General features: G+C 41.1%; 3 protein-coding genes and 2 long non-coding RNA genes across 10 annotated transcripts; 1 reads left to right on the top strand and 4 right to left on the bottom strand.

Annotated features, from left to right (window-relative positions):
• The first annotated feature begins 917 nt into the window (after positions 1-917).
• Positions 918-1720, top strand: LOC143418326 (uncharacterized). The gene is made up of 2 exons (XR_013098271.1): positions 918-987; positions 1077-1720. It is a non-coding gene; the product is annotated as an uncharacterized LOC143418326 (long non-coding RNA).
• A 7980-nt stretch (positions 1721-9700) lies between these two features.
• Positions 9701-21937, bottom strand: LOC101485211 (oxysterol-binding protein-related protein 7). Of its 5 annotated transcripts, none has more exons than XM_004562869.2 (24): positions 21888-21937; positions 21694-21785; positions 19892-20111; positions 19543-19686; positions 19372-19425; positions 19173-19286; positions 18922-19080; positions 18485-18626; positions 18213-18331; positions 17668-17757; positions 17418-17562; positions 17135-17268; positions 15926-16018; positions 15355-15535; positions 15173-15247; positions 13666-13880; positions 13414-13551; positions 13273-13336; positions 13097-13175; positions 12377-12521; positions 12130-12280; positions 11786-11912; positions 11561-11683; positions 9701-10683 (listed from the first exon to the last, which is right to left on the bottom strand). In XM_004562869.2, the coding sequence occupies exons 3-24, from the start codon at positions 20057-20059 to the stop codon at positions 10575-10577; spliced, it is 2769 nt and encodes a 922-aa protein (XP_004562926.1). In that variant the 5' UTR covers positions 20060-20111; positions 21694-21785; positions 21888-21937; the 3' UTR covers positions 9701-10574. The 5 variants fall into 5 exon arrangements, with proteins under 5 accessions (XP_004562926.1, XP_076739064.1, XP_004562925.1 ...); XM_076882949.1 differs by lacking the exon at positions 21888-21937 and adding an exon at positions 20719-20803 and having other exon boundaries at positions 21694-21881; XM_004562868.3 differs by lacking the exon at positions 21888-21937 and having other exon boundaries at positions 21694-21881.
• A 21049-nt stretch (positions 21938-42986) lies between these two features.
• ube2z (ubiquitin-conjugating enzyme E2Z) lies at positions 42987-50757 on the bottom strand. Its single transcript, XM_004562867.6, has 7 exons — positions 49845-50757; positions 47830-47902; positions 47103-47290; positions 45792-45903; positions 45598-45710; positions 45392-45482; positions 42987-45204 (listed from the first exon to the last, which is right to left on the bottom strand). Exons 1-7 carry the CDS (start codon positions 50294-50296, stop codon positions 45022-45024), a joined length of 1212 nt encoding a protein of 403 aa, XP_004562924.1. The 5' UTR covers positions 50297-50757; the 3' UTR covers positions 42987-45021.
• Positions 50758-75993: 25236 nt separating this feature from the next.
• Positions 75994-81925, bottom strand: LOC143418324 (uncharacterized). Of its 2 annotated transcripts, none has more exons than XR_013098268.1 (4): positions 78208-81925; positions 77735-77987; positions 76712-77530; positions 75994-76128 (listed from the first exon to the last, which is right to left on the bottom strand). It is a non-coding gene; the product is annotated as an uncharacterized LOC143418324 (long non-coding RNA). The 2 variants fall into 2 exon arrangements; XR_013098269.1 differs by having other exon boundaries at positions 78216-81925.
• A 13560-nt stretch (positions 81926-95485) lies between these two features.
• Positions 95486-102010, bottom strand: LOC101484624 (ATP synthase F(0) complex subunit C3, mitochondrial). The gene is made up of 5 exons (XM_004562866.4): positions 101853-102010; positions 100541-100588; positions 99991-100071; positions 99558-99736; positions 95486-95886 (listed from the first exon to the last, which is right to left on the bottom strand). Exons 2-5 carry the CDS (start codon positions 100577-100579, stop codon positions 95772-95774), a joined length of 414 nt encoding a protein of 137 aa, XP_004562923.1. The 5' UTR covers positions 100580-100588; positions 101853-102010; the 3' UTR covers positions 95486-95771.
• Positions 102011-144179: the final 42169 nt, after the last annotated feature.

Raw genomic sequence — 144179 nt, 5'->3', positions numbered from 1 at the left:
GTTCATCATGAGGCTTCATCTCACCATCACTAACCAACACTAGCTAGCAGTGTAAAAAGAAAAGGAAAAAGTGCATTTTGGTGCATGCTGTACGAAAAGCATTACAGATAACTTTTTTCCCAGCACGCAACAAAATAATTCTGTGAAAACATCCCCAAGTAAAACAAATGTATTTAATTTACTTATCTTCTCACTATGCCCACTAACGCAGTGCCAAAGGTTGCATGTGGCTTAACAGTCTTCCAGAAACTGGCGGTCAATTGCGCTCTCCTTGAATAATGTTGTTGTATAAAGGCCGCGCTTATGTGATTGTCCAATCATATTTAGTTGCTGTCTTTGAATATATTACATCATTTCCGTTGGTGGTCAAACATGATTACAATGGTTTTAGTATACTAATTTAGTCATTTTATATCAATGCAAGAAAAATGAGTAGTTTCAGTATTGTTTATAATTACGTAAATGGTACTTTATTCAATAATGTAAATAAGAGAAACATGAAAGGCTTGTGTAGCATTAACTAAATTCATTTGTGCAAATCCAAAAGCCTGCCAATTACCATTTTTTCAGTGTAGTGTTGGTAGCATCTGACTATTAAATTCAATTTTATATGACTTTCATATGACTGTTTATATGACTTTTCTTCTAAATGTTAGTATTTTTAGTATTTATTTATTTATTGTCATTGTCAAGAACAATGAAATTGCGTTTGGGGCTTCCATACAACCCAAAAAAAAGAAGAAAATAATAAATACCCCTTAAAACCCAAGTGTACATATTTAACCCAGTGTGACTCCAATGCAATAAGACAATCCTTAGCAATAATGTTCGTAGAAATTCAGACAAAGACCTGAGAAACATGACAAAATACAACAATGCAACCCATTCAATATTATTGTACTGTGAGATATGATATCAGTCAACAGGATTCGCAGGGAAATTCCTCAATCCACTAGACAGACAGATCGCAATGTATTCACCACTCAGGTATGTTGCAGGTCTTTTGTGGTTCTATGTTTATGTGTTTCATTGTGTGTAAAAGGGCTATGAAAATAACAATTTATCTTATTTCTTAGGTGTTTTCAACCTCTGCTGCCACGCTGACGGCGTATGCGGCCAAACGGAAGAAGACAGTCTATATTCTTAGCAGCATGCACAGCGTGGTTCAGACTGATAACACCACCAAAAGGAAGCCAAACACTGTCACCCTTTACAACAAAACAAAGTGTGGCGTGGATGTGATGGACCAGATGGTTCGGGAGTACACTGTCCGCAAAGGAACACGGCGCTGGCCAGTCGCCGTGTTTTATAACATGATTGACATGGCAGCACTGAATGCACATGTGCTGTATCAAGCATGCACCGGGACGAAGGAAAGACGGGTGGACTTCCTGGTGGCGCTTGCAACAGAGTTGGCTCACTCTCATGTAGCTGCGAAGAAGGCAAGAAAAGATCAGTTGCTTCGGGCAGAACCCTCCACACCTAGCCCTGGAAAAAGAGCCACGTGTCAGGTCAAACACAAATGCAAGAAAAATCAGGCCACTGTGCGATGTGTTCACTGCAAAAGATACACATGTGGTAAATGCAGACTACAGGTACCATGGCAGTGCCAGGATTGTGAGTGATTGCTGACAATGTTGAATTATTTGTAAATATGTGTACAAATGGTTGGTTTTTTGTACTGTTTTTATCAATAAATGTCAGCAACAAAGGACATACACCCATGTGTGTTGATTTCTCCCCAAGATGGCAAACTGAAACACTCCACTCCCCCACCCCCACTCCCCTCCCTCCAGAATTCCTACTTAACAGCCTAATATACATATGAATGACTAGCCAATTTAGCTTCCACTTCCACCATTTGACTGCTCTCCGGGTTTTATAGGTAGAAAGGTAGAAGCCTGGGGATGCTAGTGTTAAGAAGTTGGATATGGTTATTGTCCGTGAGAGGGGGGCAGAGAGTTCAGGAGCCTCACAGCCTGTGGATACAGGCTGTTGGCCAGTCTGGATGTTCTGGCCTGTATAGACCTGTACCTTCTCCCTGAGGGCAGCAGATGGAAAAGGTGGCGCGCAGGGTGATGTTGGTCCCGCAGGATACTGTGCACCCTCCTCAGACAGCGAGTGGGGAAGATATTACTGATCTCTGGCAGACTTGTTCCAATAATTCTGCCAGCTTCTTTCACCACCCGCTGGAGTGCTTGCTGATCGGCCTTGGTGCAGCTGGGGAACCACACTAGAAATCCATACGTCAGAACGCTGCTGATGGCACAGTTGTAGAAGTTCAACATCAGAGATCTGGGAATGTGTGCGCTCCGCAGTCTCCTCAGGTAGTAGAGGCGCTGTTGGGCCTTCCGTGCAACTGAGGTGATATGGTTGCCCCAGGACAGGTCCTCGGTCACAGTTACCCCCAAGAATTTAAAACTGCTCGCCCTCTCCACCGCCTCACTGCCAATGAAGAGAGGCAGATGGTTGTTATGACCCCTCTTCCGGAAATCTACAATGATCTCCTTGGTCTTTTTGGTGTTTAAGACCAAGTTATTGTCGTGGCACCATGACTCTAGTTGTTGCACCTCTGTCCTATAGTTTGTCTCATCATTGTTGGATATAAGTCCGAGCACTGTGGTGTCATCTGCAAACTTAACAATGAGATTGGATGCGCAGGAGGAAATACAGTCATGGGTGAAGAGAGTGTATAGCAGAGGGCTCAGAACACACCCCTGAGGGGCACCGGTGTTGACCACAAGGGTGGAAGAAGTGTTCTTACCCACTCTGACACTCTGTCTACGGTTAGTGAGGAAGTCCACAAGCCAGTTGCACAGAGAGGAGTTAAGTCCCAGTTGGTGGAGTTTGGGACGGAGTTTGTATGGCCGGATGGTATTAAAAGCCGAGCTGTAGTCTACAAAGAGGAGCCGTGCATAGGTGTTCCTGTGTTCCAAGTGCTTCAGTAATGTGTGCAGCTCTGTGGCGATCGCATCCTCGGTTGACCGGTTCTCCCTGTATGCAAACTGGTGCGAGTCCAGGGATGGTGGAAAAGCAGCTCTGATGTGTTATTATCCCTATGAGTGCCACCTACTCCAGAGACATTATCTAATGGTGGTAACAATAGTTAAAAATCATTAACCTATACCAGTAAAACAACACGCAAAGGGATGAGCAGTGATGGGAATAACAGTGTTACTTTTTTCAGTAACGAGTAATCTAACTAATTACTATTTGTATCGTTACAACACCGTTACCGTTACTAAGAAGAAAGTAACGCGACTGCACCGCATTATTTTTTTTAGTAAACAGACGGTTGAAGCTGTCTTCCTACCGCATCTTATATCAGTTGCACGGAAGTAGCTGTAAGTAATCTGGACGCTACAGCTTTAAGCAGCTGCGCGCGCTCCCGCGGACGGCAATCACTGTCTGCCCAACGATCACTTTCTGGCACAACACCTGGAGCTAGAGGGCAAAACATTGGCAGGAGTGCTGCTGTTTGTCTGAGGAAGAATAAAGTAGTCGTGGTAAGCCAATCACATGACCACTTCAAGATGACAAAGCAATAAGGTCAATATCACTTCCTATTGCAAAATGGGAAGCGGATTTATCAGTTAACTTAGACCTAAACTTCTGGTCTCAGATTTGCTTAAAAACCTTTCATCTAATTAGAAATCCCAGTCTTCAATTAATTCAATACAAAATATTACATAGAGTGCACTATACAGGTCATCGGATGTTCAAGATGGGCTTTACGTCTACCAACAACTGCTCACACTGCCAAACCAATTCACCGGACAATTATATCCACGCTCTTTGGTTCTGTCCACCAGTTCAGAAGTTTTGGCGCGAGATATGTGAAGACTTATCGAAGTGTCTGAAATGTAACATTCCAACTTCCCCCTTAGTGTGTTTGTTGGGCAGCTTAGATAATGTCACTTCAGAAAAGAATATCGCCCATATGGTTTTCACTGCCCTATGCATAGCCAAGAAAACAGTCCTCATGAACTGGAAAAATAAAAATAATCTTAATTCTAACCAATATAGAAATTATCTATTAGATTACATTAGTCTTGATACAGCCTCTGCCACCACATCAGATCAATTGCTCTGGGCTCCTTTGATCAGCTCCATCACCTAGTGGGGGTGGGGGGTCATAGTTTGGTCCCGCCTTCACTGTTGTGATTGGTGTGGGGGTAGGGACAGGCTTAGGGCGTCGGGGGGTTCCCCGGAGGCATCTTCCTTGGGGGGCTCAACCCGGGGTAGCGGTCATGTCCGGTTAGGGGCTCTGTTGGCTCTCAGGTGACTGTTTCCTCGCGGCTGCGTGCAGCGGGGCTAGGGGAGGGTCTGTGCTGACGGACGTGGGTTACTGACCTGGTAGCCTGGCTGCCCCTGGGTGGGTCCGGGATGGGCGTGAGGTTCTGGGGGCGCTCCGTCTCTGGGCTGGGACCCGGACCGGGCCTCGGGGGCTTGGGTCCTGGTTGGTGTGTTGCCGGGGTTGTGGGCGGGTGGGTGCATGGGGGCCCAGCCCTGGAGCAGGGTGCCGCCGGTGCGTCGAGCCACCTGGGGGGCTCTTCAACTGGTGGGGGAGATTGTCACATCTTGCAGGAGCTTTCCTCTCCTCAGGAGCTCCCTCTGCAGGAGGGGGAGATACAGGAGAGGTGGAGGAAGATCTCAGCCTGGGTGTTTATTGTCTTATGTAGTCTGGAAGATGAGTGGATGGTGGGGTGGGTGCAGTTTTCTCTGTGGTGGGGTTGGGTGGACTGTCCCGGGCTCTGTGGGGCCGGGCGGCGCTGCTGCACTGGGCCCGGTCTGGATGGGCCTGGGCCCCCTTTCCCTGGTGGGTCGCGGAGTATGGGGGTGCCTACTGGGGTCAGCGGGGGAGCTGGCCCCAGGGAGGGGTCACTTGCCCCTCCCTTCCTTCCCTCCCCATCTCCAGCTGCCTCCCTCTTCCCGCTCCACCACCCACACATGCAGGGCCTTGGAGTAGGGGTATGTCACCAGGGTGCAGAGGAGGCTACTCCCCCCCCCCCCCCCTCTGTCCCCTTCTGGCTGCCTCTGCCTCAATTTTATCCCACAACTTAGACATTCACATTACTCACACTCTCATTACACATACATATAGGATCTTGGGGGTGGGCACGATACACGGAGTCCAAAGTACCATCAGGGTGTACACCCCACCCCTGGCATCGTTGCCCACCTCTCAATTTTAAATACACGTAGACATTGAGGGCTAGCAGGAGGGACCATGCGCTTACCTGCTGCTCTCTGGCAGGTAGCTCCAAGCCCTCCTGGGTTTTAAATGCACCTTAGAACACACATGCATCAACATTACAATGAGCGGGTGGAGGGAGGTTTGGAGTCTTCTCTCACCCCCGTTCTCTGCGACCTGCTGGAGCAGGGGGGCTAGGACTAGGAGGAGGAGTTGGCCGTCCGACTGCGGTCTGGAGTGTGGAGCCTTCCTGCTGCTGCGGAGTCGGGGCGGTCTGCCTCCCCCCACCGCAGGGAAAAGGGAAACACCACCTGGGTCTGGGTGCAGTTCCCCCCTCCAGGGGCGGGGGCACCTAGACCCGGTTTGTAGAGTACGCTTGGGGAGTGTGATCGTGTGTACAACGTCTCTTTATGTCTGTCTCCACGTTGGTTGAGTGTGGAGTAAGTGCATATGAGAGCATGAGGGTGGGAATGGATGTTTGTATCTGTGTGTGCCTGTATGTCTGTGTCTATATGTCAGGTTGGGTGTCAGGCGCCACCTCTCTGGGGACATCTCAGGCCCTCCAAGGTTTGGAGGCCTATCTCCCCCTACCACCACTTCCCCTGCCAGTGGCGGACCCCCTCAGACATCGGTGCGTTGGTGGTTCTTTGTGTCCGGGGATGGGCGTCCAGGTACACACCGGCTCACTCCTTGGCGGCCGCTTATCGGGGCCTGGAGCCTGGGGCTCGCTCGGGCCACTTCGGAGGTGGGGTGCTCAGGCGCAGCTGGCTGCCGGCGGAGCTCACGGGCGCGTCACTGCAACTCCCCCTGGCTTCTGCTCCACGGCTGCTGAGTGAGCCCTCATCTGGGACTCTCCTCAGCTCTTTCCGGGACAGTGGCGCAGCTGCCCCTCTGTTGGTCTTCCTTGGTCTCTTGTGTTCTGGGGGCCTCTGGATGTCTGGAGTTTTGATCTCCTCCACACCTGCTTCACGCCCTGGAGGACGGGGCTGTGGCCCCCCCACACCCTCTAGCAGATTATTACATGAAGGAACCTTTTAAAAAACAAAAAACAAGCGCGTCCATGCTCACAGGTGTACACACGGGTGATCACACCCACAAACTACACCCTTTTTGGCTCCTACCTCAAAGCACACTGTGTTCTGTTGATCTTATGTGCTGCACAATAATGTTTAACATTTAGTATTTACTGTCATATTCCCATATATCATTGTGATGTTGTTTATTCTATTACTCTTGTTCTCTTCTGCTTGCTTTCTTTTTTCTTTCTCAGCAGGTGATCCAGGTGATTGATATATGCATTTTTTTTTCTCTGCCCGTTCTGTTGGTTTTTGTCTTTTGCCCTTCTCCCCCGTCCCTCTTCTCAGCTGTTTCTCTTTCCCTCTTTCTTTCTCCCCTTCTTTCCCCCAGTCAAGTCTGTCCCGTATTCAGTAAGTGAAAATAAAATAAACAATAAAAGGTGAATCAAATGGACCATTACGGCAAGGCTGGGATGGTCAGTTTGGTAAAGTAAATCCGTTGGGCATCTTTCTTTGCCTTTAGACAACAATTCTGATGGCAAAAGAGCCAAACGGGACAGGCCAAAAAAAAAAAAAAGAAAAAAAAAAGAAAAAAAGAAAAGTACTCCAGCAACCACCGACTGGTAAAACATCCTCAGGAGCTTCCTGCAGATGTTAAAAGACCTCAGCCTCCTGAGGAAGTACAGTCGGCTTTGGGCTTTTTTATACAGGTGCTCTGTGTTGCATGACCAGTCCAGTTTATTGTCCACCCACAGCCCGAGGTACTTGTACTTGTTGACCACCTCCACCTCCTCCCCCTCTATCTGAACCGGCAGTGGACCTGCTCTAGACCTCCCGAAGTCCACAACCAGTTCCTTAGTCTTTGAGGTGTTGAGTTGCAGGTGGTTTGTGTGACTCCATGCGACAAAGTTCCTCACCAGACTTCTGTACTCCTCTTCCTGATCATCCCAGATACACCCCATGATGGCTGTGTCGTCTGCAAACTTCTGAATGTGGCATAATTCAGAGTTGTAGCAGAAGTCAGAGGTGTACAGGGTGAAGAGAAGAGGGGACAGCACAGTTCCCTGTGGTGCTCCTGTGCTGCTGACCACTGTGTCAGACGTGATGTCCTTCAGCCTGACGTACTGTGGTCTGTCGGTGAGGTAGTCAGAGATCCAAGCCACCAGGCAGGGGTCCACCTCCATCCTGTTCAGTTTTTCTTGAAGCATACAGGGCCGGATGGTATTAAAGGCACTGGAAAAGTCAAGAAACAGGATCCTGACCGTGCCTTTTCCCCCATCCAGGTGTGAGTGGGCTCTGTGTAGGAGGTACAGGATGGCATCCTCCACTCCGACACCCGCCTTGTATGCAAACTGTAGTGGGTCCTGGGCATGTTGTACCTGTGGTCGGAGGAGGTTGAGGAAGAGCCGCTCTAGAGTCTTCATAAGATGTGACGTCAGTGCCACCGGTCGGAAGTCATTCAGCTCATTGGGCCGGTTCTTTTTGGGGACCGGGAATGTCTTCGAATGGTTGATTCTGTGTATCATGCTTCTCTGAGGTTCATCACTAACCGTAAATTTCAGACTCACCACTGTGAGTTATACTCTCAGGTAGGATGGCCTGCTTTGGTAAGTCGGAGGAACTGTCATTTATACAGTTTTATATATAAGGCAATACTTGGGTTGCTGCCTTCTTATATATGTTCCCTGCTTGTAATGAAACATGCTGGTCGGTATTCTCTTCGTCCGCATGGTTACTTGTTGCTTTCTGTTCCATTTGCCCGAACTGAACTTGGTAAAAGAGCTTTTGTCCATTTAGCACCCTTGGCCTGGAACAAACTGCAGAAGGAATGGAAAATGACTGAATTCATTTCATTAAGTGATTTTAAATCTAAACTACGAATCCTTGAGGCCAAGTCCATAACATGCAACTGTTTCAATTAGATTGTCATTTTAACTGACTTTTTATTTTATTTGAATTTTATTTTTTATTTTATTTGTATTCTTTCACTTATTGTTGCATGTGTGTTGTTGCTGCCTGTGTTTGAGTAATTTCTGTAACTGTGAGACATCTGCTGCTGCCTATCTTGGCCAGGTCTCCCTTGAAAAAGAGGTTTTTAATCTCAATGGGATCTTCCTGGTTAAATAAAGGTTGATAAATAAATAACTTTTTTGAAGTAGTAACTAGTACTGTAATTAATTACTTTTTCAAAGTAACCTGCCCAACACTGGGGATGAGACAATATTATTTACTTGCACTTAATAGTTTCAATACCTGGTTGCGCACTCAGTGCCGTTTATCTCTATAGCTGCACATTACTGCTCTGAAACTTTAAACTGGATCAGTTTAAACAGAGCTTGCTGTTTCACAGCCCGATAGTCTGTTTGTCGCAGATCAAAGTGAAATTAATTTTATTGGCTGAACAGGTATTCTTGGTGTGTATTTGTCTTTCCAGCTGTGTAAAAACAGACAAATAGGCAGATTTTGGCCTTTTGGTCACTGCTATTGGGTCAATACTGTTTATTTTTCACCAGGCTAATAATCACAACAACATTTATAACAAACACATGGATATTCCATTAACAATGCAAGGCTTCATTCAGCAGTTTTAGTAAGGTGTGCCTTAACAAGCTGCACCAGCAGAGAATCCATGTTGCACTCAAAACATACTTTACATAAAAGAATCTATGAAAATGGAGTGCTTGATTTTAAACCCAAACTCTGAACATAACCTGCTGCCTTTAGTTTTTAATTCTCTCAGCAGCTTGAATAAAACAGTCATTGCATTGTTCACTGTCAAAAGGAAAAACAAAAAGACAAAACCCACAAAATTTTACACCCACACACAGGTCTGAGGAATCTTCCAGAAAATGGTGTCACATTTTCTGGAGATCTGCAGGTCAGGTCAGCAGGTGGTGACGGCATGTCTCTTGATTTCTAATCTGGAACCAAACCTGCTCTGGAGCAGATTACGTTCACAGTTTAAGTTACCATGGTGATTTACCCCGATAAGAAGTGAACCGCATTAGTACAAAAAAATTACCTGAATAAGCCAGAAGCCGGTTTTGTTGTAAAGACCTCTGGACAGGAGCAGGTCATGTGTTCAGCATAAGTTGTGATTTAGCCAGGTAAAAAGAAGTAGTTCACTTTCATGACAAAACTGACAAGGCCACATATCTTGCCAACTGTGTATAGTAAACCGCTTCGGTGGATGATAAGAGATTTAAATATGCTGCTACTCAAGAATATTAAGAGTTTCACTTCCTGGTGAATAAGGGAAAAAAAAAAACAAACAAATGTTACAACATGTACACCTGCTGTCTACGTGTTAGCATGCTTCAGTTGCTTGTGTGTGCAACATAATGACAGCCTTGAAAGATAACCAAACAGGAGCATGAGTCAGCACTGGAGGATTTCACAACAACCACAGTTGCAAATATTCACTTCTTTATAAATACAAGTCCAGATTCTAGGCAGCAATTTTGTAGTGCAGTTTAGTAATGAACAGAAGTTTAATGTTGATCTAGAACCTTTTATTTGAAACTAAACCACTGAAAGAAAACATTCACAATGATTTAACAGCCATCTCTTTTCCTTATTAAAAAATCCACTATTGAAACATAAAAACCCTTCACTGATTCAACTCACAGTCTAAATGTCTAAGAGGTGTTTCAGCTCATCAAGGACAGAGAAATGAAGAATGCTGGGTTGAAATGGCGCTTGATTCATTCTGGTATATGGATTCACCAATGTGACCCAACACAACATGCATACAGACTTTGTTTAAACAGTAAGACCCACTGAGAACAGCACCAGTTCACCTGCAAAATACCACATAAGCCCCTCTACAAGAAAGCATTTAACACTTTGAGCCTGATATTAAAATTTACAAACACATGACATAAAATGTTATAAATCAACTACTATTTACATCAAGAAAACATTTTACCCAATTTTTTCCTAAATGGCAGCAATTTAAAATAGAATTCAAGTTAAGCTTTGCTTCTTAAACATAAATGATAATATTTCAGATTTTCTTTATGGCAGAGAAAGGCAAAAAGGCAGGAAAGACATCTGGCTTCATCTAAATCAGTCTTCATTTGTACCTTAGTAGCATCTCATCTCTACACTGGAACCAAAATGAAACTAATGAGAGGTTCATTTATGCTTCTTAAAGCCCTTTCCCTCTATACCCTTGCACCACTGGTAGCAGTATTTTGGCCCTTTGGTCACCGCTGTTGGGTCAATACTGTTTATTCTTCACCAGGCTAATAATCACAAATAGTTATAGCTGATTACTTTTATTGACGACGTGTTCATTCTGCCATTATGTGTTCACATGAATCCGCTTTTATTCAGCCTCATGTTCAGGTGGGTGTAGATTTCTACCACAGATCCAGATTTTCAGTATTGGCAAAGCCAGGGTCTTTGCGGAGCATCCAGTATGTCCCATTGTACAGCCACACCTCTCTGCCAGCTTCATCCACCGATTTTCTGGGAAAACAGACCAATTAGTGACATGCAACACTGGAATGTCATTCAACCTGGAAACATTAATAAGCCTAAATAAATAAAAATACATAGATTTCTGTGGGAAAATACAGACTCTTAGAACACTCTAAAGAATGTGACGTTTATAATCACATCCAAGAACCTCTTCTGTTGACAGTATCAGTGAGGCAGCCGATCACCACAAAACAAAAAACAGAACAAGCTGCTGATACCCAACTATGTTAGGCATCAAACATTTTATTTAAGCTCTTATTAGTTTCAGTTTTATTTGTCATATGCAAGTTAGCACAGGGTCAACATTGCAATGAAATGTGTTTGACGAGCAGCAGTCACTCAGCAGCATGATACAGTAGAAGAAAATATAATAAAATAATAAAAAGATAGCCATTAGCCACTGACCTAACAGTTTAGTTAGGTCTTTAAAACCACCTTAAAATTAAGGCCATCCTATACCCTGTCTGGGAAACAATCCTGGATGTTTTTTTGTTTTTTTTGTTTGTTTTTTTTAACTAAATGGGCCCCCCTCCCCCTCCTTTTAAACTGCCATCATGTTTATTATTTAGTGCTTTAAATACCAGCTTTTACCACCATTATTGGTTGGACAGAGTAATCTCTTTCCATCTTGTGGTCTTTGTTACATTCAAAATAATATCCAAATACTCCCATATTAAAAGGCATGCGCTTGAGCAAACCCCACATCTTGTAAACAGATTAGAAAATGACATTTATATACATTTCCTACAGAAAAAAGGCTGATACTGAAGAAAAGGACACCAGATGTGTTGCTGCTTGAATTATTAACTAGACTTTTGACAGTCCACCACAAAACCAGAACGAGGCAACGAGGAAAGCTTCTCACCTGAAGAACCTGGGGATGTGTTCCTCCCCTTTCTTGGCCATTTCTTTCCTCCTTTCCCTTTGGTTCTCCTCCACCTCATCCTTCCTTTTATCTGCTTCTGCTATTTTTCCCTCCTCCAGGAGCCTGATAGAGCAGACAAGAGTAAGGAATTGGAGCGCACAGAAGATGGTGCAGAAATGTCTGTCAGTCTACCATAGTTTAAATTAAACAAGATCTTGTGGATACCTCTGGTCCGGTCTGAAACGTGTGTCCGTAGGTGGAAGGACAGCCTTCAATTCTGAAGTCAGTTCATTAAGTTCCCTGGCATAACTTGAGAAGCCATAGAACTTGACATAGTCATCAGGCTGTACATCTGTATAGAAAAGGATATCGTGGATATTTAAAGATCTTTCATCTAAAACTTGAACATAGTTGACAAAACTCAGCGTTTGTGTATAAAGTAGATTAGCTTAATCATTTGTGGAAGAGATCAATGAGTCAGTCTTGGCTCAGGTTGACGGTGGTCTTTACATGAGTCATAGGATTGGAGTAATTTGTGAGGGATTTGAGCGCTGAACAGTGGTACTCACTGGGTTTCCAGATACATTTTGGTGTAGGTAGTGTATCACAGAAAATGCCTTCATGCCAGAGACCTCCGAAACGATGAATCACTGACCCAGCCTGGTCCAAAACCACACCCTGCACCTCATTCTTACTGCTGTCCGAGCTCCAGTAGCGGGACTGGGATGAAAAGATGAAGGCACTTAGCACAATTTCAATGCATTACATGGACCTCTGGCTAAATTAGAAAAAATATGCATATGTGCATGTCCTTACCTTGACAAAGGTAATCTTGCAGGTGCACACATCACTCTTTGTGTTTCTGATGGTCACCTCACCATAGTGCTCCAAAGAGCGTTGCTGACTCAGGACATTGTGGATACATGTAACGGCCTTATTCCATTCATAGTGATCACCATAACTAAACAAAAAACAAATTATACTGTGATCATTGCATAATGAAATTGAAACAGTTTTTAAATGTAGATGAGATCGTAGATCGTACAGGCTCAAATTGTATATGGATTTCTAGAAATGCTGGTGCCTTGTGACAGCAAACTGCAAACCAGCCATCCTTTGCTTTAGTCCATCTTGTTTACTTTTTACTAACATTTTTAATATTGTCACTTCTGGAAATATCCACATCTGGAAAAATCACGCCTTTGAAAAATTAAGCCAACATGCAAGTGCCAGAAACTGCACTTCCTTCAATGGACAGTTTGGTGAAATTGTCCAGCTTTGGAGCAACATTAGGCCAGTTATTTATTTTTAAAAAAAAACCCAAAAAAAACTAAACAAACACGCTTTTGATCAGTCCCTTTTTTATAAAAACATTATTGTATGTAAAAGTTTCAATTATTCACCAATCTTGATATAGAGCAATGATTCTTTGTCATCTCTTGTACTAGTGTATGGTGTTGTATACTACTATTAATATTAAAACACTGTCCCTTTGTTTCACATCTTTTGTGGTTAAAAGTGGCATAAAATCATCACCTGGGTAGGGTAACATTAACCAGTCCAGAAGAGATGATCTCCACAGACTTGCCCCAAAACTTGTACTTCCATCTCTGATCTGAGAGCAGAATTAAAGAAGGAAAAGCTGCAGTGTTAGGTCTGATTGCTGTATATCTGGGACTTGCTTAAGAAACCAAAAAACAAAAACAACACACCTTGCCAGAAAGTGAAGTTTTCTGACTCTGCATGGCAAGCAGAGATGGGTGGATGGTGACTGACCTGAAAACATAAGACAATACAGCATTAAAGTCTGTTCTAAAACACCAATAAGCCGAATCATTATGTCTTCAGGTTACCTGTTCACTAATGTATTGGAATCCTTTGTCTTCTCTGTAATTCTCATACGTTTCACCCAGGACAGGGTTGAAGGGTTTGTAACGATTCCTCCAGGATGCCCAGGCATAACCAGAGATGGAGAATGCTGCTACATAAACCTAAAAACAAACAAGACAAAAACAATTTTTTCCTAAATCCTGAACAAGCCTTACACCAAATTCAACTTGATTTGACCCCCAGCGGGTCAGAAATCATAAGCAATCCCAACACACCATCCTCTCATATGGATCATCAATGTTGCTGGCAATGTCCAGCAGCTCAGAGTACTCCAGTTCTTCACTGAGCCTCTGCAGCAATGAGAGTGGCTCATTGAGAGCAACTGGCATAGACACTCTGGACAGATCCTTGCCAATGTTGTTGTAGAGGATGGTCATAATGCCAATGTGGCTGTTGTCTGCGCAGGGGGCAGGCAGGGTAGTGCGACGACCTGCATGGTAACACCACAAAACAGCGTAACATATTAAACAAAATGGATGATTAAAAATACAACACACACACACACAACAACAACAACACCACACACAAAATGAGATAAACCTGGTCAACTAACCAAGAATAATCACAATATCCACATGTTCCAGGCCTCACTGGTGGTGCTTCCAAAACCTTTTATGGCAGCGGTCCTCAATGCCCGGGCTACGGACCGGTACCGGTCCGTGAGTTGAGGCTTGGGTGTGAAATTTATGGTTTTAATCGTTATTTTTAAACTCTGTTTCCCTGGGTCTTTCCCTGTGTGTTATGCATAAATCTTTTTTTGGTACCGGTACTGGTTTTATTTTGTTGTATGTATCCACGACATCTTAAAGGCAGGTCTGTGAAAATGTTGTCAGACAAACTGGTCCGTGGCGCAAAAAAGGTTGGGAACTGCTGTTTTATAGCATGTTTCGAGATTCTTAAGATCCTTATTAAATTACAGGCCATACATGGTTAGAAATGTTGAAGGTCTCCCAAATGACAATTAAATAGTCTAGTATGGAAACTGCCACGCATCAACATGCAGAGCCCTCCGGAGGATTATTGGCAGCTCTCTACCCAGTCTACAGAACATTTACACCTCATGCTGCATTCGTAAAGCCACTAGCATCATGGCTGACCCGCATCACCCCTCCCACCAACTGTTTACTCCTCCTCCATCCAGAAGACGACTCTGCAGCATCAGGAGCAGGTCAGCGAGATTTTTTTTTTATTTTTTTATTTTTTATTTTTAAACAGTTTGCACCTTTGATCCAGGAGGACATCATTTTACCCCACTGTATACTTGAGTGTATATTGTAGAGTTTTATTGTCAACCCAACAAAGCTCTACTGGACTAAACATAATTGAGGTAGGTTTTGGAGTCATGGGTAGCACCAGTTATGGCAGAAACTCACATTAGCCCAGATAAACTCATATTAGCCCAGATAAGCTCATGGCTGTCCTGCTGCCCTTTTCCATGGGCAAGTGCCATTTGGGACATAGGTTTCAGCTCGGATGAGCATGCTTTGCAAAGCGGCTTGCAGCAGCAGCCATATACAGGTGAAGCAACTCAAATTCTAAGTGGTTTTGACAAAGCAACAGTTTGGTTCCAAATGTATACAGGCTACTTCACGTCTGAATTTTGTGTGAATCAGAAGCACGATTAGCAGCCATGTCTGTCCTACTGTTATCATTCCTTTCATATTAGCGGTTACCATGTTGAAATATAAATTTACAGGTTTGCTTAACAGAAGATTACTTTACCAGTATCAGGAGGCACTGGCCGTGGCTTGTGACTTGCGCTGTTCAAACTTTCTCTGTAGTTAAGAGTAGCAGCAGCTGTGGAGGACAGAGGAAACAATGACTTGATGTTTTTGTTTCATGTTAACCTTTGTTGTGACACAGAAAATCGTGCAGTGGCGATTTATTTGAAAGTAAATACTCACAATGTCCTTCTTCAGGCTCTGATGTGCTAGTGGTGGTAATGTCACTCAGGCCCGATTCATCAGAAGCCTCGGCCTCTGACGAAGTCTCGCACACTATTACCTCGCTAGCATCAAAATACTCTGCCATAGAATCTGCCACTGAAGGTGGACGGTTACTGTGACGACTTAAGGAAGGCGTTCTCTGTAAGGATGAAACATGGTTCCAGCTATAGTTTGACCATTTAAGTCCAATAAACAAGTCTACCTGTAAGTGCTGCGAAGCAAATTCAGAACAGTGACGACTGACATGCACAGTTATTTCCAACAGGTGCTACCCACACAACTTGCTCTGTAACAATTGTAGGTGCAGCTGTCCCAACTGTGAATAACAGCAGCACCACCACCCACGTCACTAGACTGTAAATCATTCCATGTTTTCCTTCTTTTGACCAAAGTTTCCCACAATCTTATAGCTTCAGTCAGATAAAATTTCTTCATGATCCTGAGCTAGAATTCAATGTTAATCAGGATGATTATCAGTGACACCAGAAAAAAATAAATAATAATAATGCTACACACATACACTACACACCTGGTCTGGACGGACAGTGCAGAAGGATTCTTCAGAAGAGTCAGAGGACAGGGAAAGCGAATGGACTTTGGTCAGATGGGACTGTATATCAAGCTGCATGCGCGCAGGCACACATGCACACAAGCCATGCAGGAGAAGTGCAGAAGAAACACACAGGATCAAAAATGCATGCAGCGAATATCACGCACACTCCAAAGCACAAACACAGCAGAGGTGAGGCAAATATTACTTGTTGCCAAGTGCAGTTGCTCTCCAGTACAGTAAATACCAGCACAATCAAACTGAATTATGTATAATATCTTAGCAAGGACAGAGCTTTTTAGTGGGCCAGGTAGGACTTTAGTAAATGAACTTAGTACAGGTTAGGAAAGGTCCCTTCAGACATTTAGTATTTCTGAATTATCCATCACTGTGGATATAACTATTAACAAAACACCCTCTCAACTATTAACAAAACACCCTCTTGCAAAAAAAAAAAAAAAAAAAAATGGATCTTTATCAATCAATTCTTCGTAGAAAAACTTTATTTACCCTTTAAACTCACTAAATTATGGTTAGTAAACGACTCTAAAGCGATTTTGAACAAGAGGGTGAAAGTCTCACCAGTTTCCAGTAGAGTGATATAACAGTAAATAAACAGGGTAATAACATACATTTATTAACCATGGGATATGTTCATCACTGTGGATATCAGTTGATAGCCAGTTGCCAAGCAACTATTAACAAAATAAAGCCCAAAGTCACAGCCACTGATGTTCAAACATGCAGTCACATGCACCATGGTAAGAAGCCAAGGGGAAAGCAAGAAGTGTTGCATAAGCACAGTCAGTCTGACAGCAGGAGCCAACAAGTCCCTAACCTGACTGCTTTGTTTCAGTATGCGGCAGTCGTTTTATATGCATATTTGTGTGTGAAAAGAAAGGAATACTTGAGGTGTGTTCCTTTAAGTTCCACCTGTATTAACTTGTGCCCGTCTTACCTAAAAACAGCCCAAACCTGCTCAACAGTATCACTTAGGGCTGGGCCCATTGTTGCCGTTTGCAGGGCTACACTAAGATTTAGAGTGTTGGAAAGACACTAACTGGGGTATGGTGAAGGATCTAGTCTGTGTTTTTATCTGGTTTATGACATCAAGAATTAGAAGTCAGGTTAAGTTTGCTTCCACATAGGCCAGAAGTGTCCATGTTTGTATACATATGTGTCTGTTACCTCAGACAATGTGCTACAGATGGTAGCGAGCTGCTGTGAGGTGTTCTGCCGCATGTCTGGGCCGGTCCAGGCTTGCCTCAGTCTCTCACGCTCCAAGGTCAAAACCTCATGAATGGACTTCAGAGAACTGTGAACTGCAACACAGCAAAAGTGTAAGTGATAGATGAGGATTCTCACACTCTCAGCAATATGTCAAAATGTGTCAGGGAATATGTAAAGGGAAAAAAAAGTCAATGCTAATGCAGAGAGCGTCAGACTTAGCCAAGTGGCAGCAAGGCCATACCTCTCTGAGAAGCAGTGCAGATCTCCTGGTGGAGCTTCTTAGCTTCAGGTGAGGTGACTTGAGGATTGGACAGCTGAGAGTAGACGTAGTTTGGAATGGACTGTACAGAAGTGGAATTTGTGCTCAGATGACTGGAAGTGAACTGCTGGAGATGAAGAGAAAAGGAAAAGAGTCACAGAATTGGATGAGGCTAAAAAGTGGTGAGCTGTCTGATGGTACTGTAACAAGACATTAAGTAACAAATTCCTACCATTCCCCCCATGGCCTCAGCACGAGACAGAGTCCTGGAGTGACCCGGCATTCGCCCATTCTTTTTCTTGGGTTTTTCCAGGGAGAGATTCTAAACACAGAAGTACAAAATTATAGCTTCTTTTTCCAGACCATTTTCTTTTGCAGGTTAGGGTGGAGCAATTCTGAAGCTGAGAATGAAATCCCAACAGCATTATATCACAGTTCCATCCTATAGTTTATATATGGTGCTGTTAAGGCTAATCTGGTATATAGTTGGTTAAGATAGTGAATGACCTGGAAAAATATTTCAGAATGAGCAATTATGGGTGTATTTTGTTTAATTTCTTTTTGCATTTCCTAAAGAAAAACTATGGTGAAGTGTTACAGCCTTTTTACTGGATGCCTATTGTGCTTGATACCATAAATTTTAAAGCCCATTTAAAACATTTCAGATTTTTGCTTAGATTAAACATCAAACTTTGTGTGAAATTACTTCTCACCCCCCGGTTGTTAAATATTCTTTGACAAGTGACACACATTCACATTTGGGACCAGCATACTTGCCTGCATGCTGATTCGCATCTCCAGGTCTGTGTTAGTGATAGGGTAGCCTCCTTCCAGCCAATTCAGTCTCTGGATAAGTTGAGCCAGTTCTGTCAGATCTGCCTGACAACGAGCCAGTTCTGATAGGCAGTGGGTTAAAGGTCACAGTTTAGAAATGGAACGAAGAGACAGGCACACCTACTGATCAAATCTGTATTCATTGTTAAATATGGAGGACATATGATCAAGAATCAGGCCTCTCTTTCTGGCGCCATCTCTAATGCAGCTCTCACCATTGGAGGTTGCATCTATGTCGTGGGTCTGCTGCAGCCAAGCTGATACCTTGCTGGTCACACCTGGTTGACTGGCAACAGCTGGGGCAGGACTTGCCATCTCTGGATGGTACACCGATGCAGAGCTGGCATAGTGAGGAATCTGCAGGATCATATATCAAGGTTAAAAGAAAGCACTTTCACAATTACAGTATCTGTGGGCAGCTGCTGTTTTTCAGACTACAGTGATCATGGATTACATAAATACCATTTTCTGTATTTTTTGATAGTCAGCTGTCTAAAGTATTATCATCCAAATTATTAATACTCAAACATTTTTTGGTCGCAAAAATGTTCACCAGTCTATCTGCGATTCTCCATTTGATTGGATTCCTATAGCACAAAGTAAATTTCCTTTCAGCTGTGGACAGTTTACTGGAGCAGGAAGTTATACTGACTGTTGCTCTGCTTTGCTGAGAGAAAGCCGGGAGAGTGCTCTGTCCCAAAGAAAGCGCATGAAGCACACCACGGTGGACACTCATGGCCTCATTTTTTCTGAACACACGATGGGCACACAGCTTGGTCAACCAGATGTAGAAAATGTCGTGACTTTTTGCCTAATACCAGAGAGAAGAGAACTTATTTAATTTGGATACATCCGATTCTAGCCACAGTAAACACTTGACTCATCCTGGAACCAATAAGTTACCTTGAGGTGATACAGGTTGTCTCCAGCATCCAGGTCTATGCGTTTGGTCTTCTTATTCACAGACATGACAGCCATGCTGATGTCCAGAGAGCCATGCAGCTTCCCTCTTTGAATCTAAACACAATGGCAGAGGACATTTAACACTTTATTCTTCATCAGAGCGTATCATTATTGTTTGATGTTTTTGTGTTGGACTTACATCTTGCTGGGTCTTTGAGTACTTGAGAATGCCTTTCTCCAACAGAAAGTACCTCTAAAAAGAGAGTTTGGCAAATTAGTTGTGGATAAAAATCTTCACTGTTCAACCCTGCAGGATTTACTACAGTTTCACTGAGAAACTGGAAGAGCAAAATAGTTTAAATTCTCTCACTTTGTGCCAGCCTTTGAGCGGATATTTTCTCCTTTTCATCAAGTAGCCCTCACAGATCCCAGGAATACTGAGGTCTCCAGATGACCCTGGAACCAAGCCCCTGTCAGCATGCTGCAAGTCATCCACTACCTCCCAGTGACGAGACTGATAGAGACAGAAAGCACTTTAAAATTACATTTATGAAAACACAGCTTTTAGTTTCAGGTGTCAGTCAATTGGAGGAATTCTGTGATATGGATTGCAAGAGGGGGCAGAAATGGAGAAAATCTCTGGAAGCCCATTTGTACCAAGTGGGTTACAGTTTTATCTTTTACTTTACAATATAATTAGTGTCTTTTTTTCTTTTTACCTGTTTTGAGTGCTTGCCAGAACCTGTGCTGCTGCTCCGTGAGTGGCCAGGTCTGAAAGTGCTTGCTGGGGATTTGTCAAGGCCACTAATCACTGACTGGCTGCTACTGAGAGGTGGTGGACAAACCTGAGGGTCCATTGGTGCAATGTAATGAGAGTAGCGTTGCATGGAGAGAAATGACCTTCAACCCAAGTTGTTTCTCATGGCAATGTACACAGTGCTGGGGGGACAAGAAAAAGCTTCATGACAAGTCAAAAAGATGACATACAAATGTACAACATCACAGTCAAAGCAAAATTAAAGCCGAGTTGGAAAGGTGGATAACAGGAATGACACAAGCAGAGTTTTAAAAACCTTCTTCTAAAAGAAACAAATGTATCCACAGACATGCAACTTTCGACTTTTAAAGTAATATGTTTGAGAACAAAAGAAGCCTGGGTGGAACCATGATTCTAGTTTGTCCAAGAGTTACAAGTGGTCCTTTTACAGTACAAACAGAAACAAATCTACAGTCTCATTGTTTGTCTAAACTGCAGGCATAAGGCAATATTTTATCTGTGCCTGTAATGATGTCACCATTAAGTTCCTGACTTTAACAACATTAAAGTCAGGAACTGAGAAGATATAATTGTCTCACCAAACGTAAAAACAAAAACAAAAAAAACAAACATTTTAAAACCATTTTAGAACTTTAATCTTAGATTGGCTCGTAAAATTTAATGTGGATTAAGGATCAAGACAAATTATTTGTTATGAACATAGAGGTGACAAATTAAAGGTATTATGAAGCCATCAACCATATACTCAGACCATCTGGTAGCCCTTACGCTATGGGGAGCATTTTCCTCCAATGGTCCGTGTCCATGTTTTCCCTTAAAGGGAAGGGCACCTGCAATCAAAAGCAGGATTTTCCTGTAGAGGAAAGGAATGACCGCTAAAGGGACTTCGGGAGTTTTATTTGACTGCCATGTTTGTGTGTGAGATATCATACTTCCTGCTACTGAAATCACGAGGTATGAAAGAAGTCTAGATCTTACTAGTCTGTTAAGTCAAGCAGGTGGACAATTAAATGCATAATTTAAAAAAAACAAAAAAACCCAACAGTCTTATGGTCCACTGAGCCAACAGTGGTTCTTCCTACTCGATTTGGAAGGGAAGTCGGAAGATCCTTACACCCAATTCCAACACTTACATTTGTTTTTTCTCATTCAGACAGATCAGCTTACATGAGGAAGAATCACTGACAAAATTCCAGTCTGAAATTCCAAGAAGTCTTAACCAGAGACTGGTGTCCGTTTATTGCTTAAGGCATGCAGCTTGAGCACATAATCTGTACTTAAAGGAAATTTGGATTTGCATGTGACTGCATGTTTTCTCTTCAGGGTGGAACAGTTGCACCTTTACCCTTCTCTCTCTGTGGAATATTAATCACATATTAATCTTAATGTCCTACTTGGGGACAACTACAACTATAGAGAATGTGATCAATGCCTGACACAATCTACTTAGTTTACAGATGATTCAGGTCTGACTTTCAGTATATGGATAGAAAAACCTCCATCAAAACTAAAACTAACTACTAACTAATCATGGCTTACATTTGGGTGATATGACAGCAAATACAGGATTGTATATCGTAAACAAAAATATAAAAGTTTATCCATACAATCAACAACAAACAGTAAAAAAGTAGACAACTACATCAACAGTAATATTTGTGACTATGTATCTATGTAGAATGCACATAAAAGTCATATAAAATAGTGGGAAGGCACAGAGACAAAATAGTAAATGAAACACACCTGTGTTGGACTGACAAGCTGCAGCAGCAGGACTCCACAGACAGTTCCTTATACCTTCTCCCAGAAACAATTGTAGAGCTGTAAAATGTCTTCTGTGGAGAAAAATCACAGCACAGAGACTTTCCTAGGGTGTTCCTTCACTGTGTGATCTCCCTGCTCTTGTCCTCTGAGTTAAACAAAAAGCAATACCACACCTGACTGATGATGTGCTTGTTAGACTGGTGTAAATCAAAGCCAGTGGGTATCTGGGCGGGGCTGAAAGCTAAGGAACATGACCTGACCAAACAGGCCTTCCAACTTTGTCATCTCAAAGATGGCATGCGTTAGAACAGATTTGCAATCAACAGATATGCCAAAGTCTTGAGTTACTTTCAGTAATTAGCTCTGACCTACAAAGGTCTTAAAGAGAGTAATGAGCTGACAATTCTGTCTGATATCAGAGTGGTTTTCTGAAAGCAATCTGCTGAAAATGTGAATGTCAGTGTTTTCATCAGTGAGAAAGTCATTTTCCTTTAATGTCTGTATGGGTTCTCAGTCTACCAGGTACCATGGTAGCCCTTTTTCACAACTTGGATGGGAGGTGACTCTTCAAGAAACTTAAAGAAGTCCAGTTGCTTTCTTTTAAGCTCCTTCGCATGCATACACACACAGGCAGACACACATGCACACATATTTTGCTGCCCCAAACTACTCAGTAAATCTGAAACAAAAAGGAACCCCCTGCAGACTTGGCTTCAGGATTAAAGCCAGAGTTACATTTAGGTTTGGTACTCTGTTGTGATGGTCAAATGTAGAGTTAAGGGGGCCATAAGATTATGAGTATTGATTAATATTTATCACTGAATGTCCTCACAAAGATAAGTAAACATACATGCCTGAGTGTTTTGTGTGTTTGTAGGTGTGTGTGTCCCCCCTGTACACAGAGTGAGGAAGACAGCAATAACTCCACTGGAAACAGAAAATTATTTCTATCTTACAACTGCGGTCTACATACACTCATCATGGATGTCGTGGTATTTGGACGTTATAAATGATTTCTTTGAACTGTTCTTTTTATCAAGATTTGAGTGCAGAGGTTTGACTTTATTTTTGATTTTCTATAAGATACATACAAGGTCAAAAATGTAGAAATAAGCTTAAAGACACTGGTACAAAAATAAAGGAACACATAGAAAACACAGATCTTAAAGGAAAAAAATCTTGCTGGGTATATATTGTTGAAATGGACTGAGTAATATGTTAGGAATGAAAGGATGCCATATTTTTTTGATGGAAATGAACATTACAGAGGACTAGAAATGCGCCTCAAAAATGAAAGTGATAAAATGTGGCAGATTAGTCCATATTGCTGAAATTTGGTGCTGCTCAAAATGGTACTTTGTATGGCCATCGTGTGCGTTTAAGCATGCCTGACAATATTGTGGCATGCTCCTAATGAGATAACAGATGATATCCTGCTAGATCTTCTCCCAAATCTGGACCAAGACTGTCTGAGGTGGAAAGTTACAGACAAAATAACATTCTCCATAGTTTCTTCACGCTCTATCCAAGAACACTGCACCAGTGCTGGGCCTGCCATTTCTGGTATTCTCTGGCAAATGCCAGTTTGGCTCCATAGTGTTGGGCAGTGTTGATAGGCCATGTAAAACCAGAGTCATAATAAACAATATATACGCTGCATTTTTTCCTGAATAGTTTCGTCACGTTTAACGACAGCGCTAGCAAGCACTCTCTGCTTATGACCAAAAAACAAAACAAAAACAAAAAAACCCTGCCCTTTCCTGTTGGTGGAAAAATGCACCATGCCATGATATTTGGTTGTTTAGGAAGAGGGGGAAGTTTTAGGAGTGACAGCAAGAGTGAGAGTGAGAGTGAGAGAGAGAGAGAGAGAGAGAGAGAGAGAGAGAGAGAGAGAGAGAGAGAGAGAGAGAGAGAGCAGAAAAAGAGAGAGAGGGCGTTTTGAGATGTGAGAGATTTATGACATTTAGCGTGTTTGGAGTGTGTAGTTAATGTGTTGTCTTTTGTAGTTAGTGTGTAGTGTTGTGGATAGTTTGTGTTGTGTGTCAGAACAATGAGGCGACTGCTTTCTCCAGGTAGAGAACAGGAGTGATACACCTGCTGCTGTCAGACCTGCAGGCATCAGGCTGTGATGTTCTCCTTTATAGTGGACGGAAATATTTGGAGTGGCACAAATAATTTGTGTGGCATCTTATTGAATGTAAAAGGTAAATGGCTGCAAATAGCTTTGTTGTTTCCAAAACTTGTACATATGATTTTAAAATTGACAATTTATATTTGCATTTAAAGTTGTGAAATATGATTCATTTAACATGTTTGTGGTTGTTACAGTAAAAAATATAACTTTTTCTACTTCTTGTCAGATTTTAGATCAATTGTGTTAATACAGTATGTCAAAATGAAATCATAACTGTAAATTCAGACACTTGAGGTTGAGCTGAAAAGAATGATACCAAACAAGGCAAAGTAAATAGTTTTTAAAGGTGAAATGTACAGGGAAAATCACAAGTAGTTAAAAATGGGCAATTATACCCTGGACCTCAGAGGGTTTTTTTTTTTTTTAAAGTAACGCAATAGTTACTTTTCAAGTAATTAATTACTTTTAGAAAACTGTAACTCCGTTACTTTTTTGAAGAAGTAACTAGTAACTGTAATTAATTACTTTTTCAAAGTAACTTGCCCAACACTGGTTGTGACGCAGGAATGTTACTTACCACCAATGTTACTTGCCTTCCAGCTGAAGATAAAAGCAGTATAGGACACTATTACAGAGCACGTACCTTATATTAAACATTTTTGTCATTCAGGAAAAGTTCATGGTTGTTGAAGAAGTAACTCATGTACCTGTTCCCCATCTTTGTTTGCTAGATATCCACACCGTCATGTCCTCACAAAAAAACACAACAAAACACAACAAAAACAACCTTAGAGCTGATGTCATAACCCAGGGATAATGCTTATATTTTGAGTCATGACAAGGTCAGAGGAAGATTTCAGATCAACTATGTCAAGTATGTGGTCTGACCATTAAACCAGAGTTTGTATAGTTTCTGTGCTAAAGCCCCAAAAACATGTTAAAAAAAAAAACCCTATGAATTTCACCTTGACTGGAGAAGAAGAAATTACATGGTATAAATGATAAAACTTACTGTTTGAATTCTGCAGAGAAACTACTGCCAAAAGGAATGTAGAAAAATGATTTGAGTGATAACATTATCCCTATGGCACTTTTATGAATTTTGATGCTTTGTGCTAAAGTGTCCTCAGGCAAGATACTGAACCCCAAGTTGTTCTCTGATGCATTTATCAGAGAGTGAATATTGTGTGAGTCCATCATGACGTAACCATAATGTGTATGGGAAACATTACACAGCCCAAGCAAGCCAAATATGGAAGTCATATTTGGATTTAATTGAAAGATGCAGACTGTTTTGTTGTCTGTGATTAAAGCAAAGTTGTCCAGAACAATCTGCCATCCTGTCTCTGTGACAACACTTTAGACAGGTTTGAGACGTAATATGACTGGTTTTCTCTCTCGTCACTCCTCCATTTCTCTTTTCCCTCCTCCCTTCAGGAATGTGCCAGAACAACATGCACAGGCTGTTGGGCAACATTCGAATAAAGGGATACTTTAAGGCCAACTGAGCACTGTTTAAATACCAGAGCCTACTAGAGTATATAGAGTTATATACAGAAACAAAACAATTAACTCATGTCAAACAATAAGATATGTATTTTTGTGTGTTGGGTGTAATCCTTTTAATGGTTACTGGGGATTTATCTTTCAGCGAAAACTCTATTTTATAGCTACGTCAAAACTGCAAACCTCTCGAAAACCCTGAAATATAACCTACAGCATAACCATTACCTATGGCATAACCTGGTGTGTAACTGCCTAGAAATGTAACTACTGTACATGTCTGATAGCTGCAGTTTGAAAATCTTGATTTATCTGTTGAGTACTGTTGATGCATTTCTGGCTACTTTTTTCCCTCAGTTATTGAAAATGTAATTGAGAGACAATCAAGAACAATCAAGACAATTGAGAACAATCATCATCAGGAATCATAGTCTACAATTTAATTTAAGGACACACAAATCTCAACAAATTAAAATTGAGGCCAACATGGAAGTGTCAAAAATGTCTTCTGATGACCACTTGGAGTTGGCTCCACACTCCCAAGCTAACAGTAGCACAAAGAACGTGCAAAAAGCATTTTATGACTCTGTGGATAGTTTCCCCTTTCATTTTCATGGTGGGTAATTTTTTTCTGTGAATTCAAACAGGACTTGGTTAATTTGATTGATTTAGTGTAATTATCATATTTTAGACCATCTAAGTTTGTGCTTTAGTTTTGCTGAGCAAAATTCCAATATTTTATTATTTATTTTATTAGTCTGTTGCTTAGCACTACTTCCCTGGACAGGGAGGAACACTGGTTTGAGCAGGGAGTCAATTTACATGAAAAAGGAAAGACCATCTCTGAATCAAGGATTGGGCATTGGTCATTGGTCAATGACCAATGGTCATGACAATTTGCATATTAATGACAATGAAACTGACATCACGTCCCATTGTTAGGCTACGTCCACACTAGCCGGGATAGATTTGAAAACGGCGTTTTCGTCTGAAAACGCTCCGCGTCCACACTAGCGTTTTCAGTCGTTTTCACAGTGTTGTGCGTCCACATTGAAACGACAGAAAAGGCTTACGTTCCAGTACTGCGCATGTGTGAAACGCAAGAAGATTCGACCTGCCTCATTAGTCTGCCGCTTATTTACTTTCCGGCTCTTTGAAACGTTGCGGCAGAATGTTGAGGAAAAGCAGAGTTTTTTAAATGGATTAACAATGAGGTGGAGTTGTTGCTGCGAGTAACACAAAAGTACAAAGTTGCAAAAGTGAGTGAGAGTTAAAGAATTTGAAGAAAAGCTATCTGTACAAACTGATATTAATCTTTTTTTTTTTTTTTTTTTTTTTTGCCTGTCCCGTTTGGCTCTTTTGCCATCAGAATTGTTGTCTAAAGGCAAAGAAAGATGCCCAACGGATTTACTTTACCAAACTGACCATCCCAGCCTTGCCGTAATGGTCCATTTGATTCACCTTTTATTGTTTATTTTATTTTCACTTACTGAATACGGGACAGACTTGACTGGGGGAAAGAAGGGGAGAAAGAAAGAGGGAAAGAGAAACAGCTGAGAAGAGGGACGGGGGAGAAGGGCAAAAGACAAAAACCAACAGAACGGGCGGAGTAAAAAAAAAAATGCATATATCAATCACCTGGATCACCTGCTGAGAAAGAAAAAAGAAAGCAAGCAGAAGAGAACAAGAGTAATAGAATAAACAACATCACAATGATATATGGGAATATGACAGTAAATACTAAATGTTAAACATTATTGTGCAGCACATAAGATCAACAGAACACAGTGTGCTTTGAGGTAGGAGCCAAAAAGGGTGTAGTTTGTGGGTGTGATCACCCGTGTGTACACCTGTGAGCATGGACGCGCTTGTTTTTTGTTTTTTAAAAGGTTCCTTCATGTAATAATCTGCTAGAGGGTGTGGGGGGGCCACAGCCCCGTCCTCCAGGGCGTGAAGCAGGTGTGGAGGAGATCAAAACTCCAGACATCCAGAGGCCCCCAGAACACAAGAGACCAAGGAAGACCAACAGAGGGGCAGCTGCGCCACTGTCCCGGAAAGAGCTGAGGAGAGTCCCAGATGAGGGCTCACTCAGCAGCCGCGGAGCAGAAGCCAGGGGGAGTTGCAGTGACGCGCCCGTGAGCTCCGCCGGCAGCCAGCTGCGCCTGAGTGACCGAGCCCCAGGCCGAGAGGCCGGGGGCACCCCACCTCCGAAGTGGCCCGAGCGAGCCCCAGGCTCCAGGCCCCGATAAGCGGCCGCCAAGGAGTGAGCCGGTGTGTACCTGGACGCCCATCCCCGGACACAAAGAACCACCAACGCACCGATGTCTGAGGGGGTCCGCCACTGGCAGGGGAAGTGGTGGTAGGGGGAGATAGGCCTCCAAACCTTGGAGGGCCTGAGATGTCCCCAGAGAGGTGGCGCCTGACACCCAACCTGACATATAGACACAGACATACAGGCACACACAGATACAAACATCCATGCCCACCCTCATGCTCTCATATGCACTTACTCCACACTCAACCAACGTGGAGACACGATCACACTCCCCAAGCGTACTCTACAAACCGGGTCTAGGTGCCCCCGCCCCTGGAGGGGGGAACTGCACCCAGACCCAGGTGGTGTTTCCCTTTTCCCTGCGGTGGGGGGAGGCAGACCGCCCCGACTCCGCAGCAGCAGGAAGGCTCCACACTCCAGACCGCAGTCGGACGGCCAACTCCTCCTCCTAGTCCTAGCCCCCCTGCTCCAGCAGGTCGCAGAGAACGGGGGTGAGAGAAGACTCCAAACCTCCCTCCACCCGCTCATTGTAGTGTTGATGCATGTGTGTTCTAAGGTGCATTTAAAACCCAGGAGGGTTTTTAATCTTTAATAGGGCTGTCAAACAAACCAACTGCTGTATAATGCCCTCTGCTATCTTGGTTTAATTGGTCATATGACTGCACGTTGGAGTCTATTAGATAGACTGAACTAAAAACCTTTGCTAATTCTGTGTTATTTGCCATAAGGTTTTCAGAGTCATTCATACCAGAGTAACTTGTTAGGGTAATATATATCTTCAATATATACTTTGCTTAACTTTCTACAGGAATGACTATACCATGATTATGTAAAGGTCCAGAGCCTCTCTACATTATCTGAAAAGGATACAGTGCTTCTAACGTCACACAAAACAAAGGTCACTGTTACTGAGGGAGCCGCTGGTGAAGACTGTGAATCCTGTTTGATCCCTGTCATGAGCTTCAGTCCTCCTGATGTTTCTGAGCTGATGTCAACAAAACATCTGGCACAAGACAGCTGTGATGGTCTGAAATAACAGTGTCTGAAATATTCACACCAGCCTGTCTGACATCATCAACCATGCTATGTGTCATTCTTGAGCTTTCATTCTTTGTGCCTTGAGGGGACTGTTGTTGTGATGTGGCGCTATATAAATAAAATAAAATTGAACTGAATTGAAATTCTTACTCTGATACTCCGTTTGAACTTAAGCAAGCTGTCTTGATTATGTCTATATGGCTGTCTATGCATATAGACTTGCAATTTCTATATGCCTAAATTGCTGATGTGAAAGGTTAATTTGATATTTGGGTTACTGTAACAAGTTATGGAATAGGTGAGCCTAATAAAGTGGTTGCTAGACGTATATAGCGTGACTTAACTGGACTATACAGCAGCGGTCCCCAACCTTTTTTGAGCCACGGACCGGTTTATGCCCGACAATATTTTCATGGACCGGCCTTTAAGGTGTTGCGGATAAATACAACAAAATAAAACTAGTACCGGTACCGAAAAAAAGAAGATTTATTTATAACACACGTGAAAAGACCCAGGAAAACCAAGTTAACGATAAAAACGATGACAAAATAACGCTGAAAACCATACATTTCAGACCTGAGCCTCAACTCTCAACGACTCACGGACCGGTACCGGTCCGAGGCCCGGGGGTTGGGGACCGCTGCTATACAGTATTTGATGTTCTCAGATTGTATATAGCGTCTTTGTCTGTTTTCTGATGCTGAGTTTAAAAGTATAATTTTAGCTTTTCTCAATTTCAGCTGTTTGATAAATTTTCCATAAAATCCACCACTTTTCATTTTTGTTTCTGAACATTTTTACTCTAACTTAGACCTACCTTGTTGCAGAACTCTCCAAAGTCAGTTAGGTTTTGAGGAAAAAAACTAAACATTTTGATGACTTCGTCTTTAAAAGGGGGGTGAAAAATATTTAGTCGTTGAGTGAATTAAAGTCTGAATGTATAGAATGAGAAGTGAATATACTGAGTAAAGTCTGAATATATTGAATAAATCTTGAATATACTGAACCAAAGGCTAAATATTTTACATGAAACTTGAATATATTGAATATATTACATATTGAATACACATTGATGTCACTAAGGCTCTTGCACCATCTAGTGTTTTTACTGTTTAAGTCATATAATGTAGTTGCAAGAAGTTGCACTATGAGCCATTCCCCATAGGATCACTTCCTGAAATCCACAGTAATGAGGAACTAATCAACACCCTGGCAAATGTATGTTCTGGCCAGTAACAATGTCCCATATCACACTAACGATGAAGAAATCTTTTCACTGTTTTGTTGTGGAAGACTAAAAAAACCTCTCAGGTTCATGCAACTCCTGCTTTTCAATCTAACATGCCTTCGACATCACAGGCATCCCCCACAATAGTTCCTATTTATAATCTCTGAACTTTTACTCAATAGGGCAAAAGAGATACGAACAGAAATGCATTGAAATTATTGGTGGAAAATTTTCAACTGCTGGAATAAGCGAAGTAAACAAAATATCATGGAGAGGGTTAGTGTGTGCTAGACTGAAAGCATGTGTTTGTGGAGACTAAACTGTAAACAACAATTACTCATTTTTAATTGTGGAAATGGGCTATTTATTAATACTTGAAACTCCGTAAGCTTCATCCGCTAACATTGCATAAAAGCAAAGCACATCATTCAACTGTTACAATACATCTTTCTTCCATCCATCCATCCATCCATCCATCCATTTTCTTCAACGTATCCAGATCAGGGTTGTGGGGGGGCTAGAGCACACCCCAGCTAGGGAGAGAAGCTGTTAGGTTTGTGTTTATACAAACTGGAGCTCTGTATTTTTTTTAATTACATTTAAATAAATGAATTATTATCTCAATATACTTGGCTTAATTCTCACATCATAAAAACCATTCTCACCACTTTTAATGCAGGTCTCAAAGCAGTTAAGGCATTTTTCAATGTGATGTCATGTGTACTACAGACATTACAAAAATCAAAATGTGTTTTCACATTTCTCAAAAGATGAATAATCAGTCAATAAAACTCTGTGATGAATGAATAAAACCTTCCCACCATCTTTAAAAACTTAGTCATTAAAAACATTTAGATTTTTTCCTCAAATATCTAATCAACCTTTCACATTAGCATCAACTCAAAGCATTTAGGCATGTAGACATGTAGTGACATGTGGTGTCCTGTAGCTCAGGAGGTAAAGTGAGCTACAGGACACCACATGTCCTGTAGCCCACCAACCTTCTATTAATCAGAAGGTTGGTGGTTTCCAGTCTTCATGCCAAATATCTTTGGGCAAGATACCAGTCCCAGGGACTAGAAAGAGAGAGCAGATTTCTCCTGTATTGGCTTCCCTTCATTGGCTCCCTGTTAAATCCAGAATAGAATTCAAAATCCTGCTCCTCACATACAAGGTCTTAAATAATCAGGCCCCATCTTATCTTAATGACCTTGTAGTACCATATCACCCTATTAGAGCACTTCGCTCTCACACTGCAGGCTTACTTGTTGTTCCTAGAGTATTTAAAAGTAGAATGGAAGGGAGAGCCTTCAGTTTTCAGGCCCCTCTTCTGTGTTTGGATTCAGGAGACAGACACTATCTCTACTTTTAAGATTAGGCTTCAAACTTTTCTTTTTGCTAAAGCATATAGTTAGGGCTGGACCAGGTGACCCTGAATCCTCCCTTAGTCATGCTGCAATAGACGGAGTCTTCCCGGGGATTCCCATGATGCATTGAGTTTTTTCTTTCCAGTCACCTTTCTCACTCACTATGTGTTAATCGACCTCTCTGCATTGAATCATACCTGTTATTAACCTCCTGTCTCTCTTCCACAGCATGTCTTTATCCTGTCTTCTTTCTTTCACCCCAACCGGTAGCAGCAGATGGCCCTGTCCCTCCCTGAGCCTGGTTCTGCCGGAGGTTCCTTCCTGTTAAAAGGGAGTTTTTCCTTCCCACTGTCGCCACAGTGCTTGCTCATAGGGGGTCTGTAACTGCTCCTGAAGGTTTTTCATGTTTGAAGTAGAATAAAGAGCCACGCTCGCACTGATGTTCAGCCAGTATTTTAATCTTTTTTTCACCAGCAAACACCGTGAAAAACTATGGTGAAATGATCAATGAAAAACACAGATATTACATCAGCAGAACAAAAATTACAATTCAAATAAAACGTACACACAAAGTAAATGCACCGACATACCGTGTGCGCCTTTCTACTGAACATTCATGAGCAATTGTAGTCCATATCGTCCATATTTCCACCTTTACACAAGCCAGCCTTCTCTTTCTGACTCAATCCTTCAGTCTCTGGTGACATGTGCGCTTAATTGAGCATCACCCCAAAGCATGCGCACCACAAAGCGCCACACTCAGGTCCACCAGTAGGCGGCGACAACACAACATGAATCCAGATTAAACACCAAATTTTGAACATTGCAATCACATAATAATTACATTTCAATGCGACGGCTACAGGGTCTAATGATTGCTGGGTTTTTCTCTGTATCTATTATTGTAGAATCTACCTTACAATATAAAGCGTGTTGAGGCGACTGTTGTTGGCGCTATATAAATAAATTGAATTGAATTGAAGTTGCTATGCAATACATCCATCATAGTATGAATGTGTGTGAATGTTAGATCGAAAGCACTTAAGCATAGAAAATAGTACTTGTATGAATGGGTGAATGAGTTATGTTGTATAAAGTGCTTTAAGTGCTCCGGGAGAGTAGAAAAACGCAATATAAGAATCAGGCAATCCATCAGACATGGTCAAGACAGTCTGCTGAAGTTTAAACAGGCATCAGAATTAGGAACAAAATAACTGAAAATTATATTATAGTGTCTAAAATATTCACACCAGTCCAACACTGTGACATCACACATCGCACACCACACCACATTGTTGATGTCAGGTGGACTGGAATATTTTACACACTTGGGTTTACAGGGAATGATCTGAAATGAGAAAATATAAAATATAGCACAGATCCCCGTGGAAGTCGATAATTAACCTATGATTCAAACCAATGTAAGCACAGTACCTTTAATACCTACGATATGCTATAATCTCTCTAATAAAGTATTATGGTCAAAATTATGGAACGCTGCACTGAGGTCTACTGGAACAAGCACAGAGATGACACAGACTAAAAGTATGTATTTCTATTTGTTGAAAGAAAACCTTTGGCAGGGTGTTACTGTATTTGATTAATATTTAATTGTAAGATGTTACCAAAAAGTTAAACTACTGTTAGTTTTGTTCTTACAGTTGTAATTTCTAAAGAAGTTATCTCAACCATTCCCACTGATAAGACGCAGCTCCATGAATGTTGGTGATGAGATTATCTGGTGTGTTGTTACCCAAGATGTTTACAAAGTTGAATGTTCCATCTCTGGGGACACCCTCACAATGTTGTTGTCACTATTGATTAAAAGGAGTCTTTCTCGAGTGGAACATCTGCCAGTGCCAGTGGCAACATACATGGCTTGTCAATTAGTTCCTCTGCCAGTGTGACACAAATGCCTTCTCTGCTAATAACACCTCCATTTTGTTTAATGGTCCTAGCCAACCCAGTGTATCCATCAGGTCCTACAGGTCTCTCTTTTGTGCATTTTTGTATTATTTTTTTTTTGAGCTACCCTTCCGCTCTTCATATTTTGCTGTGCCCCTAATGCCTTCCTTAAATAGGGTAAAAAACAAAAAAATGTGTGCCCCCTGGAGCCCAAGTGATGGTAAGGTGGGCCATTTATATGGATACGGATATGGAGCGGTGTGGTTCTCATCTTCTCCACCCCCAGCCGCCGGCAGATCTCCCCGAAGACCTTCGATTCAAAGTTACGCCCCTGGTCACTGTGGAGCTCAGCCGGGACCCCAAAACGGGTGAACATCTCCTCCACCAGCTTCTTGGCCGTCGTCGCTGCGCTCTGGTCCGGCACCGCCTAGGCCTCTGGCCACTTCGTGAAATAGTCCATAGCCACCAACACATACCGGTTCCCTGACTCTGTGACAGGGAAAGGCCCTAGGACGGCCACTCCCACTCTTTCCATTGGGGCCCCCACCAGATACTGCTGAAGGAGAGCAGTGGAGCATTGAGTTGGGCCCTTCTGTGCCGTGCAGGTGTCACAGCAGTGCACATGAAGTTCCACATCCCGTCGACAGCCAGGCCAGTAGAACCGTCCCCTGAGACGGCGGAGAGTTTTGGCATTCCCATAGTGGCCGACCCCCACCGAGCCGTGGACAAGCTCGAGCACCTGCAACCGCAGCGACCGAGGCACCAACAGCTGCAGGAGATCTCTGCCCTGACCGGGGGCCCGCCATCTCCGGTACAGGAGGCCGTCGTGGGTCTCCAGGTTGTTGTACTGGGAGTAGTAGGCCTTCACTTCGGGCTCCTGTCCCGACACCCCCGTCCAGTCTGGGCGTTGCGCCGCCTCCAGCCAGGCCCCCACCTGAACCAACGTCACAGTGGCCTCATGCTCCCGCTTCAGCTGCTGCGTGGTCAATGTGAGCCATCCCCCTCCGCTGACCGCGGCCTGAGCAGTAGCCACCCCCAGCGCTTCCTGGGCCCGCTCCTCCTGTCGCAGACAGTAGCGGCACTCGACGGCCATGCAGGGCCGTCTGGAGAGGGCATCAGCGTTGCCATGCTGTCGACCTGCCCGATGCTGGATCTCAAAGTCGTAGCCCTGAAGGACCTGCAACCAGCGGGCCATCTGACCTTCTGGGTGTTTGAAGTTCAGGAGCCAAGTCAGAGATGCATGGTCAGTGCGCAGGAGAAACTGGCAGCCGTGCAGGTATGGCCGGAAGTGCCGCACCGCCAGCACTACGGCCAGCAGCTCCCGCCGAGTCATGCAGTAGTTCCTCTCGGCTCGCCCCAGAGCACGACTGAAGTACGCCACCACCCGTTCTCCAGCCTCGTCCTGCTGGGAAAGGACCGCCCCGACTCCTACATTGCTAGCATCAGTGTCCACAATGAAAGGTTGCCGGGCGTCGGGATAGGCCAGGACTGGGGCTCTGGTGAGAGCCTCCTTCAGCTGTGCAAAAGCCGCAGCACAGGCATCCCCCCAGCCAAACAGCTGTCCCTTGTCAGTCAGGGGGTGGAGGGGGCTGGCCATCGTCGCGAACCCCTTGATGAACCGACGATAGTAGGAGGCTAGGCCCAGGAAGTTCTTTGACGTTCGAGGGAGTCGGCCAGTCCCGGACCGCAGCCACCTTTGCGGGGTCGGTGGCGATACCTTGAGCGCTGATCACATGGCCCACGAACGTGGTCTCTCTCGCCAACAGCCGGCACTTCGCAGGGTTGAGCCGCAGCCCAGCTCGTCGGATGGCACTGAAGACCTCGCTCAGGTGAGACAGTGCACTGTTGAAGTCACCACCGTGCACCAACAGGTCATCCAGGTACACAACACAGCGGCTGCGAGGGATGTTCACGAGCACCCTCTCCATCAGCCTCTCAAACGTCGCTGGCGCATTGCAGAGCCCAAATGGCATGACCCTGAACTGTTACAGCCCCTGTCCAATGGTGAATGCAGTCTTAGGCCTTGCTTCGGGGGCTAGCTCCACCTGCCAGTAACCGCTGCGTAGGTCGAGGGAGCTGAACCAGCTGGAGCCGGTAACGTAATCTAGGGCCTCGTTGATCCGCGGAAGCGGGTACGAGTCCTTCTTGGTGACTGCATTGAGACAGCGAAAGTCCACGCAGAACCTCGGGCTGCCATCCTTCTTCCCCACCAGAACCACGGGTGCCGCCCATGGGCTATTGGACGGCTCGATCAACCCAGCCGCAGCCATCTCATGGATCTTCTCTTCCGCTACCTGCCATTTTGTGAGGGGCAGCCGGTGTGGGCTTAGACGGATGGGCTGAGCAGAGCCGGTGTCGATGGTGTGCTGGACCAGACTCGTCTGCCTACAGTCTTTGTCACTGGCGGCAAAGATGTCCACATTCTCGTCCATGAGGCACCTCAACCGCTGGCGCTGGTCGACGTTGAGACCTACGCTGCTGCGCTGCCAAAGGTCATCAACAGCCTCGATGGTCTCTGTCGAGTGAGGTTTGTTGGGCTGAGAGGCTGAGGCTGAGTGGAGCCACCAGCATCCGAAATCTGCTGAGCGGCAGCTGCCCGACGCCTGTCTCGTGTGGTCCCCTTCGCTCCTTGCTTTTGGCTGTGCTGGAGGGCAAAAGTCTCTGCGCCAAGAGTGATAGCCAGCTTTGCGGTGTCAACGCAGGCCCCCCAGCGGGTCAGCAGATCAAGGCCGATGATGCACTGGTCCTGAATGTCAGCAAGCCAGAAGTTGTGCACCAGCTCCAGATCCTTCACTCGGATCCGCAACGGTTTCTTCCCCTGCATGTCAGTTCTCTCTCCCGTCACTGTCATCAGCTGGGTGTCGGTGGGTGACCAACCCTTCACAAGCGGCCCGGACGTTCCAGGGAGCACACCAGGTCGTATTAGGGAAATGGTAGACCCCGTGTCCACCAGGGCCCAGCATGGCTGTTCCTCAACACAGCAGCTCAGGTAGAGTCCCTTGAGGTGCCCGACTCGGCCCACCACCGTGCATTGTCCTTGGAGGGGGGCAGGAAGCTGGAGCGGTGGTCCCCTCGCTACACCGGTCCCTCCCCGTTTCCCTGAGGCTGCGTAGTTCTGGTCTTCGGGGCAGGTGCTGGGCAGTCACGCGCCACATGGCCAGGCTCATCGCACCGGTAGCAGCGGTTGGTCGGTCGACGAGGACGCCTCCGGGGCACCGAGGGTTGCAGCTGGCATATCTCCGCGACCTCCCCCTCCCCATCGCAGTCTGCAGCTCTGATTTGGGGGTAATTTGGGGGGGCACCTGCTGGTTAGGTCGCGAGGTGAGCACCAGCTCGGTCCTTTCAGCCTCAAGGAGCACCTCACGGAGAGTTTGAGGCATGGCCAGGCGGACGTGTTGGCGTAGTCGCTCTGGAAATGAAGCGCCTTGAGGCGACTTTTGTTGTGATTTGGCGCTATATAAATAAAGTTGAATTTAATTGAATTGAAAAAGTCCTCGCAGAAAAGCATGCAAGCTAAGCTCCTCATGGGCTGCTGCTGGGAACTCCAGGTAGCCACGACGAGCATACAGCAAGCAAAGGCGCCCAGGCTCTCCCCCGGCCGACGGCTCCGGTTGGTCAGCTGCTCCCTGCTTTGATCAGTGGAGTGCCGCTGCCCGAATCGCCTCTCGAGTGCCATGGTGAGGGCCTGGAGCTCATGCTGCTCTGCCGGGGCTAGGTCAAGGAGTACCTGCAGTGCATCTCCTTCCAATGCTAGTGCTAGGTGTGTGGCAGCCTCTTCATCGCTCCAGCCACTATGCCTCACGGCTAGCCGGACTTGTGAGAGGTAGGGCTCTAGCGGGGTTAGCCCGTTGTATAGCCCGGTACCTTAGCTGGCGTGGTAGGCATAACTGCTCGCGGTTGGGGACACGGTGTGTGGGTCGACAGAGGTAGCCCATGAAGTATTGCCCTAGCGTCTGTCCCCCGTCGGGGGATTTACATGGCCGCTCGCTTCCTCTCTCTTCAATCACCAGCTTCCCAAGCAGTGAATGCTCTCCTCGAATGCTTGCTCCAGTCTCGGAATGTCTCTCTCCATTACGGCGAGGGTGAGCAATCCCACTTCTGACACCAATGTGGCAAGCTCAGACAAGGAGGAGACGGAGGTATCGTTTGGTCTTGCTTCCCGTGAGCTAGCCAGGGAGCACAGCCGTTTATTAACACAGGCAGACCAGCACACCACAACAACAACAAAAAAAGGCGCTCTCTCACCCGGAAACACACAGTCGCAGAGAGAGCGTCACCTGTAACCATGACAACAGAACAACAAAACATAACTGTCAAAACAAAACCCCGAACAGCCCTGACCCGCTACAGTATTTAGAAAAAAAGCATGGCTTATATACAGTGTTGGGGAGTAACGGAATACATGTACCGCCGTTACGTATTTAAAATACTAAATATGAGTAACTGTATTCCGTTATAGGTACTGTTTAAAAAGGTGGTATTTAGAATACATTTACTTTGTTGAAATAAATGGATTACACGGCGGTACATTCCTGTTTCATATTGTGGCGGGTCATCACTTGCTACTGAAAACAAGAAGGGGCGGGTCTGGCAAAGTTTTGCCAGGGGGGCCAGGTAGGGCATTAACAGGGAAAGGGGGGCACAAAGAAATACTTTTCTTTCTTATTCTCATTTAAAATGTCTAGCTTTTAAAAAATACTTATCTGAATCTTACAACAAACAATTGATAGACTGTTTTGATGGCATATATACCATCAAAACAGTGTACATCACTGTCACAACAGCATTTGTTTTAATTCAAAGGCTTTATGATTTTTCCTATAATGGCGGGCCGGTCTCTAATCAAAATGCCCGGGCCGATTTTTTGTCCCAGTCCAGCCCTGTATGCAGTTCATCTGCAGTCTAGTGTTACCTACATCTTCCTACTCGGAAGGCAGAATTTCCGAGTTCTGAGTACAATTGAAAGCACCACGACTGCAGTTTTCATTTTGGATGTTTTTCTTTCCCCAAGCCTTGTCTGTCCTGTGTGTAGCAAGTGAAAATAAAATTTAAAAAAAAAAGAAGAAGAAGAAGAAACAATGCCCATGTTTCGAAAAAAAAAAAGTGGTCCTAACGGTGCGTTCACACTGATAGACGTGACCAGAGCGTCAGGTTTACATGTAAAGTCAATGGAGAAGTGCGATGACACGCAACTGGGGGTCCCGCGAAAATTCAGAAGCAGATTTGCGTCACGAAAACGTGCGAATAAAAATATGCGCGTCAGTTTGTGTGGTGAATTTTGTGCATTCGCACGTATCGCATCTACCGCTTGAGTTGGAAACATTTGAACTCCAGCGTCAATTCGCGCAGCGACAACCAATCAGGAGCCTGGTGACGTGGCTCTGACCTAGTTCAAAGGGGCAGGTCCAGCCAAAGCCCTTCATTCTTCATTCAATATGGAGGAAAGGCTAATAAACGCGGTTGCAGACCACCCGGAGCTGTACGACACTGTTACGGCCCGGCTCTGCTAGGCGACAGAGGATATAACATAAATGAGCTCAGAGGCAGGAGGGTTAGATAAAAAGAAAAACAGAAGATTTATTACTACAACTGAAAACCGTTAGTGAAACAACTCACTAGGCAATGGGGTGTTTTAAACAAACGAAAAAACCTCATATATTCAAATAACACTAGTGGAACACAAATCATCTAAAAATCAGTAACTAATTACTGATTACTTCCCCAAAAAAGTAATCCCGTTACTTTACTGATTACTTATTTTCAAAAGTAATTAATTGCTTAGTTACTTAGTTACTTAGTTGCTTTTTAAAAACACGATTTACAACCTGAAGAGGTGATAAAGCGATAGATCTTTCAGCCCAATTCTACTTTTTCTACATAATCCATCATACAAAATGTAATCAAATGGAAAAGTCACTTTTTTTTAACTTGTTTTATCAGTTTTAATCTTTTAACTTTATGCATCAAGCAAAAATTTAATTATATGCAACATTCTCTGACTTGAATAAATTAGTTTAACATTTAAACCTATTTTCTACACATTCCAGCACATAAAATAAAATATTTTTTGTGTTTACACTCAGTCTTTCAAATAGATGCAAGTAAAACACAGCAGAAAATAAATAAAGTCAAAGACTCAGCGGTCCTCTTGCTCTATTTTCACCTGTAAAGCAGGACTGCGGTAGGCGGAGGTTTACCCTGGTGCAGGTGTGCCGTGGTCAGTTGAAGAATCCGCAAGTTTCTCTATGAATTTCCCATTACGTGGTAGCGCACTCAGTGCTTGCTTGGAAGTTTAGGGGTTTTTTTCGCTGTAAAAAGAAGTTTTCTTCCCATGCACGATGGACGCTAATGTTTTTAGTCAGTACTTCCACGCTTTAAACGCTGCACGCTCATACTCTCTCCCACAATCGATATGTGATCCATTATTGATCTGCACACAGCTGTTGTCACTAACGGCGCACTCACTTACGTCACTGTCGTGAGACATTCTCGCAAAAAATCACGGTTTTAGTAACGCAGTAACGCAGCGTTAGTAACGGTAATCTAATTACCGTTTTTGCAATAGTAATCCCTTACTTTACTCGTTACTTGAAAAAAGCAATCAGATTACAGTAACGCGTTACTTGTAACGCGTTACTGCCCATCTCTGCTGGTGACCCCTGTTATAGAGTCTGACAGCTGCAGGGATTATATACAAATATTCAACTGATTCTATACCAGAATTAAACCAGGTCTAAATAAAAAAAAAATTAATGTCTTTATAAGATAGACCTTCTCAGTATCACTACAAAGATTACCAACAGTGGTCCTCACACCACAGTTTGATATCAGCAAACACCGAGAAAATACATTGATATGACACCACAGCCATGCTATCATTGCAAACACTGATAACATAGCATAAATCGAATTAAATCAGGACTTGATGAGACCTTCTGAGTATCACTAGAAAAATTATAAACAGTCGTCTCCATACCACAGTTTGCTATCAGTAAACACCGACGGCATTTACTGATAGCATACCACAGCCATGTTTTCAGTGTATAAACGGATAGTTTCACATATATTAGCACAGGCATCAATAAAGGACTACTGTATTAAACACTTTTACTAACCTCAGGCAGACGGACAGGTGCTCTGCAGGTGGGATTGAGCTCCTGTAGTTGGTGTCTAGGCAGGCGATGCTTGGACCAACGCGGGACAGCAGTTCCTTAAATTGGGCGAGGGAAAGTGGCCGTCATCCAGATGCAGCTCCAGGAGCAAGTGGTGAAACTCACCAAACTGCTCACGCTTCTGGAGGACCTGATGGACCCAGGTACGGCGAGGACATCCTTTACGCCGCTGCTCTGCTCTCCACAGTAAATAGAGAAGGGAGACTCTCTCTTCCAACGCTAGATCGACAGCTGCCATCTTGCAAACATACCGTCTGGCACTACTTCCTCCCACATTTCCGCTTGTAATAATTCGCGTTGGACGCGCATCGAGGTGCGAATGTGCACGCGTCAAGCTAGGGGCATCTGGCGCGTTTTGGTCGCGTCTATCGCGTTTGGTGTGAACACACCGTTATAGTTCTTGTTACATGTGCTAACATGGAGGAGGCAAAGTTTGTGACCTGTACAGCCAGAAACCAATGGGTGATAAAAAATGTTGGGCACCCATGTTTTCTACAGTCATTGCAAAAGACTTTAATCCTGGACCCTCAGATTCAACCTGATGTTCTAACATCTGAGCTACCCAAGACCTGCAAATCAGTTCATAGGTGTAATTTGCTAAGAACATTCCTTAAAAAAGGCAGTTTCTGTGAGATTGCAAGCCTTGATGCTCTGGAAGTTTCATTTGTATGAATTCATCACATCAATATTTATGTTGTAAATGTTTTTTACCTTTTACAGGTTAGGAAATATTGCAAAGTGACTGGTAACATTATTTTATTCACACAAAACATCATCATACCTGAATATTCTTTCCTGCACAGGACATCTATGGCTATATGCAAAGAATAAGTTAAAAAATCGAGTAAACACAGGTGTTTTCAGTGGATAGTTCTACCTTTGAATGAACTAAGACATTATGGAGATCCTTTACTTTTACGAACTTCTGTGATTTGGTTTTTCCTTGACAAAAAAGATGGTGTTGGAGTCCAAACTCGAGTTATGTAAGAAAACAGGGAGTTCACATCTAACCACATTCATTAAAACAATAAAATAAAACCAAATTTAGGGAACAACAACAAAAAAGACCAGTCATATGCATCAGGACTGAACAGCACTTTATTCTATGCTTTTCCAACACTTCTGCACAATATCACCATGCTCAAGACCTGTTGTGAATCCAGGCATTTTTGAACCACAAAAAACACTTTAAGCACAGCACAAGCAAACAAGGATATAATCCCTGTTGTTCCTTTCAGGGCATGTTGAATTGAACATTTTGGCAATCACAAAACTTTGCTAGAAGCAGCTTCTCATAACCATTCGATAACAAAAAGGAATGCCCTATGTTAGAAATGCCATTATGGCAATCAAACAAGAGTCTGACACAAAGCTGAGGGCAGAAACTGACTCCATCAACACTGCAATTAAACACAAACTCTGTAGGACAATGGAAGGCAGAAGATAGTCAAAACACTATAATGTTTTAGTCTAGAGAGATGAATATGAGAGAATGGCCATATGATTTTCTTTCTCCTTGATGATGAGACTCGATCATGAATGTCTGTTAGCTTAGCACAAGCTAGGAAACATGTAGCATAGCTCTGTCCCAATATCATATCCAGTATACTCAGAGCTATTAATGCCCAGATAAATCATGAATGGATTTTATGAAAGTTAGATATTCTCTTAATGGGTGAACTTGTTTTTTCTTCCTTATGATTACAAGCTAAATATCCTACCTACCACCATTCTGTATGATGAAAATGTACAAATGCAGTCTGGTTTGGGGATTCCAATCACAACATTTTAGTTGCTCAGACAGTAAGATGCAGTTGGGAATACATTGCATATAAAAGGTGGACACAGCTGCCCTGATGGTACCCACTGGTTTTGGGCATAAGATTATTAAAGCTAGCAAGCTGCTTAGCAAGCTGCATCCATAACCTGTGCAAGTGCAATGCTTATTAGTACCAAATAAGAGCCCGAGAAAACAAAGTTTTAAAGAAAATACTAGAATTTCAAACACCCACTTCTTGGATGGCCTGTCCCACAAAGCAGGTGATATTATTTGTCAGATAAATTTCAAGCCCTAAAAGACAAATGCAGGGGAAAGTTCCAATTCAATTCAATTTTATTTATATAGTGCCAAATCACAACAAAAGTCGCCTCAAGGCCTCCAGTGACTAGCATTAGCAGAGGTGATGCCTCAGAGATGCCCTTAACTTCATGCTTCTACAGAATCCAGCACTTTGCCACAGCTCCAAGTTGTGTTCATTTTTAAAACCTGAAGGCTGCAGCTTGATTGTGACAAATAGTTCCACCTACATTTTATGTAGGTTTATGTAGCAATTAAATTAGAAAACACAGTTTTTTTAGTTACAGAAGTGCTGATAACCTTTTAGTCATTACATCTCCACTCGAAGAAAGTGTGACTTGCAACTTTTCCGTTAAGCTAAGCTGCAGGTGGCTTAAGTGTAAGTGATTTTTAATTCTTGTGGATGTGTTGTATTTGACACATTAATGCATGTTCATGTATTGCATGTGAATTTCACCCTAACATTGGAATTTAACTATAACATTACATTTTAACCAGTAGTTGCTGCCTCCACAGTGACAAAAATGGTCAGTATCGTTGGGAAAAAGAAAAAAAAAAAAAAAAAAAACTTGATTAAAGCAAATATTGCTTTATTGAACAATGGAAATGGCTATCAAAGGAAAGGTTTTGGTAAGAATTTGAGCAATGAAATGAAACAGCATCTTTGTAGCAATCGTGTTGATGTAAAAGTACACATTTACCACAGTCAGAAAAACAACTTCACAAGTTTACTCATGGGACAGCTTAAGAGCACAATGCACCTTCTCATTCAACTCAAAGAACTTTCAAAAATCACATTTTATTTTTTTTAGTGCCATCAACTTATATGCAGCAGGCACAATGACAAAGGATATCAATATCATTCCTCTTCTTCAGAGCAGATCTTAAAGAGTTAAACTGAAGCTATTACAAGCTGCAGTCACTGAAGTGAAAAACAACTGGGTATCGTTAATGTTACAATAGTTTGTTTTCTTGCCAAGTTGTAATGTGGGTCTAAGTCCTGATACAAACATGGCCTACAGAAAAACACCAATAAACTGTTTACCAGGATGAAGGTGCTCATCTGAAGCATCATTACATTGACCTAATGATGTCCTGAAATGAAGGCTTTTCCGCCACCACACACACATTTCTTTCAGTGCAAATATGAGTATTGTATAAAGACAGAAGGAAAAATCTCAGCATGTCAACCAAGCATTTTCCTCCTCTCTGTGCCCCTTTGTTTCCCCAAGAGAAAACCCTCTCGTTGAGTTCAGAGCATAAGCAGCAACACCTGTCACTTTAGTACCTTGTGATTGTGTAACTCCAATGGTGCCGTGACTGTCATTTATTGGCGAAAAGCAGAAACCTGAAATAACAAATGAATATTAGTTCACTGCGACAGCTACCTTCAAGGGTTGGATAATGGAGAAACAACTACCAAAGCATAGAAAAAGCCTGAGAAGAACAAACTGGTTGGGTTAATTCACTGTCCATACAAGAACAGAGTTTTGTATTCCTTCCATTAATTTCCCTGAATTAAAGTTAATCTAGTGAAAGTGTGAGACAATTTGGTTTGAAAAATTGACTGATTAAAAACAAAAAAACCCAAACCCCAGCTAGGATTACAAATAATGCATCGTACATATTTTAAGGTATTGTTAGTCTGATGTCTGATTACAGCAAAGAAAAATAACAAAAAGGCATAATGATGTTAATGAAATTAAAATGTCTCCTTCTCTAAGCACCAATTCAACAGGACAATTAGAGCTGAAAGCTAAACAGAACTTTTTGTAGAGGCTAATACACAAGAAATATTGTAGAAATCCAGAGCTGCTGAATTTTTATTTTATTTTATTTTTTTTATTTATTTTTTTTGTGGCCTGACTGAAGAAACAATTGATGTTAAGTCTGGAAGAGGTCTGGCATGGCTTTACACTTAGAGGAGACAAGGCACTGACTCACAAATCCACTGCAGTCACTTTCTCCATCTTCCGCGTTACACAGGATAACTTTGCCTTCCCTCTTGAAATCAAAGACGGGGAGCACCTTCTTTGATCTTACCCTGCTTCAACCAAATCAGGCCAATCATCCTGACATTCCCAGGATAAGGTCCTTTGATTTTGCTTAAACCAGCTCCAAGCTTCAGGCCTCCTCTTCACAGGTCCCTAACAGACAGTATTTCATTGGTGTGGAAAAGATAGAAAACATGTTTGTGCTTGGGGATCAAAGTGGAACATCATAGAAGGTTCAAGCCGTCACTATAACCTTTTCTTTTCACAAGTATCCAGAATGTCAAATTGAGCTTTTAGAGTCGCAGATCAAAATGGTAACTGGCTAGCTACAAGTAGCACAAATCCAAAGCTGCAGGTCAAGCTTTCCAGCACTTGGCTTGCAGATTGCTGTTTTTTTTTTTTTTTTTAAATTATTTTCAGCAAAAAGGAACCACCTCTTCTTTAGTTTTCTGTATTATTTATACAATAGATACTCGATTCCAATCGTATTCCCAAGAAAGACTCACATCGTCTTCCGTGATGTTGCTCCGATGCAGCAAAAGAAACAAAGATACACAAAAAAACAGTTCTCTTGTCTTTAGTTTTCGGCTACAAGTCTAGCACTGTCCAAGAAGTCAGGGCTGTGAGCTGCCCTGACTGTCGGGGTCTGTCCCTGAAGAGCTGGTGTCTGAGTCCGAGTCGTTGTCATTGTGGTTATCCTCTGCCAGGTTTTTCTCTCGCAGTCGTCTGTGGGTTGCGCCGAGACGAGCCAACAAGCCCTGGTAGTCGAAACGGCCACGCTTCTCCCCAAATGGGTCCTGGAAAAAGGCAACGTCATGTTTGGAAGAGGAAAAGATTGCCATTTATAATCTTTACTTTCCCGGCTCACACAGTGCTGTCACAAAGTCATGTGATATTGCATTATTGACATTAAGAATGATTTTATACTGAAAGCACTGTTTGATTAGACAAAAATAATCCAACAGAAAAAAAATAAATACTCACCTGCATGTTCTGCCCCTGCAGATGCAATCTCTCTTTGCAAACGCCCTCGTAGAAATCATAGTATTCAAGGAAGGACTTCTCCATCACACTCCTAAAAATAAACACATTCACACGCTTGATACATTTAGTTAACAGCTAGAAAACAAAGATGGAATGCAAGTGATAAAGGAAAATAGAAAGAAGAAAAATAAAAATAAGGATCTCACAACAAAGCTTCAGGACAAAGAACTTTTCCCTCCAGCATGTCACACACAGCCACTCTCATGGTTTCATGGCGGATGCACTCATTGTAATTCTTACTGTCCCCTGGGTGACGCTCCTGTGAAACAGAATGACAAGGTGTGATGGATTGGTGGCGACATAAAACTCTCATATATCTATATCTCTTTGTTGACTGTACCTGTTCAAAGCCAGGTTCATTGTGATAGGGGTTCTCCGTCATCAGAGACTGGATTGAGATGAGCACAGATGAGATACTCTGAGCTGGACTCCATGCCGGCCCTGTCCATGTCCTACACGCAAAGATCACAGAAACAGTTTGTTGCATTCTTACAATGGGTTCTTGCATAATTTAAAAAAAATAATCTAAATCATTGATGTAAAATGACTTATTTTAAGACCTAAAAATTATGAATCACAAATAAAGTTGTAAATTTTTGATAACATATATTTACAAACAAACCGTGGACATCTGACTAGTTTTAAATTAATAACATGTATTCCTCACTGTGAGGATCTATTTCTTTTTATTATTAATGTGTAAAGGTCAGTGTTCTAATTATGTTCACCATGTCTGGTGAACATAATTAGAGTGAAATTGCATGACCAATAGTGGGAGAGAGAGAAAGCATTTCCTTTGTAGGATCTTTTCAGTTTTCAGTCACACTTTAAAAGAAAGAGAAAAAGTCCATCTAATGCAGGGGTGGGCAACTCCAGGCCTCGAGGGCCGGTGTCCTGCAGGTTTTAGCTGTATCCTTGATCCAACACAGCTGATTCAAATGGCTAAATTACGTCCACAACATGTTTTGTAGTTCTTTAGAGGCCTGGTAATGAACTAATCATTTGATTCAGGTGTGTTGACCCAGAGTGAGATCTAAAACCTGCAGGACACCGGCCCTCGAGGCCTGGAGTTGCCCATCCATGATCTAATGGCTCAGACCAAGGATTTGTCCACTGTCACAAACAGACAATATCCAGCTTTTTGTCTCAAGTGTCTGACCAATAATATTGGACTAGCACATGCCTAATGTACGAGTATTCGACAGACAACAATCCCTACAAATAAGTATTTTAAGTGTTTTTCCTTTTCCTTTTAGATTTTGGGTTGCTAGTTAGACAAAACAAGGCATTCTGAGATATTACTTTGAACATCGAGTTTTAACTATAACTAATTCGAGGTTTTGCTAGTTTACTCACTGATCACTTGCTGGTCTAAAAATAACCTCTGCATTGGGCAATGTTTTTGTTTGGGCATTTTTGCTTATTTTCCTCAATCTTTAAAAAAAAAAAAAAAAAAAAAATTGTATCCCATGTAGAGTGCAAATTGAATATGTTGACCCAGACTTTTTCCTTTTTTTTTTTTTTTTTCTTTTTTTTTTTTTTTTTTAAAATAGGCTGCTTATGGCCCAGCTGATGAACAGAAACGTATGCAGTGAACATGGTAATTCTTCATGAGTTCCCTTGGAGACTAAAGTTAGAAACCATGACTCACCCCAGGATGCTGAGGCATACTTTGCCATTGCGGTAGAAGTTGGGATTGAAACGGACAGTGTTGTGCCCAGTGGTGATGAGCTTGACCCGTGGTGGATGAATTGGATAGTCAGGGGGACAGCGGAACAGGAAGAGGAAGAAGCCACCCTCATATGGCGTGTCAAATGGCCCTGTGATCAGGGCATGGATCTGAAGTCATGAGGCACAGGAGTGGGATTAAAGGATGAGAGAAAGACAGGATGGGGATTCATAAGGTGGTCTAAAACGATGTCTATAGGCAGAGAGGAATGCTAGGAAAGAACAGACCAATTAGCAAAGAAATTTAATCTAGAAAACAAATGACTAGTGCTGAGTCATTATCAATTTTTTTGACTCTGATCTAAAGGTTTTTCTCCATTAGTAAATGGTTGCTGTCAGCACCGGTACAACTCCAGTTGAATGGAAAACACCACTGAGGTAGTCACAGTTTAAAGGACTCTTCACTTCGCTGTTTTGCACTTTTTACAGCTATACCACTTCTTTCATTTTTTATTTTTTTATATACAGCGCCAAATCACAACAACAGTCGTCTCAATGTGCTTTCAGTACTCCAGAGGAAGTCCAGTGCTGATCCTGATTTCCATCAAGCCCAGGAATAAGAAGCCTAGTGAAATCTGATTGGCTATCAAGTTAACATGTTAATGATGTCAAAGGTTGGTAAATCTTTCAGACTGTACTTTGCCTCTTACCTTGGTCATGTCCTGAGGATCAGGGACCACGAACATCCCTGGTGGAGGTTCCTTGTAGATGGACATGATATCCCTACAGACAAAATAAACAGATGAGGTTTGTGAAACACTGAAAACTGGAGAGAGAACCCACAAAGAAATATGCCCCTAAACATTCCAGCAATCCACTAGTAAAACAGTATGTCCTGGAGGTGAAGGATCTTAATATTTTCAGAAATCTATTATAAAAAATACATTTAAGTACAGTACTGAACTCTAAAGTTGCTCTAATGTGAATTTTTCGAACATACTAACGCAGTCATTAAAAAAAAAAACCCAAAAAACTACCATAGTCAAGTTGGCAATTACATGCAGTGTGTTTCTGATAATACAGCAATTAACAGCGATAAACTGCATCATACAACCAGCTGAGTCGAGTCCTCTCGACTTGTAACAAAGACTCATTCAGACTGATACCAACATGTTGGCAATCTGTTTGCATTTATATATTAGACAGGAATTATTTACCAGAGTTGTCATGATACTAGAATTTCCAGAAAAAGACTCAAAGGAAACAAGAATGTTCAAGCTATCCAGCTGCTTAAACAGGTAAATTAAGTGAAATAGTACATTTCATTAATTTGGGTCAAGTGATTCCTCAATAACTTTATTTTTTGTTTATTAAGCAACAAATTAATGACATGTTAAAAATCAAAGAAGTGTGTTCATGTATGTGTGGGTCAAACTAAAGCAACATCTTTAAACATAGGCTGAGTGCACTATCGTCTAAAATACTGCTCAAAGGGATTTCAACATACCCAGGGTATCTCTCAGTTTTCTGGATTTGTTTACCGTAAGATTGGTAATCGCAATAAGCCGTCTCAAAAATCAGGTTATCAACTTGCAAAGTTAAGCCAAGGTTTTCCCTGCATGTTTGTGTAAACCAGGTGGTGTTGGCAACATCTTATCTAAAACAGGAGTTTCAAAGGCCATATGACTCTTATTCCACAGAAAACAATCCCTATAAATGCCACCAATTCAATCAACAATATTATTAGATGATGATAAAATTGTGATAACAAAAATATATAAAAAGCATTGAAATTATACCAGTAACCAACAACTGCGAAGAAGACACATGGTTAATGCTGCAGAAAATTATTAATCTGGTTATTTAACACACAAAGCCCTATAAATAAACTTTTAAATTACAGTTAATTATTTATCACTGAGTGCACTCTCAGTGCTGGTGTTTATTTCTGAGGTGATGGCTACACATTAGAGCTCTGAAACTTTGAACTAGTCCCACTTAAAAACCCAGGCTTAGTTTAAAACGGCAAAACATGCCACAAATAAAAGACTGAGTGAAAATGTGGTGGTTTCAGAAAGTTTTAGTTTTTATTCTTTCAGCTACAGACACAGGGGTGTTGAAGGGTTTGAAGCAGAGCAGTTTAAGTAGTGTTAAGATCATTAATCCTTCTAGAACAATAAAATTGCTGTAAAACTCTCTGCTTCTAACATAAAAAAATAAAAATAAAACCATGGAATAAAGCTGTATCTAAGAATCTATATTTATTACTGATGCTCATCAGTGAAAGCCAAAGACTTTACACGCTATTAAAACAAAACAACAACAACTTCAGACCCTCTGTGTGACCTTCTAGGGAATGGTCAATTTTCTCGATAACAGATTCCTCAGAAGGCAACGATTTAACACCTGCTGGTCTCTAATCTCGAACTTGACCTGCTCTGGGGGAGGTTAAATTCACATCATAAATTACCATGGCGACAAATTCTGGTACGAAGTTAACCCGAAAACAGATAGTGAACAGAAGAGCCAAGGTTAACCCTGTAGTTACCTGGGTCAGACGAAATCTCGCTTCTTATTACAGACCTCTAGTTTCCCAAATGTCTCCGTCAAATGTGACGTTTTAGATGCTGTTAAAAACTTTACGGAAAGATTTCACTTTCGATTGCAGGTCTAGATTACGTAAATATGCCCACCTCCGTCAGAGTTCTGTGTTTCCTAGAATTACCTCTTTATCCTCAGGATGCACTGCTGGGAAGCTTTTTCGTTGTCCCAATCCGTGCTAAGAGTTGGGTCCCAGGAAGTGGCATTGATTTGAGATAGGAGGCCCGCTCCTGCCGCCCCTAGCCCAACACCGGGGAGAGGCGAGGAGGCATGCAATGTGGGAGACACGGCCACGACTGGTGGTGAAGAGCCGGGAGTCAATGTGTTCCCAAAACTGACCGGGGTAGCAGTGACAGCGGACATAGGGGCCACCACAGCTGTTAGGCCACTCTGCGCGGCGACAGCAAGAGGCGGAGAGGTCGGGTTGGAGCTGGAGTGCACACCGCCAGTTGCCGACATTCCCACCGACAGAGAGTTAGACAAAATCGGAAGCTGTGAGGCTCCGCTCCCCTGTCCCGTAGTAACGTCTAAGCCTAGGGCACTGCTGCTGGACTCATCTCCAAAGCTGTCCGCCATGGCCCACAAGCTAACAAGCTACAGTAAACCCGTTGGTGTTGAGTAATTTATATTTTTCTCCCGCGCAGCATTGACAGTAGAGTTTCAAGTTACCTGCTTCCTTTGTTGCCCAACGCAGATCAGACAGCAAAGAAACCGGGCAGAGGCGAGGCCAGAAAGCAAGGCAATTCTTCCCAAGACATAATGGATATTTATCGTTAGCTTGACTGTTAGCTTTACCCCCAGGCCTCCAAAAAACTGCTCGGTCTTCAGCAAAATTGCCACGTCACAGTGTTACGGTTACTACTGCCCTCTGGATACTGGTTCAAACCATTAAATCCCCAAAACATTTGGTTTATTACCAACCACATCCCTACTAGTCTTTTACCATCGCAACTTTAGGAGCTTGTATTTGTCACCAGTTAAGAACACGGAAATAATAAAGCCACGGCACATCCGGGCAAAAGTTTTCAAAGTAAAATTCCTGAAAACAATAATACAAAACAACAACAACAACAACCCACCATCATTTCAGCTTTTGCAGCTAGCGTTTAAGCAAGGCCCAGCTCAAAACTTCCAAAACAATGGGAAGTTATTGTGCCCTCACAATCAACTGACCGCGGTAAAGTGAGCCGTCATTTGTGAGCCGCGGTCAAGCCAGCCGCCTCCTATCCGCCGCATAAATTTCCTTGCGCTTTTACACCAGTCTTTACGGTAGCGCCTTTTCGCTTTATATCCTGATTGAAAGCCTAGACTCGCGCACACACGCACGCGCGTGAACAGTCACACGCACTCGCGCACACAAATTACAATGGAACAGCCAATACAGCCATCGTGACAGTCTGGTTGCATATTCAAAAATTCATTAAAAATCATTCTTAAAAGTTGATGCCAAGCTTTCAACACAATCCTCTTCTCGGACACCTACTTTACCTCTGGGCCAGTTTTTACCCAGATTTACTGTAATATTACTCAGAAATCACAGTAAACTCATATTCAGTGCAATACAGTCAATGCACTACAATTATGTTTATTTCAAAAATTCATTAAAAGTCATCCTGAATAGTTGAGGTCCAACTTTCAACACATCCCTCCTCTGGGACACCTACTGTACCTGTGTGCCAAGTTTCATCCAGATTTACTGTAGAATTCCTCAGAAATTAAAGGGTACTTGTATTCAATGCAATACAGTCAATACAATAGAATTATGTCAATTTTCAGAAATTCATTAAAAATCATCCTGAGTAGTTGATGTACAACTTTCAACACATCCCCCTCTGGGACACCTACTGTACCTGTGTGCCAAGTTTCATCCAGATTTACTGTAGAATTCCTCAGAAATTAATGGAAACATTTATTCAAGCTAATACAGCCAATACACTACAATTGTGTCAATTTTCAAAAATTCATTAAAAATCATCCTGAGTAGTTGATGTCCAACTTTCAACACATCCCTCCTCTAGGACACCTACTGTACCTGTGTGCCAAGTTTCATCCAGATTTACTGTAGAATTCCTCAGAAATTAAAGGGTACTTGTATTCAATGCAGTCGGCCAATACACTACAATTATGTCAATTTTCAAGAATTCATTAAAAATCATCCTGAGTAGTTGATGTCCAACTTTCAACACATCCCTCCTCTAGGACACCTACTGTACCTGTGTGCCAGGTTTCAGCCAGATTTACTGTAGAATTCCTCAGAAATTAAAGGGTACTTGTATCCAATGCAGTCAGCCAATACAATATAATTATGTCAATTTTCAAAAATTCATGAAAAATCATCCTGAGTAGTTGATGTCCAACTTTCAACACATCCCTCCTCTGGGACACCTACTGTACCTGTGTGCCAAGTTTCATCCAGATTTACTGTAGAATTCCTCAGAAATTAATGGAAACATTTATTCAATCTAATACAGCCAATACACTACAATTGTGTCAATTTTCAAAAATTCATTAAAAATCATCCTGAGTAGTTGATGTCCAACTTTCAACACATCCCTCCTCTAGGACACCTACTGTACCTGTGTGACAAGTTTCATCCAGATTTACTGTAGAATTCCTCAGAAATTAATGGAAACATTTATTCAATCTAATACAGCCAATGCACTACAATTATGTCAATTTTCAAAAATTCATTAAAAATCATCCTGAGTAGTTGATGTCCAACTTTCAACAGATTCCTTCTCTGGGACACCTACTGTACCTGTGTGCCAGGTTTCAGCCAGATTTACTGTAGAATTCCTCAGAAATTAAAGGGTACTTGTATTCAATGCAATACAGCCAATACACTATAATTATGTCAATTTTCAGAAATTAATTAAAAATCATCCTGAGTAGTTGATGTCCAACTTTCAACACATCCCCCCTCTGGGACACCTACTGTACCTGTGTGCCAGGTTTCAGCCCGATTTACTGTAGAATTCCTCAGAAATTAATGGAAACATTTATTCAATCTAATACAGTCAGTACAATAGAATTATGTCAATTTTCAGAAATTCATTAAAAATCATCCTGAGTAGTTGAGGTCCAACTTTCAACACATTCCTTCTCTGGGACACCTACTGTACCTGTGTGCCAGGTTTCATCCAGATTCACTGTAAAATTCCTCAGAAATTAAAGGATATTTATATGCAATTCAATACAGCCAATACACTACAATTATGGAAATTTCAAAAATTCATTAAAAATCATCCATAATAGTTGAGGTCCAACTTTCAACACTTTCTTACTCTGGGCGTCCTACCGTACCTCTGGGCCAAGTTACATCTCAATTCACTGTAATCTTTATCAAAAATTGAAAGAACAATTATATGTCAATGCTGGATGTGTGTCCTTTCAAAGTGACACTAAATAACAGAACTCAGGCACATCAGGGAATAATCCAAAAGGCGGATTTATTAAACAAAAACAACATACAAAATATCTCTAACCCATACTACATAACCTAAAAAGAAACAAAGGGACACTTAGAAGCACAAGGAAACAATACTGAAAGGGCAAGAGACACAGTCCAAACATAATCCACAACTAAAATGCCAAAAGAACAAGTCATCCCACATAGCAGACGGGTCTTGCCTGGATCTGGTGTCAAGCCGGCACTGCTGGCTGACTTCTGGCATGGTAAGATGGCACTGTTTATGTGATGGCATGCCACATTTGGCCTGATTGGGTGAATGTGACATGTTGTATAGAGCACTTTGAGTAATATGGCTGAGTAAAAAAGTGCTGTATAAGAATCAGTCCATTCACTGTCTGAACAGAGTTTCGTCATGTTACTTTTGCACTATTATGTTCCAGCACATGTTGTTATTACATGGCTTACATGGCTAAGGTACACATTAGGCTGACATCTGGGGCCAGAGCTGAAACTGTTCTGGGCCAGCACAGGGCCAGCAGTGTGTCTGCAACTGGCCTTGTGCTGGCTCATGTGTGGGCCACCTCTGGTAAACCAGATCTGGGCCACCATAGGGCCGTCATTCTTTGCGGTACGCAGGCCATGTGTAAGCACATTGTGTGTGACAGATCCAGGCCATACCAATTTTGCTATGTGGGAGGAATTATGTAAAAATAGAAACATCATAAAAATGAAAATGAACATAAAGTAAAATGTACTGAAAAGAACATCAGTATGGCCATCATTATTTGCTTGGAAAGTCTAAAGTTCCATGGCTTTGAACAGCCAGAGAACGCAATGCCCAGCTTAGAATGACTAAAAGTAACTTCTTTTAACATTCTGTCATTCTGCTTCTATATCAAAAATCCACTAAAAATAGTCATTTGAAAAAAAATATTTGCCACTTTTCATCAGTTTGGGTTCCTCTGTTTATAGCAATTTTTAGAAAAGAACCCAATACCTTTGTCACTATACAGTTGTACAGTGAGATACAGAGCATCTCCTACTCATTGCAAACATGCTGGGAGGGTGGCTCTATCCGCCTTAGTGCAGCTGCTGTACCATACTGTGATGCAGTAAGTTAGTAGGCTCTCAATGGGCGAGTGGTGGAAGGGTGAGCTGTAGTCCACAAAGAGCATTCTGGCGTAGCTCTGCCGCTGTTCTAGGTGACTCAGCACCGAGTGGAGGGTGATGGCATCTTCTGTGAATCTGTTTGCACAGTATGCAAACTGGTGGGGGTCGAATTCTGGGGGGGGGGGGTAATCCTTGGTGTGCTGAAGGACTAGTCTCTCAAAGCATTTCACAGGGCAATAATAGTTCAGGCTGGTGATGGGAGACTTCTTTGGTACTGGGATGATTGTGGCTGATTTTAGACAGGATGGGATGGCTGCTTCATCCAGTGAGAGGTTGAAGATTCTGGTGGAGATGAGGGTGAGCTGGTGGGCACATGGTCTTAGCACTTTACCACGTATTCCGTCTGGACGCCTTCCTGGGGTTCACTGCTAGGAACACTCATCTGACATCGTGCTCCGTTACAGTGAATGGAGCAGTGCAGGAACCAGGTGAGGATGAGGATGGGAGCAGGGCTGAGGCAGATGAATGCTGCTGTTGTGGTGTTTCAAAGCGGGCAAAGAAGCTGTTTATGTCCTCTGCTAGCTGCACACTCAGGTTTTCTGTTTTCACAGTTCTGCCTCTGTGGTTTATGATGTCTATTATTCCATGCCATGTGTTGTTGCTGGACAGGTGGGACCCCTTTTCAGGTCAGCTCGAGCAGTACAGAGCTCTGTCAACAGACCTACAGGGAGTGCAGAATTATTAGGCAAGTTGTATTTTTGAGGAATAATTTTATTATTGAACAACAACCATGTTCTCAATGAACCCAAAAAACTCATTAATATCAAAGCTGAATGTTTTTGGAAGTAGTTTTTAGTTTGTTTTTAGTTTTAGTTATTTTAGGGGGATATCTGTGTGTGCAGGTGACTATTACTGTGCATAATTATTAGGCAACTTAACAAAAAACAAATATATACCCATTTCAATTATTTATTTTTACCAGTGAAACCAATATAACATCTCCACATTCACAAATATACATCTCAGAATCAGAATCAGAATCAGAATCGTGTTTATTGGCCAAGTATATGTGCAGACACATACAGGGAATTTGGTTCCGGTAGATGGTGGCTCTCAAGCACAGCAATGTAAATCTTACACACACACACACACACACACACACACACACACACACACAAGTGTCTATATATACACATTACACATACATACACAAAGCTATGTAAACCAACTATAAATAACGAATCTAAACTTATATACATAAAATACAGAAATGAATGAGGTGGAATGAATACTACAAAATGTACATAAGGTGCAGTTGCAGTCTGGCAGTGGGAGCAGTGTGACAGGTCAACTGTTAAGAAGGGAGATGGCGAGGGGAAAGAAACTGTTCCTGTGTCGGGTGGTCCTGGTCTGCAGGCTTCTGTACCGTCTGCCAGAGGGCAGCAGATCAAAAAGTCTGTGTGCAGGGTGTGAGGGGTCTGCGATGATTTTCCCTGCCCGTTTCCTGGTTCTTGAGAGGTACAGATCCTGGATGGAGGGCAGGGGGGCGCTGATGATCCTTTCTGCTGCCCGTACAGTCCGCTGCAGTCTGCTCCTGTCCTGTTTAGTGGCTGCTCCATACCAGACTGTGATGGAGGAGCACAGGACAGACTCAATGACCGCAGTGTAGAACTGGATCAGCAGCTCCTGTGGAAGACTGTACTTCCCCAGTTGTCTCAGGAAGTACATCCTCTGCTGGGTCTTTTTGAGGATGGAGTTGATGTTGGTCTCCCACTTCAGGGCCTGGGAGATGGTTGTACCCAGGAACTTGAAGATCTTCACAGTCGACACAGGGCTGTCTGATATGGTGAGGGGGAGCAGAGTTGAGGGATGTCTCCTGAAGTCCACTGTCATCTCTACAGTCTTAAGAGTGTTCAGCTCCAGATTGTGCTGACTGCACCAGAGTACCAGCTGCTCAACTTCCTGCCGGTATGCAGACTCATCACCATCTTGAATGAGGCCAATGACAGTGGTGTCATCTGCAAACTTTAGGAGTTTGACAGCAGAGTTATTGGAGGTGCAGTCGTTAGTGTAGAGGGAGAACAGTAGTGGTGAGAGGACACATCCTTGAGGGGCACCAATACTGAGGGACTGGGTTTCAGAGGTGATCTCCCCCACCCTCACTTGTTGCTTTCTGTCTGTCAGGAAGCTGGTGATCCACTGACAGGTAGCTGGTGACACGCTGAGCTGGGAGAGTTTGGAGGAAAGAAGTTCAGGCACAATGGTGTTAAAAGCCGAACTAAAGTCCACAAACAGGACCCTGGCATAAGTTCCCGGGCGGTCAAGGTGTTGCAGGATGTAATGCAGCCCCATGTTCACTGCATCATCCACTGACCTGTTTGCCCGGTAGGCAAACTGCAGAGGGTCCAGCTGGTGGCCTGTAATGTCTTTCAGATGGGCTAACACCAGTCGTTCGAAGGATTTCATGACCACAGACGTCAAGGCGACAGGTCTGTAGTCATCCAGTCCTGTGATGGTGGGTTTCTTGGGAACAGGGATGATGGTGGAGCGTTTGAAGCAGGAGGGAACTTCACACAGCTCCAGGGATCTGTTGAAGATGCGAGTAAAGATGGGAGCCAGCTGTTCAGCACAGGTTTTGAGGCAGGAGGGTGAGACGCCATCTGGTCCGGGGGCTTTCCTGGGCTTCTGTTTCTGGAATAGTCATCCTGAGTGTGTATTCTTAGTTTCAGGGAGGAGGAAAGGGGGGTGAGAGGTGTGGTGGAGGTCGTTGAGTCTGGGTTGGAGAGGGTGGTGGTGGTCGTTGAGTCTGGATTGGGGAGGGTGGGGGTGGTCATTGAGTCTTGATTGGGGAGGGGCAGGGTGAAGGGGGGAGAGGTGGAAGGTGTGTTGGGGGTCAATGTCTGAAGCAATGTCCCTGGGGAGGGGAGGGTGGGGCGTGGGAGTCTGTCCGTCTCAAACCTGCAATAGAAAGTGTTTAACTCGTTGGCCAGGTCTTTGTTTGCTTCAATAGTGGGTGGGGGGCGTCTGTAGCTGGTGATTTCCTGCAGGCCCCTCCACACTGATGCAGGGTCGTTGGCTGAGAGCCGTTCTTCCAGCTTCTGGGAGTAGATCCTTTTAGCTGCTTTGATCTCCTTGGTCAGTGTGTTCCTGGCTTGCTTGTACAGGACCCTGTCACCACTTCTGTAGGCGTCCTCCTTGGCCTTGCGAAGATGTTGGAGTTTAGGAGTGAACCATGGTTTATTGTTGTTGTATGTGCAAAAGGTCTTTGTTGGCACACACACGTCTTCACAGAAACTGATGTATGATGTCACAGTGTCCGTGAGCTCATCTAGGTTCTCAGATGCAGCTTCAAAAACAGTCCAATCAGTGGAGTCAAAACAGTCCTGCAGTTCATGCTTTGCTGCGTTAGTCCACTTCTTCACAGTTTTGACTACAGGCTTGGCACGTTTGAGTTTTTGCCTATAAACTGGAATAAGATGGACCATGCAGTGATCAGAATGTCCCAAAGCTACCCGAGGCACAGAGCGATAGGCATCTTTTAGAGTGGTGTAGCAGTGATCCAGTATGATGTTGTCCCTGGTGGGGCAGTCTATATGCTGTCTGTATTTAGGGAGTTCGTAGTTTAGGTTTGCTCTGTTAAAATCCCCAAGAATAATTGTAAAGGAATCCGGGAATTTCCTCTCCAGGGTAGTAATCTGGTCAGCCAGCTCGCACAGTGCGTTGTTCACGTTGGCCTGTGGAGGGATGTAAACTCCGACCAGCATGAAGGAAGAAAACTCCTGCGGTGAATAAAAAGGTTTACAGTTGATGAGAAAACTTTCCAAGTGTGGGCTGCAGTGTTTCTGTAACACTGTGACATCAGTACACCAACCTTCATTAATGTAGAAGCAGACTCCACCACCCTTTGTTTTCCCTGAGAGCTCTGTTTCGCGGTCCGCCCGGTGAAGTTGGAAGCCCGGCAGATTTAAGACAGCGTCTGGGACTCGCTCACTGAGCCAGGTTTCAGTGAAGCAGAGGGCAGCAGAGCGTGCAAAGTCCTTGTTAGTCCGGTTTAAGAGCAGTAATTCGTCGACTTTGTTTGGAAGAGAGCGGAGATTCGCGAGGTGAATGGAGGGGAGTGCCGTGCGGAATCCTCGCCGACATTCAAAAACAAAACAACAACAAATCAGCGACCAATATAGCCACCTTTCTTTGCAAGGACACTCAAAAGCCTGCCATCCATGGATTCTGTCAGTGTTTTGATCTGTTCACCATCAACATTGCGTGCAGCAGCAACCACAGCCTCCCAGACACTGTTCAGAGAGGTGTACTGTTTTCCCTCCTTGTAAATCTCACATTTGATGATGGACCACAGGTTCTCAATGGGGTTCAGATCAGGTGAACAAGGAGGCCATGTCATTAGTTTTTCTTCTTTTATACCCTTTCTTGCCAGCCACGCTGTGGAGTACTTGGACGCGTGTGATGGAGCATTGTCCTGCATGAAAATCATGTTTTTCTTGAAGGATGCAGACTTCTTCCTGTACCACTGCTTGAAGAAGGTGTCTTCGAGAAACTGGCAGTAGGACTGGGAGTTGAGCTCGACTCCATCCTCAACCCGAAAAGGCCCCACAAGCTCATCTTTAATGATACCAGCCCAAACCAGTACTCCACCTCCACCTTGCTGGCGTCTGAGTCGGACTGGAGCTATCTGCCCTTTACCAATCCAGCCACGGGCCCATCCATCTGGCCCATCAAGACTCACTCTCATTTCATCAGTCCATAAAACCTTAGAAAAACCAGTCTTGAGATATTTCTTGGCCCAGTCTTGACGTTTCAGCTTGTGTGTCTTGTTCAGGGGTGGTCGTCTTTCAGCCTTTCTTGCACTGAACATAAGTTCCCTGCAATTTCTGAAGAATATTACAGTAAATCTGGCTGAAACTTGGCCCAGACGTACAGCAGGTTTCCCGGAGGAGGGATGTGTTGAAAGTTGGACCTCAACTACTCAGGATGATTTTTAATGAATTTCTGAAATTTCCATAATTGTAGTGTATTGGCTGTATTAGATTGAATAAATGTTTCCATTAATTTCTGAGGAATTCTACAGTAAATCTGGATGAAACTTGGCACACAGGTACAGTAGGTGTCCCAGAGGAGGGCTGTGTTGAAAGTTGGACATCAACTACTCAGGATGATTTTTAATGAATTTTTGAAAATTGACATAATTATAGTGTATTGGCTGTATTGCATTGAATACAAGTACCCTTTAGTTTCTGAGGAATTCTACAGTAAATCTGGATGAAACTTGGCACACAGGTACAGTAGGTGTCCCAGAGGGGGGATGTGTTGAAAGTTGGACATCAACTACTCAGGATGATTTTTAATGAATTTTTGAAAATTGACATAATTCTACTGTATTGGCCGACTGCATTGGATACAAGTACCCTTTAATTTCTGAGGAATTCTACAGTAAATCTGGCTGAAACCTGGCACACAGGTACAGTAGGTGTCCTAGAGGAGGGATGTGTTGAAAGTTGGACATCAACTACTCAGGATGATTTTTAATGAATTTTTGAAAATTGACATAATTGTAGTGTATTGGCCGACTGCATTGAATACAAGTACCCTTTAATTTCTGAGAAATTCTACAGTAAATCTGGATGAAACTTGGCACACAGGTACAGTAGGTGTCCTAGAGGAGGGATGTGTTGAAAGTTGGACATCAACTACTCAGGATGATTTTTAATGAATTTTTGAAAATTGACACAATTGTAGTGTATTGGCTGTATTAGCTTGAATAAATGTTTCCATTAATTTCTGAGGAATTCTACAGTAAATTTGGATGAAACTTGGCACACAGGTACAGTAGGTGTCCCAGAGGAGGGATGTGTTGAAAGTTGGGCATCAACTACTCAGGATGATTTTTAATGAATTTCTGAAAATTGACATAATTCTATTGTATTGACTGTATTGCATTGAATACAAGTACCCTTTAATTTCTGAGGAATTCTACAGTAAATCTGGATGAAAATTGGCACACAGGTACAGTAGGTGTCCCAGAGGAGGGATGTGTTGAAAGTTGGACCTCAACTATTCAGGATGACTTTTAATGAATTTTTGAAATAAACATAATTGTAGTGCATTGACTGTATTGCACTGAATATGAGTTTACTGTGATTTCTGAGTAATATTACAGTAAATCTGGGTAAAAACTGGCCCAGAGGTAAAGTAGGTGTCCGAGAAGAGGATTGTGTTGAAAGCTTGGCATCAACTTTTAAGAATGATTTTTAATGAATTTTTGAATATGCAACCAGACTGTCACGATGGCTGTATTGGGCTGTTCCATTGTAATTTGTGTGCGCGAGTGCGTGTGACTGTTCACGCGCGTGCGTGTGTGCGCGAGTCTAGGCTTTCAATCAGGATATAAAGCGAAAAGGCGCTACCGTAAAGACTGGTGTAAAAGCGCAAGGAAATTTATGCGGCGGATAGGAGGCGGCTGGCTTGACCGCGGCTCACAAATGACGGCTCACTTTACCGCAGTATCAAACCGTCCTAGTCTCTGAGTTTTGTGATTCTTCATTTGCAGAAAATATCTCAGTTTGTCTCCTCCTTTCCCTCTGTAATCTAAAACAGAGATAATATGTCTTGGATAATTTGTAAGATATTTTTGTACTTTTTAAATATACGTTTTGTTTTTTGTTTCTTTAATTTGGAGTTGGAAAATGAGTTGAGCCGAATGCTTTGTGTCAAAGATGGTTGCCCTTCCAATGCATAGACTCAGCCCTGTAATAAAATCAAGACTTACATTTATTCTAATGGTCAGCACCTGTGAAGTATTGTAGTTGCAAAAGCTAAGTCCTATTCTATAAAAGTCAGTTTGGAAAACAGCCCTCAGCTCCCTTGACCTATAATCAGAGTAAACACTTACTGATGAGTAAGTAAAAAAACACAGTAAAGAGCTTAGGCAATAAAATTAGATCAGAAAATGAGCTTTGTCCAAAAGGTGGCTAGGATTTCCCTTAGAAATACGGTGAGGAGATTAGTATTTGGCAAGGGTTAGGAGTGGAGCCACTGCTCCTTCACATCAAAAGGAGCCAGCTGAGGTGTGTGCCTCCTGGGTAAGGTGTTTCGACCGGGCCTATCCTAACGGCAGGAGGTCCCGGAGTAGACCCAGGACCCACTGGAAAGAATATATCAATTATATGGCCTGGGAATGCCTTAATATTTCCCCAGATAAGCTGGAAGAAGTATCTGGTGAGAAGGTCTGGCGTTCCCTGCTTAGGCTCCTGCCCCCATGATCCACTGTCAGATAAGGTATATTTTCAATGTTAACTTTTATTGAAGTGGTTGTCATGTGTTTTCAAACAGTGTGCATCATTCACAATGCACGGCACATAGTGCCACACCTTTCAGTCGCATCTTATTTGCTTTTCGGATGTTAATTTTTCCCATTTTGATAATATATTAACATGTTTTGTAGTAACATGTTTTAATATCATTGGAGACGTTTATCATCAATGGGCGTCTCCCATTTTGACCTCAGGACTTCCAGACCATACTCGGCACAGATGTTTCTGTACACTATGCTAGCATCTTGCACCCTGCTGTTATGTGCTGGATTGTCTCAGGGGCATCGTTACATAGCCTGCACCTGGGATCTTGTCTTGTGTGAAAGACCCCAGCCTCTATGGATCTTGTGCTCAGAGCTTGTTCCTGTGCTGCCATGATTCGTGCCTCTGTGCTGTCTTTCAGTCCAGCTTTATCCAGTCACTGGTAGAGGAATTGGCTGACATCCAGAAATCCTATCTGGTGGGGGAGACCGGGGATAGTTGTAATGTGGGTCAGTTGTAACACTTCCAATTTCTCCAATCAGGGCTAAGTTTCAAATAATGTGACTCATCCTGTGCATGCCCAACTCAGTTCTGCTATCACATGTGAAAAATCAGCACATTTTGTCAAACACAGACAATTTAACACGAAAAAAAGTAATTTGTATGCCAAAAAGTAAGTTTTTCTACTTTATTTCAATTTCTAATAGCATTATCTGCTTTGCAGTTAAACTCATCAAACTTAAATTGTGTTATTTGTATGTCTATGGGGATATATTCTGTGTAGGTCTTTAGTGCTAATGTTTTAGCCGTTGGCTGTAATGTTAGCTAGTTCATGGCTATAGGAGTCTGGGTCAGTTGTAACAGCAACAGTCTGGGTTAGTTGTAACAATAATGCAGATGTTACAACTTACCACACTTTTACTTTAACTTATATTAAACAAGTTGGGGCAGCGACATCAGCGAGAGAGGTTCACTGGTCGCATTTGTATATGCGGTTAATGCCATTGGCAACACAATTCCTCCACTGTTTGTGTTCCCACACATACATTATGCAGACCTCTGTGTCAGAGATGGACCAGTAGGAAGTACTGGTAGTGGAAATAAGTCAGGATGGGTGCAAGAAACAGATTTCCTCATCTTTCTGAAGCACTTTGCAAACCACACCAAGGTAAGCCATGAAAAAAAGTAATGGAATTGCGATGCTGGTGAACAACTACATTTTTTCAGCTTCATTGTTATGTTCAAAATTGGTGCAAGAGTTGTAGGTTATAATGCCCACTGAGCCAATGAGGCCAAACTCAAGGAAGACCAACCAAAATTAATGAAATATTCAGTTTCAGAAAATTTTATAATTTGTCTTTTTTGGGGGGCTGGAATATGTTCAAAAGCTAGATTTCTGCATTCTGTCACACACACACACAGCTACATAAATGGATGTAAGTGCATTCATGTGTTGAATAAACAAAGATTACATGTTAATGTTTTGTTAGTACCCTTATTTCATTGTGTTACATTTTACCCCGGGATATGTTACAACTAACCCAGACTATGGGGTTAATTGTAACATTTCACTCTTCGTGTTTGAGGCCATACCATGCAATGGATAATTGTGCTGCAGAGAAAATAGCTGCACTATTTAATAGCAGAGACATGTAAATACTTTGCATTACATTTTGAATCCACTACCTTAAAAGAGCTTTAATTTACAGACAGAAATGTCAAAAATGTTACAACTATCCCCGGTCTCCCCTACATATTGTGCAAGGGCTTGTCCTCTCATGATGGTTCCTCCTCTTGCTCCTTTTTCTTAGGTTTCTACTGCCTGAGGTATTCACTGACAAGCTTCCTGATCCCAAATGGTTGAATTTGTTCATCTGGATGTAAAGTTTTCAGTGGGAGAAAAGTTTCATCACTCATCCAAGTGACTTCTTCAGTCTCAGCTGACTGCAGGTTTCCCCAACCTTACGTTTGCAATGACTGAAACTGGCCCACTGGCCCACTGGCCCACTGAAGGAACAATGTGCTGTGACAGGAAGATGGCGCCTTTGCTTGGCTTGACGTCTACCTGCCTACGCTGTATTGTATTTTATGCTTTTATATCAGCCCTGACGTTTAATATATGGAGCTATGCTGCTGTGATTTACGACCGTTCTTCCTTGCTCCACATCAAAGAGTCTATGGAATGTCTTTATGATGACTGGGACAGTTATAGAAAAACTTTCCCCCCACCATTTGTGCACTCTTCCACCTCACCGGATTACTTCTTGCTACCGGCGAAACGTGCCCTAAGCAATTCCAAGAAGAAATCAAGGAAAAGAGGCTGTAGGGCCGGCATCCAGGTACACATCAGACGAGCCTACAGATCGGAGATCTCCCGACTCGTCTGGAGGCGTCCCCGGTTTCTGCTGCCAGTTACCCTTCCGGATTTGATTGGAAACACGTACTTGCAGCCACTACAGCGTGGATCCTGCCAATCTGATGCTCTGGATTTTGCCGATTATCCCCCCACCACTGTGGCCTCACAGCCCGCATCGCACAACCGGTGGTTGGCCCCGCCGGTTCCGTGGCGCTGCTGGAGACCTCGCGTGCGGACACGGTGTTTGCTGTCAATTCCACTCCGACAAGCTGATGGGAAACCTGCGCCGCCAGCTTTTAATCGGATTGCGCTCTTGAACGCCCGCTCCATTGCAAACAAATCCTTCTCTCTGAATGAGCTCTTCACAAGGAAAAGCCTGGACTTTCTGTTTCTCACCGAAACATGGCAGAGGGAAGGCGAATTTATTCACCTAAACGAACTGCGTCCTGCAGACTGCTCTTACTTGAGCGCCCCCCGTTTAGGTCGCCGTGGTGGAGGTATTGCCGTTGTCTTTAAGGACAGTTTCACCTGCAGAGGTATGCAAACTGAAAACTATTCTTTCTTTGAGTCGCAAACAATTAAGGTGGGCTCTTCGAACATCTTTTATTGTGTTTTAGTCTATCGCCCTCCTGGCCCTGCTACTGAGTTCTTAAAGGATTTTATGGACTTCTTATCTTCTATTATCAAGCTGGAGAAAGTTTTAATTCTTGGGGATTTTAACATTCATATTGATGATGCCTCATCTAACTCTGCAGCTGAACTTCTATCTATATCTGAGTCTTTTAACTTTGTCCAACATGTCTCCGGTCCAACCCATTTAAAAGGCCATATCTTGGACCTTGTTTTTTCCTTGGGCCTCAACATTGGCAATGTGTTTGCTGAGGATGTACATTTGAGTGATCATAACTGTATCTTTGTTGAACTTAATTTTAGCTCTAAACAGACGCCTGTGAAGTTAAAAACTCATAGACGCATAATAACTGAGACTACTGCTGAGAGGTTCTCCATTATGTTTGACAGGTCTCCACTTTTTACCGGAAACGATGTAAATGTTCTTATTCAGTCTTTTAATAGGGAATGCACATCCATTTTGGATCAAGTGGCACCTATTAAAACAAGCTCGGCTTTACAAAAGAAGACATGCCCTTGGATAAATGAGTCTATCTTAAACTTAAGGAGAATATGCCGCAAAATAGAACGACTATGGAAGAAAACCAAACTTGACGTACACAGGCTCCATCTTCGAGATCTCATGCTCTCCTTAAATGACACAGTGAGAACTGTTAGATCTGAATATTTTCCTAGACTCATAAGAAAAAACAAGAGAAATCCCAAGTTTCTTTTTGACAAAGTTAGTGCTATTGTCTCCCCAGATGTGGTACCTTCAGATGTACACTCTAAAGTAGATAGTAATAAACTCCTCCGATTTTTTGTTGATAAGATTAACGACAACAATGCTAAAATCTCCCCAAAGCTTTCTTGTTCTCCGAGTCAGGCACTCCCTTTGTACTCCTGGTCAACTTTTACAACTGTAACATATGATGAAATAGCAGCCCTGGTTGACAAAATGAAGCCATCCGAGAGCCCCTCAGACATTATCCCCACTAAGCTTTTTATTAATGCCTTTGACACCATTGGTCCTTGGGTTGTGAACCTTTTTAATGTTTCTCTTCAGACTGGGGTGTTCCCCAGTTTTTTTAAACATGCCATTGTGGAACCAAGGCTCAAAAAACCCAACCTGGACCCAACACTACTTCAAAATTTAAGACCTATCTCCAAACTCCCATTTATGTCAAAACTCCTTGAGAAGGCAGTAGCTGTCCACCTTACGGCATACTTGGAGAAATAGACCGTTTTCAATCTGGGTTCCGTAAATTGCATTCCACTGAGACAGCACTACTGAAAGTTACTAATGATATTATGATGTCAGCAGACTCCGGAGAATACACAGTCCTGGTCTTGTTAGACCTTACCTCAGCCTTTGATACAGTCAACCATACCATCCTGATAAACAGACTGAGAGACCTGGTTGGGATGTCTGGCTCTGTTCTAGACTGGTTTTCATCTTATATATCTGAAAGGAGTTTTAGTGTGTCTGCAAACCAGATCATGTCGGAATCTACAGAGTTGTTGTGTGGAGTTCCTCAGGGCTCTGTGCTGGGACCTATTTTGTTTTTAATATACATTCTTCCTTTAAGTCAGATAATACAGCAGTTTCCTGAAGTATCTTATCATCTTTTTGCTGACGATATTCAGCGATATTATTCGTTTAAGCCTGCTGAAGCTCATAAGCTCTCCAATCTGATTGACTGTTTAACCAACATTAAACAATGGTTGAACAATAACTGCTTACAGCTAAACCCGGCCAAAACAGAAACTTTGATTATTGCACCAGGCAGTGCAATACCTGAAAAGGATAAGCGGAAGCAGATGGATGGATGGATGGATAAATAGACAAATGGCACCCTTACAAACTCCAGCTACAGCAGCATCTCAACGAGGATGACCCAGATTGGCGCACAGAATTTGCAGAATGGGCAAAACAAAAAGTGGAACAGGACCTTCAGTTCACGCAGAAGATTTTGTTCAGTGATGAGCATGCTAGCATGCTCTACCAAAAATAGTGCTTTGTTGTGTATCTGACGATCGAAAGCTAAACCAGTTCCCAGAGGTGGGTCGAGTATCCAGAACTTGTACTCAAGTAAGAGTATCATTACTTTAAAATATTATTACTCAAGTAAAAGTGATAAGTAGTCGTCAAAAAAGTTACTTGAGTAAGAGTAAAAAAGTACTTGGTGAAAAGGCTACTCAAGTACTGAGTAAGTAGCGAGTAACTGTTTGAAATGTCCGATTTATTTTATAAATAAATGCTATCAGACAAAGAAAAATAAATAAATATACAAATTTTAGTATTTTCAAAAGGAATATATGTAAAAAGATCCACAAAATAAGGCACAACAATTCTAATTTCAAGATTTCAGTTTTTCACAACGTAAAGCTTTTTCAAGCAAAACCCACAGTAAATATATTCGCATTTACAGCAGCCTCAGAGAAAACATTAGAACGAGGCAACTTCAACATAACAGACTACAGCTGATGCGCCAGAATGTCATACTAGGGCAGGGACGTGCAGAGGGGGGGGCTAGAGGGGCTTGAGCACCCGCCCCTTTCCCGATGAGTGCCCAAAGTGCCCTTTTGTTGAGGCAACTTTTAAATTTTTTTAATTAATTTATTGTCTCTTGAGGGGCACCAGGCAGGGATGCCCACTCTCCCCTTCACTATTTGCAATTTTTATTGAACCACTAGCAGCAGCAATTAGACAGAATTCAGTAATTAAGGGCATAAAATGCAAGAACGTGGAACATAAAATCAGCCTTTATGCGGATGATGTGTTACTCTTTCTCCAAAATTCACAAACCAATATCTCTGGGGTGATTGAATTGATAAACTCTTTTGCAAGAATATCAGATTACTCAATTAACTGGTCAAAATCTACAGTCCTACCGATTAATTGCTCCTTCCATAATTCCTCTTCTACACCACTGCAATCGGGAAATATAAAATATTTAGGTATTAATGTTTCTCCCAAGCTTGCAGATCTAACTAAATTAAACCATATCCCACTTTTAAAGAAGGTAGAAGATGATCTGGCTAGATGGAAATGTCTACCCATATCACTCATGGGAAGGGTTGCCGCTATAAAAATGATGGTCTTACCAAAAATAAATTATTTATTCTCAATGATCCCAACTAAACCGCCACAAGATTGGTTCAGATCTCTAGATTCATGTATGTCCAAATTCCTTTGGAAAAATAAACCCCCACGTATAAGCTTAAAAACACTACAAAAGACCAAGGATAAAGGAGGACTAGAACTGCCTAACTTTCAGCACTACTTCTTAGCCAACAGGCTTCAGTTTATCTCAGGATGGCTAAAACACACCCTCTTAGATGAACCTTGGCTAGATGTAGAACAAGCACTCTGCAATAATCTAGAGATCTCAGACCTACCATTTATCAGCTCAAACATCCAACGACATGAATGCTTTAAAAGCATCAACATCAGCTCTTCTCTGACAGCATGGTGGGAGTTTCTAAAATTGACGGCGTCTTCATTAATCCCATGCAAACGTACACCTATCTGGAACAACCCTGACATATTACAAAACAATAATATGATAAACTTTTCAGATTGGAGTGATAAAGGAATCAAATATTTAGAACATATACTAGAAGGAACAGAATTTATTTCATTTGACGGACTAGTTACACAATATGGGATCAACAAGAAAAGATTTTTAGAATATCAACAAATTAAATCCATAGTAAAAAAGAAATTTAAACCGGGTCAAGTTGAACTACAAACACCACCAAGTGTGGTTCAATTTCTTACTCTTAAACCCCCCAAATTACTATCCAAAATATACAAAATGCTTTCTAAAACAGATGAATCAATATCACTTCCTATTGCAAAATGGGAAGCGGATTTATCAGTTAACTTAGACCTAAACTTCTGGTCTCAGATTTGCTTAAAAACCTTTCATCTAATTAGAAATCCCAGTCTTCAATTAATTCAATACAAAATATTACATAGAGTGCACTATACAGGTCATCGGATGTTCAAGATGGGCTTTACGTCTACCAACAACTGCTCACACTGCCAAACCAATTCACCGGACAATTATATCCACGCTCTTTGGTTCTGTCCACCAGTTCAGAAGTTTTGGCGCGAGATATGTGAAGACTTATCGAAGTGTCTGAAATGTAACATTCCAACTTCCCCCTTAGTGTGTTTGTTGGGCAGCTTAGATAATGTCACTTCAGAAAAGAATATCGCCCATATGGTTTTCACTGCCCTATGCATAGCCAAGAAAACAGTCCTCATGAACTGGAAAAATAAAAATAATCTTAATTCTAACCAATATAGAAATTATCTATTAGATTACATTAGTCTTGATACAGCCTCTGCCACCACATCAGATCAATTGCTCTGGGCTCCTTTGATCAGCTCCATCACCTAGTGGGGGTGGGGGGTCATAGTTTGGTCCCGCCTTCACTGTTGTGATTGGTGTGGGGGTAGGGACAGGCTTAGGGCGTCGGGGGGTTCCCCGGAGGCATCTTCCTTGGGGGGCTCAACCCGGGGTAGCGGTCATGTCCGGTTAGGGGCTCTGTTGGCTCTCAGGTGACTGTTTCCTCGCGGCTGCGTGCAGCGGGGCTAGGGGAGGGTCTGTGCTGACGGACGTGGGTTACTGACCTGGTAGCCTGGCTGCCCCTGGGTGGGTCCGGGATGGGCGTGAGGTTCTGGGGGCGCTCCGTCTCTGGGCTGGGACCCGGACCGGGCCTCGGGGGCTTGGGTCCTGGTTGGTGTGTTGCCGGGGTTGTGGGCGGGTGGGTGCATGGGGGCCCAGCCCTGGAGCAGGGTGCCGCCGGTGCGTCGAGCCACCTGGGGGGCTCTTCAACTGGTGGGGGAGATTGTCACATCTTGCAGGAGCTTTCCTCTCCTCAGGAGCTCCCTCTGCAGGAGGGGGAGATACAGGAGAGGTGGAGGAAGATCTCAGCCTGGGTGTTTATTGTCTTATGTAGTCTGGAAGATGAGTGGATGGTGGGGTGGGTGCAGTTTTCTCTGTGGTGGGGTTGGGTGGACTGTCCCGGGCTCTGTGGGGCCGGGCGGCGCTGCTGCACTGGGCCCGGTCTGGATGGGCCTGGGCCCCCTTTCCCTGGCGGGTCGCGGAGTATGGGGGTGCCTACTGGGGTCAGCGGGGGAGCTGGCCCCAGGGAGGGGTCACTTGCCCCTCCCTTCCTTCCCTCCCCATCTCCAGCTGCCTCCCTCTTCCCGCTCCACCACAACCACCCACACATGCAGGGCCTTGGAGTAGGGGTATGTCACCAGGGTGCAGAGGAGGCTACCCCCCCCCCCCCCCCCCCCCCCCCCCCCCCCCCTCTGTCCCCTTCTGGCTGCCTCTGCCTCAATTTTATCCCACAACTTAGACATTCACATTACTCACACTCTCATTACACATACATATAGGATCTTGGGGGTGGGCACGATACACGGAGTCCAAAGTACCATCAGGGTGTACACCCCACCCCTGGCATCGTTGCCCACCTCTCAATTTTAAATACACGTAGACATTGAGGGCTAGCAGGAGGGACCATGCGCTTACCTGCTGCTCTCTGGCAGGTAGCTCCAAGCCCTCCTGGGTTTTAAATGCACCTTAGAACACACATGCATCAACATTACAATGAGCGGGTGGAGGGAGGTTTGGAGTCTTCTCTCACCCCCGTTCTCTGCGACCTGCTGGAGCAGGGGGGCTAGGACTAGGAGGAGGAGTTGGCCGTCCGACTGCGGTCTGGAGTGTGGAGCCTTCCTGCTGCTGCGGAGTCGGGGCGGTTTGCCTCCCCCCACCGCAGGGAAAAGGGAAACACCACCTGGGTCTGGGTGCAGTTCCCCCCTCCAGGGGCGGGGGCACCTAGACCCGGTTTGTAGAGTACGCTTGGGGAGTGTGATCGTGTGTACAACGTCTCTTTATGTCTGTCTCCACGTTGGTTGAGTGTGGAGTAAGTGCATATGAGAGCATGAGGGTGGGAATGGATGTTTGTATCTGTGTGTGCCTGTATGTCTGTGTCTATATGTCAGGTTGGGTGTCAGGCGCCACCTCTCTGGGGACATCTCAGGCCCTCCAAGGTTTGGAGGCCTATCTCCCCCTACCACCACTTCCCCTGCCAGTGGCGGACCCCCTCAGACATCGGTGCGTTGGTGGTTCTTTGTGTCCGGGGATGGGCGTCCAGGTACACACCGGCTCACTCCTTGGCGGCCGCTTATCGGGGCCTGGAGCCTGGGGCTCGCTCGGGCCACTTCGGAGGTGGGGTGCCCCCGGCCTCTCGGCCTGGGGCTCGGTCACTCAGGCGCAGCTGGCTGCCGGCGGAGCTCACGGGCGCGTCACTGCAACTCCCCCTGGCTTCTGCTCCGCGGCTGCTGAGTGAGCCCTCATCTGGGACTCTCCTCAGCTCTTTCCGGGACAGTGGCGCAGCTGCCCCTCTGTTGGTCTTCCTTGGTCTCTTGTGTTCTGGGGGCCTCTGGATGTCTGGAGTTTTGATCTCCTCCACACCTGCTTCACGCCCTGGAGGACGGGGCTGTGGCCCCCCCACACCCTCTAGCAGATTATTACATGAAGGAACCTTTTAAAAAACAAAAAACAAGCGCGTCCATGCTCACAGGTGTACACACGGGTGATCACACCCACAAACTACACCCTTTTTGGCTCCTACCTCAAAGCACACTGTGTTCTGTTGATCTTATGTGCTGCACAATAATGTTTAACATTTAGTATTTACTGTCATATTCCCATATATCATTGTGATGTTGTTTATTCTATTACTCTTGTTCTCTTCTGCTTGCTTTCTTTTTTCTTTCTCAGCAGGTGATCCAGGTGATTGATATATGCATTTTTTTTTCTCTGCCCGTTCTGTTGGTTTTTGTCTTTTGCCCTTCTCCCCCGTCCCTCTTCTCAGCTGTTTCTCTTTCCCTCTTTCTTTCTCCCCTTCTTTCCCCCAGTCAAGTCTGTCCCGTATTCAGTAAGTGAAAATAAAATAAACAATAAAAGGTGAATCAAATGGACCATTACGGCAAGGCTGGGATGGTCAGTTTGGTAAAGTAAATCCGTTGGGCATCTTTCTTTGCCTTTAGACAACAATTCTGATGGCAAAAGAGCCAAACGGGACAGGCCAAAAAAAAAAAAAAAAAAAAAAAAAAAAAAAAATTAATTAATTTATTTTTTTTATGTGTGTGTGCGTGCGGAGTCCTGTCTGTGCCCCTCAACAATAATATTTAACTATTAATCATAGTTTTGCTAAATAAAAGGCTCTGGCTTGCATCAGTCACATGATCACATTTAACCAATGATCGCCCTCGACGGCAGAACGCGCTGGTTACGAGCCGGGAACGAGCTCACAAAGAGCACGCGCATTTTTTGCGGTCCGGAGCTGTAGGAGAAACACAAGTTAACTCAGAGACACAGACTGATGCGACAAACCCAGTAAGTAGGTGTACAGCGTACACTGTAGTGTGTAGCACCCAGGAGTATTAGCTTATTACGTACACGTTGGTAAGCTGTCTTGTTGCAACTGACGAACTGAAACAAACGAGCGTGCTGTGTGTGCAACAGCGCGACAAACATTACCTGTCCTTTTATTAACTGCACAAGTAGTGCTGGTCATAGCTGCTGGCTACCTGGCTGTCATGGGTCTGTAGCTCTGTCACCGTTTTAGGGAACATATTTAGTTTTAAAGTAAGTTTCTGGGCATTTCCTGCCTTTCTGGAGGGATTATATTTCACTAAAAAACGATCTAATATGCATGTCCACATAATAATAATTATAATTATAATATATTAAAAAACACACGCTGTATTTTAAAGAACATACATTAAGAAGCAGATTATATTAGATTTATATTTTAAATAAGACAAAAGTTGGATTTTACAGCAGTAAAATGATTGTATCTCTACAGTTTAAAAATGTAATAAGCTTTGCCCTGCACAGAGTGGATAGTGAAACAAATGGAATCATCATAAATACATTATTTCATATTTATTACTTCCCCCTCCTCATTGCTTTATTATTGTAGCTCTAGTAATAAATAATAATGTAAGGATGCCCATAGTATATACAGTATTCTGAAGAAGGTCTAAAATGTCACTGTGTGTGCATGTGTGTGTTTTATTTAGCTGGATTTAAAAAAATATTACTCATGATATAACATTGTGCAGACATGGCTGGTAAGGACATGAGGAGGAAACAGTAGGAGCTGTATGAGGCTACTAAAGGCAGTGCTATAACATTTTTCTGTCATCATTTTATTATAGATTAAGTGCAAGAGTTGTTAGGTGTGGATAATTAGATTATAGTTTATTGCAATAGCAAGTTGTGCCTTGTTCTCAGATAGACAGCAAGTGGAGAGTGATATATGAAATGATGGGAAGGAAGGAAGAAGAGAAGCAAAGAGTGATTCACAGTAGGGCTGCTCAATTAATCGAATTTTAATCACGATTACGATCTGGGCTTTCAACGATCATTAAAAATGACTGAGCCGATTATTAGCCCCTCCCTCATTTATCCGCGACACCTTAAAGGCCGTCTGTGAAAATATTGTCGGGCATAAACCGGTCCGTGGCGCAAAAAAGGGTGGAGACCGCTGATTAAGAGGACCCGAGGGAAGCTCGGAAAGCTAAGCAGAAGTTATTTGGAGAGTGACTGCCGTTGGTTGAAAAGAGAGTTTAAAAAAAAAAAAAAAACTTCAGTGGTGTTGCACACTATTTTATATTATTTTTTAAAAGTTATTGTTAACCCTTTAAAGCCGGTCAGAGCAGCACGCTCCGTTTTGCGTAACTATTTTTAAATCCCTGTAGAATCTGAACCGTGTAAGCTAGCGCAATAATTTGTTTTGCATATGAAACCGGAGGAGTTGTACTTACATCTGATGCCATCAGCTTGTCCTAGGTCACGGTTTCGTTCCACATATAGCTTTGCAAAAATTGCATAAAAAGCGCTTGCAGGAACAAAAACATAATATTCCAGAAACACGCTTTGCCGTTCCTATCAGCTGTTCGTAACACTTCCCACAGTAAAATGATGCACATGCTGTTTTCTTTGCAAATTTGCATCATAGGATTGTTTTTTGTTTTTCCTGCAGTATATAAAAATTGCTGTATCTCCAAAATAAAACTATGAAGACACTCAAAATAAATTTCCTGTGGTGGGAAACTATTTTTTTGCAACTTTATTGTATTTAAAGTTTTGAGGGATAAACCTCTTAAATTTCTCCAAGTAGAAATATATGTAAACAAAACAAAAGCGATTTTCAATTTTTTTTGTAGTTTATTGCACTTTTTTGCAATTTATGTAATTACTATGGACTTAATGCATACATATTATTAAAATATGGGCTATAACAGTTGTATTGATGTATAGCAACTTGAAATGCTCCCACAAATGGCACTACAGCATGTAAAAAAAATAATAATATAAGCTCTGGTGGACTTGGTTCTATGGTAGGTCTTAAAGGGTTAAATAAATATCGTCAAATAATCGTGATCTCAATTTCAGTGAAAATAATCGTGATTATCATTTTTGCCATAATCGAGCAGCCCTAATTCACAGGCAGAGCCGAGTTTATGTCACAGTTTTTCGTTGCCTTATGGTTCCAAGCGCTGTCACCAATCTTTGCATTTTGTTATTATCTCATGACACTTGTTTAATCAGCTACCATCTCTCCTGTGGACTTTTTAATGTCTACAGTCTCAGATCAACACAGCCTTGCCCTTCCCATATTAGATTCTTGATGAATGTGTGTTGTTGTTATTCAGCATGGTTCAATGTGCCCCTTTTTAACTTTGAGCACCCGCCCCTTTAAACCTCTCTGCACGTCCCTGTACTAGGGGTGGTTCTTTTAAATACAAGGAGGGATTAAGTAAATCAGAAACAAATGACACAGAGATGCAAAAGGTACACAGCAAATCCAGCATGTCCAAATTAACACTGTCGGATTTGATTTCAACACTATTAAAGTGTCTATATGGGTCCACACCAGAGAGTGTTAATTTAACTCTTTTTGGAGAGTTGGTACGTTAACTCTGATTTAGTGTTAAACACCAAATCTGTCTGGAGTTGACAATTTAACACTTGGTGTTAAGAGTTTATATATTAACTCTCAAAGAGTATTTTAGTTTAACTACGTAAGAGTTATCTTCTAATTCATTCTAAAAAGCGGGAATTTTACTGTTCTGAACTTCTATAAATTTCTTTTGGAAATAAACATTTACTAAAAAGATGCAGTGGTTTTTGAAAAACATTTATTCTGAACTGTGCACCACAATTTCAAAACATTTTCTGAAAGATGTAACAGTATACATAGGGCTGCTCGATTATGGCAAAAATGATAATCACGATTATTTTCACTGAAATTGAGATCACGATTATTTGACGATATTTATTTAACCCTTTAAGACCTACTATAGAACCAAGTCCACCAGAGCTTATATTATTTTTATTTATTTTTTTTACATGCTGTAGTGCCATTTGTGGGAGCATTTCAAGTTGCTATACATCAATACAACTGTTATAGCCCATATTTTAATAATATGTATGCATTAAGTGCATAGTAATTACATAAATTGCAAAAAAGTGCAATAAACTACAAAAAAAATTGAAAATCGCTTTTGTTTTGTTTACATATATTTCTACTTGGAGAAGTTTAAGAGGTTTATCCCTCAAAACTTTAAATACAATAAAGTTGCAAAAAATAGTTTCCCACCACAGGAAATTTATTTTGAGTGTCTTCATAGTTTTATTTTGGAGATACAGCAATTTTTATATACTGCAGGAAAAACAAAAAACAATCCTATGATGCAAATTTGCAAAGAAAACAGCATGTGCATCATTTCACTGTGGGAAGTGTTACGAACAGCTGATAGGAACGGCAAAGCGTGTTTCTGGAATATTATGTTTTTGTTCCTGCAAGCGCTTTTTATGCAGTTTTTGCAAAGCTATATGTGGAACGAAACCGTGACCGAGGACAAGCTGATGGCATCAGATGTAAGTACAACTCCTCCGGTTTCATATGCAAAACAAATTATTGCGCTAGCTTACACGGTTCAGGTTCTACAGGGATTTAAAAATAGTTACGCAAAACGGAGCGTAACCGGCTTTAAAGGGTTAACAATGACTTTAAAAAAATAATATAAAATAGTGTGCAACACCACTGAAGTTTTTTTTTTTTTTTTTTAACTCTTTTCAACCAACGGCAGTCACTCTCCAAATAACTTCTGCTTAGCTTTCCGAGCTTCCCTCGGGTCCTCTTAATCAGCGGTCTCCACCCTTTTTTGCGCCACGGACCGGTTTATGCCTGACAATATTTTCACGGACCGGCCTTTAAGGTGTCGCGGATAAATGAGGTAGGGGCTAATAATCGGCTCAGTCATTTTTAATGATCGTTGAAAGCCCAGATCGTAATCGTGATTAAAATTCGATTAATTGAGCAGCCCTAAGTATACATGTTCTCACTTTCATTAGAATTTTGTTTATCAAAAGGTCTGACATGGTAAATGCAAATAACAGCATTCTCATCACTTATTTCTTCAATACAATATGCATGTCCTTCATTCATCCCTTTGTGGAACTTCAACGCACTTCTGCTCTCCCCCATATTCCATCTTCACAAGCATATCCTGTGCGGAGATCGAATAAAAATTAGTTGACACTAATTAATGGCACAAATAATCCAGTAAACAATTGCAGCACAGTAAAAAAAAAAAGGAATCCTCTTTGAGCCATTACTTGTGTAAAGTATTTTCCCAAAAGACAAGGACACAGGCAACAGGTAATACTGAACTAAATGTAAAACCTCAACCTTTTTAATTTTTACCTAAACCGTGTGCACAAAACTCTGGAGGGATCTAAATGCTACCGTAGAATCGAGTCAGGACGTCAGCTACTGCTGTTTGCTCGTTTTTTGTTTTTTTTTATGGGGCTTCAAGTAGGCTTCAAGTAGCACCATTATACCAACATTTCACATTCTAGACATTGTTTTAGGTGTATTTGACCAAACGTTTGACTGAAAATTCACATGCAAGCTTTTTTCAAGGCTGTGGTATTTGCCCGCAAACAATACCTTTCAGCTAGCTAAAACAGAATATTATGCTATCAGCGAGCAACATGGCTAATGCCTTTCACACAGCTTTGTCTCAACTCCAAATAGCCACAGAAGTAAAAGCTAATAACAATTGAAACAATCTTTGAAAAAATACTTACCAAGCATGGCAAACAACTCAAATATGTAGAGCAAAATGTTCTGAAACGGCTACACTTCAGCTTCGATTGGAGCCGTGCTGAGGGCGGAGTCTGCGAATTTACTCTGTTGGTGTCATAGCCCCTCTAGGAGTTCAGAGTTAAGAGGTCAAGAGTTAATGTTTCCATTGTAACACCTCCAGATTTGACAGAGAAACACTCATTTTTAACACTCGATTTTAACTACTATCATTTTACACCTCAGAGTTACATTAAAAGAATGTGACTCTGCTTAGAGTAAAATTAACTCTACTTTTGCAAGGAGACTATTAACACCAAAAAATTTAACACTTTTGAATTTGCTGTCAGGAAAAGTTTATTCCCAAGGCGGACAGCAGGAATAAAAAAAAAACAAAAAACAAAAAAACACACACACACACACAACACACAACACATCTGTGCTAAAATTCCACAGGAATAGACATTCTAACAAAACTATAAAATGTTCTTTGTATACTAAAATACCCTGAAGTATAGACAGTGGATTAACACAATGTAATATGAGAACACTAAAAACATGCAATACAAACATCAGAATGAAAATATTTCAAATAAAAACTACACTCAACTACAAAGAGCTGTATTGACTTTGACTGACAGCTTCTTGATCTGAGGAAAGCCATGCAATACATCCATACCTCCAGTGAATGGACATGAAAGGTACCTCTCCAGCTCCACTGCTTCTGGATTTCCTGACCCCATGGACCCAAAGAAGTCATCTTCATCAGATAGGCTGCTGTTTGTGCTGGCCTCACCCAACTCTGTGTCTGATGAAGGTCAGACCTGTGGAAAGATATATGGTTAAGTCTGTGCATTAGTCTGCTGTATAGACTGCCGAGCTGCTGATGTTTGGCATGAAAAATTTTATCACACCGGAGATGTTTTTTCCCCCTAACTTTTGTCAGCCTTTTTTCCCCCCAACTAACACTATAATCCCAAATCACAGTAACAAGAAAAGTCATTATAAGTCAAAATCTAGTGGCTCACAATTTAAGAGCTCAGGGTCTTTCATCATTTCTCCAAAACGCTTCTGGATTCCATCCCGCAGCGCATCAACAAGAGGTCTACACATTTTGCAAGATGACTCCAGCTTCCTCAGCTTCTCCAGCAACTGGTAAAGTGTTGGCAGCAAGAAGCCCATGTGCACAGATGATTCCCCTTGGAGGATATTAAGGGCCATGGCAACAGGCTTCATCACAGCAGTGTACGCAACCAAAAATCCCATTTCAGCAGATTGAATCTAAAAAAAAGTGTAAAAACAGAAATAGATCATAGCCATTTCTACAGCAATGTAATAACTGTCTTTAAAATTTGCAAATGATTGCAAAATGCGACAGTAAAACTATAAGTAATTGATAATATTTACATTTTTCAGTGTCAGTCAAAGTCACTTAAAAAAAAGGGGTGGATTCACACATTAGTCACAATTTAATATTTAAAAACAAGTTCCATCAACTTACATCTTTACCTTTAATGCCGTGCAAACATTGTGGATTGTTTTCTCTCCTTGCTCTTTATGAATGCGCACAAATCTTTCCACAGCAAGGAACAGGGAGCTCCAACGAGTTTGATTGGGTCGAAGAAACTGCAACTTGCACTCACGTTCCACTCTTTCATAAGCCATGATTGACCTGCTGGTTTTATTCCACAGAGCATGACATTTTGCAAAAGCAGACCGAGACAGTCTCTTGTATGTATCATTGGTAGCTTCTGCAGCAGTGGCATCAACTGTTGATATAAGATTGAGTAGATGACATGCACACTTTTGGTGCCTTGGAAGCTGGTACTCCAGACCTGTGTTATCATCCAAAACGGCAAACACATCTTGATACTCCACCTCTAACTCACTGTCTTCTGCATCATCAAGGACAGGCCCACTATCCTCCTGCCAATTGGTTGTTCCTTCCTCTTTGTCCTCACCATATAATCGAAAGGCCTTCAAGAAGTTTGAACCACTGTCTGTTGTCGTCCGGGTGACCTTTTCTCTGATGTGATACTCTGAATGGATTTCCTCTAATGGAGCAGCAAGAACATCAAATGTGTGTGAACCTTTAAGAGGTCTACAAGCCAGTGCAGCAGAATGCCTTTCTAAAGAGATATCATCTATCTAGTGACAAGTCACTCCTAAGTAGCTATACTGTCTGGCAGACCAGCAGTCTCTTGTGGTAGCAACATAGTTCATGCAGTGCTCAGTTTTTTGATGATTATGCTTTTCATGTTCTTCACAGCGTCTTGTATTTTTGAACACATTTTCCTTGTCATTACTGTACACTGAGGTTGCAAGGTTTCCATCATAGTCTTGAAGGATGATGTCTCAACTATAGAAAATGGTTGGTTGGCCTCACATACAAACGTAAGCAGAAGCTTGTCAAATGCTGCTTGTGTTATTCGCCTAGAGCCAGTGAAAGAGTCTGTAAGTTTTGCGTTCTTCATAGGTAGCTCGGTAGAAGAGGATGACTTTCGTTTTCTGTGGCTGTCCATTAATTCCGTATACATCCTCAATTTGTTGGAGTGAACCCTCTGTTGGCAGAAAAAAATAGACCATGAAATGACATGTGACTAAGCAATTTCTATACAGTTCTTAGAAAAAAAGAGGGAAAAAAAGATGATCCCGTATTTTTAACCCTCCTGTCATGTTCAACCCCCCACCCATTGACTGAACGACCAAATGAAAGGCCCCCTGAACGACCCACTGGACGACCAAATGAAAGGCCCTCTGAATGACCCATTGACGCACCCACACAACTGAATTTAGTGGTGAAAACTGTTTGTTATGGTAATTTAAGAGCTGTTAAAACAGACCAGTCAATTTTGACAGGGAACACTAAAGTAAGGGGTGGGGGGGTGAATGCGACCGGAGGGATAAGTGGGCCATTCAGTGAGTGGATTCCAGTTTATTTCCTATGGCAGTTACTTTTGTCCGGGAACACCACAGGTGTAACAATGCTGATTAAAACACTCAAAATTCAATGAAAGAGGTGATCATTACTTTTATATGTTCAAGTGCATAGTGCAGAAGATATCATTATGCAATCAGATGTAAAACACAATATTTATGAGTGCTTTAAGTTGTGAATTGGATAGATTTGACCGGAAGACTACAGGAAGGAAAGAGAAACAAAGTCATGCCTACATTACATGGGTTTCCACTTAAAAAAGAAATTCCAGATTAAGTTCAAAACAAGAACGTATGCAAAGCTTAGCAGTGCTAGTCAATAGATTTTCCTTCAAAAAAAACAAAACAAAAGAAAAAACCTTTAGCTTTCCCTCATAAACTTCGACACCTTATAACTGTACTTCTCTGAAGTAAGAGTCAGGACAAAAAGTCAATTGTGGAGAAAAGAAAAATATTAAAACTGTCACGGCAAGCCGTGTGGAATATGAAATAGGACCCAAAATGCAGACTGCTTAAGTGGAGGATGAGCTTTATTTACAACCGGATAAGAACAACAAAAGGGGTGGCGAGAAACAGAACGGTAATAACTCTAAACTGGGAAAACTAAACTAAACACGAAACCAGAACACTAATGAGGGTACCTTGCAGGGAGAATGACCAGGAAGCTGGAGGAATAAACACAGAATGGCGGCGAGGAAAATAACGCAGACGAACCAGCAACTACCATGACAGAAGACACAACTTAAATACACCCAGAGAACACAGGGAGATTACACGCAGGTGGGGAACACAGCTGGGAGTGATTATCATGACGAGACTAGGGAGGCAAACTGAAAACACTCACATAAGACGCAGACCTTCACAATAAAACAGGAAACACATACACGCAATGACATAACACACCAACTTAACACAGACTGGGGGACACAGAACATAGGAACATGAACAAAAGAATACAAACACCCAAGGTAACCAAAACCACAGAATACTAATAGACTAAACATAAACACGGAGTCACAGACTCCGGACCATGACAAAAACGGCTTAATTACTATTAGATTATTCTGTTATTATATGTTACCTTATATATGTAATCAAAGTAGTTGAATTAGAATACTGCTGTAGATCATATTATACCCTTTAATATAGAGTGTGTGAGCTGTATGTAGTTTAGTTCTCGTTATACTTTTGAGTTAACAGAACATATTCACTTATTAGTTTATTAGATAAGTGTGCATCACTCTGTATCCTTGATCTGCTGTGAATGTGTTACATGCTTAATTGTTGAATCATGAAGAGAAGATTGTAAGCAGGAGACTCTGTGTCTAAGATAGGGGAGATAGACAGACCACATTCCACACCCCCACCTTACAGAAAGCAGAGAGACAACTGCCGAGGTCATAACTTAGGCGCTGTAACAGAGAAAGAATGTGATGTTTTGGCTTTTACGACTAGATGGGGGCCACTAGAGACTATAAAAAGCTGAGCAACCCGTCACCATTTTGAGACTTGCTGTGACCCTCTTCAGGCATGTCTCCCCATCATGATGGTCCTTATGCTCTTAAGTGTTGAATTGTATGGAAATAAATGATTGTTGATTGAGCATAAATACACCGAGTATTGTCCTTCCTTCAGCCCAAAGATTCAAAGAATTGGGAGATTTCAACAACTTGGTGCCGTGACCCGGATCTTTGGTGTGCTGAGGAAGTGCAGATTTGGCTTTTGGTGAGATCGTGGGGCGAGGTGAACAGAGGACCGGTCCAAATATAAAAAGGTAAGCACAGCCTGTTGTATTTTAAATACCAAATGTGCATATTGGGCTTTCCAAATTAATCTGTTCACTGAGTCACATGTATTTTCACATTAAATTTGTCGGTGTCTGGTTTTTGGCGCGAGATACTAACAACATAAGTTGAGGCTGAATTCCAGTGTGTTAAATAAACTGCTTCTACCGAGAAACTAATAAGACACTACGTTGAGCTAGTTGCAGTAAACTGCTTCTACCGAGAAACTAATAAGACACTACGTTGAGCTAGTTGCAGCCACTTTACCTTCCACATTTAATTTTGTCTAATACTGGCTTCTGTAGCAATAATACATTAGAATTTCTTCTGAAGACGCGGCCATTAGTTCAGTACATTGAAGTCGAGGTTTGAAGTTTGTTTATGGTGTCAGTTACGTCCTGGCTCTTGCCGGCTATGAAATAGAAGTTGATTTAAGGAAAAGCAGATGCTGGCTCACGGTGCAGTTGAACGCTGGCAACGCAAGAGCGAAACACGTCCGTAGGTTTGGTTTATGATACGGCCGTGTTCCGGTGGTGTGGCCGTGAAGTGCAGTAGTGGTTGGTGCTAGTTTTAGTACATTGAATAGAGGTTTGACGGTGGTTTGTGGCGTCAGTCGAGTTTTTTAAGGGCTGCGGTCATAAAACAAAGTAAAATTTTACTTGCCAAGAAGTACATAGAGCAAAACCTGGTTTATGATGTCAGGTATAACTTCGGGGATGCAAGCATCACTTTTATGATGCGACTTTGCCCCGTTGTGGCGGTCATAAGCGCAGAGAAAGGGGTATTTTGGTCTATGGTGCAGTGTGCTTTAAGAAGATCTAACAGTTGAGCTCAGAGGTTTCTGTGCAAATTTCTGCTGATGAGAGGCGCTCTCTGTGTGTCTCACTGATGGTGAAACGCGCTGTGTGTGTAAGGCGCGCTCTGGCTGTGTGTGAGGCGCGCGCTGAGTGTGTTTCTGTGTGTGAAGTCTGAACACAGTGACAGTGACGGTTGATGTGTTTGATTAGGAGGACGCTAGAGCAAAGACACATTTTAGGATCAAAGGTTGATGCCTAGTGTACCTGTGGAAATAATTTTGTTCAAGGTGTGGCGACCCTCCTGGTCGTGGACGCGCGGCCAGGCCCAGCGGCGTCTGGATGCCAAGGTGGCAACTTGGGAACTGAGGACTCCCGCATTAGCTACGGAAATAACACTGGAACAGCCGCGTAATCACGGGTTCACATTTATTCCGGACTAGAACAAGACACATTTTGCGAACAAAGGTTGAGTCTAGATTAGTAAAGAAATATAAAAAGGTTGAATTCCTCGTTTCAGTGGTTGAAATTGTTGTGTGCCTGTCCCCTGACGAGTGTGAAATTAAATAAAGAGGGAATTTGGAGCCACATAGAGATAGACGAGCATAATTGGGTGTATTACTCTGTGGTGTAATAAAAATAAAAAAATTAAAAAAGAGAGATAGTAAGAGGTGTGTAGTGGAGAATTATGACGCTGTCAAGGTAGGCGTGTTGCCTGCTTATCTGTTTAACAGTGATGAAAATGAAATTAAATAAATCTCTTAGTGTGTTAATACAGGAAGCTGCGGACCTGGACCAACTGCCCCCACAAGCACAGCGGCCGAAGCAAAATTATAGGTAATGGGAACCACACCCAGCACGAATCAGCAGCTGTGAAACAGACAGCAGCAAGGAGAGAATTAGAGGAGGAATTAAGAGAAGTTTTTAACTCGTAAAATTGGGGCCAACGGACTTGTGGAGGTTGGGAAGGCGTCCGGAGCATCACAACAAAAAGGTGAAACAAAAACACACACAAGCAGAGAAATCTGAGAGAAAGGCTCCTTTTAAGGTAACGCCTAGTTTGAGAAAAGATAAAATTAACCTGCCTGCCTACAAATGCACACACATGCAATGAAGAAACAGCTTACACTCATGAACATGTGAAGATTTTCCACCAAGGCTAAAGCAGCGAAACTTAACATACATCTGTTGTTAAAGGATAAATACATTACTGACAAATAAACTCTCTGGGTTGCAGGACAACAATTTAACTTCAAAGAAAAAGACACTGGTCTGACCAACCAGTGAAGACATGACAAATTTAGGGGTTAAAAGATTCAAATTGTGACATGTTTTCTGCTGATTGATTGATACAAGTGATTACTGAATGAAAGAAAATTTCTTTTTGGGCTTTTAAACATGATCTTAAGAATTTTAGCAAGGTGCATGTTGTCCTGTCAACTTGGTGGGTCATGAGTGGATTATATGGTGAGAAAAAAAAAAAAAAAAAAGGGGGGGAGAGAAGGCTGACACAGGGCCTGCCCCGTTGTTTCTCCCCTCTCGTTGTAATACAGCCAACACAACATCATTTTCCTGTTCGTTTGCTTTTGTTTTTGTCTGTTTTTGTTTTTTGTTTTTCTCTATATATGTTTAATTACAGGCTGCTTTGCCGGCCCTGAAAGCCGAGGCTGACTGGACTCCTGCTCTCCCCATACGTGACCCTGACCAAATGCTGCAACAGCTGGACCCACAACAACGACCTGAAAAAGTCAACAGTGCTGCAGGAATGTGATCTCATGCAGCAGAGACAGAGGGCACTAAACCTAAGGCCCGTTTCACTACACGGGGGAAAATTCCCAGACTGCGTCAGCTGACAGAGCTGTGACAAGACGCCCGCCAAGCCCGAAGGAAAAGTAAGGCCGAGCAAAAGAATGCTGACCTTGATAACGCTGCATTTACACTGTGCAGGACAGTGATGGACCAACACGGATGATCGGGCAGCAAAAAGGGCGTGACCGACACCGGAGGAGTAACTGAGGTCGGAAGGCACCTCAGAATGGACAAAAAACACAGAAGAAGATGCAGGTTTCACCTGCGGTGAGCATGGACACTGGAAAAAGGACTGCCCCAATTGGGGTCAGAACCAGGACGGACTGAACTTTGAGCAGCAGCAGCAGCAATGGTCGCAAACAAACTGAAAAGGAGGAGGGCAGGACCCCAGGGCATGCTTCAGGCCGTGGTTTACCCAGAACACCAGAACAGGAAAGTGATGAACACACACACACACACACACACACACACACACACGTCTACAAACACACAGATTCAGAATGAAGTGAAATACACACATGAACACGTGCACTCGTTGAGTGAGTGAGAAATGACACACACACACATACACACACACACACACACATTGGAATGCTGATTCACTGAGAAGTGATGCACACACATACACATGCACACGCTGATGCAATGAAGAATGCTTTGCTTATGCTGATATGCAAAATGCTGCACACAAACATCCCAATGCATAATTTTTATGAGGAGCCATTGATTACCATTGATTACTTAGAATGTGTTATATGTCACTCAGAGGGCATTTATGTAGATTTTAGGAATAAGGTCTAAAACGGTTTGGTTATGAAAACAATGTCTGTGCGTGATGTCTGTTTATGGCTCAAGGCCTTGACTGAATTCTTTGCTGTGCTTCACACAGCCCTGATGAGGAACAGTGGCACAGAGTGAAAAATGATGAATTAATAGTGTAAGTTTAGGTTGGAGTACGGCATTTTCTGTGATTGAAATTTAATTCAAGGAGGAACAAAAGGTGTTACGGCACCTGAGCTTCTCATCCCCACACAATATTGTCCCGGCAGGAAGCAAAACGTTCCTGTGAATTTCTGGTTGATTTTTTGGTTTTGCTTAGCGCTAGCTTGATGTTATCAGTGAGCTTTGGCTTGTGTTCTTTCTCGTAAGCGAGAGAGGGATAGTTTTATGCTTGGACATGTCTGCAACGGGCCCTAGTTTGTGTTATTTCTATTAGTATTTTGTTGGTTACGTCTGTTTTCGTTTTTGTTACAGTGCACTGAAGAAAAAACATCTGAGAGGTGTGATCCGCCGGTGGTGATATGTTGATATTTTGTGAGTTTATGATTTAACAATCCGCTCTTTAAACCAGGCCTGAAAGATTGAAATTTAAAGCGCTATGAAATATTATTACTGTAAACAGTTGCAAAGTGTGCTTCTCCATGATTGTAATTGGCTTGGGAGAAATTCACTTATAGGGAACACTGATCTAAAAGGATTGCACCGAGTCAATCCGGTCAAAAAAGAAAAAAAAAACAACAACAAGGAATTGTTTTCCTTTTAAAATGATGACGTCATCTTGCTGATGATGGATGCTCGAATAGGGTGCGCGAGAGACTCCATTATCAGCAACATCTGGTATGAATGGGTGTGGAGGTATGCATGTGAATGGACTGTGATGGACTGACGACTAAAAGTTTTGACTGACTTGATACTGAGACAATGACTGCATCAACTTTAGGATTAATAAATGCCAATAAACAATTCACCCAGCGGACAAGAGAAGGGTGGATGCTTCGCTTTGTTTTGTTTTTTCAGGAGCAGGAGGATAAGAGAGGCTGGAGGAGGAGACTGTGGCTTCACATGAGAGTGTGGAACTGCAGACTTAACTCTTGGGTTGGTAATGCTGAGTTACTCTTGTTTGCATTAAGAAAACTGTGCTATATTAGCTGTGTTTTGATTAAGGTATCATGTTATATTATTGGGAATGCCAAATGCTACAGTGGAGAAAACTATTGATATCACTCATGACTGGAATATGTTACTATTAACCATAGCAGGCCACTGTAAAAAGTCAATTAAATTTTATAGAGGAAAATCGCCAAAACTTTAACAATACCTATGAATGACTTGCCACATTCAGAATAGAGATATGCAATAATGAACATTGGTCCACGTGATTTAGGTTCTCACTTGAAATAGTAAGTTATTAAATGTAGAATATAATTGACAGGGACATTTGATAGGATGTGGTACTGCAAAAGAACAAGAGCAAAGTAAATAAAGAAAATATTGTGTTTAGTTTGGATAAATTCAAATTAAAATGTACCATTACACTCAGAGGATCAATATGAAATAAAACATATGCAAAATTTGTATGAAGTACATGACTGATAACTGTTCTGTCCTGAGCTTTTGTTTCTATAGCACCCACTTGACCACACCAACAGTTTCTCGCCACCAACAGGGGGTATTTGCAAAGAATAGGGAGGAATATCATCACAACTGGGAAAGGTAAGCCCCGACGGGGGTGATGACACCATAACTTTCACTTATGGTCAAATTCTTAAAATTTGACCCCAAACTTGAAAATTCTTCAAACATTTAGAGACAGAGTGGATAAACATAATGTCGCAAACCACATAAGGATGGAGCATTTGAATCAATAAGATGGTGAAATAACAGGCAGTAAAATGTGGATAAGGTTGATTATGTTTATTCGAGTGTGCAGAGGAGTCAATTCCCTTCACAAAGTTTATAAATTCACTTGAACAAAACTAGGAGCACCCGGTGCTGCAAGAGTTAATAGTCACAATATCCAAGGACAAGCACAAGAGCATGACTGATATGATGGGACTGGGATTTTGCTACACTTAATTATTGCAGACACAACTAAAACTATAACTGAAACTAATCAAAACTAAACTAAACTAGCAAACAAGTGGTAAAAACTGATTAAAACTGATATAAAATTGAAAATCTGAAGTCGAAGCTAAATAAAAATAAAAACTAATGAAAATTGCAAAACTATTACAACCCTGGTCCAGACTAAGATGGCGTTGGACATCTTCAGGGCAGAAAAGGGTTGGTGTGACCAAGGTGTGTTTTGGCTTGTTGTATGTACATTTCAAAATGTTACAGCTCTGGATGGACCAGTTACCAGGGCATGGAAGGATGTCAGACTTTATTACATGAGGAGAAGGGAAATTTCCGGGATTGAGGATCCTCTGGGATGACAAGGCTGGAGCAACGGTACTCGAGAGAAGAATTTCTGATACTTTCTGAGATATGATGTCACTAACCTTCTCTTTTAATTGTCTAGCTCCAATGAATTGACACATGGGAGTGTGTCAAAAAGGGGGAAGTTGAGTCCGAACATCAAACAATGGTTTTATGAACATCTTATGACGTTATTTGAGTGTTTAATAATTTAGCTATGGTAAAACTTAAGCATATAATGTGTTAGACTTAGAAATGGTTCACTAATTTTTGATTTCTTTTACACACACATAGATCATGATTAGAATAAGTCCCTGGGTCAAAGAGTCCTGAACATAATATTTTAAACCAAATTTGAATCATTAGAACAACAATGGATAACAATATTAGATTATCAAGGCTAGGGAGAGAGGTGTTTTGGTTTTCTGTCTCTTGCAGAGAAAGGAACAGACACCAGACGGGGACACGGAGATGTGAGGACCCTTCACAGCAGAGACAGATGTAGGGACTGCCGAGACAGCAACTGGGGTCAAGTGTCATGGCGTTTGGGCTCCTGGAGAAGATGGATCCCATAAACACAGCAATAACCATGAAGGGGTTGGCGAAAACCAGGAACACCAGACCAACGAGGTTCAAGAGCCTCTTGGCAAAAAGGGGGACACGGTGGTGACCCCAAAACACACAGATCCTTGTTTGAAATCGGGGCAGAATAATCCCCAGAACTGTGCAATGACTAAAGGGTGGTCTAACCCCGGAGGTCGAAGAAAGAAGCTGAGAATCACCCAACTGGAAGACACTGGTAGCTGCAGCAATAAAAATAAAGACAGAGGTTCTAGTCTAAGTACGTTTGAAAGGTATAAGGTGGCTTTAAAAAGGGGGTGGAAAACTGGAGCACCAAAATAAAGCTGTGGGAGAATTGGGGAGTGATGGGAGTGTCATCTGTAACTGCTGTTATGGTCGTAAATCTAACTTTGCTTGCATCTGAACTGCGTGAACACAGAGGTCATCCCACATATGGTCCACCCGTTAAAGGGGGACAGAGGGCCTCAGGACCAAGAAGAACTGGACCTTGCGACCCTGGAGTGCATGTTATAAGTGATCTCTTTTAAGAGATCAAAAGGGGGAATTATTAGATTATTCTGTTATTATATGTTACCTTATATATGTAATCAAAGTAGTTGAATTAGAATACTGCTGTAGATCATATTATACCCTTTAATATAGAGTGTGTGAGCTGTATGTAGTTTAGTTCTCGTTATACTTTTGAGTTAACAGAACATATTCACTTATTAGTTTATTAGATAAGTGTGCATCACTCTGTATCCTTGATCTGCTGTGAATGTGTTACATGCTTAATTGTTGAATCATGAAGAGAAGATTGTAAGCAGGAGAATCTGTGTCTAAGATAGGGGAGATAGACAGACCACATTCCACACAGAGAAAGCAGAGAGACAACTGCCGAGGTCATAACTTAGGCGCTGTAACAGAGAAAGAATGTGATGTTTTGGCTTTTACGACTAGATGGGGGCCACTAGAGACTATAAAAAGCTGAGCAACCCGTCACCATTTTGAGACTTGCTGTGACCCTCTTCAGGCATGTCTCCCCATCATGATGGTCCTTATGCTCTTAAGTGTTGAATTGTATGGAAATAAATGATTGTTGATTGAGCATAAATACACCGAGTATTGTCCTTCCTTCAGCCCAAAGATTCAAAGAATTGGGAGATTTCAACATTACTAATGTGGTTTCTAGGAGAAAGGGAGTGATTCTGGATATGTGCATATTTTTTTTTTTTAAATCATCTCATTTTTAATATGGGCAAGACCTAAGACTGTGGTTCTTTAACCCACGGGTGTCAAGCTCCAGTCTTCGAGGACCAGTGTCCTGAAACCATTAAACATGTCCTCACCGCGAAATGCCGAATTATTGCTTGTTAGGACATTAGCAAGACTCTATGGTACTTGACTGCATACTGAGGTGGCAAAATTCAGCCATTTAATTCATGTGTGTTGGACTATGGACACATCAAAAAGTTGTAGTACACCGACTCTCAAGGAATCAAGCTCGACACAGCAGCTGTAAGACTGACATCCACTTAACCACAGCTAAAAAAGGAATTTAAAGCAAACTTAAAACATGTTTCCTCAGGTTTGAGTTGAGTTGAGTTAGATGTTGAGTTAGATGTTGAGCAAACCGACACTGAAACGTCGGTTTGCTTTGGCTCACACAGAAGACATCGCATTATATAGCTGTCCTTTTGTACTCCTTTAAAGCGAAACATGCTTTGCATATGCGGCCAAGGGTGTTTGTCCTGTTCAGTGTTAGTGGAGACGGTTGCCATTTTTTGATGTATTTCTTCTGTCCGTCTTTGGAAGTTGAAAGGCTTGGGCTACTTGGCCTGCCATTTTATATCTGGTCATGTGACCGCATGGCTACGTCTGATTGGTGAAAGAGTTACCGGTAGCTCCAGTGGCGGCATGATCCATAATTTATATTAGTAGTATTATCCAATGTGTGAAATTAATTATTTAAAAAAAGTAACGAGTCGAATTTTGCAAATGTAGCGGAGTAAAAGTATCGTTTCTTCTTCACAAATGTACTCAAGTAAAAGTAAAAAGTATCATGCAAAAAAGGTACTTTAAAAGTACATTTTTTTCCAAAACTTACTCAAGTAAATGTAACGGAGTAAATGTAGCTCGTTACTACCCACCTCTGCCAGTTCCACACCACTGAAGCTGCAGCATTTTTACAAACCACTTCTGGTTCATCCGTTTCATTCAACGATCCGCTTTCGCCCTCCTCATTCTCCGTCGCTGCCGGCACACTTTTTCCGCCATGTGCGTATGAAAACAAAGGCACAGCGCCTGGCGTTTTACCCAAATTCTATCGCGATATTTAATTTTCTTGTCGTTGCCCAACATTATACCGGTATTACCGTGAACGGTATGATATGGCCCAGTCCTAATGGGCAGCACATTGAACACATTTTATAAGTGGTCAGAAACTTGTAAATAATTTATGAAAGAATAAAGTTACGTTGAAACCAAGCACACCATTGTTTTTCTTGTGACATTACCAATAAGTTTAATGTGTCACATGGCCCTCTTCCTATTTAAAAAACAAAAGTTGTATCCAAGATGGCCGACTTCTAAATGGCCCCCATGGTCACCACCCATCTTGAGGAGTTTGCCCCCTCACATATACTAATGTGCCACAAACAGGACTTTAATATCACCAACCATTCCCATGTTATTACGGTGTATCCATATAAATGGCCCACCCTGTAGAAAAGCGCTGTATAAGAATCAGTCCATTTACCTTCCCATCCTGATTCCCAAATCCTTTTTTAAATCTCTCGCTTCCTTAATAACCTCATTTATTTGAAATGGTAAACATCAATTTTGAGAAGAGCTCTTCTCCAAAGACTTAAGCTGGATCTCCAATCCACAAATATCAGGTGTATGTTGTAATGGAGACACTACTACCTTGAACCGTCATTGCCATTTAGTCTCATTCAAACAGGAAGATTTATTTACCTGCAACTTCAGGCTCATCACTTCCTCTTTCTTTGTCTTTATGGTAAATGGTAAATGGCCTGCATTTGTATAGCGCTTTTCTAGTCCCTAAGGACCCCAAAGCGCTTCACACTACATTCAGTCATTCACCCATTCACACACACATTCACACACTAGCGATGGCAAGCTACATTGTAGCCATGGCTGCCCTGGGTCGCACTGACAGAGGCGAGGCTCTCTTTACCTAGTAATAATAATAGTAATAGTAATAATAGCCATCATACTCTTAAAATTTGGTCTCAGGTTAGGAAGAGCCTTGGTCTGCGGGCTCACTTCTGGCACTCTAAGGGTCTCAAATCTTTTGTGCAATTATATGCAGATGGACAATTTGCAAGTTTTTCTCAATTATCTACCAAATTTGGCATTGCTACTGCTCAGTCATTATGTGCAGACTATGACAGTATAATTGTTCATTCTGCTGACTCATGACTGTGCAGCAATCACAGTTCGAATCACATGATCAAGTCTGACGACTGTGGTGGGTCTCACCAGCAAGAGCGATGAATACAGAGAGGTGAACTGATGGAGGACCACAGACTATTGTAGATTCAACAATTTGTCTCTGAACGTGGACAAAACAAAAGAGATGATTGTCGACTTCAGGAGAGCACAGAGAGATCACTGTCTACTTAACATCGATGGACGCTCTGTGGAGGTCGTCAAGAGCACCAAATCCCTTGGTGTCCACCTGGTGGAGAACCTCTCCTGGTCCCTCAACCCCAGCTCCATAACTAAGAAGGCCCAGAGGTGTCATTACTTCCAGCGGAAGCTGAGAAAAGCCCATCTCCCAACACCCATTCTCATCACCTTCTACAGAGACACTGAGCAGCTGCATCACTGTCTGGTATGGTAACGGCACCGTATCAGATCGCAATACCCTACAATGGATAGTGAGAACAGCTGAGTAAATCATTGGAGCCTCTCTTCCCTCCATCACAGACATCTGCAAAGCCACCAGCATTATGGAGGACCAAACACACCCCTCACACACACTCTTCACCCTGCTGCCTTCTGGAAAGAGGTACCGGAGCATTCAGGCCCTCACTGCTAGACTGCAAAACAGTTTCTTCCCCCGTCAGACTCCTGAACACTCAGTGACTGACACACACACACACACACACACACACACACCCTCATACACATCACTGCACAGTCTCACACACACACACACACACACACACGCACACACACACCTTCAAACATCAAGTTACTTTTTGCACAATGTTCAGTCTTTTCGCACAACCCACTGTCATTGTTGCACTTTTCTTTTGCACTGTTGTGTCTGTATTGTTCTGTTCTGTCAGGTGTTGCACTATAATATGTTATATGTAGGGAGGAAACCATAACATGAAAATAATGTGAAAATTCTGAAGTACTCTGTTTTGTACATTGCACTAAAACTTTGTAAAGTTAAAAGTAAAAAGAATTTTTAAAGAATTTTCTCAGGTTATGTGAAGATACTTCAGAGAAAGTACTCTAAAGGTTACACACACCTAACCTCTAGAGGCCTTTCTCAGAAGGTTAGTGTTGGCTGGAAAATGTGATGGGACACTGGGACCCCTAATAACACACCAAAATGAAAACCACCGCTTGACAGTATCCTTCTCACAAATCCAAGATCCCTCACCAACAAGGTGGATAAACTAAGGCTGTAAATATCAACAAACAAGATGAGCTGGGACAACTGCATTCTGCTGTTAATGGAGACACTGTGATTAGCTTAACAGGCTACACAACAGTTCAACATGATAGGAGTAAGGCATCTGGTAGGAGCAAAGGAGGTGGGATATGCATATATATATATAAACAGATGATGCACCAGTGTAATTGTGATAAGTAGGCACTGCTCAGATGATTTGAGTGTGTTTATCAAATATAGACCCATAAATCTGCCACAGGAGTTTACTGTCATACTTCCTACTGCTGTAAATATACCACCAGATGCCAGTCCTAGTGCAGCCATTGGCCATCTTTATAACACCATCACCAAACAACAGAGTACATATCCTGAAGCTGTCCTCATCATATCTGGCACAAAACCAAGACAGCCTGCAGAATGCTCCTCATGGATGATAGCTCAGCTTTCAATACCATCCTCCCTCACAGACTTCATGAAGTTTGTGATTGACACCACAGTGGTTAGACTCATGTTTGGCCGGGGTGAATCCCCTTATAGGGATGAGCTGGAGCAGTTGTCTATTTGACATCTTCAAGACTAAGGAGTTAGTATAGATTTGAGGAAGAATGGGACAACCATACAGCCACTTTTCATCAGCAGGTAACTTGTGAGGATTCCTCCAGTGGTGACTCTTCAATAGAGGGCACCACTTGTGGAAATCTTTTGCGCAATTGATTGAACAATTTAGTGCTATTGAGACATTGTCACAGCACAGGCACTCTTGTCTTGAAGAATAGTCTTCTAGTACTACTGTAATACTTTAAAAACACATATCTGCACTGTAGATACCACACAAATATTTGTGTAATCACAGTCCCCTTAGACTTGTATACCTGCAGTTTTTTAATTGCAAAACTTTAAGAAATATGAGTGTTTGTGTTGATTTTAGATTTGCATTTATTTTTTAAAATCTGCATGTTTTACAGGCACCCGTCTTCCTGACTGATCTGATTACATTACAAAGGTGATAAAGGCACAGCCGTGTCCGTAACGTAATAAGATTTACCCTGGTGCTGCTACTGGCCTTCTACTGCTACTACATTGAAAGCATACTCACCTTTTGTATGTGTGTGGTACAGCAGTTGCACTACAGCACAGAAAAGAAGGCACTTCAAAAAGGTTACCACCATTGCCTAAGGAAGTACCGGCCACCCCATCCCGACCTTGCAAGAACCTCTCAGTGTCTGACAAGGCAAAAAACATCAAGGACCCAACTCATCCAGGCTACTCCGTCGGAGCTCTTGCCCTCTGGCAGGAGCAAAACAGGAGGCAGGGACTAACAACTTTCTCCTCTAGGGCAGTAATGGCACTAAGTGCTCAATCGAACTATAACGTTGCTGCTCTGAGACTAGCTTTAGGCAAATATGCAATAGCAGTGTAATTGCTCTGTTATTTTGATGGAAGGAGTTATTATTGCAGGAGACTCAATATGATCCAATTCCATTGTTGTGCAAACAACAACAAAGATTCAGTGGTTGTGTATCCAATGCTTTGCTCTTGGTGATGTAAGGCTTGGGTGCAGCTGCCATTTCATGAAGCTCCCCATGCACGGTTCTTGATCCATCTGAAGGCCAAATTAAGTTTGGAGATCTGCAGCTATTGATTCTACAGAAAGTTGGTGACCTCTGCACACTAGATGCCTAAGCTTCCACTGACTCTGCCACAAAGTGGTAGGCCACACAAAAACAGCAGAGTTCCTGTTGTTCTCAATGGCTTCCACTTTGTTACAATGCAACCAGCGGTTAACTCCAGAATAATTAGTAACAAAGAAATATCACACCTAATTGTGGCACCAGAGGTGTCCTATCACGGTACCATGGTGGAATCAACTCTACTTGTGGTAGCAACCCATTCTTTGACAAATGTTTGTAGCAGCCCGCATGCTTGACTTTATACGCCCGAGTTCAATGATTTGGATCGGTGAGTGAATATTTTTGACAATATAGTGCGAGTACGATTGACATACAAGTCCACAAATAGTCGATGGAAATGGCAAGTGTTGCTGTTCATTCCCTTGAGGTAAAGGACTGCCTTGCCTTTTCAGTTATTTCTGTCCACAGGGCAGGTTATTGCTAGTACATTCATTTAATAGTTGAACGACTCATAATTTTTTGGGTTGGCTCACTTCTTTTAAACACCATGAGCTAATGAAATAAAGCTGCCATAGACAAGTAAAATAATCACCTTTTATTTTACTATGTGATTGAGGACATAAAATTCTGAGATTATGCATTTTATTTTAATTTTACTCATTTAGTAACTATTTACTCAACTTTCCAGGTTGGCATAATTTTATCTGATAGGGTCACTCACATTTGGTAGTCAGACTTTAAGGACTGAGATGGATGAAATGTAATGACACTGTTGTATAACAAACTCCTTTTGAATCACTGATGCAAATAGCTACAGTGGTTCAAATCACGATAGAGCTGACTGTGCTTAAAGTTCAAGAAAACTTGCATTAAATCTTAAAATTTGATACATTTAAGGGTTGCTGAGGGAATCTTACCATGAGGGGTTTATAATTAAGAAGTTGATCGTACAAAGTTGGTTCCAACTTAAACCATGTGCCTTCTTTCATACCATAATGAAGAGATGTTGAGAAGGGAAAGGCACTGGAAATTGGCAGATGTAAACCAGAACCTCCACTCAGTAAGGTCAGAGGATGTGACATGATTTGACAACTGTTTAAGCATCCATGTCATTTTCAATCTAGCGTTGCTCTAATGGGCTGCATCATGGCTGTATGGACTCCTGTTAAGTCAGTGATTTCCATTTTTATTTTATATGTTGTTTCATTTTAAAACATATTTGACCTTTTCTTCCCTATATGGTCATAATGTGTCAAGAGCCTAATAAAGTTGTATGAAATTAAACACTTTGACCCATGTACTGCAGACAGCTCTTTGAAAGTTGTGTGCTGCTGATGAAAGACATGAAATGCAAACAAATCCTGCATGACAGAGCATCATTCATCCTATAAAGAGCTGACACTTAGCAATATTAGATTAAACCCATTTATTTTTGAAGGACAGTGTCCCCCCCCACCAAATGAAGCCTTATATCAAAAACAAATAACTGTAGGAACATAAAAATGTTAGACTTTAGGCTCAACCTCAGTTGTAAATATTTTCCTTTAATATTTTCTGTTGATTGGAATGGCCTGGGAGCTTGTTCAGAGTTCTGGTTCTGAGAAAGCCCTCTTCCCTTTGGAAGGAAGGTAGTGACAAAGCAAGGAAGTGGAGAACAAGGGGTTGAAGTGAAGGAGGTATTGGGTGCATTTCCAGGTTTACATGGCAAACAGAATTAGGAATGCCACCATCAGACAGAAGAGGCCCATAGCCTCAGATAGAGCAAAGCCTAGGATGGCGTAGGAGAAGAGCTGCTGCTTCAGGGAAGGGTTCCTGTGAAGGAGAGCAGACAGGTACAAGGATACATTCAGATTCTGTTCCATTACAACTAAATACATGTAGGTCATCTTGCAGGGTCACTTTTACACCCCCTCGAACAACAGACCTGTAGTACCAATTTTAGCACAAAGTTTCACCATCTACAACAAGAAATGTACCAGTTACACTCTTTGCAACATTTCTGACAGATTTTGGTCTAAGAGCTTATAGTTATTTATGGAATTTTCAGGGGTTTTACTGTTAGTAATAAAATGGACCATTAATTTCACATTGACACATCTCAAAGTCTAGTTGGGGATCGTGTTAGTATGCCACTTTTAGCTTTTCTTCCTGCATTTAATGTTAACGACTGCAGTAATGTAGTTAATCCTGGTGGAAATGTATACACAGCCTTACCTACAAGACAAAAACTCCCTGATTCTGTCACCAGCAGAGTGATAATGCACCAACTAACATTTTAGTACAAAGTGCTTCAAGAACCCACTTTCCACATAAGCCCACAGATTTATGGGGGGTTTTTTTGTTTTGTTTTTTCTTCCATCATGCAACTATTTATACTACAACCTGATTTTCAGTTTGTTCTGAGATCAAGAAGCAGCTCTCAGGCACATTTTCTTGGATGGGATTTCAAAAGTTCAATTTCCAGACTGATTTAACCCTCATAATGTCCTCCCGATTTCCATACACCTGTGGTCCTCAGGGGTCAAAAATGTCCCCACTTCATTTGAGTGTTTTTTTTTAAAGTATAAATTGTCAATCAATTCAGTGTTACACCATAGTTTTACTTAAGACCAACACATTAACACAAAATTTACCCTACATTATACATTTTAGGGCCACCAGACCTTGTTTACATAAAGGTCTGGTGCCCACCAGAAAACACACTGTTTTCGAGTGGAAATAAACAAAATAAAATATTTAATTGTTTAGATAATTTTGACTAACTACAGAGTGCTGTATGTTGAACTTTAGTGAGAAAGTTTTTTTGAACCATTTAAAAACAATTTTTTTTTTTTTTTTTTTTTTTTTTTAATAAATGGCAGCACATAATCACACCTGTGGTCCTCAGGAGTCAAAAATGTCCCATCTGGTTTGATTGATATTTAATTAATATGAAGTGGATTTTTCCCCCACTTAATTAAAAATGGTAAATGGTAAATGGCCTGTATTTATATAGCGCTTTACTAGTCCCTAAGGACCCCAAAGCGCTTTACATATCCAGTCATCCACCCATTCACGCACACATTCACACACTGGTGATGGCAAGCTACATTGTAGCCACAGCCACCCTGGGGCACACTGACAGAGGCGAGGCTGCCGGACACTGGCGCCACCGGGCCCTCTGACCACCACCAGTAGGCAACGGGTGAAGTGTCTTGCCCAAGGACACAACGACCGAGACTGTCCAAGCCGGGGCTCAAACCGGCAACCTTCCAATTACAAGGCGAACTCCCAACTCTTGAGCCACGATCGCCCCACTTAATTCAAACATTTTGATACAATTTCTTTTATTCCATTTCAAATTTAAGTCTGATAAAAACATCATAAAAATGAATTTTTTCTTTGTTTTCGGGTAAAAAATAAATTAAATCATCAGTTATTGTGATTATTGTTTCACAACCAGAGTCTGTTGCTTTAACAGATTATCACAGACGAGTTTATGTCAAAGTTAATTTAGAAAGCTGTTTTTAAACTACTTCAAGTTTTTTACTGGCAGCAAATAATCACATCTTTTGTCCTCTGGGCTCAAAAATGACCCCGTTTGCTTTGACCGTTTATAAAGCAACAAGTATAAAATATCATCCATCTCTGTGTTTCAAGGTTTTATTCAACTTTATTCCAACTCATTACCTGACAGTTTTCTATATTTTGGCATGGTAGGACACCACGGCATGGGTCTGAGTGAAGGCAAACTTTCATGAGGACAAAGGCGTGTCCATATTTGACACAAGTGCAGGAGGAAACTCATGTTTATTCCTCTGCACTGGTCCCATCATGGACAGCATTCTTTTCTGCAGTTGCAGGCCTGCAATGTTAGGGACAACTCATGTGTCCTGACTACAGGACAGACTGTTTGCCATTGTGCACTAGCATGTTCCATGTACAGCTGGACCTGGCATCATATACTGCCCATGGTTTTATCTCATAGTTCCCTGGTTTACTTGGGATGTTCTGTTGGAATGGACAGAGTCCTCTGAAGGGGACTTGGTGCTCATACAGTCACATCAGTACCAGGATCTCACATCACAGCAGGAGAAACACCCACTTGTTGCATACACCTCAAATGGGAGCACGTTTGTGTCATGAACGATCATCTATTGTGTCTTTATCAAGAAATATAACCTTTTTGTGCTTCTATGATTAATATTGTGTTAGTATGAAAACTTCTCTACCAGACTCAGGATGTCATAAACTGGCCGTAGCGACTCTACTGGATGCACGGCCGTAAGAATCAACATACCCACATATGCCTACAGCTGCATTTGATCCATTTTTCCTTCCTCTCTCATTGTCCCTCCTTTGTCATTGAGTTGGCTATAGAGCAGGTCCTCTGCTAATTCTGCTAAGCCCAGTCACTTTCTTTCCAAGCTCCTCAGACTACCATGTCCTGGATGCCTGAGAACCTACTTGAACATAGTTCAGATTCTTCATCCACTTCTGCAGGTGGGTGATGTGCTTTTTCAGAGAAAGGGTAGCATGTGCTCTAAAAATGGACAATATTTTCTTTATTTTCTAACCCTGGATCTTCCTGAACAGTGATTCTCCCTCCTCATTATACTAGAGGACAATATATGCTTTTGTCTTACTGGTCATTGCTTTGATGAGCATACTCTTATTTTACCATGTTGTGCAAAGTATGCAAATCTTCAGTGCAATGGAGGCTTGTGAGCATACTTTGTGTATGTATTATTGTAAGGTCTACCTTACAATACGAAGCACCTTGATGCGACTGTTATGATTTGGCGCAGTATAAATAAAATTTCATTGAATATAGAGCATCTGCCTCCTCATTGTGCTGCCTGTTGTTGTGACCAGTGCTTGACCCCACACATCAGTAATCCAAGATCAAAGAGGTTGAAAGCAGTATGGTGTGAAAATACAGCTCCTTGCAACACTTTGTACTTCTGATCATTTTGTCCACGAGGACCACAGGTGTTATAAAATCCAATAAAAACCCCATAAATAAATCAAACTACTTAAAATTTATTCCAATCATGCATAGCATAGTATTGAATAACTTCTATTTTCAGACCACTTGATTAATAAAAACACATTTTTGATAGCAAAAGATTTCTTTAGAGGACAAAAATGACCCACGGACAACACAAGGGTTTTAAAGAGAATTTAGCAAGCCAGCATATTCTGTCCATTATTAGTTTTATTCAATGGCTTGAAGCAATCAGCCATTAATAGTATGTGTTGCTGCTCATTTTAGTGAGAGAAATGAAGCATTCATATGTTGCTATAGATGTAAAGACAGAGCGTTAGTCAGATGCTTAAAATGACTCTTCCAATGTCTGTCGATGCAAATAAGGAACTGATGACAGCTTGACCAGCTTTCAAGTCTTCAAATTAGTGAAGTTTTAAAACAGACACTACTGGTAGTCTCCCCTCCCCCCCAAAACAACTATGCAACCCTTCAAGCTGATGCATAAAAACATTACCTGGCATAGCCAATGATAAGGCTGCCAAACACTGTTCCGATTCCAGCTCCAGAACCAGCCACACCAACTGTGGCAGCACCAGCACCAATGAACTTGGCAGCAGTGTCAATATCACAGGAAATGGTGCTGGTCCGGAAGGAGCGGGTCAGGACTGCAGATTGGCTGACTGGCAACAGGGCCTGGGTGAAGACAAAAGAAAATGCATGTTTATGAGTATTACATTAACAATTTGAAACATTTGCAGCCTTTAATTAACAAACTGATTGCATCTAAACAAGATAAACAAGATCCTTGAAATTACTTTTGGAAACCACCACTCAGTGTAAAACTATTAAATTAGTTTTGAGTCATGTCACTCATCCCATAAGCACATCACAGTACTGATTTTACATGTTGCAAGTGAACAGTGCAGTGATTCAGTTAAAGTATTGACCTGTTGCTCCACTGTGCCTTCAGGTCTGTTGAAGAGAGAAACTGTGACTGGCCGTGTCAGGACTCTGGAACCCCCACGCAGCTGTAAGCAGACCAAAACATTACAAGTAAACAATCTGAGCAACCAAGAGAAGAACCAAGCACCGGGTTAAGTGATAATGAATATATTTGTGTTTAATTTAAAGCTCTTCACAGCATTTTCAAAACAGCACAAGTGTTATATTTTGGCGTGAACATCAACACGCAACAGCATGACTGGACTATGAAGCAAATCGCCCAACCCAGTTGGCACAGTGAGTTTTGCACTGTACATCAAGATGCCGTTAAAGGTTTTTAGCTGGCAATGCCACTGTTCAAGCTGCATGATTTGATCATATTATGTTAACACTACTTTCACATCCCTGTGGTAAAATATTCCAAGTAACTGATAAGTCTTTGCATGAAAATAAAACCAATTGAAACTTGAACGGTTTATGTTTCACCCCAAACAATTAAAACATGAATTAATGAAGAACATGATGATTTAACTATCACGTTATCAGGTAACATACCACAGCAGGAGAAGTGACAAACTTGGTGCAGAGATACATGGCTGGAATCTAGAGAGAAAAATTTTAAAGTTAGTGTTCCGACACATTCATTTCTAGATAGTGAGAAGGATTCAGTCCAAGGTGACACAGTATCTTCAGTTAGAGAAGGCAGAAGTGACCTTCAAAAACTTGGCAGGTATGCATTTAGGCAAGCCACAATTAATTTGGATATACAACAGTCATGGTGATGTGGGAAAGTGGATAAACATTTTTTGGGGAAAGATGGGATTTAACAATGTTCATATTTGTTTCAAAGAATAAAAACCCCAAGAACTGACAAGGTATAGATCCCAGTTCTGCACCCTTTTACTTGCACATCTTGAAAGACATACTGTGGATAGTTTCCATGTGCAAAATTGATCTTGTAAGTTGTTTTTTTTTTAATTTAATAAAGGAAGAGCCATTTCAAATACAGGACGGGTATGATAGCAAAAACTGATGGGCTTGCTGTTGCCTGATGCACCTCATCTAATCCAATTTGAATGCTTACTATCAGGGTCAACTCTAAACAAACTAATAGATGTCCACTTACGTTGCACAACGAATGGCTTTGAGACAATTCAGGACATTTCTACTTACTGTGAACAGAGCCGTAATTTTTTATTTTTAAAGGCCAGTTTACTGAGGAAAAAAACCAACAACTTAGTTTCAATCCTTTAAGTCCCCTGCTTAGACAGGGGTCTCAGGGGGGTTGAATTATTGTCCTAGAGCAGCACCGGAGCTAAGCTACTTAGCACACAGCCCTGAAGGTCAAAAGTGGACAGCAAGCAGGCACATAAGGCCAAGACGACAAGCACGGCGCACGACACTAAACCATTTCAAGCCAGGCTAAGATGCAGTGACAAAAGGTTATGTGACACCACTCGTGTCCACAGCGGAGTCCTTGCATGCGCGTACTGATTCAAAGCTCGGCAGGCCCAGACTGTCAGACACTTTACGTTTAGCTTCCTGTCATGGTAGCTTGTCCGCGATAAACCCGGCATAGGACCCGTTGCTTGAGTGGCGAAGCAACAACCACAGCAAAATTGACTCTTCATCTTAATACTAGCCTAAGTTCACGTATATGAATGCAGCTAAAAATACAATTCTGTCATTCATCAGAACCACATCATTCAATAAACGTCCTAGCATGCTAGCAATCCAATGCTACCACTAACAATTAGACATACGAACATAAGATATACTACGCCATTTAAATGCCAGAAAACAAAAATAATAAAACGCCTTAACTGAGTAGAGACGAAGTGTATGAAGTAATACAGGCAAATATTACCGGTTAGATACGGATTTCAGGGACTCCTGAATTAGTTGGTCTTGTGCACAGCTGCAGTCAAAAAAGGCAGGACGCGTTAAACCGTCACCTTGTCATTTATAAGCTTAGCGTCTACGTCCTAAACGCTCATTGGTCAGAAACATCCACTCTTCATTCATAACTGACCCAGCTTGTCAAGCTAGCTAGCCTATCAGATAGAGCTTTGTTGAACCACTAATGCTGTGACTGGCCGTTACTTTTAAGAAGGTGGGACCAAAGGAAACTTTATTATTTTACTGGACAATATTGCCGGGAATGTCGAATCTACGTGGAGCGATGTTTTAAAGCACATTCAATCCTATAAATATATATTATTTTTTGGAAAGTCCAGATCGCTTGAGTAAGTCAGGGTGCGTTCTATTCGTCCATTTTGCTTAGGAAACTTCTTTGACACGTGACCCGGAAGTATCTCTGTAGAGGCCATGATGCGTTCCGGATGAAGTCGGAATTCGTAATTTCCGAGTTCCCAGTCGGAAATGTGAGATGTTTCAATTCTCAAAAGCTAAGGAAATTAGGTTCACTGTTCCTTTATTACCTCACTGATTAAAGGATAGAAATAATAATAATTCACAATTCATCATAATTCATTTCGACCATTCATGAAAACATTTCAAATTCAAATTTTATTTGTCACGTACACAGTCATACACAGTACGATATGTAGTGAAATGCTTGGACAACTGCTCGTGACCTAAAGAAAACAAAAAGGAAAAGGCTATGAATAAGATAGGAAATAAATATGAAAAATTAAAAAGGGTAAATTTAACTAGGAAGGAATAAAATATAAATTAAGGTTAAAAATGAAATAACTGTACAACACAAATTAGAATGAAGGGTAAATTTAACTGGGAAAGAATAAGATAAAATATATAAATTAAAGTTGAAAATAAAATAACTGTACAGCACAAATTAGAATGAAGGGTAAATTTAACTGGGAAAGAATAAGATAAAATATATAAATTAAAGTTGAAAATAAAATAACTGTACAACAAAATACACAATATAGAACTATATAAGAATGTATGAAGAAATATAAATAAATATATACACAATAACAGCAGCTGTACAAGTATTAACTGGAAATGGAGAATGTAGTGACCAGTGTTGTGCAATCCACATTATGTCTTGTGCAGTGCAAATATGCTTAAAGTGATTTAAGTGATGAAGTGAAAACAATGTCCAGAATGTCCAGTGTGTGTGTAAGAACTATATGTGTGGGTCAGTACTGTGTGGTGGTGTGATTGAGAGACCGTATCGCCTGCGGGAAGAAGCTCCTCCTCAGTCTCTCTGTGTTGGTCTTCAGGGAGCGGAATCGCTTTCCTGACCTCAACAGAGAGAACAGTCCGTTGTTGGGATGGCTGAGGTCCTTCACGATCTTCCTGGCCTTGGTCCAGCACCGCCTGCTGTAGATTGAGTGCAGGTCAGGGAGCTCGGAGCGGATGGTGCGCTCAGCTGACCGCACAACCCTCTGTAGAGCTCGTCTGTCCTGCATGGTGCTGTTCCCGAACCAGGTTAAGATGTTTCCCGCCAGGATGCTCTCTATGGTGCACGAGTAAAAGTTCCTGAGCACCTTGGAGGGCAGTTGGAAGTCTCTCAAGCGTCTGAGGTGGTAGAGACGCTGACGGGCCTTTTTCACCACAGTGTTGATGTGACAGGACCATGACAGGTCCTGCGTGATGTGAACTCCGAGGTATTTGAAGCTCTCCACTCTCTCCACTAGGCACTCGTTGATGACGGGGGTCTGGTAGTTCCTCTCCTGCTTAGTGCTGAAGTCCACTATCAGCTCCTTTGTCTTACTGACGTTTAGAAGGAGGTTGTTCCTCTGGCACCAGTTCTCCAGATTCCTAATCTCCTTCAGGTAGGCCGTCTCGTTGTTATCAGAGATCAGGCCCACCACGACGGTGTCGTCAGCAAACTTGATGATGGTGGTGGAGCTGGTAGTGGCCACACAGTCATATGTGTACAAAGAGTACAGCAGGGGGCTCAGAACACACCCCTGGGGGGCTCCAGTGCTGAGAGTGGTGGAGGCTGAGACATGTCCGCCCATCCTTACTGCCTGTGGTCTGCCAGTTAGGAAGTTGGAGATCCACTGACACATAGATGAGCTGAGTCCCAGATGCTCCAGCTTGGTGGTGAGTGTGGAGGGAATTATGGTGTTAAATGCAGAGCTGTAGTCTATGAAGAGCATTTTAACATAATTCCCCCTTCTAGTGTCCTTCATTTGCCCTAATAAACAGTTTATAACAATGACACAATTTAAGCATTAGTAAGTAAAGTTTATGCATTGCTCCTCCTTAGTATGCAATATATATACAGGGCCTCAGGGAGGGGGTAAGGCAAGTACTACTTGTTCGATGGGTATTTTGTGTGACAACATCTATGCTGAGGGTTATTTTACCTTGTAAAACATTTATAAAATTATGACATGAAATAAAATTAAATACTCAAGACTTCAACAAGTCTCAGCTATCTTTAAAACAGCAAAATTACATAGACAAAGATCAAAGAGCAACAGAACATACCAATATTTTCTGCCAGATGCAACTATTACACCATCTGAGGTTTGCAGAATACTGAAATGTATGTAAGATCTGATCTGAACCAGACTTTGTAAGAGGGCTTTAGGAGAGAAAGATACACTGAGCAGTTCAAATTCAAATTCAAATTCAAATTCGGGGCTATTCGGGGCCTGAACCAGGTGTAGGACTGGACTCTCCCAAACAGGTCACTATAAGACTGGACTCTCACACACGTCACCACACGCACCACCACACATTTCCTATAATCCTATAATTCCTATAATTTATAATCCTTATCTTTATAATCTCTTCTGCTATTTGCACATTCTTTACTGTAAATTCCTAAGTTAATTTGTAAATTTTTGTAGTAAACTGTAAATTGTAAATATTGTAAAACTTTTCTTCTGTCATTTAATGGTCGGGCATTGTACAGCTACAAGCATTTCACCCCCATGTCATACTGTGTATGGTTGTGTGTGTGTGTGACAAATAAAATTTGAATTTGAATTTGAGTTTGAATTTGAACTGAGAGAGTGCATGTGAATAATCTCGCAGATCTTCCCCATCTAGTTGGCGGCGTGCATAGAACGCATGCAAGAGCTGTGGTGTGGTGCGCTTCTCTCTAAATGCCTCCCTCAAATATGAAAATAGATCACTCGGTTGCTTCACCTGGTCTGCCATACGTAACTTAACTTCCTCTAGGGCAGACCCTTTCATTCATCAACAGTGTAAGAATCTTTTGCTGGTTCCCCACTAAAAGGTACAATCACCTTTTCTCTTGGAATGTAGACAACAGATCTGGTTGGAACATTACCCATATTAGCAATACTAGACATAACAGCATCACGTTTCCTACTCAGATCGTTAATCTGTGTTTGCAGCTGCACCAACGGTTACCTGCACTGTCAAACAAAGAGGCAGCTTGACTGTCTTCAAAAGCTGTTTGCCCAACAAGGGGATATTGAATTCTATAAGCTAAAGCCATAAATATGTGTGTCTGAGTCTTCCATCAAAAGTTACAGCTATCTTTATGAAGCTGTACATAAACGCTTTATTTCGCCAAGGCACTGCGTTTCTTACTGTTACATGCATTCGAATGGAGTGCTCGCCCGAAACAAAGTATAGGTTTTCGTTTTGTGAATAATTTGAAAATCTTAGCTCAAACAGCTGCAAAAATTGTTTGGTCAACACGGGGATATTGAATTCTATAAGAGAAAGACATGTGTGTCTGAGTCCTCTATCATAAGTTACAGCTATCTTTATGAAGTTGTACAAAAACGCTTTATTTCGTCTTTCATCTTCACCACACCAGGGCATGTGCTGCTGGCTGATACCATCCACATTACACCAGGGCCTTTGCTACTCGTTGATACCATCCACATTTCACCAGGACTTGTGTTGCTGGCTGATGCCATCCACAATACAACAGGGCCAGACTGAGGACATTCACATTACACCAGGGCCTGTGGTGCTCGCCAATACCATCCACATTTCACCAGGGCCACTGTTGTTGGCTGAGGCCATACACATTACACCAGGGCCTGTGCTGCTGACCGATATCATGCACATTTCACCAGGGCCAGTGGTGTTGGCTAAGGCAGTTTACATTACACCAGGGTGTGCGGTGCTGACCAATACCATCCATATTTCACCAGGGACAGTGTTGTTAGATGAGGCCATCCACATTACAACAGTCCCTGCCAATTACTGGCTGAGGCCCTGTAGCTGTCAATGAAACAGGCCTTTCAGAATAAACTGCTCATTGGTTTCCATTTCATAAATCACGTTTTAAAGTTTAACTGCTTACAACATCTGTCAAGAACAAAAACAAACCCTTCGTACGTGCGTGCCATATTAAATTTTATTTTTTAAAGAAAACATTTTCTTAAATCCAGATATATACAAATACTCTCAAGTACAATCAAAGTCAAATAAAATAAGAAAAATACGAAATCTAAACTAAGGTTTAAAAATGAATGTTTCCTGTCTCATTGGAAGGCTTTGAGTTTTTCTACATGTGTTTCTGTGTGTTTAAGTGAGTTTGTGTCTGTAAGCCTTTAAAGGAGAATGTGGAGGCTGCAGTGAAGAGAAGGGAGAATATCAGCATTCTGGAGTTTGCCCTGTGCAAAGTTTCTGTGCTGCTGAAAACAAGATGTTATGAATGGTGTAGACTTTAATTAATATTAATAATAAACCACTCAGGTCAGCGGCTCAGTGTTTTACCAGTCCTGTACACTTTTATTGGCTTGTGAAAAAAGCTTTATTTTTATATTTTAAACATTAATTCTATTTAATTGAGACAGCAATTTAAATCATTTCACTTGAAAAAGGTTTGAAAACCTTGAAGTAAATAAGGTCTAGTACACCTCGTGCCCCCCTTTAGACTCAGCCCTGTTTGCTTCAGCTTTTAGAAACCCTTATAATTGAAACATGGTATCAAACTAAGTTAACAGTTCACCAGAGTATTTTAATACAACTTCACGTTGTTTGTTGATCAGGTGCTTTGATGAAGGACTCCTGCTCACTTTTTCCCAGTAAAGGTTTTAATGGTGATCACAGGGACAGCGCTGCTGTTTCGCTCAGCTTGACATCAGCATCTCGGTCCACCCTCTTTTCTCTTCGCGGTGTGTAAACAGACTCCGGCTCCACGTTAAACTGTTTCAGTACTGCACTGCAGGTCCGGTCAGGTGCTGAATCTACATCCACACTGTTTACAGTCCCAGCGACAGATAGCGAGAGGTGAAGCATGTAGAGGCAGGTGTCCCGTACTGGGCTCTGGCTCAGTCTGTCTTCCTAAGCCAGGGGATCGGCAACCTTTAAGCCCCAAAGAGCCATTTGGACCCAGTTTCCACGAAAAACTAACAAACAACTTATGAAATCCCTGAAGTACTACAGAGAAAATAAAATGTTATTTATGTAATAAACACATTTGGAACAATGTTCAGAACAAAGTGTCTGCAGCTGCATTTTAAACCTTACTTTACACATGTTTAGTTCAGTGTTAAAGTCATTTTAGCCTCATGTTTACATCTCTAAGATCCAACTGTGACAATTTTCTATCAGTCAGCTTATAAGACAAATCACTCATGATTAATGTGTAACAGAAAATGAGACGAGATGATGATAAATGTGTGATGTAATCACTGTCTCCGCTCTTATATGTTGACAAATGAATAAGTATAAAAACAGCAAACTATCATAAATTTGGGATTTCAGTGTTTGTAAAAATGTAAACTTCCATCCATCCATCCATTTTCATCCGCTTTGTCCAGGGCCGGGTCGCGGGGGCAGCAGCCTAAGCAAAGAGGCCCAGACCTCCCTCTCCCCAGCCACCTCCTCCAGCTTATCCGGGGGAATACCAAGGCGTTCCCAGGCCAGCCGAGAGATATAATCTCTCCAGCGTGTCCTGGGTCTGCCCCAGGGCCTCCTCCCGGTGGGACATGCCTGGAACACCTCACCCAGGAGGCGCCCAGGGGGCATCCTTGTCAGATGCCCGAACCACCTCAGCTGGCTCCTTTCGATGTGGAGCAGCAGCTGCTCTACTCTGAGCCCCTCCCAGATGGCCGAACTTCTCACCCTATCTCTAAGGGAGAGGCCAGCCACCCTTCGGAGGAAGCTCGTGGCCATAGGTGAGGGTAGGGACGTAGATCGACCGGTAAATTGAGAGCTTCGCTTTTACACTCAGCTCCCTCTTCCCCACGACGGACCGGTGCAGCGTCCGCATTACTGCAGCTGCAGCCCCAATCCGTCTGTCGATCTCCGGCTCCCTTCTCCCATCACTCGCGAACAAGACCCCGAGATACTTGAACTCCTCCACTTGGGGCAGGAACTCATCCCCGACCCGGAGTGGGCACTCCACCCTTTTCCGGCTGAGAACCATGGCCTCAGATTTGGAGGTGCTGTAAACTTGTACAAGTTAATTCGCTGCTCTACGCACTCTGACAGTGACTTGATGAAACAGGAAATGAACTGGAGGGCCAGTCAGCTGATTCAGGTGCAGCTCTCAGATTTCAGGGTGTTGTCTAAACCAGCTTCCTTCCCCCCGGGACGCTTCCTCGAGCTGGCTGCACATATTTAACACAAATACACACCACGAGTTGATCTTTGACTTCAACATGAGTCTGCCCATACGGAAAAGAAATAGTAAAAACTTATATGTGATTACTCATGAAAGTGGCCACTTTCATGAGTAAATCATATAAGGCTTACATGATTTACTCATGAAAGTGGCCACTTTCACATTACTTTCATACATTGTTTTAGTAAGTATCCAAAACATACAAGTTTCATTATATAATTTTTCAAGGGATCTTATATCTGTTTTCACACTTATATGCTTTTCATACAAGTTTCACACAAGACAGATACAAACTTTATAGGATTTATATATATCTTTTCCATATGGGTGAGTAAGCTCAGACTGGAGGACTGTGGGAAAGGCACTGCAATGTATTTCAGGGTTGGAGCAAACATTTAGTGGCACTTCCCCTCAGACTGGCCAATTGTGACACTTGTTCTGCATTAATCAGTGTCCAAGTATCACAGCTGCTGTGAACATTGCATCCATGATCCTTCAGTTTTGCAGAGTGACAATTATTTTATTAATATTAGTACTCAGTATGAATGGGTTCACCTAACACCTGCGCAATTAATAAATACATCTTGGTAATCAGGGTGGCCACCTTAATAAGGTAGTGTTAAAAAAAATTGTCACTTTTGGATCTAGAAAAGACAACATGATGGCCGAGACTCACCTGAGCCACTCTGACTCAGGTGAGTCTGGGTTTATGCTCGAGGAAGAGCTGCGCATTAAAACAAACAAATATAAATAAGCGGCATTGTTGGACTGTAAACTTTTATCAGCTTTTTAAGCTTCGTGACTGTAAAAAGGTGCTGTTGTTATTACATGACTCTATACAGAAATAATGGTACTAAAATGAGACAAAAATATCAAAGTGCCAACATGTGAAACATGGCCAGTATAACCACAGAACAAAAACAGAAGAATAAATATGCAGAAACACTGACAATAATTTGAAGGAACCAAAATAAGAATTTCTTTGCTTTGTGTGATGCAGAGAAAAGAAACCATAAGGTCACAGAAGAAGACCAAAGTAATGTCTACAATGCAGCAATAATCACCAGAACTGTTATTAAATCGTGTTAATTCTGTGTAATTCTAACAATGCAGAACAGGTTGTTTTGGCTTTAATAGCAAGAAAAGCAGGTGTATGTGCATTATTTCCCTTTGTATTCTGATTGGCTGGTTTTAATTAGTTGCTTTGAATTCTCTGACAGGAAGAGCTCTATTTGGATGAGTACGAGGCAGAGCCTGTGGCACATGTGTTTCTATTGTAAATGAGACAGCAGGTCTCAGTGGGACTGCCTGTATAAATAAAGGTTAAATAAATAAACATGAGGTAAAGAGCTCACAGAGAAGAGACCTGAATGTTCACGATGGCTCTACCTCTCAATTTAATGAGTGTAAAGTAATTAAGAACATTTGGTCCTGAATTTTCACAGCTGGCTGAAGGACATTCTGAGCTCCTCCTCCCTCATGCTATGATCCAATCGCTGTGTCTCACACTCTAGCAGGGACGTGCAGGGGGGGGGCTAGAGGGGCTTGAGCACCCGCCCCTTTCCTGATGAGTGCCCAAAGTGCCCTTTTGTTGAGGCAACTTTTAAATTTTTTTTATTTATTTATTTATTTTTTTTATGTGTGTGTGCGTGCGGAGTCCTGTCTGTGCCCCTCAACAATAATATTTAACTATTAATCATAGTTTTGCTAAATAAAAGGATCTGGCTTGCATCAGTCACATGATCACATTTAACCAATGATCGCCCTCGACGGCAGAACGCGCTGGTTACGAGCCGGGAACGAGCTCACAAAGAGCACGCGCATTTTTTGCGGTCCGGAGCTGTAGGAGAAACACAAGTTAACTCAGAGACACAGACTGATGCGACAAGCCCAGTAAGTAGGTGTACAGCGTACACTGTAGTGTGTAGCACCCAGGAGTATTACGTACACGTTGGTAAGCTGTCTTGTTGCAACTGACGAACTGAAACAAACGAGCGTGCTGTGTGTGCAACAGCGCGACAAACATTACCTGTCCTTTTATTAACTGCACAAGTAGTGCTGGTCATAGCTGCTGGCTACCTGGCTGTCATGGGTCTGTAGCTCTGTCACCGTTTTAGGGAACATATTTAGTTTTAAAGTAAGTTTCTGGGCATTTCCTGCCTTTCTGGAGGGATTATATTTCACTAAAAAACGATCTAATATGCATGTCCACATAATAATAATTATAATTATAATATATTAAAAAACACACGCTGTATTTTAAAGAACATACATTAAGAAGCAGATTATATTAGATTTATATTTTAAATAAGACAAAAGTTGGATTTTACAGCAGTAAAATGATTGTATCTCTACAGTTTAAAAATGTAATAAGCTTTGCCCTGCACAGAGTGGATAGTGAAACAAATGGAATCATCATAAATACATTATTTCATATTTATTACTTCCCCCTCCTCATTGCTTTATTATTGTAGCTCTAGTAATAAATAATAATGTAAGGATGCCCATAGTATATACAGTATTCTGAAGAAGGTCTAAAATGTCACTGTGTGTGCATGTGTGTGTTTTATTTAGCTGGATTTAAAAAAATATTACTCATGATATAACATTGTGCAGACATGGCTGGTAAGGACATGAGGAGGAAACAGTAGGAGCTGTATGAGGCTACTAAAGGCAGTGCTATAACATTTTTCTGTCATCATTTTATTATAGATTAAGTGCAAGAGTTGTTAGGTGTGGATAATTAATTATAGTTTATTGCAATAGCAAGTTGTGCCTTGTTCTCAGATAGACAGCAAGTGGAGAGTGATATATGAAATGATGGGAAGGAAGGAAGAAGAGAAGCAAAGAGTGATTCACAGGCAGAGCCGAGTTTATGTCACAGTTTTTCGTTGCCTTATGGTTCCAAGCGCTGTCACCAATCTTTGCATTTTGTTATTATCTCATGACACTTGTTTAATCAGCTACCATCTCTCCTGTGGACTTTTTAATGTCTACAGTCTCAGATCAACACAGCCCTGCCCTTCCATATTAGATTCTTGATGAATGTGTGTTGTTGTTATTCAGCATGGTTCAATGTGCCCCTTTTTAACTTTGAGCACCCGCCCCTTTAAACCTCTCTGCACGTCCCTGCACTCTAGGATGGATGGGATTGGATGTTGTGTGATAGTTGCTAGTGAATCACTGAGGTCAAGTCTCAGAGAGAGCATTGACTAGCTGTTTCTGGAGGACTGCTGAATGATACAATCAGCAGACCTCAGTGCAAGAAAGAGTCTTTCCACCACTGAAGGAGCACAAAGGCCAACTTTGACATTAAAAGGTGTAAAAACAAGTACAAGATATTTACAATAAGCAGACGTCAGTGCAAGAAAGAGTCTTTCCACCACTGAAAAAGCACAGAGGCCAACTTTGACATTAAAAGGTGTTCAAACAAGTACAAGATATTTACAATAAGCAGACCTCAGTGCGAGAAAGAGTCTTTCCATCACTGAAAAAGCACAAAGGCCAACTTTGACATTAAAAGGTGTAAAAACAACTACACGATATTTACAATAAGCAGACCTCAGTGCGAGAAAGAGTCTTTCCACCACTGAAAAAGCACAGAGGCCAACTTTGACATTAAAAGGTGTTCAAACAACTACAAGATATTTAAAACAAGCAGACCTCAGTGCAAGAAAGAGTCTTTCCACCACTCACAGAGGACAACTTTGACATTAAAAGGTGTAAAAACAAGTACAAGATATGTACAACAAGCAGACCTCAGTGCAAGAAAGAGTCTTTCCAAAACTGAAGAAGCACAAAGGCCAACTTTGACATTAAAAGGTGTAAAAACAAGTACAAGATATTTAAAACAAGCAGACCTCAGTGCAAGAAAGAGTCTTTCCACCACTGAAAAAACACAAGACGCCAACTTTGACATTAAAAGGTGTAAAAACAAGTACAAGATATTTACAATAAGCAGACCTCAGTGCAAGAAAGAGTCTTTCCACCACTGAAAAAACACAAGACGCCAACTTTGACATTAAAAGGTGTAAAAACAAGTACAAGATATTTACAATAAGCAGACCTGAGAGCAAGAAAGAGTCTTTCCAAAACTGAAAAAGCACAAAGGCCAACTTTGACATTAAAAGGTGTTCAAACAAGTACAAGATATTTAAAACAAGCAGACCTCAGGGCAAGAAAGAGTCTTTCCACCACTGAAAAAGCACAGAGGCCAACTTTGACATTAAAAGCTGTAAAAACAAGTACAAGATATTTATAATAAGCAGACCTGAGTGGAAGAAAGTGTCTTTCCAACACTGAAAAACACAAGAGGCCAATTTTGACATTAAAAGGTGTTCAAATACGTACAAGATATTTATAATAAGCAGACCTCAGTGCAAGAAAGAGTCTTTCCACCACTGAAAAAGCACAGAGGCCAACTTTGACATTAAAAGGTGTAAAAACAAGTACAAGATATTTACAATAAGCAGACCTCAGTGCAAGAAAGATTCTTTCCACCACTGAAAAAGCACAAAGGCCAACTTTGACATTAAAAGGTGTAAAAACAAGTACAAGATATTTACAATAAGCAGACCTCAGTGCAAGAAAGATTCTTTCCACCACTGAAAAAGCACAAAGGCAAACTTTGACATTAAAAGGTGTAAAAACAAGTACAAGATATTTACAATAAGCACACCTCAGTGCAAGAAAGATTCTTTCCACAACTGAAAAAGCACAGAGGCCAACTTTGACATTTAAAGGTGTTCAAACAAGTACAATAAGCAGACCTCAGTGTGAGAAAGAGTCTTTCCAACACTGAAGAAGCACAGAGGCCAACTTTGACATTAAAAGGTGTAAAAACAAGTACAAGATATTTACAATAAGCAGACCTCAGTGCAAGAAAGTGTCTTTCCATCACTGAAGAAGCACAGAGGCCAACTTTGACATTAAAAGGTGTAAAAACAAGTACAAGATATTTACAATAAGCAGACCTCAGTGCAAGAAAGAGTCTTTCCACCACTGAAAAAGCACAGAGGCCAACTTTGACATTAAAAGGTGTAGAAACAAGTACAATAAGCAGACCTCAGTGCAAGAAAGAGTCTTTCCAACACTGAAGAAGCACAGAGGCCAACTTTGACATTTAAAGGTGTAGAAACAAGTACAATAAGCAGACCTCAGTGTGAGAAAGAGTCTTTCCAACACTGAAGAAGCACAGAGGCCAACTTTGACATTTAAAGGTGTAGAAACAAGTACAATAAGCAGACCTCAGTGCAAGAAAGAGTCTTTCCAACACTGAAGAAGCACAGAGGCCAACTTTGACATTTAAAGGTGTAGAAACAAGTACAATAAGCAGACCTCAGTGTGAGAAAGAGTCTTTCCAACACTGAAGAAGCACAGAGGCCAACTTTGACATTTAAAGGTGTAAAAACAAGTACAAGATATTTACAATAAGCAGACCTCAGTGTGAGAAAGAGTCTTTCCAACACTGAAGAAGCACAGAGGCCAACTTTGACATTAAAAGGTGTAAAAACAAGTACAAGATATTTACAATAAGCAGACCTCAGTGCAAGAAAGAGTCTTTCCACCACTGAAAAAGCACAGAGGCCAACTTTGACATTTAAAGGTGTAGAAACAAGTACAATAAGCAGACCTCAGTGTGAGAAAGAGTCTTTCCAACACTGAAGAAGCACAGAGGCCAACTTTGACATTAAAAGGTGTAAAAACAAGTACAAGATATTTACAATAAGCAGACCTCAGTGCAAGAAAGTGTCTTTCCATCACTGAAGAAGCACAGAGGCCAACTTTGACATTAAAAGGTGTAAAAACAAGTACAAGATATTTACAATAAGCAGACCTCAGTGCAAGAAAGAGTCTTTCCACCACTCAAAGAGGCCAACTTTGACATTAAAAGGTGTAAAAACAAGTACAAGATATTTACAATAAGCAGACGTCAGTGCAAGAAAGATTCTTTCCACCACTGAAAAAGCACAGAGGCCAACTTTGACATTTAAAGGTGTAGAAACAAGTACAATAAGCAGACCTCAGTGTGAGAAAGAGTCTTTCCAACACTGAAAAAGCACAGAGGCCAACTTTGACATTAAAAGGTGTAAAAACAAGTACAAGATATTTACAATAAGCAGACCTCAGTGCAAGAAAGAGTCTTTCCACCACTGAAAAAGCACAGAGGCCAACTTTGACATTTAAAGGTGTAGAAACAAGTACAATAAGCAGACCTCAGTGTGAGAAAGAGTCTTTCCAACACTGAAGAAGCACAGAGGCCAACTTTGACATTAAAAGGTGTAAAAACAAGTACAAGATATTTACAATAAGCAGACCTCAGTGCAAGAAAGAGTCTTTCCACCACTGAAGAAGCACAGAGGCCAACTTTGACATTTAAAGGTGTAGAAACAAGTACAATAAGCAGACCTCAGTGCAAGAAAGAGTCTTTCCAACACTGAAGAAGCACAGAGGCCAACTTTGACATTAAAAGGTGTAAAAACAAGTACAAGATATTTACAATAAGCAGACCTCAGTGCAAGAAAGAGTCTTTCCACCACTGAAAAAGCACAGAGGCCAACTTTGACATTAAAAGGTGTAAAAACAAGTACAAGATATTTACAATAAGCAGACCTCAGTGCAAGAAAGATTCTTTCCACCACTGAAAAAGCACAGAGGCCAACTTTGACATTAAAAGGTGTAAAAACAAGTACAAGATATTTACAATAAGCAGACCTCAGTGCAAGAAAGAGTCTTTCCACCACTGAAAAAGCACAGATGCCAACTTTGACATTTAAAGGTGTAAAAACAAGTACAAGATATTTACAATAAGCAGACCTCAGTGCAAGAAAGAGTCTTTCCACCACTCAAAGAGGCCAACTTTGACATTAAAAGGTGTAAAAACAAGTACAAGATATTTACAATAAGCAGACGTCAGTGCAAGAAAGATTCTTTCCACCACTGAAAAAGCACAGATGCCAACTTTGACATTAAAAGGTGTAAAAACAAGTACAAGATATTTACAATAAGCAGACCTCAGTGCAAGAGTGTTTCCACCACTGAAAAAGCACAAAGGCAAACTTTGACATTAAAAGGTGTAAAAACAAGTACAAGATATTTACAATAAGCAGACCTCAGTACAAGAAAGAGTCTTTCCATCACTGAAGAAGCACAGAGGCCAACTTTGACATTAAAAGGTGTAAAAACAAGTACAAGATATTTACAATAAGCAGACCTCAGTGCAAGAGTCTTTCCACCACTGAAAAAGCACAAAGGCAAACTTTGACATTTAAAGGTGTAAAAACAAGTACAAGATATTTACAATAAGCAGACCTCAGTGCAAGAAAGAGTCTTTCCACCACTCAAAGAGGCCAACTTTGACATTAAAAGGTGTAAAAACAAGTACAAGATATTTACAATAAGCAGACGTCAGTGCAAGAAAGATTCTTTCCACCACTGAAAAAGCACAGATGCCAACTTTGACATTAAAAGGTGTAAAAACAAGTACAAGATATTTACAATAAGCAGACCTCAGTGCAAGAGTCTTTCCACCACTGAAAAAGCACAGATGCCAACTTTGACATTAAAAGGTGTAAAAACAAGTACAAGATATTTACAATAAGCAGACCTCAGTACAAGAAAGAGTCTTTCCATCACTGAAGAAGCACAGAGGCCAACTTTGACATTAAAAGGTGTAAAAACAAGTACAAGATATTTACAATAAGCAGACCTCAGTGCAAGAAAGATTCTTTCCACCACTGAAAAAGCACAGATGCCAACTTTGACATTAAAAGGTGTTCAAACAACTACAAGATATTTACAATAAGCAGACCTCAGTGCAAGAAAGAGTCTTTCCACCACTGAAAAAGCACAGATGCCAACTTTGACATTAAAAGGTGTAAAAACAAGTACAAGATATTTACAATAAGCAGACCTCAGTACAAGAAAGAGTCTTTCCATCACTGAAGAAGCACAGAGGCCAACTTTGACATTAAAAGGTGTAAAAACAAGTACAAGATATTTACAATAAGCAGACCTCAGTGCAAGAAAGAGTCCACCACTGAAAAAGCACAGATGCCAACTTTGACATTAAAAGGTGTAAAAACAAGTACAAGATATTTACAATAAGCAGACCTCAGTGTGAGAAAGAGTCTTTCCAACACTGAAAAAGCACAAAGGCAAACTTTGACATTAAAAGGTGTAAAAACAAGTACAAGATATTTACAATAAGCAGACCTCAGTGCAAGAAAGAGTCTTTCCACCACTCAAAGAGGCCAACTTTGACATTAAAAGGTGTAAAAACAAGTACAAGATATTTACAATAAGCAGACCTCAGTGCAAGAAAGAGTCTTTCCACCACTGAAAAAGCACAGAGGCCAACTTTGACATTTAAAGGTGTAGAAACAAGTACAATAAGCAGACCTCAGTGCAAGAAAGAGTCTTTCCAACACTGAAGAAGCACAGAGGCCAACTTTGACATTAAAAGGTGTTCAAACAAGTACAAGATATTTACAATAAGCAGACGTCAGTGCAAGAAAGTGTCTTTCCATCACTGAAGAAGCACAGAGGCCAACTTTGACATTAAAAGGTGTAAAAACAAGTACAAGATATTTACAATAAGCAGACCTCAGTACAAGAAAGAGTCTTTCCATCACTGAAGAAGCACAGAGGCCAACTTTGACATTAAAAGGTGTAAAAACAAGTACAAGATATTTACAATAAGCAGACCTCAGTGCAAGAAAGAGTCCACCACTGAAAAAGCACAGATGCCAACTTTGACATTAAAAGGTGTAAAAACAAGTACAAGATATTTACAATAAGCAGACCTCAGTGTGAGAAAGAGTCTTTCCAACACTGAAAAAGCACAAAGGCAAACTTTGACATTAAAAGGTGTAAAAACAAGTACAAGATATTTACAATAAGCAGACCTCAGTACAAGAAAGAGTCTTTCCATCACTGAAGAAGCACAGAGGCCAACTTTGACATTAAAAGGTGTAAAAACAAGTACAAGATATTTACAATAAGCAGACCTCAGTACAAGAAAGAGTCTTTCCATCACTGAAGAAGCACAGATGCCAACTTTGACATTAAAAGGTGTAAAAACAAGTACAAGATATTTACAATAAGCAGACCTCAGTACAAGAAAGAGTCTTTCCATCACTGAAGAAGCACAGAGGCCAACTTTGACATTAAAAGGTGTAAAAACAAGTACAAGATATTTACAATAAGCAGACCTCAGTGCAAGAAAGAGTCCACCACTGAAAAAGCACAGATGCCAACTTTGACATTAAAAGGTGTAAAAACAAGTACAAGATATTTACAATAAGCAGACCTCAGTGTGAGAAAGAGTCTTTCCAACACTGAAAAAGCACAAAGGCAAACTTTGACATTAAAAGGTGTAAAAACAAGTACAAGATATTTACAATAAGCAGACCTCAGTGCAAGAAAGAGTCTTTCCACCACTCAAAGAGGCCAACTTTGACATTAAAAGGTGTAAAAACAAGTACAAGATATTTACAATAAGCAGACCTCAGTGCAAGAAAGAGTCTTTCCACCACTGAAAAAGCACAGAGGCCAACTTTGACATTTAAAGGTGTAGAAACAAGTACAATAAGCAGACCTCAGTGCAAGAAAGAGTCTTTCCAACACTGAAGAAGCACAGAGGCCAACTTTGACATTAAAAGGTGTTCAAACAAGTACAAGATATTTACAATAAGCAGACCTCAGTGCAAGAAAGAGTCTTTCCACCACTCAAAGAGGCCAACTTTGACATTAAAAGGTGTAAAAACAAGTACAAGATATTTACAATAAGCAGACCTCAGTGCAAGAAAGAGTCTTTCCACCACTGAAAAAGCACAGATGCCAACTTTGACATTAAAAGGTGTAAAAACAAGTACAAGATATTTACAATAAGCAGACCTCAGTGCAAGAAAGAGTCTTTCCACCACTGAAAAAGCACAGATGCCAACTTTGACATTAAAAGGTGTAAAAACAAGTACAAGATATTTACAATAAGCAGACCTCAGTGTGAGAAAGAGTCTTTCCACCACTGAAAAAGCACAGAGGCCAACTTTGACATTAAAAGGTGTAAAAACAAGTACAAGATATTTACAATAAGCAGACCTCAGTGCAAGAGTCTTTCCACCACTGAAAAAGCACAGAGGCCAACTTTGACATTAAAAGGTGTAAAAACAAGTACAAGATATTTACAATAAGCAGACCTCAGTGCAAGAAAGAGTCTTTCCACCACTCAAAGAGGCCAACTTTGACATTAAAAGGTGTAAAAACAAGTACAAGATATTTACAATAAGCAGACCTCAGTGCAAGAAAGAGTCTTTCCACCACTCAAAGAGGCCAACTTTGACATTAAAAGGTGTAAAAACAAGTACAAGATATTTACAATAAGCAGACCTCAGTGCAAGAAAGAGTCTTTCCACCACTGAAAAAGCACAGAGGCCAACTTTGACATTAAAAGGTGTTCAAACAACTACAAGATATTTACAATAAGCAGACCTCAGTGCAAGAAAGAGTCTTTCCACCACTCAAAGAGGCCAACTTTGACATTAAAAGGTGTTCAAACAAGTACAAGATATTTACAATAAGCAGACCTCAGTGCAAGAAAGAGTCTTTCCACCACTGAAGAAGCACAGAGGCCAACTTTGACATTAAAAGGTGTAAAAACAAGTACAAGATATTTACAATAAGCAGACGTCAGTGCAACAAAGAGTCCACCACTGAAAAAGCACAGAGGCCAACTTTGACATTAAAAGGTGTAAAAACAAGTACAAGATATTTACAATAAGCAGACCTCAGTGCAAGAGTCTTTCCACCACTGAAAAAGCACAGAGGCCAACTTTGACATTAAAAGGTGTTCAAACAAGTACAAGATATTTACAATAAGCAGACCTCAGTGCAAGAAAGAGTCTTTCCACCACTCAAAGAGGCCAACTTTGACATTAAAAGGTGTAAAAACAAGTACAAGATATTTACAATAAGCAGACCTCAGTGCAAGAAAGAGTCTTTCCACCACTCAAAGAGGCCAACTTTGACATTAAAAGGTGTAAAAACAAGTACAAGATATTTACAATAAGCAGACCTCAGTGCAAGAAAGAGTCTTTCCACCACTGAAGAAGCACAGAGGCCACTTTGACATTAAAAGGTGTAAAAACAAGTACAAGATATTTACAATAAGCAGACCTCAGTGCAAGAAAGAGTCTTTCCACCACTGAAGAAGCACAGAGGCCAACTTAGACATTAAAAGGTGTAAAAACAAGTACAAGATATTTACAATAAGCAGACCTCAGTGCAAGAAAGATTCTTTCCACCACTGAAAAAGCACAAAGGCAAACTTTGACATTAAAAGGTGTAAAAACAAGTACAAGATATTTACAATAAGCAGACCTCAGTACAAGAAAGAGTCTTTCCACCACTGAAAAAGCACAGAGGCCAACTTTGACATTTAAAGGTGTAGAAACAAGTACAAGATATTTACAATAAGCAGACCTCAGTGTGAGAAAGAGTCTTTGCAACACTGAAGAAGCACAGAGGCCAACTTTGACATTAAAAGGTGTAAAAACAAGTACAAGATATTTACAATAAGCAGACCTCAGTGCAAGAAAGAGTCTTTCCACCACTCAAACAGGCCAACTTTGACATTAAAAGGTGTAAAAACAAGTACAAGATATTTACAATAAGCAGACCTCAGTGCAAGAAAGATTCTTTCCACCACTGAAAAAGCACAGATGCCAACTTTGACATTAAAAGGTGTAAAAACAAGTACAAGATATTTACAATAAGCAGACCTCAGTGCAAGAGTCTTTCCACCACTGAAAAAGCACAGAGGCCAACTTTGACATTAAAAGGTGTTCAAACAACTACAAGATATTTACAATAAGCAGACCTCAGTGCAAGAAAGAGTCTTTCCACCACTGAAGAAGCACAGAGGCCAACTTTGACATTAAAAGGTGTAAAAACAAGTACAAGATATTTACAATAAGCAGACGTCAGTGCAAGAAAGAGTCCACCACTGAAAAAGCACAGAGGCCAACTTTGACATTAAAAGGTGTAAAAACAAGTACAAGATATTTACAATAAGCAGCCCTCAGTGCAAGAAAGAGTCTTTCCACCACTGAAGAAGCACAGAGGCCACTTTGACATTAAAAGGTGTAAAAACAAGTACAAGATATTTACAATAAGCAGACCTCAGTGCAAGAAAGAGTCTTTCCACCACTGAAGAAGCACAGAGGCCAACTTTGACATTAAAAGGTGTAAAAACAAGTACAAGATATTTACAATAAGCAGACCTCAGTGCAAGAAAGAGTCTTTCCACCACTGAAGAAGCACAGAGGCCAACTTTGACATTAAAAGGTGTAAAAACAAGTACAAGATATTTACAATAAGCAGACCTCAGTGCAAGAAAGTGTCTTTCCATCACTGAAGAAGCACAGAGGCCAACTTTGACATTAAAAGGTGTAAAAACAAGTACAAGATATTTACAATAAGCAGACCTCAGTGCAAGAAAGAGTCTTTCCACCACTGAAAAAGCACAGAGGCCAACTTTGACATTAAAAGGTGTAAAAACAAGTACAAGATATTTACAATAAGCAGACCTCAGTGCAAGAAAGAGTCTTTCCACCACTGAAGAAGCATAGATGCCAACTTTGACATTAAAAGGTGTAAAAACAAGTACAAGATATTTACAATAAGCAGACCTCAGTGCAAGAGTCTTTCCACCACTGAAAAAGCACAGAGGCCAACTTTGACATTAAAAGGTGTAAAAACAAGTACAAGATATTTACAATAAGCAGACCTCAGTGCAAGAAAGAGTCTTTCCATCACTGAAGAAGCACAGAGGCCAACTTTGACATTAAAAGGTGTAAAAACAAGTACAAGATCTTTACAATAAGCAGACCTCAGTGCAAGAGTCTTTCCACCACTGAAAAAGCACAGAGGCCAACTTTGACATTAAAAGGTGTTCAAACAAGTAGATGATATTTACAATAAGCAGACCTCAGTGCAAGAAAGAGTCTTTCCAAAACTGAAGAAGCACAAAGGCCAACTTTGACATTAAAAGGTGTTCAAAAAACTACAAGATATTTACAATAAGCAGACCTCAGTGCAAGAGTCTTTCCACCACTGAAAAAGCACAGAGGCCAACTTTGACATTAAAAGGTGTAAAAACAAGTACAAGATATTTACAATAAGCAGACCTCAGTGCAAGAAAGTGTCTTTCCATCACTGAAAAAGCACAGAGGCCAACTTTGACATTAAAAGGTGTAAAAACAAGTACAAGATATTTACAATAAGCAGACCTCAGTGCAAGAAAGAGTCTTTCCAAAACTGAAGAAGCACAAAGGCCAACTTTGACATTAAAAGGTGTAAAAACAAGTACAAGATATTTACAATAAGCAGACCTCAGTGCAAGAAAGTGTCTTTCCATCACTGAAAAAGCACAGAGGCCAACTTTGACATTAAAAGGTGTAAAAACAAGTACAAGATATTTACAATAAGCAGACCTCAGTGCAAGAAAGAGTCTTTCCAAAACTGAAGAAGCACAGAGGCCAACTTTGACATTAAAAGGTGTAAAAACAAGTACAAGATATTTACAATAAGCAGACCTCAGTGTGAGAAAGAGTCTTTCCACCACTGAAAAAGCACAAAGGCCAACTTTGACATTAAAAGGTGTAAAAACAAGTACAAGACATTTACAATAAGCAGACCTCAGTGCAAGAAAGAGTCTTTCCACCACTGAAGAAGCACAGAGGCCAACTTTGACATTAAAAGGTGTAAAAACAAGTACAAGATATTTACAATAAGCAGACCTCAGTGTGAGAAAGAGTCTTTCCACCACTGAAAAAGCACAAAGGCCAACTTTGACATTAAAAGGTGTAAAAACAAGTACAAGATATTTACAATAAGCAGACCTCAGTGCAAGAAAGAGTCTTTCCACCACTGAAGAAGCACAGAGGCCAACTTTGACATTAAAAGGTGTAAAAACAAGTACAAGATATTTACAATAAGCAGACCTCAGTGCAAGAAAGAGTCTTTCCACCACTGAAAAAGCACAGATGCCAACTTTGACATTTAAAAGGTGTTCAAACAACTACAAGATATTTACAATAAGCAGACCTCAGTGCAAGAAAGAGTCTTTCCACCACTGAAAAAGCACAGAGGCCAACTTTGACATTAAAAGGTGTAAAAACAAGTACAAGATATTTACAATAAGCAGACCTCAGTGCAAGAAAGAGTCTTTCCAAAACTGAAGAAGCACAAAGGCCAACTTTGACATTAAAAGGTGTTCAAAAAACTACAAGATATTTACAATAAGCAGACCTCAGTGCAAGAAAGAGTCTTTCCACCACTGAAGAAGCACAGAGGCCACTTTGACATTAAAAGGTGTAAAAACAAGTACAAGATATTTACAATAAGCAGACCTCAGTGCAAGAAAGAGTCTTTCCACCACTGAAAAAGCACAGATGCCAACTTTGACATTAAAAGGTCTAAAAACAAGTACAAGATATTTACAATAAGCAGACCTCAGTGCAAGAAAGAGTCTTTCCACCACTGAAAAAGCACAGATGCCAACTTTGACATTAAAAGGTGTAAAAACAAGTACAAGATATTTACAATAAGCAGACCTCAGTGCAAGAAGGAGTCTTTCCACCACTGAAAAAGCACAGATGCCAACTTTGACATTAAAAGGTGTAAAAACAAGTACAAGATATTTACAATAAGCAGACCTCAGTGCAAGAAAGATTCTTTCCACCACTGAAAAAGCACAAAGGCAAACTTTGACATTAAAAGGTGTAAAAACAAGTACAAGATATTTACAATAAGCAGACCTCAGTACAAGAAAGAGTCTTTCCACCACTGAAAAAGCACAGAGGCCAACTTTGACATTAAAAGGTGTAAAAACAAGTACAAGATATTTACAATAAGCAGACCTCAGTGCAAGAGTCTTTCCACCACTGAAAAAGCACAAAGGCAAACTTTGACATTAAAAGGTGTAAAAACAAGTACAAGATATTTACAATAAGCAGACCTCAGTGCAAGAGTCTTTCCACCACTGAAAAAGCACAGAGGCCAACTTTGACATTAAAAGGTGTTCAAACAACTACAAGATATTTACAATAAGCAGACCTCAGTGCAAGAAAGAGTCTTTCCACCACTCAAAGAGGCCAACTTTGACATTAAAAGGTGTTCAAACGAGTACAAGATATTTACAATAAGCAGACCTCAGTGCAAGAAAGAGTCTTTCCACCACTGAAGAAGCACAGAGGCCAACTTTGACATTAAAAGGTGTAAAAACAAGTACAAGATATTTACAATAAGCAGACCTCAGTGCAAGAAAGAGTCTTTCCACCACTGAAGAAGCACAGAGGCCACTTTGACATTAAAAGGTGTAAAAACAAGTACAAGATATTTACAATAAGCAGACCTCAGTGCAAGAAAGATTCTTTCCACCACTGAAAAAGCACAGATGCCAACTTTGACATTAAAAGGTGTAAAAACAAGTACAAGATATTTACAATAAGCAGACCTCAGTACAAGAAAGAGTCTTTCCACCACTGAAAAAGCACAGAGGCCAACTTTGACATTTAAAGGTGTAGAAACAAGTACAATAAGCAGACCTCAGTGTGAGAAAGAGTCTTTCCAACACTGAAGAAGCACAGAGGCCAACTTTGACATTAAAAGGTGTAAAAACAAGTACAAGATATTTACAATAAGCAGACCTCAGTGCAAGAAAGAGTCTTTCCACCACTCAAAGAGGCCAACTTTGACATTAAAAGGTGTAAAAACAAGTACAAGATATTTACAATAAGCAGACCTCAGTGCAAGAAAGAGTCTTTCCACCACTCAAAGAGGCCAACTTTGACATTAAAAGGTATTCAAACGAGTACAAGATATTTACAATAAGCAGACCTCAGTGCAAGAAAGAGTCTTTCCACCACTGAAGAAGCACAGAGGCCAACTTTGACATTAAAAGGTGTAAAAACAAGTACAAGATATTTACAATAAGCAGACCTCAGTGCAAGAAAGAGTCTTTCCACCACTGAAGAAGCACAGAGGCCACTTTGACATTAAAAGGTGTAAAAACAAGTACAAGATATTTACAATAAGCAGACCTCAGTGCAAGAAAGATTCTTTCCACCACTGAAAAAGCACAGAGGCCAACTTTGACATTAAAAGGTGTAAAAACAAGTACAAGATATTTACAATAAGCAGACCTCAGTGCAAGAGTCTTTCCACCACTGAAAAAGCACAGATGCCAACTTTGACATTAAAAGGTGTAAAAACAAGTACAAGATATTTACAATAAGCAGACCTCAGTACAAGAAAGAGTCTTTCCACCACTGAAAAAGCACAGAGGCCAACTTTGACATTTAAAGGTGTAGAAACAAGTACAATAAGCAGACCTCAGTGTGGGAAAGAGTCTTTCCAACACTGAAGAAGCACAGAGGCCAACTTTGACATTAAAAGGTGTAAAAACAAGTACAAGATATTTACAATAAGCAGACCTCAGTGCAAGAAAGATTCTTTCCACCACTGAAAAAGCACAGATGCCAACTTTGACATTAAAAGGTGTAAAAACAAGTACAAGATATTTACAATAAGCAGACCTCAGTGCAAGAGTCTTTCCACCACTGAAAAAGCACAGAGGCCAACTTTGACATTAAAAGGTGTTCAAACAACTACAAGATATTTACAATAAGCAGACCTCAGTGCAAGAAAGAGTCTTTCCACCACTCAAAGAGGCCAACTTTGACATTAAAAGGTGTTCAAACGAGTACAAGATATTTACAATAAGCAGACCTCAGTGCAAGAAAGAGTCTTTCCACCACTGAAGAAGCACAGAGGCCAACTTTGACATTAAAAGGTGTAAAAACAAGTACAAGATATTTACAATAAGCAGACCTCAGTGCAAGAAAGAGTCTTTCCACCACTGAAGAAGCACAGAGGCCACTTTGACATTAAAAGGTGTAAAAACAAGTACAAGATATTTACAATAAGCAGACCTCAGTGCAAGAAAGATTCTTTCCACCACTGAAAAAGCACAGATGCCAACTTTGACATTAAAAGGTGTAAAAACAAGTACAAGATATTTACAATAAGCAGACCTCAGTGCAAGAAAGATTCTTTCCACCACTGAAAAAGCACAGAGGCCAACTTTGACATTTAAAGGTGTAGAAACAAGTACAATAAGCAGACCTCAGTGTGAGAAAGAGTCTTTCCAACACTGAAGAAGCACAGAGGCCAACTTTGACATTAAAAGGTGTAAAAACAAGTACAAGATATTTACAATAAGCAGACCTCAGTGCAAGAAAGAGTCTTTCCACCACTCAAAGAGGCCAACTTTGACATTAAAAGGTGTAAAAACAAGTACAAGATATTTACAATAAGCAGACGTCAGTGCAAGAAAGAGTCTTTCCACCACTCAAAGAGGCCAACTTTGACATTAAAAGGTGTTCAAACGAGTACAAGATATTTACAATAAGCAGACCTCAGTGCAAGAAAGAGTCTTTCCACCACTGAAGAAGCACAGAGGCCAACTTTGACATTAAAAGGTGTAAAAACAAGTACAAGATATTTACAATAAGCAGACCTCAGTGCAAGAAAGAGTCTTTCCACCACTGAAGAAGCACAGAGGCCACTTTGACATTAAAAGGTGTAAAAACAAGTACAAGACATTTACAATAAGCAGACCTCAGTGCAAGAAAGATTCTTTCCACCACTGAAAAAGCACAGAGGCCAACTTTGACATTAAAAGGTGTAAAAACAAGTACAAGATATTTACAATAAGCAGACCTCAGTGCAAGAGTCTTTCCACCACTGAAAAAGCACAGATGCCAACTTTGACATTAAAAGGTGTAAAAACAAGTACAAGATATTTACAATAAGCAGACCTCAGTACAAGAAAGAGTCTTTCCACCACTGAAAAAGCACAGAGGCCAACTTTGACATTTAAAGGTGTAGAAACAAGTACAATAAGCAGACCTCAGTGTGAGAAAGTGTCTTTCCAACACTGAAGAAGCACAGAGGCCAACTTTGACATTAAAAGGTGTAAAAACAAGTACAAGATATTTACAATAAGCAGACCTCAGTGCAAGAAAGATTCTTTCCACCACTGAAAAAGCACAGAGGCCAACTTTGACATTTAAAGGTGTAGAAACAAGTACAATAAGCAGACCTCAGTGTGAGAAAGAGTCTTTCCAACACTGAAGAAGCACAGAGGCCAACTTTGACATTAAAAGGTGTAAAAACAAGTACAAGATATTTACAATAAGCAGACCTCAGTGCAAGAAAGAGTCTTTCCACCACTCAAAGAGGCCAACTTTGACATTAAAAGGTGTAAAAACAAGTACAAGATATTTACAATAAGCAGACCTCAGTGCAAGAAAGATTCTTTCCACCACTGAAAAAGCACAAAGGCAAACTTTGACATTAAAAGGTGTAAAAACAAGTACAAGATATTTACAATAAGCAGACCTCAGTGCAAGAAAGATTCTTTCCACCACTGAAAAAGCACAGAGGCCAACTTTGACATTAAAAGGTGTTCAAACAACTACAAGATATTTACAATAAGCAGACCTCAGTGCAAGAAAGAGTCTTTCCAACACTGAAAAAGCACAAAGGCAAACTTTGACATTAAAAGGTGTAAAAACAAGTACAAGATATTTACAATAAGCAGACCTCAGTGCAAGAAAGATTCTTTCCACCACTGAAAAAGCACAGAGGCCAACTTTGACATTAAAAGGTGTTCAAACAACTACAAGATATTTACAATAAGCAGACCTCAGTGTGAGAAAGAGTCTTTCCAACACTGAAAAAGCACAGAGGCCAACTTTGACATTAAAAGGTGTTCAAACAACTACAAGATATTTACAATAAGCAGACCTCAGTGCAAGAAAGAGTCTTTCCACCACTCAAAGAGGCCAACTTTGACATTAAAAGGTGTTCAAACGAGTACAAGATATTTACAATAAGCAGACCTCAGTGCAAGAAAGAGTCTTTCCACCACTGAAGAAGCACAGAGGCCAACTTTGACATTAAAAGGTGTAAAAACAAGTACAAGATATTTACAATAAGCAGACCTCAGTGCAAGAAAGAGTCTTTCCACCACTGAAGAAGCACAGAGGCCACTTTGACATTAAAAGGTGTAAAAGCAAGTACAAGATATTTACAATAAGCAGACCTCAGTGCAAGAAAGATTCTTTCCACCACTGAAAAAGCACAGATGCCAACTTTGACATTAAAAGGTGTAAAAACAAGTACAAGATATTTACAATAAGCAGACCTCAGTGCAAGAAAGATTCTTTCCACCACTGAAAAAGCACAAAGGCAAACTTTGACATTAAAAGGTGTAAAAACAAGTACAAGATATTTACAATAAGCAGACCTCAGTACAAGAAAGAGTCTTTCCACCACTGAAAAAGCACAGAGGCCAACTTTGACATTTAAAGGTGTAGAAACAAGTACAATAAGCAGACCTCAGTGTGAGAAAGAGTCTTTCCAACACTGAAGAAGCACAGAGGCCAACTTTGACATTAAAAGGTGTAAAAACAAGTACAAGATATTTACAATAAGCAGACCTCAGTGCAAGAAAGAGTCTTTCCACCACTCAAAGAGGCCAACTTTGACATTAAAAGGTGTAAAAACAAGTACAAGATATTTACAATAAGCAGACCTCAGTGCAAGAAAGAGTCTTTCCACCACTGAAAAAGCACAGATGCCAACTTTGACATTAAAAGGTGTAAAAACAAGTACAAGATATTTACAATAAGCAGACCTCAGTGCAAGAAAGATTCTTTCCACCACTGAAAAAGCACAAAGGCAAACTTTGACATTAAAAGGTGTAAAAACAAGTACAAGATATTTACAATAAGCAGACCTCAGTACAAGAAAGAGTCTTTCCACCACTGAAAAAGCACAGAGGCCAACTTTGACATTAAAAGGTGTAAAAACAAGTACAAGATATTTACAATAAGCAGACCTCAGTGCAAGAAAGAGTCTTTCCACCACTCAAAGAGGCCAACTTGACATTAAAAGGTGTAAAAACAAGTACAAGATATTTACAATAAGCAGACCTCAGTGCAAGAGTCTTTCCACCACTGAAAAAGCACAGAGGCCAACTTTGACATTAAAAGGTGTTCAAACAACTACAAGATATTTACAATAAGCAGACCTCAGTGCAAGAAAGAGTCTTTCCACCACTCAAAGAGGCCAACTTTGACATTAAAAGGTGTTCAAACGAGTACAAGATATTTACAATAAGCAGACCTCAGTGCAAGAAAGAGTCTTTCCACCACTGAAGAAGCACAGAGGCCACTTTGACATTAAAAGGTGTAAAAACAAGTACAAGATATTTACAATAAGCAGACCTCAGTGCAAGAAAGATTCTTTCCACCACTGAAAAAGCACAGATGCCAACTTTGACATTAAAAGGTGTAAAAACAAGTACAAGATATTTACAATAAGCAGACCTCAGTGCAAGAAAGATTCTTTCCACCACTGAAAAAGCACAAAGGCAAACTTTGACATTAAAAGGTGTAAAAACAAGTACAAGATATTTACAATAAGCAGACCTCAGTACAAGAAAGAGTCTTTCCACCACTGAAAAAGCACAGAGGCCAACTTTGACATTTAAAGGTGTAGAAACAAGTACAATAAGCAGACCTCGGTGTGAGAAAGAGTCTTTCCATCACTGAAGAAGCACAGAGGCCAACTTTGACATTAAAAGGTGTAAAAACAAGTACAAGATATTTACAATAAGCAGACCTCAGTGCAAGAAAGATTATTTCCACCACTGAAAAAGCACAGAGGCCAACTTTGACATTTAAAGGTATAGAAACAAGTACAAGATATTTACAATAAGCAGACCTCAGTGCAAGAAAGAGTCTTTCCACCACTCAAAGAGGCCAACTTTGACATTAAAAGGTGTAAAAACAAGTACAAGATATTTACAATAAGCAGACCTCAGTGCAAGAAAATGTCTTTCCATCACTGAAGAAGCACAGAGGCCAACTTTGACATTAAAAGGTGTAAAAACAAGTACAAGATATTTACAATAAGCAGACCTCAGTGCAAGAAAGAGTCTTTCCACCACTCAAAGAGGCCAACTTTGACATTAAAAGGTGTAAAAACAAGTACAAGATATTTACAATAAGCATACCTCAGTGCAAGAAAGAGTCTTTCCACCACTGAAAAAGCACAGATGCCAACTTTGACATGTAAGGTGTAAAAACAAGTACAAGATATTTACAATAAGCAGACCTCAGTGCAAGAAAGATTATTTCCACCACTGAAAAAGCACAGAGGCCAACTTTGACATTTAAAGGTATAGAAACAAGTACAATAAGCAGACCTCAGTGTGAGAAAGAGTCTTTCCAACACTGAAGAAGCACAGAGGCCAACTTTGACATTAAAAGGTGTAAAAACAAGTACAAGATATTTACAATAAGCAGACCTCAGTGCAAGAAAGAGTCTTTCCACCACTCAAAGAGGCCAACTTTGACATTAAAAGGTGTAAAAACAAGTACAAGATATTTACAATAAGCATACCTCAGTGCAAGAAAGAGTCTTTCCACCACTGAAAAAGCACAGATGCCAACTTTGACATGTAAGGTGTAAAAACAAGTACAAGATATTTACAATAAGCAGACCTCAGTGCAAGAAAGATTATTTCCACCACTGAAAAAGCACAGAGGCCAACTTTGACATTTAAAGGTATAGAAACAAGTACAATAAGCAGACCTCAGTGTGAGAAAGAGTCTTTCCAACACTGAAGAAGCACAGAGGCCAACTTTGACATTAAAAGGTGTAAAAACAAGTACAAGATATTTACAATAAGCAGACCTCAGTGCAAGAAAGATTCTTTCCACCACTGAAAAAGCACAGAGGCCAACTTTGACATTTAAAGGTGTAGAAACAAGTACAATAAGCAGACCTCAGTGTGAGAAAGAGTCTTTCCAACACTGAAGAAGCACAGAGGCCAACTTTGACATTAAAAGGTGTAAAAACAAGTACAAGATATTTACAATAAGCAGACCTCAGTGCAAGAAAGAGTCTTTCCACCACTGAAAAAGCACAGATGCCAACTTTGACATTAAAAGGTGTAAAAACAAGTACAAGATATTTACAATAAGCAGACCTCAGTGTGAGAAAGAGTCTTTCCACCACTGAAAAAGCACAAAGGCAAACTTTGACATTAAAAGGTGTAAAAACAAGTACAAGATATTTACAATAAGCAGACCTCAGTGCAAGAAAGATTCTTTCCACCACTGAAAAAGCACAGAGGCCAACTTTGACATTAAAAGGTGTAAAAACAAGTACAAGATATTTACAATAAGCAGACCTTAGTGCAAGAAAGTGTCTTTCCATCACTGAAGAAGCACAGAGGCCAACTTTGACATTAAAAGGTGTAAAAACAAGTACAAGATATTTACAATAAGCAGACCTCAGTGCAAGAGTCTTTCCACCACTGAAAAAGCACAGAGGCCAACTTTGACATTAAAAGGTGTTCAAACAACTACAAGATATTTACAATAAGCAGACCTCAGTGCAAGAAAGTCTTTCCACCACTCAAAGAGGCCAACTTTGACATTAAAAGGTGTAAAAACAAGTACAAGATATTTACAATAAGCAGACCTCAGTGCAAGAAAGTGTCTTTCCATCACTGAAGAAGCACAGAGGCCAACTTTGACATTAAAAGGTGTAAAAACAAGTACAAGATATTTACAATAAGCAGACCTCAGTGCAAGAAAGAGTCTTTCCACCACTGAAAAAGCACAGATGCCAACTTTGACATTAAAAGGTGTAAAAACAAGTACAAGATATTTACAATAAGCAGACCTCAGTGCAAGAAAGAGTCTTTCCCACACTGAAAAAGCACAGAGGCCAACTTTGACATTAAAAGGTGTAAAAACAAGTACAAGATATTTACAATAAGCAGACCTCAGTGCAAGAAAGAGTCTTTCCACCACTCAAAGAGGCCAACTTTGACATTAAAAGGTGTAAAAACAAGTACAAGATATTTACAATAAGCAGACCTCAGTGTGAGAAAGAGTCTTTCCACCACTGAAAAAGCACAAAGGCAAACTTTGACATTAAAAGGTGTAAAAACAAGTACAAGATATTTACAATAAGCAGACCTCAGTGCAAGAAAGATTCTTTCCACCACTGAAAAAGCACAGAGGCCAACTTTGACATTTAAAGGTGTAGAAACAAGTACAATAAGCAGACCTCAGTGTGAGAAAGAGTCTTTCCAACACTGAAGAAGCACAGAGGCCAACTTTGACATTAAAAGGTGTAAAAACAAGTACAAGATATTTACAATAAGCAGACCTCAGTGCAAGAAAGTCTTTCCAAAACTGAAGAAGCACAAAGGCCAACTTTGACATTAAAAGGTGTAAAAACAAGTACAAGATATTTACAATAAGCAGACCTCAGTGCAAGAAAGAGTCTTTCCACCACTCAAACAGGCCAACTTTGACATTAAAAGGTGTAAAAACAAGTACAAGATATTTACAATAAGCAGACCTCAGTGCAAGAAAGAGTCTTTCCAACACTGAAAAAGCACAGAGGCCAACTTTGACATTAAAAGGTGTAAAAACAAGTACAAGATATTTACAATAAGCAGACCTCAGTGCAAGAAAGAGTCTTTCCAACACTGAAAAAGCACAGAGGCCAACTTTGACATTAAAAGGTGTAAAAACAAGTACAAGATATTTACAATAAGCAGACCTCAGTGCAAGAAAGAGTCTTTCCAACACTGAAAAAGCACAGAGGCCAACTTTGACATTAAAAGGTGTAAAAACAAGTACAAGATATTTACAATAAGCAGACCTCAGTGCAAGAAAGATTCTTTCCACCACTGAAAAAGCACAGATGCCAACTTTGACATTAAAAGGTGTAAAAACAAGTACAAGATATTTACAATAAGCAGACCTCAGTGCAAGAGTCTTTCCACCACTGAAAAAGCACAGAGGCCAACTTTGACATTAAAAGGTGTTCAAACAACTACAAGATATTTACAATAAGCAGACCTCAGTGCAAGAAAGAGTCTTTCCACCACTGAAGAAGCACAGATGCCAACTTTGACATTAAAAGGTGTAAAAACAAGTACAAGATATTTACAATAAGCAGACCTCAGTGCAAGAAAGAGTCTTTCCACCACTGAAGAAGCACAGAGGCCAACTTTGACATTAAAAGGTGTAAAAACAAGTACAAGATATTTACAATAAGCAGACGTCAGTGCAAGAAAGAGTCTTTCCAACACTGAAAAAGCACAGAGGCCAACTTTGACATTAAAAGGTGTAAAAACAAGTACAAGATATTTACAATAAGCAGACCTCAGTGCAAGAAAGAGTCTTTCCACCACTGAAGAAGCACAGAGCCCACTTTGACATTAAAAGGTGTTCAAACAACTACAAGATATTTACAATAAGCAGACCTCAGTGCAAGAAAGAGTCTTTCCACCACTGAAGAAGCACAGAGGCCAACTTTGACATTAAAAGGTGTAAAAACAAGTACAAGATATTTACAATAAGCAGACCTCAGTGCAAGAAAGAGTCTTTCCAACACTGAAAAAGCACAGAGGCCAACTTTGACATTAAAAGGTGTAAAAACAAGTACAAGATATTTACAATAAGCAGACCTCAGTGCAAGAAAGAGTCTTTCCAACACTGAAAAAGCACAGAGGCCAACTTTGACATTAAAAGGTGTAAAAACAAGTACAAGATATTTACAATAAGCAGACCTCAGTGTGAGAAAGAGTCTTTCCACCACTGAAGAAGCACAGAGGCCAACTTTGACATTAAAAGGTGTAAAAACAAGTACAAGATATTTACAATAAGCAGACCTCAGTGTGAGAAAGAGTCTTTCCACCACTGAAAAAGCACAAAGGCAAACTTTGACATTAAAAGGTGTAAAAACAAGTACAAGATATTTACAATAAGCAGACCTCAGTGCAAGAAAGAGTCTTTCCACCACTGAAGAAGCACAGAGGCCAACTTTGACATTAAAAGGTGTAAAAACAAGTACAAGATATTTACAATAAGCAGACGTCAGTGCAAGAAAGAGTCTTTCCAACACTGAAAAAGCACAGAGGCCAACTTTGACATTAAAAGGTGTAAAAACAAGTACAAGATATTTACAATAAGCAGACCTCAGTGCAAGAAAGAGTCTTTCCACCACTGAAGAAGCACAGAGGCCAACTTTGACATTAAAAGGTGTAAAAACAAGTACAAGATATTTACAATAAGCAGACGTCAGTGCAAGAAAGAGTCTTTCCAACACTGAAGAAGCACAGAGGCCAACTTTGACATTAAAAGGTATAAAAACAAGTACAAGATATTTACAATAAGCAGACCTCAGTGCAAGAGTCTTTCCACCACTGAAAAAGCACAGAGGCCAACTTTGACATTAAAAGGTGTTCAAACAACTACAAGATATTTACAATAAGCATACGTCAGTGCAAGAAAGAGTCCACCACTGAAAAAGCACAGAGGCCAACTTTGACATTAAAAGGTGTAAAAACAAGTACAAGATATTTACAATAAGCAGACCTCAGTGCAAGAAAGATTCTTTCCACCACTGAAAAAGCACAGAGGCCAACTTTGACATTTAAAGGTGTAGAAACAAGTACAATAAGCAGACCTCAGTGTGAGAAAGAGTCTTTCCAACACTGAAGAAGCACAGAGGCCAACTTTGACATTAAAAGGTGTAAAAACAAGTACAAGATATTTACAATAAGCAGACCTCAGTGCAAGAAAGAGTCTTTCCATCACTGAAGAAGCACAGAGGCCAACTTTGACATTAAAAGGTGTAAAAACAAGTACAAGATATTTACAATAAGCAGACCTCAGTGCAAGAAAGAGTCTTTCCACCACTTAAAAAGCACAGATGCCAACTTTGACATTTAAAGGTGTAAAAACAAGTACAAGATATTTACAATAAGCAGACCTCAGTGCAAGAAAGAGTCTTTCCACCACTGAAAAAGCACAGATGCCAACTTTGACATTAAAAGGTGTAAAAACAAGTACAAGATATTTACAATAAGCAGACCTCAGTGCAAGAAAGATTCTTTCCACCACTGAAAAAGCACAGAGGCCAACTTTGACATTTAAAGGTGTAGAAACAAGTACAATAAGCAGACCTCAGTGTGAGAAAGAGTCTTTCCAACACTGAAGGAGCACAGAGGCCAACTTTGACATTAAAAGGTGTAAAAACAAGTACAAGATATTTACAATAAGCAGACCTCAGTGCAAGAAAGTCTTTCCAAAACTGAAGAAGCACAAAGGCCAACTTTGACATTAAAAGGTGTAAAAACAAGTACAAGATATTTACAATAAGCAGACCTTAGTGCAAGAAAGTGTCTTTCCATCACTGAAAAAGCACAAAGGCAAACTTTGACATTAAAAGGTGTAAAAACAAGTACAAGATATTTACAATAAGCAGACCTCAGTGCAAGAAAGATTCTTTCCACCACTGAAAAAGCACAGAGGCCAACTTTGACATTTAAAGGTGTAGAAACAAGTACAATAAGCAGACCTCAGTGTGAGAAAGAGTCTTTCCAACACTGAAGGAGCACAGAGGCCAACTTTGACATTAAAAGGTGTAAAAACAAGTACAAGATATTTACAATAAGCAGACCTCAGTGCAAGAAAGTCTTTCCAAAACTGAAGAAGCACAAAGGCCAACTTTGACATTAAAAGGTGTAAAAACAAGTACAAGATATTTACAATAAGCAGACCTCAGTGCAAGAGTCTTTCCACCACTGAAAAAGCACAGAGGCCAACTTTGACATTAAAAGGTGTTCAAACAACTACAAGATATTTACAATAAGCAGACCTCAGTGCAAGAAAGTCTTTCCACCACTCAAAGAGGCCAACTTTGACATTAAAAGGTGTAAAAACAAGTACAAGATATTTACAATAAGCAGACCTCAGTGCAAGAAAGTGTCTTTCCATCACTGAAGAAGCACAGAGGCCAACTTTGACATTAAAAGGTGTAAAAACAAGTACAAGATATTTACAATAAGCAGACCTCAGTGTGAGAAAGAGTCTTTCCACCACTGAAAAAGCACAAAGGCAAACTTTGACATTAAAAGGTATAAAAACAAGTACAAGATATTTACAATAAGCAGACCTCAGTGCAAGAAAGATTCTTTCCACCACTGAAAAAGCACAGAGGCCAACTTTGACATTTAAAGGTGTAGAAACAAGTACAATAAGCAGACCTCACTGTGAGAAAGAGTCTTTCCAACACTGAAGAAGCACAGAGGCCAACTTTGACATTAAAAGGTGTAAAAACAAGTACAAGATATTTACAATAAGCAGACCTCAGTGCAAGAAAGAGTCTTTCCAAAACTGAAGAAACACAAAGGCCAACTTTGACATTAAAAGGTGTTCAAAAAACTACAAGATATTTACAATAAGCAGACCTCAGTGCAAGAGTCTTTCCACCACTGAAAAAGCACAGAGGCCAACTTTGACATTAAAAGGTGTAAAAACAAGTACAAGATATTTACAATAAGCAGACCTCAGTGCAAGAAAGAGTCTTTCCAAAACTGAAGAAGCACAAAGGCCAACTTTGACATTAAAAGGTGTAAAAACAAGTACAAGATATTTACAATAAGCAGACCTCAGTGCAAGAAAGTGTCTTTCCATCACTGAAAAAGCACAGAGGCCAACTTTGACATTAAAAGGTGTAAAAACAAGTACAAGATATTTACAATAAGCAGACCTCAGTGCAAGAGTCTTTCCACCACTGAAAAAGCACAGAGGCCAACTTTGACATTAAAAGGTGTTCAAACAACTACAAGATATTTACAATAAGCAGACCTCAGTGCAAGAAAGTCTTTCCACCACTCAAAGAGGCCAACTTTGACATTAAAAGGTGTAAAAACAAGTACAAGATATTTACAATAAGCAGACGTCAGTGCAAGAAAGAGTCTTTCCAAAACTGAAGAAGCACAAAAGGCCAACTTTGACATTAAAAGGTGTAAAAACAAGTACAAGATATTTACAATAAGCACACCTCAGTGCAAGAGTCTTTCCACCACTGAAAAAGCACAGAGGCCAACTTTGACATTAAAAGGTGTAAAAACAAGTATAAGATATTTACAATAAGCACACCTCAGTGCAAGAGTCTTTCCACCACTGAAAAAGCACAGAGGCCAACTTTGACATTAAAAGGTGTAAAAACAAGTATAAGATATTTACAATAAGCAGACCTCAGTGCAAGAAAGTGTCTTTCCACCACTGAAAAAGCACAGAGGCCAACTTTGACATTAAAAGGTGTAAAAACAAGTATAAGATATTTACAATAAGCACACCTCAGTGCAAGAGTCTTTCCACCACTGAAAAAGCACAGAGGCCAACTTTGACATTAAAAGGTGTTCAAAAAACTACAAGATATTTACAATAAGCAGACCTCAGTGCAAGAAAGTGTCTTTCCACCACTGAAAAAGCACAGAGGCCAACTTTGACATTAAAAGGTGTAAAAACAAGTACAAGATATTTACAATAAGCAGACCTCAGTGCAAGAAAGTGTCTTTCCATCACTGAAGAAGCACAGAGGCCAACTTTGACATTAAAAGGTGTAAAAACAAGTACAAGATATTTACAATAAGCAGACCTCAGTGTGAGAAAGAGTCTTTCCACCACTGAAAAAGCACAAAGGCAAACTTTGACATTAAAAGGTATAAAAACAAGTACAAGATATTTACAATAAGCAGACCTCAGTGCAAGAAAGAGTCTTTCCACCACTGAAAAAGCACAGAGGCCAACTTTGACATTTAAAGGTGTAGAAACAAGTACAATAAGCAGACCTCACTGTGAGAAAGAGTCTTTCCAACACTGAAGAAGCACAGAGGCCAACTTTGACATTAAAAGGTGTAAAAACAAGTACAAGATATTTACAATAAGCAGACCTCAGTGCAAGAAAGAGTCTTTCCAAAACTGAAGAAGCACAAAGGCCAACTTTGACATTAAAAGGTGTTCAAAAAACTACAAGATATTTACAATAAGCAGACCTCAGTGCAAGAGTCTTTCCACCACTGAAAAAGCACAGAGGCCAACTTTGACATTAAAAGGTGTAAAAACAAGTACAAGATATTTACAATAAGCAGACCTCAGTGCAAGAAAGAGTCTTTCCAAAACTGAAGAAGCACAAAGGCCAACTTTGACATTAAAAGGTGTAAAAACAAGTACAAGATATTTACAATAAGCAGACCTCAGTGCAAGAAAGTGTCTTTCCATCACTGAAAAAGCACAGAGGCCAACTTTGACATTAAAAGGTGTAAAAACAAGTACAAGATATTTACAATAAGCAGACCTCAGTGCAAGAGTCTTTCCACCACTGAAAAAGCACAGAGGCCAACTTTGACATTAAAAGGTGTTCAAACAACTACAAGATATTTACAATAAGCAGACCTCAGTGCAAGAAAGTCTTTCCACCACTCAAAGAGGCCAACTTTGACATTAAAAGGTGTAAAAACAAGTACAAGATATTTACAATAAGCAGACGTCAGTGCAAGAAAGAGTCTTTCCAAAACTGAAGAAGCACAAAAGGCCAACTTTGACATTAAAAGGTGTAAAAACAAGTACAAGATATTTACAATAAGCACACCTCAGTGCAAGAGTCTTTCCACCACTGAAAAAGCACAGAGGCCAACTTTGACATTAAAAGGTGTAAAAACAAGTATAAGATATTTACAATAAGCACACCTCAGTGCAAGAGTCTTTCCACCACTGAAAAAGCACAGAGGCCAACTTTGACATTAAAAGGTGTAAAAACAAGTATAAGATATTTACAATAAGCAGACCTCAGTGCAAGAAAGTGTCTTTCCACCACTGAAAAAGCACAGAGGCCAACTTTGACATTAAAAGGTGTAAAAACAAGTATAAGATATTTACAATAAGCACACCTCAGTGCAAGAGTCTTTCCACCACTGAAAAAGCACAGAGGCCAACTTTGACATTAAAAGGTGTTCAAAAAACTACAAGATATTTACAATAAGCAGACCTCAGTGCAAGAAAGTGTCTTTCCACCACTGAAAAAGCACAGAGGCCAACTTTGACATTAAAAGGTGTAAAAACAAGTACAAGATATTTACAATAAGCAGACCTCAGTGCAAGAAAGAGTCTTTCCACCACTGAAGAAGCACAGAGGCCAACTTTGACATTAAAAGGTGTAAAAACAAGTACAAGATATTTACAATAAGCAGACCTCAGAGTGAGAAAGAGTCTTTCCACCACTGAAAAAGCACAAAGGCAAACTTTGACATTAAAAGGTGTAAAAACAAGTACAAGATATTTACAATAAGCAGACCTCAGTGCAAGAAAGATTCTTTCCACCACTGAAAAAGCACAGAGGCCAACTTTGACATTTAAAGGTGTAGAAACAAGTACAATAAGCAGACCTCAGTGTGAGAAAGAGTCTTTCCACCACTGAAGAAGCACAGAGGCCAACTTTGACATTAAAAGGTGTAAAAACAAGTACAAGATATTTACAATAAGCAGACCTCAGTGCAAGAAAGTGTCTTTCCACCACTGAAGAAGCACAGAGGCCAACTTTGACATTAAAAGGTGTAAAAACAAGTACAAGATATTTACAATAAGCAGACCTCAGTGCAAGAAAGTCTTTCCAAAACTGAAGAAGCACAGAGGCCAACTTTGACATTAAAAGGTGTAAAAACAAGTACAAGATATTTACAATAAGCAGACCTCAGTGTGAGAAAGAGTCTTTCCACCACTGAAAAAGCACAAAGGCAAACTTTGACATTAAAAGGTGTAAAAACAAGTACAAGATATTTACAATAAGCAGACCTCAGTGCAAGAAAGATTCTTTCCACCACTGAAAAAGCACAGAGGCCAACTTTGACATTTAAAGGTGTAGAAACAAGTACAATAAGCAGACCTCAGTGTGAGAAAGAGTCTTTCCAACACTGAAGAAGCACAGAGGCCAACTTTGACATTAAAAGGTGTAAAAACAAGTACAAGATATTTACAATAAGCAGACCTCAGTGCAAGAAAGTCTTTCCAAAACTGAAGAAGCACAAAGGCCAACTTTGACATTAAAAGGTGTAAAAACAAGTACAAGATATTTACAATAAGCAGACCTTAGTGCAAGAAAGTGTCTTTCCATCACTGAAGAAGCACAGAGGCCAACTTTGACATTAAAAGGTGTAAAAACAAGTACAAGATATTTACAATAAGCAGACCTCAGTGCAAGAGTCTTTCCACCACTGAAAAAGCACAGAGGCCAACTTTGACATTAAAAGGTGTTCAAACAACTACAAGATATTTACAATAAGCAGACCTCAGTGCAAGAATGAGTCTTTCCACCACTCAAAGAGGCCAACTTTGACATTAAAAGGTGTAAAAACAAGTACAAGATATTTACAATAAGCAGACCTCAGTGCAAGAAAGTGTCTTTCCACCACTGAAAAAGCACAGATGCCAACTTTGACATTAAAAGGTGTAAAAACAAGTACAAGATATTTACAATAAGCAGACCTCAGTGCAAGAAAGAGTCTTTCCAAAACTGAAGAAGCACAAAGGCCAACTTTGACATTAAAAGGTGTAAAAACAAGTACAAGATATTTACAATAAGCAGACCTCAGTGCAAGAAAGTGTCTTTCCATCACTGAAGAAGCACAGAGGCCAACTTTGACATTAAAAGGTGTAAAAACAAGTACAAGATATTTACAATAAGCAGACCTCAGTGCAAGAGTCTTTCCACCACTGAAAAAGCACAGAGGCCAACTTTGACATTAAAAGGTGTTCAAAAAACTACAAGATATTTACAATAAGCAGACCTCAGTGCAAGAAAGAGTCTTTCCACCACTGAAAAAGCACAGAGGCCAACTTTGACATTAAAAGGTGTAAAAACAAGTACAAGATATTTACAATAAGCAGACCTCAGTGCAAGAAAGAGTCTTTCCACCACTGAAAAAGCACAGAGGCCAACTTTGACATTAAAAGGTGTAAAAACAAGTACAAGATATTTACAATAAGCAGACCTCAGTACAAGAAAGAGTCTTTCCACCACTGAAAAAGCACAGAGGCCAACTTTGACATTAAAAGGTGTAAAAACAAGTACAAGATATTTACAATAAGCAGACCTCAGTGCAAGAAAGAGTCTTTCCACCACTGAAAAAGCACAGAGGCCAACTTTGACATTAAAAGGTGTAAAAACAAGTACAAGATATTTACAATAAGCACACCTCAGTGCAAGAGTCTTTCCACCACTGAAAAAGCACAGAGGCCAACTTTGACATTAAAAGGTGTAAAAACAAGTACAAGATATTTACAATAAGCAGACCTCAGTGCAAGAAAGTGTCTTTCCACCACTGAAAAAGCACAGATGCCAACTTTGACATTAAAAGGTGTAAAAACAAGTACAAGATATTTACAATAAGCAGACCTCAGTACAAGAAAGAGTCTTTCCACCACTGAAAAAGCACAGAGGCCAACTTTGACATTAAAAGGTGTAAAAACAAGTACAAGATATTTACAATAAGCAGACCTCAGTGCAAGAAAGAGTCTTTCCACCACTCAAAGAGGCCAACTTTGACATTAAAAGGTGTAAAAACAAGTACAAGAAATTTACAATAAGCACACCTCAGTGCAAGAGTCTTTCCACCACTGAAAAAGCACAGAGGCCAACTTTGACATTAAAAGGTGTTCAAACAACTACAAGATATTTACAATAAGCAGACCTCAGTGCAAGAAAGAGTCTTTCCACCACTGAAAAAGCACAGAGGCCAACTTTGACATTAAAAGGTGTAAAAACAAGTACAAGATATTTACAATAAGCAGACCTCAGTGCAAGAAAGAGTCTTTCCACCACTGAAAAAGCACAGAGGCCAACTTTGACATTAAAAGGTGTAAAAACAAGTACAAGATATTTACAATAAGCAGACCTCAGTGCAAGAAAGAGTCTTTCCAAAACTGAAGAAGCACAGAGGCCAACTTTGACATTAAAAGGTGTAAAAACAAGTACAAGATATTTACAATAAGCAGACCTCAGTGCAAGAAAGTGTCTTTCCATCACTGAAGAAGCACAGAGGCCAACCTTTACATTAAAAGGTGTAAAAACAAGTACAAGATATTTACAACAAGCAGACCTCAGTGCAAGAAAGAGTCTTTCCACCACTGAAAAAGCACAGAGGCCAACTTTGACATTAAAAGGTGTAAAAACAAGTACAAGATATTTACAATAAGCACACCTCAGTGCAAGAGTCTTTCCACCACTGAAAAAGCACAGAGGCCAACTTTGACATTAAAAGGTGTAAAAACAAGTACAAGATATTTACAATAAGCAGACCTCAGTGCAAGAAAGTGTCTTTCCACCACTGAAAAAGCACAGATGCCAACTTTGACATTAAAAGGTGTAAAAACAAGTACAAGATATTTACAATAAGCAGACCTCAGTGCAAGAAAGTGTCTTTCCATCACTGAAGAAGCACAGAGGCCAACTTTGACATTAAAAGGTGTTCAAACAAGTACAAGATATTTACAATAAGCAGACCTCAGTGCAAGAGTCTTTCCACCACTGAAAAAGCACAGAGGCCAACTTTGACATTAAAAGGTGTTCAAAAAACTACAAGATATTTACAATAAGCAGACCTCAGTGCAAGAAAGAGTCTTTCCACCACTGAAAAAGCACAGAGGCCAACTTTGACATTAAAAGGTGTAAAAACAAGTACAAGATATTTACAATAAGCAGACCTCAGTGCAAGAAAGAGTCTTTCCACCACTGAAAAAGCACAGAGGCCAACTTTGACATTAAAAGGTGTAAAAACAAGTACAAGATATTTACAATAAGCAGACCTCAGTACAAGAAAGAGTCTTTCCACCACTGAAAAAGCACAGAGGCCAACTTTGACATTAAAAGGTGTAAAAACAAGTACAAGATATTTACAATAAGCAGACCTCAGTGCAAGAAAGAGTCTTTCCACCACTCAAAGAGGCCAACTTTGACATTAAAAGGTGTAAAAACAAGTACAAGATATTTACAATAAGCAGACCTCAGTGCAAGAAAGAGTCTTTCCACCACTGAAAAAGCACAGAGGCCAACTTTGACATTAAAAGGTGTAAAAACAAGTACAAGATATTTACAATAAGCAGACCTCAGTGCAAGAAAGAGTCTTTCCACCACTGAAAAAGCACAGAGGCCAACTTTGACATTAAAAGGTGTAAAAACAAGTACAAGATATTTACAATAAGCAGACCTCAGTGCAAGAAAGAGTCTTTCCAAAACTGAAGAAGCACAGAGGCCAACTTTGACATTAAAAGGTGTAAAAACAAGTACAAGATATTTACAATAAGCAGACCTCAGTGCAAGAAAGTGTCTTTCCATCACTGAAGAAGCACAGAGGCCAACCTTTACATTAAAAGGTGTAAAAACAAGTACAAGATATTTACAACAAGCAGACCTCAGTGCAAGAAAGAGTCTTTCCACCACTGAAAAAGCACAGAGGCCAACTTTGACATTAAAAGGTGTAAAAACAAGTACAAGATATTTACAATAAGCACACCTCAGTGCAAGAGTCTTTCCACCACTGAAAAAGCACAGAGGCCAACTTTGACATTAAAAGGTGTAAAAACAAGTACAAGATATTTACAATAAGCAGACCTCAGTGCAAGAAAGTGTCTTTCCACCACTGAAAAAGCACAGATGCCAACTTTGACATTAAAAGGTGTAAAAACAAGTACAAGATATTTACAATAAGCAGACCTCAGTGCAAGAAAGTGTCTTTCCATCACTGAAGAAGCACAGAGGCCAACTTTGACATTAAAAGGTGTTCAAACAAGTACAAGATATTTACAATAAGCAGACCTCAGTGCAAGAGTCTTTCCACCACTGAAAAAGCACAGAGGCCAACTTTGACATTAAAAGGTGTTCAAAAAACTACAAGATATTTACAATAAGCAGACCTCAGTGCAAGAAAGAGTCTTTCCACCACTGAAAAAGCACAGAGGCCAACTTTGACATTAAAAGGTGTAAAAACAAGTACAAGATATTTACAATAAGCAGACCTCAGTGCAAGAAAGAGTCTTTCCACCACTGAAAAAGCACAGAGGCCAACTTTGACATTAAAAGGTGTAAAAACAAGTACAAGATATTTACAATAAGCAGACCTCAGTACAAGAAAGAGTCTTTCCACCACTGAAAAAGCACAGAGGCCAACTTTGACATTAAAAGGTGTAAAAACAAGTACAAGATATTTACAATAAGCAGACCTCAGTGCAAGAAAGAGTCTTTCCACCACTGAAAAAGCACAGATGCCAACTTTGACATTAAAAGGTGTAAAAACAAGTACAAGATATTTACAATAAGCAGACCTCAGTGCAAGAGTCTTTCCACCACTGAAAAAGCACAGAGGCCAACTTTGACATTAAAAGGTGTAAAAACAAGTACAAGATATTTACAATAAGCAGACCTCAGTGCAAGAAAGATTCTTTCCACCACTGAAAAAGCACAGATGCCAACTTTGACATTAAAAGGTGTAAAAACAAGTACAAGATATTTACAATAAGCAGACCTCAGTGCAAGAGTCTTTCCACCACTGAAAAAGCACAGAGGCCAACTTTGACATTAAAAGGTGTTCAAACAACTACAAGATATTTACAATAAGCAGACCTCAGTGCAAGAAAGAGTCTTTCCACCACTGAAAAAGCACAGAGGCCAACTTTGACATTAAAA

This window comes from Maylandia zebra, linkage group LG4 (assembly GCF_041146795.1).
Source record: "Maylandia zebra isolate NMK-2024a linkage group LG4, Mzebra_GT3a, whole genome shotgun sequence".
In the NCBI taxonomy this organism is placed as follows: Eukaryota; Metazoa; Chordata; class Actinopteri; order Cichliformes; family Cichlidae; genus Maylandia; species Maylandia zebra.
Note: the sequence above shows the minus strand (reverse complement) of the source record. Positions and strands in the feature narration are given on the sequence as shown.

Excerpts from the sequence above, each read along its gene's own strand:
- LOC101485211 (XM_004562869.2), bottom strand. The coding sequence starts at position 20,059 with ATGCAACGCTACTCTCATTACATTGCACCAATGGACCCTCAGGTTTGT. Across the intron at positions 13,552-13,665 it reads ATGATCCATATGAGAGGATG|GTTTATGTAGCAGCATTCTC; the intron begins GTGTGTTGGGAT and ends GTTTGTTTTTAG. Across the intron at positions 12,522-13,096 it reads GTTAATGTTACCCTACCCAG|TTATGGTGATCACTATGAAT; the intron begins GTGATGATTTTA and ends TTTTTTGTTTAG.
- ube2z (XM_004562867.6), bottom strand. The coding sequence starts at position 50,296 with ATGGCGGACAGCTTTGGAGATGAGTCCAGCAGCAGTGCCCTAGGCTTA. Across the intron at positions 45,904-47,102 it reads GTATGCCTCAGCATCCTGGG|GACATGGACAGGGCCGGCAT; the intron begins GTGAGTCATGGT and ends CTTTGCGTGTAG. Across the intron at positions 45,205-45,391 it reads TGCAGGGGCAGAACATGCAG|GACCCATTTGGGGAGAAGCG; the intron begins GTGAGTATTTAT and ends GCCTTTTTCCAG.
- LOC101484624 (XM_004562866.4), bottom strand. The coding sequence starts at position 100,579 with ATGTATCTCTGCACCAAGTTTGTCACTTCTCCTGCTGTG. Across the intron at positions 99,737-99,990 it reads AAGGCACAGTGGAGCAACAG|GCCCTGTTGCCAGTCAGCCA; the intron begins GTCAATACTTTA and ends GTCTTCACCCAG. Across the intron at positions 95,887-99,557 it reads CTTATCATTGGCTATGCCAG|GAACCCTTCCCTGAAGCAGC; the intron begins GTAATGTTTTTA and ends TCTCCTTCACAG.